The following is a 144,179-nucleotide window of genomic DNA, read 5'->3' as shown; positions in this document are numbered from 1 at the left end:
GGACGTGGGAGAGACATGAGGGAGGGTACAGGCCGGGTGGGGAGGGACATGAGGGAGGGAATGGACCTGGGAGAGGGCCCCGTGGAACTGAACGCCCCAACCTGCCCCATGGGCCTGGGAGTCCCCTGTGTGCAAACCGGAGCCCCCAGCCTGCTAAAAACTCCTGCCTTGGCTGGTGGACTCCCCTGCTCACTAGAGGAGCTCGCCTGGGACGGCTCACTGGAGCTGAGGTTAACCTTCCCCAGAAAGGCCTGGCGCTGATGTCCCTGTAGTAGAGCCATCAACTCCACCTGCGCCCTCCAATGCATAAGGACTGCAGGTGAGTTGATTGGCGACAGCGTGAAGGTTCGCGGAACCTCCCACCACGCCAATTGGCACACTGCTGCCATGGCTCCCCACTCCGCGGTCAAGTCCTCTGGAGTCAGCCCCACAGTCTCCAGCTGGCTTATCACCCAATGGATGGGGTCCCCCCCCCCCCAAACAGCAGCCCCCCCAGGGCCCTGAAGAGTGTGCTCAGCGATGTGAGGCGCACCCGGGCTAACCCTGGGTCGGAGACTACCAGGTCACGGAACACCTCGGCCACGTGCTCCGCGAGAATGTGCCCTTCCAGGCCTGGTCCCCGGGCTTCACAGCCAGAAACTGGACAAGACAGTCAAGTACCAACTGCTTCACCCTGAACTCCATAGTGAGGTGTTGCCACCTCACCGGAAGCTGGGGAGCCAGACTGGCCCCGACACACCTCCTGACCCTGAGCCATCCCCTGAGGTGAGGTTGTCAGGAGAGGTGAGGTTGCTGCCGTGGCCTTCTTCTTGGCAGCTCTACTCTTCTTGTTGGTCCTAGACTTCCTCTTCTTCTTGGTCTTCTTCACCTCCCCCTTCCCCTCAACCCCTTCAGACCCCCCTTCGGACCCCCCACATACCTCTAAGGCAGCCCCTGGGCTCCCCTGGACCTCAGGGTCCAGCTGCCTCAGCTCCTCCTCCGACACACAAACCACCAGTTCCTCCGTCACCTCTGTGACGGAGGACTGCTCTGGAGAAGGTGGCTGGCTTCCATCCCCTTGGTTGTCCTTACTGTCCTGGTTATTATTCATCTGAAATAGATTTACCTTAGAGTGCAGGGAGATCCTGGACACGTGCACCCCTGTGGAGACCGAACATCCAGGACACTGATAGGCGTCCATTCTGTCCGCCTCCTCAGGAGTGATGTCCACGCATCGTCCATGGAACCATTCCCTGCACTCGTCACATCTAATCATGAGACCCCCATCATCTGGTCCCCGGCATGAGCAATAAATGTTTTTACCCCTTTTTCCCTTGGGTTCCAACTCCTCTATTTCCTTCCAATTTCTACTTAAAACTTGGGCTTGTAGTTTTTTACACCAATTTGGGACCTCCCTATCTTTACACAACTTAATCCGGTCATGATGGGCCACCACCATTCCACCATTGCTGTTTTCATTTTGACCCTGTAAAGATATGGAGTGAGACTTTCCACCACCACCCCAGGGCCCTTCCAAGATGGTGTCAGTTTCCGACATTTTCCCTTGACGGTGGCCGTGTCCAATTGATACACCAGATCCCCCACCTTAAACCTTTTGACTACCACCTTGAGATCGTAATCCCTTTTGAGGCGTTCTTGTGCCGTTTTTAGATTGGCCCTGGCCAGCTCGTGTGCCCCTTGGATGGCCTCCTCTAAGTCTGAAACATATTTTTCTCTATCCTGAATTTCCTCCCCCTGTGGCCCCCTGAACATCAACTCAGCAGGTTGATTGACTTCTCTGCCCAACATGAGATGATTAGGAGTAAACCCGGTGCTTTTGCTGACTGAAGCACGGAACGCACCAGCTAATTGCGGAAGGAATAGATCCCAGGACTTTTGATTTTTTCCCACAAAGCACGCGCCGCACTGAAGCCATCAGCGTTCGATTGCAACGCTCTACTTGACCATTGGAGGAGGGGCGGTATGGGGTGGTTCTACTTTTGTGTATTTGAAGCAGGTCACACATGGCTTTTAACAGATGGGATTCAAAGTTCCTCCCCTGATCAGTGAATACCTGAAAGGGACTCCCGAAACGGGAGAAGAACTCATTCACTGCCGTACGGGCTGTTAGTTCTGCGCCCTGGGCGGGGAGAGGGACACATTCCACCCATTTGGTAAACTGATCGATCATCATGAGGATATGTTCATTTCCTAGTTCTGTTTTTGGGAGGGGCCCCACAAAATCTAGATGAACCCTTTCCATTGGTGCCCCGGCGTGATGTTTTACCATAGGGTGACGGTTTGGGCAGTAGCCTTTTTGTTTTGGCTACACAAAGCACAACTTGCTACATACTGTTCAATCTCTTTCTTCATCCCTCTCCAATAATACCTTGGCTTGATCCTTTGGTAGGTTCGGTCCCCCCCTTGGTGGCCCGCTGCAGGAATATCGTGACACAACTCCATGAGTTCCTTCCTTGATACTTGGGGAATGACCACCCTATCTGCCTCTCCTTTCACCCCCTTCCTGTACAGTATATTATCCCCACTAAGGACAAATAATTCCCGATTTAACCAGTAGTACTTGGGGGCGGGACCGCTAAGGAAGATTTCCTCCTCAGAGGGTTCCCCTTTTGTTTTCCTCCATTGAACCACCCATTTTAAGTCTGGGTCCTTACTTTGGTTTTCTTTTAACTCTTCCTGACTGTATCCCAAGTTAATCCCTAGGTCCCCTCCTACTTCCTGCACCCAGATGTCACCCTCCCCCTCTGACCATGTGGCTAATTCGTCCCCCCTCTTTGACACAGACACCCGGGATATTTGCACCACTGGTTCTCGTGTGTCTTTGGGTTGTGTACTACCATAGGGTCTCTTTGCCAAGGGTATGGTATCATCAACATTTTCTGTGAACTGTCCCCAATTTTGTTGAGCTCGGGCACAGTAGGTACATCCCCCACAGGGCAAATTTGCTAGAACCTTGTCTACTTGAAACTCGGGACAAGGTCCATATTGAGGCAATCGAGACAAAGCGTCTGCATTAGGATGTTTAGCCCCTGGCCGGTGTTTGATTTCCATATCAAACTGACTGATTTCTTCCAGCCACCGGGCTAATTGTCCCTGGGGTTCCTTGAAATTCGTTAACCAAGTGAGGCTACTATGATCTGTTCGAACCGTAAACCTCCGCCCAAGCAAGTAATGTCTGAATAGCCTGGTGAACCTGACAATGGCTAACAGCTCCTTTCGGGTAGTACAATATTTCTGCTGTTCTGGGGTTAGGGTAAAGCTAGCATAGGACGTGGCCCGTTCCTGTCCCCCCTGGACCTGCAATAATTCTGCCCCAATAGCCTTGTCGGAAGCATCCGTGTCTAAGATAAAAGGATCAGTGGCATTGGGTAATGACAGAACAGGGGCTGACACCATGGCTTCCCTGAGTCTATCGAAATAGGGGCGTTTTCCGGTTAAGGCTTGAAGGGGTAAGGCTATATTAGTATAGTCTTTTATAAAGGCCCTGTGATAGTTTGCGAATCCCAAAAACCGTTCTACTTCCTTTGAGTTCCGGGGTTTTGGCCAGTTTTTTACATCTTTTACATATCCCGGCCCAAATTCCATCCCTTCGGGACCTATAGCTACCACCCTCCCTAAAAATTCTACCTTTTTCCTAAATAAATCGCACTTCCTGGGTTTTAGTACGTACGTCCTAAACCTTTCAAATACCACCCTCAGGTTTGCCAAGTGGTCCCCAAAATCCCTTCCCAAGACTAATATGTCATCCAAAAAAGCCAACACTACCCGCCATGTTAACCCCCGGAGTACAAGGCTTATGACCCGGGCGTATGTGGCTGGGGCATTGCATAGCCCGAAAGCCATGCGTGCAAACTCAAACAGCCCATATTTGGTGATAAAAGCCGTTTTTGGCCGGTCCTCTTCTTTTATTTTGACTTGCCAATACGCCGAATTGGCATCCAACTTGGAGTACCACACATTTCCTGCTAGGGTGTCTAGGCACTCTTCTACTAAGGGGAGTGCAAAGATTTGGCGGGAACAGGCCCCATTGACCCTCCTATAGTTCACGCACCACCTAACGCTACCATCCCTTTTCCGTATGAGGACTGGGGCAGAAGCCCACTCCGATACGGATGGCTGAATTACCCCAGATTGTAACATTTTTTCCAAATGGGCCTCCTCCTCTTGGGCAAAACCTAAGGGTGTGCGCCGCATTCGCTGTTTAATGGGGGGGGGGGTGATTCCCGGTGTCAATGCCATGTTCCAAGGCCGTGAAATGGCCCAGGTCCAAGTCACTGCTAGCAAAGACATCCTGAAATTCCTGTAACAGGGAACACAAGGTCTCCTCCTCCCCTTAGACAAATCCTCACAGGACCTAGTGAACATCTCTTGTAGGTGTTGGGGCAACAATTTTCCCTTAACATCTCCAGCAACCCCCATCTTGCACACTTTAGGGCCCGGGGGTTCCCCCATGTCGACTTCCTGAGCTTGGGCTAGTAGATCCTCTTTTGAGATCACCAGGGGACTATCGGTGAGGTTTATCAGACACAACACCGGATCTTGACCCACATCATGTAAGGTTCTGGGTATGAGCAAACAGCCCTCAGCCTTTGCCTCAATGATGTATTCCCGACCCATGGGTTTGGCCAACACTCCCATTACTCTTTGAACTGATTTGGCTGGGACTGTATGATTCTTTCCCGCCCGTACCTCAGTTGTTTGGAGCAATGAACTGGCCTGACCCCATGACATTTGGATGACCTCCCCGTGAATGGACAATTGATTCCTATGCAAGTCAAGCGATATGCCCTGCTTTCTTAAGAAGTCTATGCCCAAAAGCATCTGATCTCCAATTGGTGCTACATATATGTCCCATGTGAATTCTTGGTTCCCCAACTTAATATAAAAAGGCCCAGCAACAAACCCATTCATTTGTAGGCCCTTTCCTGCAGTGTTCATCACCACCTCCTTAAGAATAGGAGGTGGCTCCTTTAAACTTTTGTAGGTTTCCTCGGATATTAGGGTAACCTGAGCTGCTGTGTCTACAACAGCAGCAACCCTGTGACCCTGGACTACCACAGGCACCCGATACATAGTACCCCCCGTTAACTGACTTATGGTTATCATTTCTCTTTCCCCCTCTGTCACCAAGTCCCCCTCCCCATCACTGTTTGAGCTATCACACAGTGTTTGTTCCCCTTCCTCCCCCGACACTTCGTCTTGTGACCCCGATTCAGACATGTCCGGGACAATGAGACTGATGGGTTCCCTCTTAGGCCCTTCTATTGGGTTTGCTGTTTGAGCTATGTCTTTCTCCTTGGTGGACGTGGGGTCTGGTGGGACGGGAGGTAGTGATTTAATGACCCCTAGTTCCTCGGGATTGGACGGTTCCTCTAGGCATTCCTGCACAAGTAGGGAAATTATTTCCTCTGGAATGACTAATGGATCCCCCGGTATCATTTCTATTTGACTGATAGTACCCTCCTTAGTTAAGTAAGGTGGTTTATGGCTTATCACGAGGTCCTTTATACTCCGTGGTTTAGGGGCCAGACTCAGACCTCTTGAGTCGACCCGTTGGAGTTTAACGGACCCTTGTTGTCCTGGAAGGTTACCTTTTTTTCCCCAGGTCGAGGAGAATTAGACCTTTGAAACTTGGGGCATTCCCTTTTAAAGTGGCCTGCCTCCCCGCAGTGGAAACAACCACCATTACCGGCACGAGGAGAGGGGCTTCTGGATGGGGGCCTCGCATTATTGCGGACAGCAAAAGATAGCTTTTGTATTTCAGACATGATATTACCCAGAGTCCCGCTTACCTCCCCCTTGAAGGCATGAAATTGGTCCTTCAAATCCTGGACATCTTTAGGAGAATGTTCTTTGGGGATAATTTTGGAAGGAGCATTATTGGAGACTGGTCCTGATGTGGAACATACAGTATAGTGATCCCCACCCCTGCCTCTGATCTCAGGACTTACACTTTTTACTTCTTTTCGGGCACTACGGCCATATATGGCTTGGTGGTTATGTTGGTGCCAACAAATTTTATCCACTGCCTCCTCAATACTCTTGGGTTTGGCATTGGAGGCCAACATTCCCCCTCCTTATCTGAGGCCCCCTGACACAATCTCATGATGGCTTGCTGGTACATGTGATCTTCAGGAAGGTGACGGAAGGCTTTTGTGGCGAGTGATTGGACCCTGTCGGCCCAGTCCTCTAAGGTTTCATCCCCACCCTGCCTGGCAATGTTAAATTGGACTTGGGCTGTTTCTGGCAACTCATTGAACCCAAATCGTTTGGCCAACTTACCCACCAAGTCCTCATAAGACAAGTCATGCCTTCTTTCCACGAGCAAGGCATAGAACTCACTGGGTTTCCCATCAAGGGACCAGCACAATTGATCTTTGCACTCCCCTGAAGACCACCCACTAACCTGGCATAATCGGGAAAATTTGGCATAGAAAGCCTGCCAATTAGTTTTCCCATCATACTTTAAGCTCTTTTGTAGGATGGGAGGTCTAACCCCCATAGACCCCCTCTGTCTTTGGTTATCTGACCCTCCCATGTTCCCCTGGTGGTCATATGCATCCCGACGAGAGCTTCTCTGGTCTCCATATCCCCGTCTGGGTTCCCCTGACCCTGTGGGGTACCCCATGCTACTGGCGTGCATTGATGCCAGAGCCTCACTCTCCGGCTGAGCATCTCTGAGCCTTGGACCCTCATTATCAATATACTGGTTTTGAAAACCCCCTCTTCCCCTTCCTGTATCCCCGGCATTGTTATATCTAGACCGAGGTGTTTCCCCTTCATACTTGTAATCTCTTGGACCCCCATAAGCACCCATGGGCCTGTCCCATCGGTCCTGGTGGGTCCCCATGTCTTCCCTGAAAACCCGGTTAAGTTCCCAACCATCTTGGAAGTTGAGATGTTGGGATGGAGATGTGGACACTGACTCCCTGGCTCTGGGTGTTTCTACTGATTGACTGGGATACTCAGTTAGACCCCTACATGTACCCCTGGCCTGTATGAGGCTATCAATCCTTTGCACCTTCTCCTGATGCCCTATCTCCTCTTTGCAAAATTTATTAGACCCCCTGTTGGGTGGCAGAGAGGTACTAAAATCCATAGATTCTAGAGCTGCCTCAGTTATTCTCATATAAGGAACCTCCCGTAGGTCCTCCAACTCCAGAATTCCTTTATCCTCCCTCAATTCCCAAATTTTTGCGGCAATTTTAGCCCCTACCCCTGGAATTGATAATAATTCCTCAAAAGTGGCAGAGTTTATGTGGACTCTAGCCATGGTTACACTTGAATGGGAACACAATAAATAAACAATAAACAATTTAGGTTCAGTTTAGGGATTTGGCAGGGGTATCCACTGGAAAGGGGTATTTATAATATTGGACTGTTTTGTATGGTTTTAATATAACACAACTTTTTTTAACTGGGGATCAAGCTTATAAGTTGACCCCAGAGGAGTGTATATAAAATGGCAAGTGTATGTGCAATGTGTTTTCTTTTTCTTTAATTTGACACTTACAATTTCTTCTTTCTGTTTACAACCGGAAGATTTGCAAATTATGGTTGCAAATGGAAGTTGAGCTGCGTAGGTCAATTGAGTGCAATACGCGGCGGAACTGGATTGGGGTTTACAAAATTCCCTACAAGGGTTTTGCAGAACGAGTAAGGGGTTCACACTTGTTCCTACAAGGGCTCCGCAAACGGCCAAGTATGAAAAAATCCCTCAAAAATAACAAACGGTGAATTAAACTTAGCCACACAAGGTTCCCTTCCCGGTGCTTTAACTTTTCCCTCCTAATAAAACTAACCTAGCAAAGCTATGGTTAACGAAAACTGAAAATAGGTGACCTGTCAGGGATCCCTAAAAACAAAATGGAGGTGCTGTTTTGGCCCCTTGAAATTTGTAATTTCGATGTAGAATTCGACTCCCCGAGTGAATTTGTTCGAAAACGAATGCTCGCAGCGCCAATGTAAGTTTCTCTAAACTTACCGTGGTTACTTGCAAGCAAAACACTACGTCTTTCTTGTATATATTTGGAATCGGCTAGATCAGCGTGTAGGTACTTCTGGCTCTAGGTTACGACTGCCGGCAGATCCGAAACGAGGCTCTCTCGTCTTCCGGATCTGCCTCCAATGTGGAGCAACACCAATGACCCTGAGGTACTACAGTTATTTTAGACTGAAATCCGATACATAAAAGACAAACAAGAAAATCAGTACGGTATTGCATTTAATTCTTGATCACCGTTAAAAGTTAAAAGATGCGAAAATTAAAATTTAGTTAGCAAGACGCTAGTTTTGCCTATTAAGATTATCAGTGTCCTTGGAATGAAGAACATGGGAGGCAAAATTAATAACGATGTCTTCAGAGCTATGTATAAAAAAGATACTGAAAATTATTCATCATCCGACTAAAATATATACAACGGCAAAGGAATCTAAGTTTTAAAAAAAACACAGAAAAAGCAGCAAATGATTTCAAAAAATGATTTTGTAGAAAACAAAACAAACGTTCCAGTAGTGCTTCCCACTATGAATATGCGCATTGATCTCAATTTAAAAAATTACTCAGGGTTACCTACGAAAATTCCTAAGGTCACCCTGAGTTAATTTAAGAGTAAGTGATAATTCGAATGGGTCTCCATTACAAACAAGAGGAAGAAGATACAAATAGGAGAATTAAAACGCGCAAGTCAAAGAAAATCCGGTAAAATCATGACAAAAAGGTTAAAAACCACGAAATAATGAACAAGTGTTTAAAAAAAAATATTAAAATGCCGAACAAAGAACATTTAAAACGAAAAGACCCTAGCTTAACAAATGACAAAATCAAAAACTCAAACACGTCAAACGAATGCGAAGCATCTGTTATATTTCTGACATGGTACAGGCATTTTCTTATGTGGACAATTGTGGATTAAATCTGGTTTTATAGCTAGATAGACATCGGACTTGTATGACAGTTGCATAGAATTCCATTTCAAAAATTGGTAGTGTTATGATATGTAGCTTTCTACGTAAAGTTGTCTAGATGTCTTAATAACAGTCGCTCGACATTTTGTAAAACTTTCGGTTCCTATTCACAAATGATCTTGTATGATATAATCAAATCCGATAATCAACCTACAAGTATGTCAATGAACGGCTTTCGACAATGATAAATATCCGTTTCATTGTAAATCGGATTAACCTAAATAACTGTTACATATGAAATTAAACATCATGTGTCAGTTACCCTTGCATAATGGATCTAGAGAAGAAAACATAATCTACGAGTAAAGGATGTATATTTAGAAACTGTACTGACATAAAAGTAGTTGATGTATAATAACTTACAAGTAAAGAGGAAAAGATGATGTCTTATATTTTAAGGTAAAGTTGTATGATACATGTACCTGTAGGTCTGAAATACTATTATATGATTATGTTTTAGAAGGAATATTGCTTCACTGATTTAAAATATCATATACATGTTATTGTTAAAAGCATCAGCATAAATATTTTACGTCACAAACTGGTTTTATAAAAAAGAAGATGTGGTATGATTGCCAATGAGACAACTATCCACAAAAGACCAAAATGACACAGACATTAACAATTATAGGTCACTGTACGGCCTTCAACAATGAGCAAAGCCCATACCGCATGGTCAGCTATATAAAAGGCCCCGATAAGACAATATAAAACAATTCAAACGAGAAAACTAACGGCCTTATTTATATAAAAAATGAAAGAAGAAAAACAAATATGTAACACATAAACAAACTACTACCCCTGAATTACAGGCTCAAGACTTGGGACAGGCATTTACATAAATAATGTGGCGGGGTTAAACATATACATTCCTTGGCTTTCTAACAAGCAGCTTGATGTATATATATATAAAATATGTATTGTCCCAAAATATCAAATAAATTTGTACAATGTACTAGGCTAAGACATCTAAAATACGATGGGTGTATGGCTTTGCTGTATATCTCTTTCGAATCGATAACACAATGGTTGATCATTGCGGTTTTGTTTTGTTTCTTCTCTTTCCTATTCTAACATCGGTCTCTGGCTTCTTTTAAACTAAGCATTGCTGTATATTTCTTTATTCCACACTCGTTCAGGAAAATTAGGACTGGGGTGAGACTCACAAAACTTGTTCAACCCTGCCACATGTGTGTGCCTGTTTTAGTCGGGAACCCCTACCCTTATGCTTGTGTGCGTGTGTTTGGTTTTTGTTTTATTTTGGTTCATCCGATGTTTCGGAGCTGACTTTGTCAATTATAGTTAGCTGAACAACTATACATTAACATGGGAGGCAGCTGAAGCCCACATGATGGTGCAGGATTTGCTCGTTATGTTAAGGATATATTTTTGGCTGTGTGGTTTTCTTTCTCTTCTCTTAACGGGTTGTTAATTTTCTCTTTGACAATTTCCCCGTTTCCCCGTTTGTATATTACAAATTATATTTTGAGGCAATGTATTCTATATAGTTATATAGTCAACATATCTAAAGCAAAGATTTGCGATACAGTAATGTATGGTTGCGAATGACACAACTTCTCAACATAAACCAAATGACCTATAAATGAAAAAAAGACATCGTTAGGTCACCGTACGACCTTTAACAATGAGTAAAATCCATACAACATAACAATACATACGATACCCAGGTATGTATTTCTTTTTATATGTCAAATAAAATAGGAGTTGATTTTTAAAGATACAATATACAAGATACAAGATACAAGATAAAAGATAAATTATTAATCAATCATGGAGCCCAAAAGTTTTAGCTTCAATCAAATGAATTATACAAGAAAGCACAACATATGATAAGAGTGATTTGAAGTCGTTCGAACCTTTTAAGATCGGGGTTTGATCTAAACGTCGTTCGACTTGTTATGTTGTGTGGTCTCACTTTGTTTGCAGTTCAAACAATTCCTAATTAAAAGAAGTTAGTTCCCATTTCGAATAAAGGAACGATGATCAGCAATAAGGCAAACTAACAAAACAAAAAGACATATAGTGGCCTTCGGCTGTTGTCTGCGCTATATATATATGATCGGGTTGTTGTCTCTTTGACACGTTCCCAATATTTCCATTCTCAATTTCATATAGCAATTGATCATAATAAACTGTCAACACAAAGTGACAAGCTCTTTATTAATAAGGTCAAGGATCTTCAGTTAGGAAAACATTCTGCACCTGTCCTAAGTCAGGAATCTGATGTACAGTAGTTGTCGTTTGTTTATGTAATATATACGTGTTTCTCGTTTCTCGTTTTGTTTATATAGATTAGACCGTTAGTTTTCCCGTTTGAATGGTTTTACACTAGTGTTTGTTTTTGTTTTTTTTTTTTTTAAATTATATTGTTTTTTATTTTTTTTTTTTTAATGTTACCTTTGTAATTATAAATCATGTTTACCATTGTATATATGTACCTCATGTTACACATTTATGTGTCTGAGCGTTGCTTTACAATAAAATCTTGAAAATCTTGAAATCTTGAAATCTTGAGTAATTTTGGGGCCCTTTATAGCTTGTTGTTCGGTGTGAGGCAAGGCTCCGTGTTGAAGGCCGTACTTTAACCTATAATGGTTTAATTTTTAAATTGTTATTTGGATGGAGAGTTGTCTCATTGGCACTCACAGCACATCTTCCTATATCTATTAAAATTAAAAAAAAAAATAAACGCTTGGAAACATTTAGGAAAGTTCGAAATTTGGGTCAGACAAATGGCAAAACGGTAAGTAAAACTGTTTTAAAAATTTCACACGCACACATTTAATTATTCAGCATTTTTGTTACGTTACTACTGTCTAATACAAAATGAATCAACTACATGTAAATAGTGTACTTTTGATCTTTTCAGAAAAATTCCCGTCACCATATTACTAATATGTGTTGCTCTGCAGTTGACATCTGCTGAACAAAGTACACTTTGTTTCGAGGTTCAAGAAGGGCTAACCAATGGATGTAGTGTCCCACTATTTGGAAAATTTCCATACAAAAAGATATTTGAACCTGCCTGTCAACTTCATGATTTATGTTATAATTGTGTAAGTTGTATTTGTCTAAATTGAAATTATGTTAGTATTACGTAATGAAAAAAGGAGTAAACGGATGTAGAAATCACATGACAAAAAGTCACGCATATCATTTTTAATATAATTGATTGAATACATAAGAACAAGTTCTTGAAATCATTTCTTTTTATTGCTTATATTCATTTTACAATAATTATTTATCCATCAGCCTTTATTAATGAAGATTTATAAAATTGTTAGTATTCAAAGGATTTTCTATTGGCAACATGAAGTCAAACAAAGATTTGTTTTCAAAATAAATGTTTTCTTATTTACCCTAAAAATATTATACAGCTATATTGTGACTTTTGTCCTGCAACTTTTTGTCCGTGACTTTTTTGTCTGTGACTTTTTGTTTTGTGACCTTTTGTCCTACATTCGAATAATAAATCAGTACACAACACACACACACAACATTGCCCGCTAAACTTGAAAACTCAAACGAGGAGGAGACAATAAGATATATGTACACTAAATACAAGAAGTTTGAAAATTAGATCAAAATGTTTAAGGTTTTGTTTAACTATAAACGCTCAGACGGTAACTGACCTGATTAACCATGACTATGGGGAAAACGGCACTGTTACATTTTCCCAGCATTAGGTTGGCATTTTGTGTACCCAAGACAGGTGAAGGAAGTCAACTTAGGAGCACTGTGATTGGATGTAAGGGTATAATATTTTTTTTTTTATATTTGTTTATGAATAACAGCAGTGATTTATATTTACAATATAAATTTTGAAAACTATTGAAATATTTTCTAGAGAATTATTCGATAAGACTTCTAAAATTTCATAAATTTGGTGAAACATTACGGTGAGCATGGATAACATAAACCAGTTCCGTGGGAAGTTGGTCATGATACTATTTGGCTTCTATACTATTACACGAGAAGACCTAAGTTTGTGTGTCGCTTCTCTTCTTTCCACAATAAATTACACACCATGTCTCTGTGCCATATAGGTACAGTACATAGTCGAATTTGTCATCCATTCATATGATTATTCGGATTGAGTTATTTTGGGAGAAAAAACGAGAAAAAAAGGTATCCGGATATTGTATCCGTCATTGGACGAAATTTTTAGTCAGATTAGACTTCCGGATTGTGTTTTTTTGTATACTTGCATATATTACGAATAAAGTGTGTTTTCTATCTGCTAACATTTTCAAGTTTACTATCCACGGCGGTCACAGAGGTTATTAAAAGAGAGGGTCTGTATACTATATCAATGACGCAGTGGGTTGATTAGTAAACTGAGAATTCAATGTAAAAACATATAATATACAGATAAGAGCTAAAATTATTCATGTTTTAATAAAATTAATAGTAAAAAGAAATGTGAATTGGAAAAAAGGAGGAGTCATGCTAGAAAAACAATTTTCGTGTCCCAAAGTACCTGTAACTTTTTCTATCTTTTCTGAAATTCTCCAGTCATTAAATCTTTTACAAAAAATCCTTGATTACAAAAAAAAATGAGGTATGATTGCCATTGCGACAACTCTCTACAAGAGACCAAAATGACACAGAAATTAACAAGTATAGGTATTGGTCACCGTACGGCCTTCAACGACGAGCAAAGTATATACCGCATAAAAGTGAGCTATAAAAATCCCCAAAATGACAATGGATAACAATTCAAACGAGAAAAACTAGCGGCATTATAATTTATGTACAAAAAATTAAAGAAAAACAAATAGGAAACATATAAACAAACGACAACCACTGAATAACAGGCTCCTGACTTGAATGTTCATCATATACTGAATGTATGTCCATATGGAAATTGAAAGAAATTTTGGAAATAAAGGAGGAGGGATAAAAAAAAATATTTTCCTGAAATTCTCAAGTCATTTAATCTTTAACAAAGTTCTTCCTACAACACTTCACATTCTTTCAACCACGATCTGAATGCCCGCGATTTCGCGGGTGTGTTCTAGTCAATTTTTAAAACAGAAAAATAAAGTACGAACAACACATAACTGTTTTATTCAAGTTTTTATTATAAAAAGGGGTATATTTAGAAAAATGTTAGTATTATTGCCTATGGCAGAATAAATAGTACCGTTTTCCCTAAAATACCGCTTCCGCTATTAAAAAAAAGAATGACCTAAACACGATTTTTTAATCTCCATAAAGACACACATTGAAAGAAGATTATTCCATAATGATGTTGTAAGCTGTTTTTTTTTTAATAATATTCAAGTATAAGTATTAACCCGAATAATCCAGTCGTTATATAGTAATACGCTCAATATCGATCACTACATACGAAAAGGGGTGAGAGTCGGAGACGGTCAAGGCTTGAATTATTCGAGTTACATAGATACAATTAGTAGTTATATTAGTAGGCTGATAACGACAACATAAGCTTTAGTAAACAGAAAAAAATACTTTTAAAGACTATGTATCTAAGTTATCAACATTTTTACACTTTTTGTACATGTTTATTCAGTTGGCATTAAGGATGAGGAAATTTTGGCAGAAAAAAATTGTATTGTCATCAAATTCCGACACGTGCTAGGGGTCAAAGGTCAAATGATTTTCTGAAACCATGTACGTTAAATTTCTTCTGCCATATGGTACATTCAAATAATACATTGATATTAATTACGAAATACTCCTATAAAAATCCCACAGAGTCCCTAGTTATAAGTCAATTCAATTAATATTTTTAATAAAACAGCTTGAACAAATATAAAATATGCAAAACATCTGCAAACAAAATCTATGAATTAAAAAGAGGGAAAATAAAAACTGTTAAAGTCGCTATTTAATTTTTATTTTTTTTAAATTATAGGGAATAGCGCAAAGAAAAGATCGGAAATACTGTGACAAAATTTTCCTGAAAAAAATGAAACAAATCTGTTCAATAAGAAAGGGTTGGAGAAAAAGATCATGCAAACGATTTTCAAAGTTGTATTATGTTGGTGTTCGTGCGGGCGGAAAATCATCATTTCGGCAGACTCCAAAATCTGAATGTAGCGTACTAGACTGGATAGCCAGTTGTTTTCCGTAAATTAAACATAGTCTCTAGTTGCATGTTTGGATTATACTTTGTATTTGTATTAATAAAATAAAGATTTTAATGGTTTACTAGTATATATTTAGTTTTTTTTTCTGAACTGAAACCCGTGTCACAAAAATGGCTCGCTTGTTGCACACCCGCCACATTAAAAAACTTCAATTGTAATAAACCTTCTGGTCCTGATGGTGTTTCACCTAGAATTTTGAAAGAAATTAAATCTGGTATTGTAAAACCACTTACTTTGTTATTCAATTTTTCACTAAAACTCAAAAGGTTTCCATGTGCATGGAAACTTTCCCATGTCACTCCTATTTTTAAGGGAAAGGGAAGTTGTCATGATCCAGTTAATTACAGACCTATTTCGCTTACAAGTATCATATCCAAAATTATGGAGAAAATTTTATTCAAGCATATGTTTAATTACATGTTAGATCACAATTTATTATGTAAATTTCAATCTGGTTTTCAGCCAGGTGATAGTACAGTTAATCAACTAGCAGAAATATATAATACTATTATTTCCAATCTTGATCAAGGAAAAGATATTCGCTTTATTTTTTGCGATATTTCCAAAGCTTTTGACAAAGTTTGGCATGATGGTTTGCTATATAAATTGAAAGTTTTTGGTATCCATAGTAATTTAATTGATTGGATTGGAGATTACCTAGGTGACAGATGCCAAAAAGTTGTTTTGGATGGGTTTTATTCATCTCAAAAAGGTACCAGTGCTGGGGTACCCCAAGGCTCGGTACTGGGTCCATTCCTTTTTTTAACTTATATTAATGATATTGTGGAAAATATGAGTAATCATATTAGATTATTTGCAGATGACACCTCTTTATATGCCATTATTGATGATGACTATGATACTGTTTCTATGTCTTTGACTGATGATCTTGGGAGAATTAAAACATGGGCGGAAAACTGGGCTGTAACCTTTAATCCCTCTAAAACAGAAACCCTATTATTTTCTAGAAAAGATATCAATCCTCCCCCTTTATACTTTGGCATTGGAGGGGACCAAATAAAAGAAGTTAAAAGTCACTGTCACCTAGGTCTCAACTTTGAGAGTAAGGCTAATTGGAAATTACATATAAATGCAATTTATAAAAAAGCATGTTCTAGATTACATTTATTAAGACAAGTAAAATACAGTTTGGATCGAAATGTACTTATTACAATTTATACAGCATTTATTCGACCTATTCTAGAATATGCAAACATTATATGGAATAATTGTACTTTACAAGAAGCTAACTTATTAGAAAGTGTTCAAATTGAAGCTGCTCGTATTATTTCTGGTCTCCGACGTACAACTTCTCTTAAAAAATTATACACTGAAATAGGTCTTGAAAAATTATCAGACAGAAGGAAGAAGCATAAACTTACTACATTTTATAAAATAAAAAATGGATTTTCCCCAAGTTATATGATAGATTTATTAGAACCTTGTTTCCTCACACCGAATGATTATAATCTTAGGAGAGACTCTCTGAATTATACCATACCAAGGTGCAGAACAGTTTCATATTATAAAAGTTTCATACCTTCTGTTGTTAAACTCTGGAATGAATTAGACACTAATGCTAAAAATGCTTTGTCGATTAACCAGTTTAAATCTGTACTTGATAAAATATATAAACCAGAGATTCCTCCTAAATATTTTTGTTCAGGTATAAGAAAATTTAATATTATTCATTGTCAATTACGAAACGATGCAAGTAATTTAAATTCTCACTTGTTTCATGATTTTTTGACAGAAGAACCTTCCTGTCCTAAATGTTTATTTAAATGTGAAGACAACCAACATTATTTTTTTGATTGTCCATCATACACTATTAATAGGTTTTACACACTCCTTGATAAACTGTCTACTTATGGAGTTGATATTGATTTAGACTTGATACTATTTGGTGATCAATCTATGAGTATTGAAGACAATGTGCAGATAGTTAAGGCTGTTCATGAATATATAAAAAATTCAGAGAGATTTGTATAATGAAATGTATTTTATAGTCCAAAACCAAATTAACTTTTACTTTGTATGTCTGTACTTTATATTATATTAAGCTCTTAGACCCGAACCAGCTGAAAAATAATTAAAATTGAAACAAAAGTATAATGAAACGACAGTACATTGAAATTAATATTATTAAAGCTAAAAAGCTATTAAATGCACCTTTATTTCTATATCATTCATATATTCAATTTGTATATCTTTAATTTCTTAAATCCATTTTTTTTTCTTTTATTATTAACATTCTAAATTCTTTTTATATTATTATAATTCTTTAATGTATCAATATGGTTACTACTCGTTGTCGTTTTTCTTCAGGTGCAATAATTTAAATAAGTACATGATATCAAACATGTTGTTTTAAAAATGAGTTATTAAATTTATTATTTTAGATAGCTGACTGGTGACCATTTAATTTAATGTGAGACCTCTAAATCAATGTTGGAGATTATAACCTAGAATACTAATTTATTTTTTCATAATTTTTCTGAGTTAACATTTGAAGCATTTTAAAATAGTCATACTTTTGATCTGAGGTAACTATTTGAAATATCATTCCAGTCAGCTAAGAGGTATTTTTGAAAAATTAATTCTGTTTTGTCTTTATGTTTGTGTATGTGTTGCTTTGTTTGAATGTAATATATTGTACCTTGTTTTGTGGAGAGGGCTTACATAGGCTATGCCTGTTGCCCAATCCAATTCAATTTATTTGAATAAAATATTGTTTAAACTAACAGCTGCATTAACTCGTTTACAGGTCGAATTGATAGCCACCTGATTGTCTGCCGAGTGCCAGTATATACGAGGCAAAATTTCACTTCATACCAAGGAGAGATTTGGCAATAACATATAATGTTCAACCTTATCTGCTCAATAAGCTCTTTTCCTTTGATTACACCCAAATCGTAAGAACCCAAATCTATGATCAAAATTTGTGGAGGTGGATAACATCTAAAATTTTCTTCAAATGGAGGTAACAAATTTTTCCATTTCATTCCTCGCTAGCCATACCAATGAAAATTATAACCTTTTTACTGTAATCCGAGGTTTTGATCCCCTGGTCTTCTCTTAATGCTTCTGACCGCCCAATACATGCAATATACAATTATAGATGATCCCATGTCCAAAACTTGACGGGGTTCTACAATGACAAAAATTCTTAAAAGTCCTGTTTTATTTAAACCTTTACAAAACACACTAAAATACAGTTTCGAATACCTTCGTATCTATAAAATATACCAAATCAGAATGTAACTCGTGTATGCATCAGAAACACAACCCTAATTTCTGAATCCGAAGCCCCCATTCGGCTATAATGCGATGCTCCGCCTATTCTAAACAAATGTGATCGGATGTGGTCTTTTAATGCCACAAAAATACAGGGTTTTCTTAAGTATAGAAATAAACTGAAAACGAGTCAATGGAAACCCATTGAAATGTAAAAACAAGGGTTTGTCAGAAGCAGGATATCTTATTCGTAAAAAGGCACGCAATATGTTCACAGGAAAAAGATCTGCCTCCCTTTGAGGAATAACCAAAGTCTTTGAAATACCTCTCTGGTCAGCTTTCGAGCTGCAAATCTTCAAATGCATTTCATATTGACTATTGAAAATTTTCAATGACCGATCATTAATGAAAATTGTGTGGGCCCCGATATCTGCAGGCGAGTAGCTACGTTTACGTCAAAACGCCTGGGCGTACACTTCAATTTTGATACAAAATATATTTCAATCTTAAGAAAATAAAAAGAACTTGAAAGAAGTACACCAGCTTTGTAATTCTTTCTTCATTGGCTTGTAATTGCCGATCAAATTGACGAAATTTACTTTTCAGCCAAATAGTATCATATTATATATTTTGTTCATTTTCTGTCAAGTCTGAATCTATACCGAGGGTTCAATACTCACTGACCCCCCCCCCCCCCCCTTTTTTTTTAAAGCAATCTATTATCTGCTGAGATTCGTTTTGTGGTTTACATTTTTGTCGAGCCTGTGACATATTTACGTCGGCGGCGTCAACATTTAGGTTCAGTATCATTGCTTAAAAAAAAATAACAATAACTTTGCCAAACCTTTGTGAAATTTTACGGAAGTTGAACAGCAACTGTTTATGGACAAAAGAGTAAACTGAATGAGAGCTTCATATTGAAGATTATTTTCCCGTGTTTTACGGACATAATTAACAGGTGCTAATAGTAATTATTATAGTCTGGGGTTAACATTTAAAAAAATTTACGCAACAATTTCTTTGTCAAAACTTCATCGAATTAAATGAAACAAGCATTGTTCACAATTTTTGTCCAAAGCAAAGTTTTAAAAATAAATTTGTTTATTCATTTTTCAGTATTTTACTACCAGACTATACGGTCTTTTAAAAATTATAAATGCATACCCCTCATTAGATTCTGATTGTCAAGAAACTTTGGAAGAAACTAATATTCCAGAACAAGAAAAAAAATCTAAAGAAAATGTTTAATTTTTTAAAATCCTGCAATGGACTGGTGAATGGATTTACTTTGTGCGGGGAAATTCCAGACGAGAACCAGGGTTCAACAGAAGCCTTTAAAATATCTAATATTCCACCTGAATATCTCTGAAGATTAATAATGACATGTTCATTTACGAAATTTAGACATATAAAGGTGTTTTTGTTGGTTGAGGGCTTTACCCCACGACTCTTTTTAAACATATTTTTAAGTTACTGGTTTTGACATTTTCTCTGAAACCATTATATTTTAAATTAATAAATTGAATAATTTAACATAACAAATAAACCATTTAGAATCTAAAGTATGTTGCTGCTGATGATTTTTTAATGACAGGAATGGTACCCATTCTAGACAAATCGCTAGCTTCCGGGAGCTTCACTCCCTAGCTCTAACCCACTTCCAGCATTTTGTTTGACATGGACCCGTTTGGGGTCCTCGGCTCCCTCGCCAACGGTCGGGCGTACACGTAAAAATTACCTAGCTACGCCACTGCGATCTATACTCGTATCGACCGTGAGCTCACCTATTCTTAATAAAGCAAAAAATGCAAGACTAAATGCAGAAGCGAACAGACAAGATTCATAATGAGAAGAGCAAACGGATAAGAGTGATCGTATAATTTTGTGCAAAATATCTAAAGTAACAAGAGCGCGAATATCCGATAATTTTGGACTTTTCCTCCGAACTCCCTCTATCATTTTAGAAACTATAAAAGTACATGTAGTGTCAATTACACCTAATAATTTATGTTTATGGCCAATCCCGGATAAGTATGTATTGTATTAATTGTACATTATGTTAAACCAGAATATGATAAGTAAACTATACAACGAGTTAACACATCAATTTGTACATGTATAGGCCAGGATACATTTAAGTCATATTCCTTGCTAAACTTTGCTAACGACTCTGACTAGTGCTGTCTTGTAGGTTTTCCATGTATATTTTGCCATCGAAAAATGTACCAACTTTTCAACTTCCACGTCTAGAATTTCCATATTGGCTTGATATTGGAGTAGGTTCCTTGTCGGCTTGTGGTACTAACTGTCTGAAGAGCTGCCAATGACAACGAGACAAAGCGTCAGCAATTACGTTCAAGCTACCCGAAATTTGTTTAGCCTTTATCAAAATATATTGTTTGAGGGAAATAAATACAAGTTTCCTTACTAAAATCATTACTCTAGCAGATTTTGATGACTTTTTATTCAAAATTGTTACAACTGACTAATTGTCAATATTAAACAATAACGTTTTATTCTCTAAAAATCAACACCCCTCCCCCACCCCCCACAATTGAATAACAACGACGACTGGATAAAATTCCAAAAACGTGATGTCCCTCAAAATACCGTTCTGACTCCACTTTCGAGGCCAACAAGCTTGCGATCATTTACCATCAAAATAAATCCCGAACTCCCTATTTGAACCTCCGGCGCTATCAGTGTATAGCTGGATTGACTCGTCTGATGCCCAAAGCAGGTCTAGCATTACAGAAACATCGCTTAACTCATTTAAAAAGGATAACCAAAGGAGTAGGTCCCATAAGGTAAATCTAAATTTAGTGAACATAGAGAAGAATTAACGTTAATGTGTAATACTACATGCAATGTATCGGCGCGTACCAGTTGTGTGACAGGAAATCACTGTGGGCATAAATTTTCCACGGGAGTAGGTTCAGTAAGACACCTGTTTGGCCTCAAAATATAGCAGTTTTACAAAATTGTTAAAATGTAAACTTTTAGCTATTTATTGAAAAGTAGAATGCTTCTGCTATATAAATACGGGCTTATTTGGACAATACAATGCACATATATCGGGTGCTAGCATCATTAAATCATGCTAAATTACTGAAATCTTCACAATTTCAGCATTTTAGTTAAATTTTTGACGATTTTCGTTTTAAACGAAAGTGGCCGCATTTGTGTTCATTCTTAATATTGAAATGTTAGTTTTATATGATGATAATACATAACATATATAAACGTTTAGGATGAACACGAATGCGGCCACTTTCATTTTTGACAAATAAAAACATCAGAAAAGTGAAATTTTTTGGCATATTTGATAGATTTTTCATATTTAAGCTTGAATCGGAGCGTTTTTAATGACTAAATCAGTTAAAATCTTTCACATAAACTAATTTAATCAACTGAAATAGACACTTAAGTGTTTAAAAAGTGTCCAAAATCTTTCGTCAGATAAACCTGACATTCGAGGCCAAAATCGGCCCTTACCGGACCTACTCCTTTGCAAATCATCTTTCATCTCAGATGAGACGCGAATTCTATGCCAAGCTTCCTTTAGGTTGCAAGTTGGATTAATTAACCGACGACAAAATGCCCTGCCTGGAACAACGACCTGACAAGCTAAGTTCAATAACTCAATAAGTGACTGAAGTTCACGCAACTTTGCTTTTTTACCACCAAGTATAACAGTAACCCGTTGCTTTATCTCGATTAACTTAACTTTCGGCCGCCAGAGCTCCATGGAGAAAGTATCAAATTCCATGTCCAAAAATGTTTTTCATATTTAAGCTTAAGCTTGAATCGGAGCGTTTTTAATGACTAAATCAGTTAAAATCTTTCACATAAACTAATTTAATCAACTGAAATAGACACTTAAGTGTTTAAAAAGTGTCCAAAATCTTTCGTCAGATAACCTGACATTCGAGGCCAAAATCGGCCCTTACCGGACCTACTCCTTTGCAAATCATCTTTCATCTCAGATGAGACGCGAATTCTATGCCAAGCTTCCTTTAGGTTGCAAGTTGGATCAATTAACCGACGACAAAATGCCCTGCCTGGAACAACGACCTGACAAGCTAAGTTCAATAACTCAATAAGTGACTGAAGTTCACGCAACTTTGCTTTTTTACCACCAAGTATAACAGTAATTCGTTGCTTTATCTCGATTAACTTAACTTTCGGCCGCCAGAGCTCCATGGCGAAAGTATCAAATTCCATGTCCAAAAATGTTAAAATTGCAACTGGTAAAACTGTTTTATCTTCTGTTAAAGGGACCCCCCCCCCCCTCCCCATTTCTGGCATACATTAGTAAATGTTTTCAATAAATTGGCACACTGGTTCGTGCTTGCTTCTCCGGCGAACAAAAAATCATCTAAATAATGCAGAATATTCTTAGAATGTCTGCACTTTGCCGTATACCAATGCAAAGCCGTGGAAACATTTTCGAATAAGGAACAACTGATATCTACCCCGAGAGGCAATGTTCGGTCATAATAAAACTCGTCAATAAATTCAAAACCCAACTGATCGAAATCACCTGGCCAAATTCTCACCAATCTAACGGCGGACTTTACGTCGGCTTTAGCCAATAAAACTTGTGTTTTTCTTATTTTTGAATTTTCTCGACCGCATCATCGCATAACCCACAGAATAAAATTTTCGATCAATAAAATCAGTAACAGAATTACCAGTAGGGGATGAAAGATTCAACACTAAGCGAAGTTATCCTTCACTTGTTTTAGGAATGAGAGCAAGGGGGAACAGCGAAATGTAGGAAAAGGTGGATGTGAATATGGACCTGCAATACGCCCGAGCTCAATGTCTTTATTCAACTATTTCCTTGTGGTCTCTGTATTCTTTAAAACACTTTTAGAATTTTTACAAGTAAAAGAAAATCTAGGCCCAGCGTACATCAGTTTAAAGCCAAAATGTAATCCCTGAATCAATTCGGTGGCAGCAGTTATTTCCGGATAATCCAACAAACATTTTTCGACTTTACAAACATTAATAGGGGAATTTGCTAATTTATGAAAATCTGACAAGTCACACCGTTTAACCTTTTTAAGTTCTAAAACTTGTAAGTGGGTGTGGCCCGTTACATTTTGAGCATTTGTGTTCAAATTTGCATTTTCTTCCAAACGTACAACGGCCTTGGTTGAAATTCCGACATTTTTGGCGAGATTGAAAACCGGCTCCACTGTAGCCACGAACATTACTCTGGTTATGAGGAGTCCTCCCTTGAATTCTACTAGGTATGATATCCGAAACCTGACGAGATTGATAATTCGAGGAGGAATGAGAATTATTGCTCATTACTACAGACAATGACTGACTAACATTCCCCTTCACCACGCACAAAACCCACAATTCCTGATCAATGACAGCCCAGGAAGATGATGGAAACGCTCTTTTTTTTTAATCGTTACTGATCATCGTGCACGGCCCAACCATTATTAGTACACCTTGACGACGCTAATCGAATGCTTTGCACATATTTCAAATACTCTTGGGCTTTCATAGGCCATTTTTCTAATGTAATTGCCATATCATAAACGTCCGGCCATCCGTCTGCGCATGCGCAAACCTTCAATATCGATCAAAGTGTCATGTGACGCGGAAAGTGTCCCGGATGAGGTGTCGGATAACAAACGCGCATATGCAATGGACGTTTTCTATATGAGTGATTCAAGAACAATAGCGTATACATGTTAACTGTGAGGAATAAGCCTGAAATATCAAAGTGAAATTGAGGATTTCATGATCCCCAATTTTACCTTTATGGAGGCAAAACGAATTCGGAAAAAATACTTTATTAAACTTGCTTGGATGCATTATTTTTAAGTTATACTACAACGAAGATCTACCAACATGCACTGATATGCCTGGACTGGGAATATGACACCAGGGTTGGGGTATCCCCCCTTTTTTTTGTTGTATCATATATACATTTTTTTTCTAAAAAAAAAATCTATCGAAAACCCAATCCTACTTTTGAGGACAGGTTACACGTGCCTACTCTTTTCTCTGATTTCCTATGAATTAACAATTTAAATGAAGAATCGTACATAATTATTTGACGACCTTACTTTAACCAAACTTCACAACAACAATACATGACATACATTTAAGATCTTTTAGAATCATAGATGTCTAATGAAGCCAATAATCATTTGCCCGACTATTTACCTTACAAGAAATTCATAGGCAGAACAACAAAGAGAGAATAATGTTAGTCCCCTCTAAACCCCTCCCCAAATTCATTAAAAAAAAATCTGAATCAAATGTAAAGTTTAGTTTTTTTATTAAAATGAGTTCTTTTTCATAAAACGATGATAGACAATATATTTTAAAACTACTCATGCTTGATCTATCTCCTTCAAAACACGATGTTATATCTTTATCGTTATATTTTTGGCCGGACAAATAACGAAAAACCGTTAAAATGCTATTTGTCCGGCTTGCCGTATGAATAGACATGTTTTACTATTTGTCCGGCTAGCCGGACGAATAGCCACTGCCTATCATATTTTTTCCTTAATCTTTAATGGAATATGAGTCCCAATCGGATCCAATATGATAGGAATGGTTTCCGGAATGTGATTAAACTAGGGAAATTTCCTTACTGGCCAAATGCGAGTCTGTAATTAGCGACTGGGACCTCCTACTATGATAAAAGGTGGGTGCATTTTGGTCTGGATTTCACAAAACTAATTGAACAAGCTTCCCGTTTAACAGTAGGACAACAATCTGTTTTTGTAGAAACATTAAGCTCGTTAGAAAATCACTATATTTGGCTTTCAAAAATTAGAGATGCACTGTACTGTAGAGTTCCATCTGAAGAATTTTTCCTGCCATCTAATGATGCATTATTTTTACACTGGAAAAGGTCTTGTTGGGTTAAACTTGTATGGCAACAAGCTTATCAAAATTTGGTGCATTATCCAATTTTGAATGACCATAACTGGAAGGTTGACAAAAATGAACTAAGCATTGTTTGGGACTCTGATGAAAATTTAGAAAACATTTCAAACAATGTAAAAATGACAGCTGGGTGTGGGTGTATAAAATCTAATTGTAGTGGCAATCAGTGTGGATGTAGGAAGCAAAGAAAGTCGTGCGGTCCTGGATGTAAATGTGGACAGTCTTGTTTAAATTCAAGCGGCCCTACAATGTTACCTTCTGGTGATGCAAATATCCAACAACCAAACGAGAAAACCCAAGTTGAACCCCTTTATGACTCTGAATCAGACACTGACACGGACTCTGATAATATGATATTTAATGACTTCTTTCTTGAATTTGAGACTCTTGGCATTAATTTAGTTGAACTAGATGAATCAGATTTACAAACTGTCATCACAGATTTTAATACACATGTTTGAAATAATTCCATTCAAATAACATTTTTACATAAACAATTTTAGTTCCAAATATCCCATATCACATGTTTTGGTGTACGCTTTTGAAAATATTACCCAGGATGCATTAGATTCTGAAACGGCGAATTGGTTTATCACCGGAGTCAAAACGCGGATAGCTTGAGTTCCAATCCGAATTTTATCTTCTTTCATGTTGGTGGTTATGATGAATAAAAATGAAATGAATGATATTTCCTGCATCAAATCTTTTACACGTCGGTTCATTTTTTTTCAATTGTGCAGTCTATAAATTTAGATGAACGCACTTTCTTGTAAAATATTTCAGCTAAAAATAAAAAGTAAGCCTTTCCTTCTTAAGTTATCGTATATAGTATAATGTTCAAGCATCAAATTATGATATCATTAACTTATCAGCCTGAAATGCAAAAATCAACGTAAAGTTCTGGCCGCCATTACGTGTTGACAACGTCGTCTAGTGAACCGTATCACTGAGCGCCGAAATCCTTACTCAGGCGCTTCCGGTTGTCCTACTGCAAACGTTAGAAAAGTTGGAAGTGACGTCACAATACGCTAAAGTCACGTGACATACACGGTCAAAGTTCAAAATGGAAAGATAAAAGGGGGGACTAGAGAATAAATACAGATTTATAACTTTTATTAAACCTGTATTATCAGTAAACCGATAAACATTATTATTTACGCTCTGACAATTCAAAGAGAGAAACAATAGTTACAATCAGTTTTTTTTTTTTTTTAATTTTCACTCGTAGTTTACTGTTTTAAGAAGATGTGATAGGTCGTTTACAGTACAGACAGAAGGAGCTATTATACTAAACAAGAAGATCTAATAATCGATAAGAATAAATTATCGATATTGTTTGTCAATTTATCAACTATAATTATTTAAATGTACTTTGTTCAAGTTCACAGGCGACCAGTCGCTACATATCATAGGCGGATTTAGGGGGAGGGCCCGCCCTTCCCCATTCCTTTTCTTGGAAAAATTTAGTTTTCACGGTTCAACATGAAAAAAAGCAACTGTAAAAATCAATTGGAAAGTGAGTTACTCATTCAGTCGGCACAGAGATCAAACAACACTTACAAGACAAAAGAATCAAAGTTTCGATCTAAGTGTACATGCAGTTACTGAGAGTTAGTTCAAAGATAGTTCCAACACATAAATGTAATCAATTTGGTCTCTGTTGGATAATTGCCGCATTTGCAAATATGCTACACGTGTCTTATCCTAAAATTGAAGTGGCTGTAAAGTATGTGAATCTTTGAATCGTCCACAATCTACGAAAGTATTTTATAAATAAAACAGATACTTTTAAATGATAATTTTCCAAATAATATATATATAATACATGATGGACGTACATATATCTAAACTTGTACATTTGTCAGCCAGTACTAAAACCACACAGGTTCCCACAAAATATTGTATCACAATTTAGATTAAAATAAAAAGTGACTGTTCCGTGATATCAGGTTTTCTTCGCATCTCAACCTTCCTTTATCGACTTTTAGACTAAAATTCGTATATAAAAAGACACAAAAGAAAATCAGTACTGTATTGCATTTAATTCTTGAGCAACGTTAAAAGTTATAAAGATGCGAAAATCAAAATTTAGTAAGCAAGACGCTAGTTTTGCCTATTAAGATTATCAGTAGCCTTGGAACGAAATACTTGGGAGGCAAAATTAATAACGATGTCTTCAGAACTATGCATAAAAAAGATACTGAAAAGTATACATTATCCGACTAAAATATATACAACAGCAAAGGAATACCTAAGTTAAAAACAACACAGAACAAGCAGCAAATGATTTCAAAAAATGATTTTGTAGAAAACAAAACAAACGTTCCAGCATTGCTTCCCACTATGAATAAGCGCATTGATCTCAATTTCAAAAATAACTCAGGGTGACCTACGAAAATTCCTTAGATCACCCTGAGTTAATTTGAGATTAAGAGATAATTCGAATGGGTCTCCATTACAAACAAGGGGCAGACGATACAAATAGGAGAATTAAAACTCAAAGTCAAAGAAAATCCGGTAAAATCTTGACAAAAAGGTGTAAAACCACGAAAATAACAAACAACTGTCTAAACATATTTTTTGTAAATACCGAACAAGGAAAATTCAAAACGAAAAGACCCATACATATTCGTGTTAAATTGCCACAAGATATCAGCGCAACGTTTAATTCCTCTTTTCTTGGGAGACGTATTTTTAAGCGTATTTTTAAGCGTACACCATGTTGGAATCCGTGAAAAACGCGAAATAGGACGTTGTTATTTGACGTTTTCTATTGCTATAAACAACGTCATAGAGCTGTTAAGTCACTACCAAGTTGCGCTAGTTGATGCGCATAAACAATAGGCTGTTTGGTCTTTAACAAAATTAATGACAAAATCAAAAACTCAAACACGTCAAACGAATGCGAAGCATCTGTTATATTTCTGACTTGGTACAAGCATTTCCTTAGGATTAACCCTGGTTTTATAGCTAAATAAACATCCCACTTGTATGACAGTCGCATAGAAATCCATTTCAAAAATTGGTAGTGTTATGATATGTTAATAGCTTTCTACGTAGATTTGTCTAGATGTCTTAATAACAGTCGCTCGACATGCATTATGTAAAACTTTCGGATCCTTCGATTCACAAATGATCTTGTATGATATAATCAAATCCGATAATCAAGCTACACGTATGTCAATGAACGGTTTTCAACAATGATAAATATCCGTTTCATTGTTAATCGGATTAAACTAAATAACTATTACATATGAAATTAAACATCATGTGTCAGAAACCTACCCTTGCATAATGGATCTAGAGAAGAAAACATAATCTACGAGTTAAAGAAAGGATGTATGTTTAGTTACTGTATCAACAGAAAAGTAGTTAATGTAAAATAACTTTAAAGTAAACAGGAAAAATTATGTCCTATATTTTAAGGTAAGGTTTGAAGCTAGGTCTGAAATACTATTCTATGATTATATTTGATCAGGAATATTGCTTCACTGATTTATAAATATCATATAATTGCTAAAAGCATCAGCATACATAATTTAATTTCCGTAACAAACTTGTTATAGTATACATTCCTTGGCTTTCTAAAAAGCAGCTTAATGTAAATATATATAAAATATTTATTGTCTTAATATATCAAATAAATTTGTACAAAGTGCTAGGCTTAATATACGATTGGCGTATGGCTTCGCGGCTTATCTCTTTCGAGTCGATAATACAATGGTTGATCATTGCGGTTTTGCTTTGTTTCTTCTCTTACCTATTCTAACATCGGTCTCGGGCTTCTTTTAAACTAAGCATCGCTGTGTATTTCTTTATTCCACAGTGGCTAAGGAAAAAGAGGACCGGGGTGAGACTCGCAAAACTTGTTCAACCCCGCTACATGTGTGTGCCTGTTTAAGTCGGGGACCCCTACCCGTATTCTTGTGTGTGTGTGTTTGTTTTTTGTTTTATTTTGGTTCATTTGTATGTTTCGGAGCTGACTTTGTCGTTTATAGTTAGATGAACAACTATACATTAACATGGGAGGCAGCTGAAGCCCACATGATGGTGCAGGATTTGCTCGTTATGTTAAGGATACATTTTTGGCCGTGTGCTTTTTTCTCTTCTTTTGACGGTTTGTTAATTTTCTCTTTGACAAATTCCCCGTTTCCCCGTTTCTATACTACAAATTATCTTTTGAGACAATGTATTCTATATAATTATATAGTCAACATATCTAAAGCAAAGACATGCGATACAGAAATGTATGGTTGCGAATGACACAACTTCTCAGCATAAACCAAATGACCTATAAATGAAAAAAAAAGACATCTTTAGGTCACCGTACGACCTTTAACAATGAGTAAAACCCATACAGCATAGCAAGCTATAATACGAGACCCCGGTATGTATTTCTTTTTATATGTCAATTAAGATAAGAGTCGATTAAGATACAAGATACACGATACAAGATAAAAGATAACTTATCAATCAATCATGGTGCCCAAAATTTTAGCTACAATCAAATGAATTATAAAAGAAAGCACAATATATGATTAGAGTAATTTGAGGTCGATCGAACCTTTTAAGATCGGGGTTTGATCTCAACGTCGTTCGACTTGTTGTGTTGTCCGGTCTCACTTTGTTTGCAGTTCAAACGATTCCTAATTAAAAGAGGTTAGTTATAATTTCGAATAAAGGAACGATGATCAGCAATAAGGCAAACTAACAAAACAAACAAGACATACAGTGGCCTTCGGCTGTTGTCTGCGCTATATATATATGGTCGGGTTGTTGTCTCTTTGACACATTCCCCATATTTCCATTCTCAATTTCATATAACAATTGATCATAATAAACTGTCAACAAATAGTGACAAGCTCTTTATTAATAACTAACAAGGATCTTCCAGGGGCGTAGCTAGAAGAAAACGATGTGCAAGCAACTACCGCCGAGCGGAGCGAGGCGAAAAAAATTTTGGGACCCTTTAATGCAGAATTTTTTTTTTTTTAGTTTTCGGTCATAGGAAGGTTTAAAGAGGAGCTACATGTAGATAGGACTTATAAACAATTTATGAACGTAAAACTAATAATACTTGAATCTTCTGAATAGAGTAAATCATGGTTAATTAAATACATAAACAACACATTTTTGAATTACAGAATTTACTCAACATTGACCAAAATCTGCTCTTCGGGTCTAAGCAGAAACGAACTTGCTCCCAGACTTTAGACTACAGACGTAATACACTGGTAGATCTGCATGGTAGCACTCGCGAGATTTTATAAAGCAGCGTACGTGTTCTCCGGCGTCGAGCGGCCTCCCGATTGAAATTAAAGTACATGCCAGGTCATTTTGTATGTCTCAGACAATGTTGAGAATTATTCGTTGGTTATATTTCTTACAACACGAGGAAGCAGATACGACACAAAGAAGCTATTTTCTGATAATACCAGACATTCTCGAATTCCATTATATGGTCTACGTGTGTGAACGCAAAATATAATGAGACTTTCCAATGCTGTTTTGGCGTGTTTTCAGGGTGATTGGCTCTGTTAGTCTGTCGAAAACATCGCCTCGGCATATTTTCAATAATATCAAAGGGTTTCGATAAATCTAATGTCGATTGGTACATCGCATGGCAAACAGATAAGCCGTACTCTGTAAAATATGCTCCAAAACTACGCCGTCTTAAGAAGACTGAGTATAATAAATTCAAATCTGGTGAAAGATACAAGTTACTGTCCGATTTTTACATGATCTCCAATAATACGTTTAATTTGAAATGTCGTTATTTATTGACAGTTCATCCATTAAAAAAGTGACAACATATGTGTTTCCTTTAACCATAATTAATTTATAAATTTTTATTTTGGCATTTTATTTTTTTTGCTTGCCGAATCGATGTGCACGCAACTGCGTGTTGGCGTATAGGGAGCTACGCGCCTGTCTTCAGTTGAGAAAACATTCTTAAAATTAAAAAAAAACATAAACGCTTAGAAACATTTAGGAAAGTTCGAGATTTGGTCAGACAAATGGCAAAACGGTAAGTAAAACTGTTTTAAAAAATGCAACACTCCCATTAAAGTTTGGTAGCATTTTAACGGCCATTAAAAGCATAAGACGTACAATCACACATTTAATTATTCAGCATTTTTTTTTTAAGTTACTACTTTCTAATACAAAATTAATCATCTACATGTAAATAGTGTACTTTTGATCTTTTCAGGAAAATTCCCGTCACCATATTACTAATATGTGTTGTCCTGCAGATGACATCTGCTGAAAAAAGTCCACTTTGTTTCGAGGGTCAAGTAGGGCTAACCAATGGATGTAGTGTCCCACTATTTAGAAGATTTCCATACAAAAAGATATTTAAACCTGCTTGTCAACTTCATGATTTATGTTATAATTGTGTAAGTTTTATTTGTCCAAATTGAAATTATGTTAGTATTACGAAATGAATAAAAAGAGTAAGCGGATGTACATGTAGAAGTCACATGACAAAAAGTCATACATATTATCTTTAATAGAATTGATTGAATACAGAAGAACAAATTCTTGAATATCTTTTTATTGCATATAACATTCATTTTACAATAATTATTTATCCATCAGCCTTTATTAATGAAGATTTATAAAATTGTTATTATTCAAAGGATTTTCTATTGGCAACATGAAGTCAGACAAAGATTTGCTATTAAAAAAAATGTTTTCTTATTTACCCTAAAAATATAATACAACTATATTGTGCCTTTTGTCCTGCGACTTTTTGTCCGTGACTTTTTTGTCTGTGACTTTTTGTTTTGTGACCTTTTGTCCTACATTCGAACAAAAAATACACAACACACACACCCACCATTGCCCTCTAAACTTGAAAACTCGATCAAACGAAGAGGAGAAAATAAGATATATGTACACTAAATACAAGAAGTTTGAAAATTCGGTCAAAATGTTTATGATTCATTATAGTTTTATTTAGCTAACGCTCAGACGGTAACTGACCTGATTAACCATGACTATGGGGAAAACGGCACTATTACATTTTCCCAGCATTAGGTTGGCCTTTTTGTGTACCCAGGACAGGTGAGGGAAGTCAACTTAGGAGCGCTGCCCTTACTGAAAAATCAGCCTTTTGACGAACTGTTGCGGCAGATCTGCCGCAAACACTGCGGTAAGGTTGCAGCAAATAGTTTGCGGCAACTTCACCGCGACTTTTTACCATGCAAATGAAGGTTGCAGCAGACTTGCCGCAAAGTTTGATAGCCTTATATAGTTTTTGGTGAACTTCTGGCGAATATTTGTGGTGAATCTCTGGCGAACTCTGATAGCCTTATATAGTTTATGGCGAACTTCTGGCAATTGTTGCGGTGAACTTCCGGCAAACTTTCAAAGCCTTATATAGTTTGCGGTGAACTTCTGGCAAATCAAGTGATAATGATGCTCTATGACTACCTTTATATGTTATTTTTTTTCAAAACTGTACGTCTTATCCAAAATGATGCACATGTGGATCAGAATTAATTATTATGACCAAAAACTGATATTTATCTGCTCACCTTCTGATAAATTACATTTTTAAAGAAATGTGAAAGAGAGAAATAAAAGTTGTGACCACAATAAAAACAATGTAGGTACAAAAATGTACATGTATATTTATTAATTTACTCAGTGCATAATTCAGAATGAGCTGATTAATTTCTTAACAGATTCATATGTATGAAAAAATGAAGATAAGATCTGTCTTTATAAGGCCAATTTATATAAAGAAACTGGGATTAACATGATTGATCATGATTAAGGCATTACAACATTAAGCATAAAATCATATCTAAAATATAATTCTGACAAATGTGATTAAACAATATATAGAATTACAAATTGTTTTGAAGACCTTTTTAAGCTTACAACTGTAATGATATTTCTCTAAGGGCAATAAGAGTGTAACACAATTGTTATTTCAAAATGGGGTTCTTTGACATAATTTTTGTACCAATAATAGCAAATTAACATGCAAAAACTGTCTAAATTAACTTACAAAGAGATGATCAATGATGCATGGCCTGTTCCAGGAACTAATTGAATCATATATAACTCAGATATCTATCATATACAACATCCATTTACTTTTAACATGAAAACACCTACATTAAAACTTCCCTCCTATTTCAAATTCAAAGAAGCAGGAAGTCTGATTTTAGTGCAGGGAGCATGCTCAGTATGCTATAACGTTTGCGGCAAAGTTCCAGCAAACTTTAGAACTCTTTTAAAGTTTGTTTACAAATTTCCCTCAAATTTAAGAAAGTTAAGAGTTTGCCGCAACCTTGCGGCAAACTTTTACATATGTTTGCCGAAAGGTCGCTGCTAGCGGCGAACACTGGTGAACAACTTTCAGGTCTTCTGGCGAACTAAAAACATTGCCGCAAGGTTACTGCAACCTTGCCGCAAGGTTGCAGCAATGTTTCTCTTTTCATAGCGTGTGATTGGATGTAAGGGTACAATATATTTTTTTATTTATCTATGAATAACTGCAGTGTGTATATTTACAATATAAATTTTGAAAACTATTGAAATTTCTAGAGAATTATTCGATAAGACTTCTACAATTTCATAAATTTTTTGAAAAATTACGGTTGACATGGATAAAATAAACAAGTTCCGTGGGAAGTTGGTCAGGATACTATTTGGCTTCAATTTTTAATTTTAAAACAAAATAATAAAGTACTAACACCACACATAACTGTTTTATCCAAGTTTTTATTATAATCAAAGTGCTGGATAGCACCTCTGGAAAGTTTGCAACTGTAGCTGTGTATTATTCCAAAAAGGTTATAGACGTGTATTATTTCAAAAATGTATTTCATCACAACTTGGATGTTTTAAACTAAACCACTGTTTCGTCAGTAATTATCAAAAATCACTTTTTTCGTGTTTGTCATAAAAAGTTTTCATATTTTCTATTGTAACCTAAAACTGTAGATCTGAAATATTGAAATATACAGAAAGCTCTGTTAATTTCTTTTTTAAGTACCCATGCCATGTCAACATCAAGGGCCTGTAAATTAGTATTTTACTATTGGTTTAGATCCTTCATATTTGTTTTTTGGTAAATTAACACGTAAGTTTTTTTGTTTGAATTGCTCCACATGTTTCCTATCGGGACCTTTTATAGCTTTCTACATGTATATGGTACAAATATTTCTCATTATTGACGACCATATGGTGGCCTATAGTTATTAATACATTTTTCGATAGCATTGGTTCTTTGCAAAACATACCGCATCTTTTTTTTTTATAAATAAGACAGTTAAAGTAACTTAAATCAATACAACTGTAATGAAAGTGAATTTATATTAAAGGCTTTTATCAAAAATAGGGAACGTGTCCATGGGACACAAATGATGCCACCGCTAGCATTAATGTTATAAAGGGTCACAACTCAAGAACTGTAAATGTGACGCTACCAAAATGTGTACTTGATCTGAGTTATGGGGTAATAAGCATTGTGTATACATTCTAATTACACAGTATTGTGCAATAGATTTGTAAAATCTTGACATTTGTTTTGTGTCAGAAACCTATATATTATGTCAAAAATTTGATCGCAATCCAAATTCAGACCTATATCAAGCTTGAATGTTGTGTCCATACTTGCCCCAACTGTTCAGGGTTTCGACCTCTGCTGTCGTATAAAGATGTGCCTAGAGGAGCATCTGGTTCCATTTGTAACGAGGCACAACCCTAGAGCAGTAAAAATTACTCCACCAAAATTCAAACTTGATCTTTGTTTTATTGTTAAAAGTAGTACAATGTATAAGTTTCATAACATTTGGTTGAGCGAACTTAAGTTAGATAACTGAAAGGAAAATATTCAGCAATTTTTTACATATGTAAAGGGGCATAACTCTAAAATGGTATAACTATCGCCACCAAAATTCAAACTTGATCTGTTTGTGGTAATGAGCATTGTGTATAGGATTCATAGCATTTGGTTAAGACAAACTAAAATTTCCAGCAACTTTCCTATTTGTAAAGTAGCATAAAACGCTTGAATGGTAAAAGTGACGCAACTAAAATTCAAACTTGACTTGTGAATTGTGGTTATAAGCATTGCGTATAAGTTTCATACAATTTGGTTCAGGCAAACTAAAGTACGAGAACAGAAACGAATTTTGGGATGTACGGAGGTACATGTACGTACAAGTAAGGGAAGGACGTACATACTTACAGCAGAACAAGGATAAAACTCAATACGGTGGGAGCATAACAACAGCAGTATGAGCACAGGAATAAAAGGTTTATATACACTAGATTCATAGAGGTGCTTATGACCTGTAACACATTTTAGTTGCTGTTGTGAAATTAAGCATTGTTTTATGAGTATAAAATAACATTTGAAAATTTTTGTTTTAAGCAGGGACTACTATAAGACACAGTTATAGTAGTCTCAGTTTTAAGCCCTTCATTTGATATATTATGGTAATAATTGCCTCTGTGTTTGGATGACAAAGCAATTGAAATCTATTTATATAGGGCATGGTATGCCTTAAAACTTTTCCAGTTGCACAGGTTTGTCTGTAATCTATCTAAATTTTGAGGTGAAAATGCAGCCATTTTAGCCAAAGGGTACACATCATGAACCTTAATCATTTCTACAGAACTTGTCTTGATACCCTGAGCTATAATATTCGAAGAAGTAGATGCTGACTCGGTTGCTTTTAATACGGATGCTATATGATACGAATTTACAATAATACACCAGAAAAGGTATGATGTAAATTCAGTATTGGAAGAAGGCTGAAGAAGAACTGACGTTGGGTCAATGTTTTTCTGTTGTCAGTTTGATCCACTTGAGCATGCTGAACGAGTAAAGTTCCTAATATATCCTCATTGGAATGTGAAACAATTAAAATTTAAATAACGGAATTAAGTTTTCAAATGATTTTTGGCATCAAAATCTTCCGATCGATGTTAAGACAAAAACAATCCTTTTTTTTTTTTTTTTTTTTTATATCAAAGCCGGTACTCGTCCTTGGCGTGATCCGTTAGACATATTTATTACATTGGTTGCAATGAATTACATTGATTTCCCAGTTAGATAAAAACCGATAATTTCACATGTGAAATAAACGTGGTTATTTCACTCTCTGACGTCATACAACAATAGGCGTTGTCAAGACGTCGATAACGTCGGATCAAAACAAATTGTCAATGCGTAGGAAAAAGATATAGTTCCTTACATTTTCTACATTAATTTCATAAAAAAAAGCCATTTGCCAATGTAATAAAAAGAATAACTAATCGCCGTATTTGAATATCAAAAATAAGACAACTTGTGACCGAACGCCGCTATGGATTAAACTCGTGCTGCGCACTCGTTTAATCCATGCGTCGTTCGGTCACGCGTTGTCTTATTTTTGATATTCAAATACGGCGATTAGTTATACTATAAATAATATAATTATCGAGTATGTTATATTCTTTCACCTGTGTTTTGTTTAAACAAACCATTGTCACTTTTCAATTATCCGACGGCTTGGTCAAAATGTCAACTTGTTCTCGCATTTTAATCAGTCATTCCCGATTCTTTCGACCCACTCGGGATTTTACCACGTTTACGTACGTACATATAGTAAACAGGTAAAAGTAGAGCGGGAAAATGTTCATTCATGAAATATTCATGATTCATTCATGAAATATTCATGAATGAATAAAGACGCAATCTCGCGTAGATTTCTTGTGATTTTCTCTTCAGCGCATGGCAGATCCGCGAAGTAGTGTTTGTGACACTCATTTTTAAAATGAACTTAAATTCATTTGAATCGTCGATGAACATTCATTTCTTTTTTATTCAAGCTGTAATCTTTTCAGTCAAAGCAGTAGTTACTCAAAATTTTAAAGAATCTTCCAAGAATCCGAACTCAAACACTAGTACTACACTATCTCGGAGTAGAATATATTGCGATTATCTGTCAACCGGAAGTTTGAGGCCGACGCCTAAGGAAAGTAGCAATAGCAAGCTATAGCAAACTTTCCAAAAAGGGGTATATTTAGAAAATGTTAGTATTGTCGCCTATGGCAGAATACATAGTACCGTTTTTCCTAAAATATCGCTTCCGCTATTAAAAAACCAATGACCTAAACACGAATTTTTAATCTCCATAAAGACACACATTGAACGAGGATTATTCCAAAATGATGTTGTAAGCTGCTTGGTTTTTTTTTTTAATAAGATTCAAGTATAATTATTAACCCGAATAATCCAGTCGTTATATTATCACTACATACGAAAAGTGGTGAGAATCGGAGACGGTCAGGGCTTGAATTATTCGAGTTACATAGATACAATTAGCAAATATAAGTCAACTCAATTAATATTTTTAATAAAACAGTTTGGACAAATATAATATGCAAAATATCTGCAAACAAAATCTATGAATTAAAGAGAGGGAAAATAAAAATTGTTAAAGTCGCTATTTAATTTATTAGGTCTTTCCACTTTTCCGTGGAAAGACCTATTGGATTTCTTCTGATTATTAGGTCTTTCCACCTTTCCGTGGAAAGACCTATTGAATTTGTTCTGATTATTAGGTCTTTCCACCTTTCCGTGGAAAGACCTATTGAATTTGTTCTGATTATTATTATTATTAGGTCTTTCCACCTTTCCGTGGAAAGACCTATTGAATTTGTTCTGATTATTATTATTATTATTATTATTTTTTTTTTTTTTTCTTCCGCCTAAATTTTTTTCTTGCGTATTATTGATGTTTGAAAAGATGTCGCTTAGATATTTGGAATATGGTATCATATAGTTTATACGCTTTAAAAATTTACAACTGTGTAACAAAATACTTTACGTTGTAAGAGTTATCTCCCCAAACACGGTTTTTCTTGTGGCCACTACTCCTTCGCAACCGTTAAAGATTACGACAAATTTATTTTACCAAATTGCTCGTTACATCTTCAGGATTAGGATATTCATTTGGACCGAAGCTTTACGGAGACTCCATATGAGAGTTATTCCCCCTTTTCTCTTAAATTAAGTGATATGCATTTCTAAATGGTAAACCATAAGTGATAAAGACATAGGGTCTTTAGATTTGGGGTCCTTGGTCGAAAATAATAAAAATGAGGTCAAGGTCAAAGGTCAAGGTCATATTCTAAATTTTGATTTTGTCTTATTTTCATTTATTTTCAAATACCTTATGACATATCGACAAATGATTTTTCATAAATTGTTAGTTGTGACATGTCCTTTCTTGTATATTTTGATTGAAAGGGTGCGCAGACAATAAATAGGAGTTTTTGCCCATCTTACATTTAGAATTACGCGTAAAGTGATATTACTAATAAACCAAACATATTAAAGACCTTGGGTCTTTTGATTTAAGGTCCTTGGTTTGTGAACTTGAAATTGATGTCAAGGTCATAGGTTAATATGACGTTCTAGATTTTGACCTTTGCTTTAAATTCATATAAATACATCATACAGCCATAGGAACTAACATTTTAAACTGATTTTTAATATTTCAATATCAAAAAAGATCTTTTCTAGTGGAAAGACCTACAATTGTTCTCTGAACAATTGGTTTTTAATTATTATTATTTTTTTTTTTTTTTTTCTTCCGCCTAAATTTTTTTCTTGCGTAGTATTGATATTTCAAAAGATGTCGCTTAGATATTTGGAATATGATGTCGTATAGTTTATACGCTTTAAAAATTTACAACTGCGTAACAAAATACTTTACGTTGTAAGAGTTATCTCCCCAAACACTGTTATTCTTGTGGCCACTACTCCTTCGCAACCGTAAAAGATTATGACAAATTTATTTTACCAAATTGCTCGTTACATCTTCAGGATTAGAATATTCATCGGACCGAAGCTATCCGGAGACTCCATATGAGAGTTATTTCCCCTTATGCATTTGATATAAGTGATATGTGTTTCTTACTGGTAAACCATCAGTGATATAGGCCTAGGGTCTTTAGATTTGAGGTCCTTGGTCCAAAAAAATGAAAATAAGGTCAAGGTCAAAGGTCAAGGTCATATTCTAAATTTTGATTTTAGCTTATTTTCTCTTATTTTCAACAACCGTGAAAGATATTGACAAATTATTTTTACTAAATTGTGAGTTGCGACATGTTGTAACTTATAAATTTTGGTTGGAAGTGTGCGTAAACAATTAATGAGAGTTTTCGCCCATCTTATATTTAAAATCATGCCTAAAGTGATATAACTCATTAACCATACATATAACACACCTAAGGTCTTTTTTATTTGAGGTCCTTGGTTGGTGACCTTGAAATTGAGGTCAAGGTCAAAGGTTAAAAGGACGTTCTAGATTTTGACCTTTGCTTTAAATTCATATTTATACATTATAAAGTCATAGGAACTGACATTTTAGATTGATTTTTAATATTTTGATAATAAAATAGACCTTTACTTGTGGAAAGACCTTCAATTGTTCTTTGAACAATTGGTTTTTAATTATTATTATTATTATTATTTTTTTTTTTTTTTTTCTTCCGCCTAATTTTTTTTCTTGCGTATTATTGATGTTTCAAAAGATGTCGCTTAGATATTTGGAATATGGTATCGTATAGTTTATACGCTTTAAAAATTTACAACTGTGTAACAAAATACTTTACGTTGTAAGAGTTATCTCCCCAAACACTGTTTTTCTTGTGGCCACTACTCCTTCGCAACCGTTAAAGATTACGACAAATTTATTTTACCAAATTGCTCGTTACATCTTCAGGATTAGGATATTCATTTGGACCGAAGCTTTACGGAGACTCCATATGAGAGTTATTCCCCCTTTTCCCTTAAATTAAGTGATATGCATTTCTAAATGGTAAACCATAAGTGATAAAGACATAGGGTCTTTAGATTTGGGGTCTTTGGTCGAAAATAATAAAAATGAGGTCAAGGTCAAAGGTCAAGGTCATATTCTAAATTTTGATTTTGGCTTATTTTCATTTATTTTCAAATACCTTATGACATATCGACAAATAATTTTTCATAAATTGTTAGTTGCGACATGTCCTTACTTGTATATTTTGATTGAAAGGGTGCGCAGACAATAAATAGGAGTTTTTGCCCATCTTACATTTAGAATTACGCGTAAAGTGATATTACTAATAAACCAAACATATTAAAGACCTTGGGTCTTTTGATTTAAGGTCCTTGGTTTGTGAATTTGAAATTGAGGTCAAGGTCATAGGTTAATATGACGTTCTAGATTTTGACCTTTGCTTTAAATTCATATAAATACATCATACAGCCATAGGAACTAACATTTTAAACTGATTTTTAATATTTCAATATCAAAAAAGATCTTTTCTAGTGGAAAGACCTACAATTGTTCTCTGAACAATTGGTTTTTAATTATTATTATTTTTTTTTTCTTCCGCCTAATTTTTTTCCTTTGCTGTTTTTTTGTTTCGCAAGATGTCGCTTTGATATTTGGAATATGATATCGAACAGGTAATACGCTTTTTGAAACCAACTCTGCTTAACTAAATACTTTCCCATATAAGAGTTATCTCCCCAAACACTGTTTTTCTTGTGGCCACTTCTCCTTCGCAACCGTAAAAGATTATGACAAATTTATTTTACCAAATTGTTCGTTATATCCTCAGGATGTTCTGTTTTATTTTGACCGAAGCCGTATAGAGATTCCATATGAGAGTTAGTTCCCCTTTTGTATTTGAAATTTTGAAATGTATTTTAAACTGGAAAACCATAAGTGATAGAGACCTAGGGTCTTTTGATTTGAGATCCTTGGTCCAAAAAAAATGAAAATTAGGTCAAGGTCAAAGGTCAAGGTCATATTCTAAATTTTGATTTTGGCTTATTTTCACTCATTTTCATTAACCTTATAAGATATAGACAAATTATTTTTTACTAAATTGTTAGTTGCGACATGTCGTAACATAATAATTTTGGTTGAAAGGGTGCGTAGACAATAAATGGGAGTTTTAGCCCCTATCACATCTAAAATTATGCGTAAAGTGATATAACTTATTAACCATACATATTAGAGACCAAGGGTCTTTTGATTTGAAATCCATGGTCCAAAAAAATGAAAATTAGGTCAAGGTCAAAGGTCAAGGTCATATTCTAAATTTTTGATTTTGGCTTATTTTCACTAATTTGCATTAACCTTATAAGATATCAACAAATTATTTTTACTAAATTGTTAGTTGCGACATGTCGTTACTTAATAATTTTGGTTGAAAGGGTGCGTAGTCAATAAACAGGAGTTTTAGCCCCTATCATATCTAAAATTATGCGTAAAGTGATATAACTTATTTAACATACATATTAGAGACCTAGGGTCTTTTGATTTGAGATCCTCAGTTTGTGACCTTGAAATTGAGGTCAAGGTCAGAGGTAAATTTGACGTTCTAGATTATGACCTTTGCTTAAAATTCATATCTATACATCATAAAGCCACAGGAACTTACATTTTAGACTGATTTTTAATATTTTAATATCAAAATAGATATTTACTGGTGGAAAGACCTTCAATTGTTCTCTGAACAATTGGTTTTTAATTTTTTTTTAAATTGTAGGGAATAGCGCAAAGTAAAGACCGGAAATACTGTGACAAAATTTTCCTGAAAAAAATGAAACAAATCTGTTCAACAAGAAAAGGTTGGAGAAAAAGATCATGCAGAAGATTTTCAAGATTGTATTATGTTGGTGTTCGTGTGGGCGGAAAATCATCATTTCGACAGACTCCAAAAGCTGAATGTAGCGTACTAGACTGGATAGCTAGTTGTTTTCCGTAAATCAAACATAGTCTCTAGTTGCATGTTTAGATTACACTTTTTATTTGTCTGAATAAAATAAAGATGTAAATAGTTTACTAGTATATATTTAGTTTTTTTTTCCTGAACTGAAACCCGTGTCACAAGAGTGGCTCGCTTGTTGCACACCAAGGAAACACATTCATAAACAAACATGTTTGTAAAATTTATTTACGCTCTGACAATTCAAGGTGAGAAACAATAGTTACAATCAGTTGTTTTTTTATTCACTGTTTCACTCGTAGTTTACTGTTTCCAGAAGATGTGATAGATCGTTTACAATACAGACAGAAGGAGCTATACTAAACCAGAAGATCAAACTGAATTTAACAATAACCTCTAAACAATAAATTATCGATATTGTTTGTCAATTTATCAATTATAATTAATTATTTACATGTTCTTTGTTTCAAGTTCATAGGCGAGCAGTCAAAAGTAATATCACAAAATAACTGAACTCTTAGGAAAATTCAAAACGAAAAGTCCCTTATCAAATGGCAAAATCAAAAGCTCAAACACATTAAACGAACGGATAACATCTGTCATATTTCTGACTTGGTACAGACATTTTCTTATGTAGAAAATGGTGGATTGAACCTGGTTTTATAGCTAGATAAACCTCTCACTTGTATGACAGTCGCACCAAATTCCCTTATATTGACAACGATGCGTATTTAGGAAGAAAAAAATAAATCGCAATAACCAATTAGGTTTTGTAAAGCTTGTCACTCAGGATGACGGCTATAGTAGATTGCCTCTGGATAATATAGAAATGTTATTGGATAGATATTTTGCAATGTCATAAGTTATGAACCCCTCAAATAGTTGTAACCTTACGGTTCTTTATCGTACAAAGAGTTCGGACAAATATGACGAAGTATCAAAGATAAACAATAAAATAATAAACTTTTTAAGAAAAACATCTTTAATAAGTGAATTCTGTATACATGTTAGGAAAAAAAATGAAAATCGGTCTAATATATTACGGAATATTAAAAATGAGTAAACGCTCTTTTAAAAAAAAAGTATAAGCCTGGTACATTGTACATGTATCTTAACGGCGATTTTCCTAGAAGTTATAATATACAAAAATATAAAATACTTAATCGTACATGTAAGAAATGCCAAGGGTAGACACTCATGTTTAAATTGTCTAAGTTGTCAAAGTTTGAAAACCGCATGGTCCAGATAATGTGACACGTTTTGTGCACATACTGTGTTTAGGAATTAAACTCATCATAGATACCAGTATTACAATTGTGTAGCAATCAATGAATTTCGTCAAATAGACAATCACACCTCAGCGTATGGACCATCGCACCTCGGCGTAGACCATCACACTTCAGCGTACGGACCATCGCACCTCGGTATAGACCATCACACTTCAGCGTACGGACCATCGCACCTCGGCGTATACCATCACACTTCAGCGTACGGACCATTGCACCTCGCCATAGGCCATCACACTTCAGCGTTTGCATCGAACATCCGAGTCCTTCATATATAGGAGAATTGAAAAAGCATAGGTGACTGATATGTTCAGTTGACTTGGTGTAAAATAAAAGGAGATGTGGTATAATCGACAATGACACAAACTAACTACCATAGTACAAAGGGCGGGAATTTAAACATCTATAGGTAACTCTAAGACGACCTGCAACAATAGTGAACTATAAACGGCCTCGCCATCCTAAAATGAGCAATAACTCAAATCAGAAAAAAAACTGCATGATTTATGCTATAAACCTGTAATTGTATTATACAGCATTATATTTTATCCATGAAAGAAAAATCAAACTTTTGTAACATTTAGGTAACTGTTTAATATGATCTACACATAAAATGATAGAAATACTATATACTTACTTCTTTGGAAACTAGAAAAAAAAGTTCTATACATATTTGAGATCTCAAATGGGGTAGATAACAACTTCCATAGCAACGATAGCATCCAACATATTGACAGTCTATATAAAGAATTGATGTACGATAAATATAAAAAAGAAGATGTGGTATGATTGCCAATGAGACAACTATCCACAAAAGACCAAAATGACACAGACATTAACAACTATAGGTCACCGTACGGCCTTCAACAATGAACAAAGCCCATACCGCATAGCCAGCTATAAAAGGCCCCGAGAAGACAATGTAAAGATTGACAGTAACAAACTAAACTTCACACAATTTATACAGGCACAAACAGGATGCCATACTATAATACTAGTAACAGTATTAGTTCATCGGTTATCTTTTAACGACGAGGTTTAGAGAGTTTAAAATATACATTTGTACCTACATTACCATTTTTCAAAATTGTACAAAACCATAAAAACTGTCTTATATTCATATGTTGTAGTCGTATTTATATGTATCAACGCTGCTATTTTTTTGGTGTCGGAGCTGCACTTGTCCATAAATTAGATCCGTCCATTGTTGTTGCTGCGTTTTCAATTTGGTTTACCTCCATTGTTGTAGGTACGTTTTCAATTTGGTTTACCTCCATTGTTGTAGCAGCGTTTTCATTTTGGTTTACTTCTGTCATGTTTTCTGGTTCTGCATTTGATTCGATCATTTTAGATGTTGTGACGTCTGGGGTATTTACTTCCGGTGTTGTAGTAGCTATACTTTCCAAATGATTCTGGTATACATTTACGTCTATGAAAAAAAATAACACTCAAAACATCTGATTGTCTCATCACTTATAAAAAAAAGTCGCCGTCACGTAAAATTGGCAAAATGTTTTTGGTTGACAATTTCTTCCGCTAATTGAAAAACATCATCTCGAGTGAACGCTACTGATATTTAACAAAATTTTGGCAAAAAACATTCTTCGCTCTCACCCCATATGGAATTTACTGACCCCATATATATCGTATTAGGTCACTAGCGCACTATGTAACTAATAATATTCTCCATGAATATAAGATGTGCAAATGTTAATACAACATAATACCAATTAACTTTGGCCTCCACTAAAATGGTTCCCATTAAACCGACCTTATCACAAACACATACATTTTTTTTAAAACCCAATAGACTATGACTAAGGAGGCTGAGCCAAATAATCTCCATGGAAATGAGATTTGCCAATGCTCATACAACTGCATACATAATAGCGTTGACCTACCACTAGTGGTTCCCCATAAACCGACCTAAACTAAGCAACAGTTTCAAAGTCATTAGACCATAACTGAGGGGGCATGGCTAATTAATTTCTATGGAAGTGAGATGCCAATGCTTATACAACTACATACCAAATATCATTGACCTACCACTTGTGGTTCACCATAAAACTAGACCTTATCACAAACTAATAGGAAATTATACTTTTTAGAGAACATTTTATCTAAGGTCAAGTCCGAAGCAAGGTACCGTAAGATTTAAACAATTAAACAATGGATAACAAACGCTTATACATAACCACAAGATGAATAGCAATAAAATATAACCTAGAATTAAATTTAAATCAAGATATGAATTACCGGTCCCGTGCGAAATTTATAAGTCTACTGTTTATTCAACAAGGTTTTTTTTTAGAGTCAGAAATTTTTATTTCCTTTTTTGACGCTATCAATCAAATATTTTTTTTTCAAAATTTAACGCTATCAGGTATGGGCAAAATCAGTATTTCGAATATATTTTATCATCTGCTTGACCAGATTATTATTTTTTTTTTAATCGAAGTAGGGATCCGAATATTTTTTTAGGAAACCCTTGCAGATAAATGGTCGTTCCCTTACAATATATAACACAATGAATAATTATAATAATTATACTTGTATACCTTCAATCTCACAGCTTCTTGTATCATCGCCCTGTCGACTACAGACCGTCCCAGGGTAGCATCCACTAGCGTATATACAAGGATCATAAAATGTCTGTCAAAGTATAAATAATGTGTTGTTTTATATATGTTATCATTATTCTGGTTTATTATTATATGTAATGAGTAAGACAATTTGATCACGTTTTTTGAATTTTGAAAAACTTATATTAACTGAGGTCGACGGCCGAAGTAAATATTAGTTTTTCAAAGACAGTTATTGTTTTATTTTAAATTCCGAAAGAAAACATTTAATCAAAAATATTTACCAAATACAAAATGTACTTTAAAAAACATTTTACAAAAACGATACATGTAAAATTCAGTATTTACCTTTCTCAGTCCCTCCATTGAAGTGTATTCGTACTTCGCATCGTTGACGAAGTTGTTACTTTCAATACCATGTCCAGTATTTAGTTCACAGTAGAACGCCGACGCTTTGTAATTGAACGACTCGCACCTCGCTCGACGAATACATTCGTCAAAGCACTGGTTTGGACCGAACTTTTCAAACGTCATGAATACAGTGCCCGGAAAATGTCTACCAGGCTCTGTTGGATTAACTATACATGAATATGGTCCATTGTAGCACTGACTCGTAGAAAATTGTACGAAAATAGATAGAAATAACGTTCCAAAAAGATATGTATGCATGTTCTCTTTTTCTGTCTTTCCTCCCAGATATTCGTTGATAAAATGGTATGCACGACGAGATGTGTGTATATCGTGTTTTGTAACTAAGCATCAAATACCAGCAAACTATTCAATATTCTATAGGTTAATGTTTTGAAAGCATGTTTTAATTATCAAATTAAATATTTATGTAAGTTTAATATGTTTTTCCTAACAAAATTGATTATCCTTTTCCCTAATGAAAATAAGTTAAAGTTCGTCAATACTTAGCAATAATTTATTACCAATTTGCACATAGCATTCAACCGTCCCATTTTATTCAAAACACATATTATGAAAACAAAGTAACAGTAATAATATGTTTTCTGTTTTTCTTCACGAACACTTTGTTAATTCCGTTCATCCAAAGCGTTTAACCTTCGTCAGAGGTGGATCCAAAGGGAGATGAAAATGGGGGTTGTAGGGGTTGGAATCCCCCCCTTTTTTTTTACAATCAATGCTTTTAAATGGGGACATGTAACCTGGCTTTGACCCCCTTTTTAAAAAGGCTGGACCCCCCCCCTGTTCGTCAAGAACTCTCAAACTCAAGAATATAAAAGGCCGATGATGTATTCATACTTTAAGACTAGAGGAACTATATTTGACCTAAATTAAACCCATCTGGTATCTATCCTAAACTTGTCCTACTGAGGTTCCAACTTTAGTTTCCCAACGATTTCCAGAAGTATCCCCCACACCCCATACCATCCCCACCCCTTCGCTACCCGTTGTTGTCAATTAAAATAGCACCTTTGGAGTTCGTGTGTCCGACGTGCTTTTCTGGATTTACTTTCATAAGAGATGCTAAAGTGAAGGATGTAAATTAGTTTTTGAATAAGCTAGAAACCCCATGACCGAAAGAAACATTAAAAGCGTACAAGCAAACCAATCGAAGTTAACTGTGCCTGCAGATGTTGGAACCTTACGTCAAACTCTCAAATTTAATGTATCAAATTCTGTTCTATAAACATATTATAATCGCTTAAGTTTATAATGCATAACTGACCTAAGGGAGGACCCGCTCCAGTCATGCTTCAATGATTCCCTATATAATCAACCAAATTTTTACCACGAAAGGGTCTGCCCCCCTGGATCCGCCTATGGTACATACATGCATTCATCTTTTAAGATGTCTTTCTTCAAAAATTATGTTGAAAAAAAACCCGCGACATCGATTTCCATCTTCGGACCCTTGCATGCACGATACTAGGTCTCATAATGCAAGGTCAAATGAAGTCGAATAAACGTCTGCATGACAGTGATATACTTTTTGTACCAGGTGATTATTTAAAGTTATAATTGAGACAAAATTGAACAGAACTGATTAAGAATGCTGTAAGCAATAATGCCGTTTTAGCTATAGAATTGAAAGAAACCTTACTGCGTTTATTGTTCGTATATCGAATGAATAAAACTAGAATGTCATTATGAATAAAAATAGATAGTAACATTATGCCCTGGATTATGTTGTTATTTACCACCAATGGCGCTTTGGTTTGTGCTTTTGAAGATTGAAATAAACAATTAATTGAATCCCATAGGCGACAATGGTAGCCTTTTTCGAGATACACATGCCATGAAATCCTCGATAAAAATTCCGGTCGACCCCCTACGGCAGTCATTAGTAGCTAAAGATTTGATTTCATTCAAGAAATTAATGTATGACCTTCATGTACGTGTCGCTTAGAACACGGCCATATATACCAAATGGTCAAAATTAATCATCTATGTAATTTGCTCTATGGGGTGTTTGCAGAATTTCAACGGAGGCAATTTCTTGGCATGGACTTTAGAAAGTTGATCTTTTTAACGAAACCTTGCTAGAATCAAAGAAAAGTTATTAGGACAGTATTTTTTGGTTCCAAAAATATAGGTTCGCGTTGCTTTTCTTAGCGTATTTTGTACTTATCTCCCATGCCTATCAATTTTGCCCTTAAAAATACGTGTCTTGTCCAAGCGTTGAAAAGTCATCTCAGTGCCTTTAGGGCTACGGAATAATTTTTATTTTGCCTTTTGTGTAAAGCAGAGTGCACGAAGTCTCTAAAAATAAAAAATAACGGGCGCACATATCGACCAATCAGGATTAGCCATACTCTTAATTCTGAATACCATGTTGCGCCCATAAAATCTAATGGTGTATTGTAAACTGAAAGCATTAGCCAGACTACATTAATCTTTTGACGTTACATTTGAATTGCTAATCAATTGTAATTAGCCTGTTCATGTTTATGACTTACTAAGGAATTGGGTTTTATAGAATAAGATATAATCCATTACTATCTGTTGTCAAGTTAACGTACATTGGCAAATATTTCATGTCACTTTAGGAAAAAAAAAAAAGGATTTTATAAAAAGGTGAATGTTTCAACTTAATGCAAGAGAGACAGATATTCTAATTTTAAGTATACTACACAGGTAAAATAGCTAAAAAATCCGTAATACGTCCGTATTATACGGCACGTCTACGGACGAATAGTACCACGGACGTAAAACCCTTTGCTTCCCATCCGTAAAACGTCCGTGAAACGTCCGTAGCTATTTTACCTGAGTGTATAAGTAATTAAACTGGAGTCGACTGGTCTCCATCAGGCATTAAAATTAACGGATATATGCAGTTATATTTTCGTATAATTATTTAATCAATAAGACTTCAACATTAAATTCCTAATTAAAGTTCGCATCAACACCTAGTATGAATAGGTATTCTAATTTTAAAACACATTAATTTTAATTGGCGTCATTTGAAATTTTATATGGTTAATTATATGATTTGTTTACACAGGTTTAATTGTAAATATATCAGTTTAAAATAGCACCACGAAGTAATAATTATTTATTATTGTGTTCAGAGGAGTATACATATTTTTGATTTGTTTGAATAAGACACAATTGTATCAGGATGGATATAGGTGTACATATGAAATATTTCCGGGAACTAACACAGAAAGAAAAAGAAGGTAATTATTGTCCATAATCATTTAAAAAAGTAAATATAAAAAAGAAGATGTGGTATGATTGCCAATGAGACAACTATCCACAAAAGATATATAGCACATATATAACAAACATTTATTTGTTATTTGTTTATACATTTTGAATACACGAATAAATACGTCTAAAGGTATATTATACATTATTTTTATTTAATTTTCATTCCTCAACTTTAAAAAAAAAATCGATTTAGTATTAATAACCCCTTTATTTATTTTGACGATAAGGACATTTACGTTAACCAAAGGCGCAGCAAAATTTACAGATAACTGACTAAAATTTAAATATATTATTTATTTTTTTCATTTGCCTGAATGTCTGTTTCTTATAAAGATGTCCACCGTTAACAACAATATTTTCGGGATTTTTTTTAATTTAATGTCGAAGGAATTAAAAATAATAGTCTTCGGGTCTAACGTCATGTATACACATGCAAATTAAAGTTTAAAAAAAGTGAGGCAACATCTTTCGATTTCGTATAACATTGGCAAACATACATGTAAAAAATGTGTTTGAAATGACTTTTTTTTACCATTTTGAGGTTTTGTTTCTGTTTCGTAAAAGTTTGTTAAGAAAATATGTAAGTTTTATAATGAGAACAAAAAGCTACTGTATGGGCTTTATGACTGTACTCCCCCACCCGCTATGTACTTAGTTACCAATTTTAATGTAACCATATAACGCGCTGCATATATCTACCCGAATGTTCATTTAGTTTTGAACTTAAACTTTTAACCAGTTCTGCCGAAAAGAAATGCTCCTTTGGAGAAATATATTCTACAGAATACTGACACAGACTGACAGTATGGGTAGCTCCGACGATAACATTTTCAATTTACCATGGAATACCGGTAGCACCAAGGTTATATAAAAAAAATCATACTTGAGTCAACATTTTCGGTGTCTCGACTTTCTGGGTTTTCTTTGCTCTAACTGACAACTACATGTATTTTGGAAATTTTCGGACTCCAAGGATGACTAGAAATATGGTCCCGATCTTTGGTCTTCTTCTATCATGCAATAAAATCCGACCTCCGTTCTACCCGGACGTGACTGTGTATATATAAATCCCACACAACCAAACGAACGTCCTAACTTGGAATTGATTCCAAATATAACTGGGATGGGAATGTGGTGCATTGAATGAAGATTACTAGGTAGTTTTTTTTTAGATGCCTGTGTCTTTTTGATATAATTATATTTATCGATGCTAGCTGGAATACATAAGTATTAATAGTAAGAGTCGCAATTCTTTACAGTACAGTTGTACTATAGTAAGACCGTTGTAAACCCTTTCAGTTTGATGCTTTCAAGCATTTTATACTTCATATGGCTTTCCGAACTCTTGAATCTCGACCGTACTTAATGAGATATAATATACATGTATTATAAAAAAAAGATGTGGTAGGATTGCAATAAGACAACTGTCCACAAGAGTCCAAAATGACACAGAGATTAACAGCTATAGGTCACCGTACGGCCTTCAACAATGAGCAAAGCCAATACCGCATAGTCAGCTATAAAAGGCCCCGAAATGACAATGTAAAACAATTCAAACGAGAAACTTAACGGCCTTATTTATTTAAAAAAAATGAACGAAAAACAAAATGTAACACACAAATAAACGACAACCATGCACTGAACTACAGGCTTCTGACTTGGGACAGGCACATACATACATAATGTGGCGGAGTTAAAGATATTAGAGGAATCCCAAACCCTCCCCTAACTGGGGATAGTGATATAACAGTACAACATAAGAACGAACTATAAAAATCAGTTGAAAAAGGCTAAACTCATCAGATGGACAAAAATACAAGTGGAGGTGACCGGGTACTTGTACATCCCGACAACAAAGAGACACTTGCAACAGATCTGAGAGTACTCGCAGTTATTTGTCAAGAAATATAGGTTGTGTGATGGAAATTTATATCCTTTTCGTCTTCATTTTTTCCAGGGGGTGGAGGTGAAAATTGTGTGTGGGGGGGGGGTGATATCAATACATTAGTTTTCAATATACATGGACTGATGATATTAATGGTTACTCCATGTCCTTCAATAAATCTATAAATTAAGATTAAAACACAAAGATGCATGACAGTAAATGATAGCTTCTTATCAACCTATTTAAGTCTGTCGATAAACATCTTGACCTTTTAATTAATCTAAACATCTTGACCTTAGATCTGTTATCGCCATTCAAAACAAGTCACCTGAATAAATCAAACAGAAGATTGTTCACCGATATCCATATGCACATCTGTCAAATAACAAAGACTTTTTGGCAAAATAAAGGGACTGGTATCAGTTCATTTTTGTAAATGATTAAATATCTTAAGCACGCGATAAGGTGCGCAACTTAGCTTGAAGTTATAAATTATTATAGTACAATTCTGTAAAATAAAACTAAAATTTACTTTAACCATTGTGAAAAAATAATAATATCATGGTTAAATTTGGTCATGGTAAAATAGAATATTTTATTTTTAAAGAGACAAGTTTAAGTAAAACTGTATCCCGACTGAAAATGTACTAATAATTATTCTCAGTAATTTTTGTTTTGTATAACAAATTATGAAAATCAAATGAGACAAATAGATTGTAGTCAATGTGTTTGGTACATGTACCACCTTAAATAGCTATTATGAACTGTTTTTTTTTTTTATCGTTATAGAATGTCGAAAAGCATTTAAACAGATCGACATAAACAAGGATAACAGACTGTCATGGACGGAACTAAGACATGCCTCAAATTTATTGGGTATGACACTCAACGAGAAACAAGCCAAAAAGATGATCAAAGAAGTTGACAGAAATGGTAAGAATTTCATACTAACATGTTTATGGGATAAAGACACCAATACATTGATTTCTTCATTAGTTCAAGGGCTACCCGGGTCTGACATAAGTTATCGCTATTTTACGAAATTTTCCTTTGATCTTACTGACTGATGATTTCCTTTCTCAGCACAGTAGAGTGATAGATTCAGATTCAGATTCAATAGTTTATTAAAGTATCACCACTTGTATAACATTATACATTCCAATATACATATAAAACATTGCGTATAACATTAAGTATTGGATAACATATATAACACATATTGTATATTAAAACTAACAGTAAAATATCATTAGCTTAAACATACTAAAACATATGCAAGTGCCATTCTATTAAGATTTATGAGAGACTAATATTAAAGGATTAAGTGCCAGTCTTTGTAAGAATAAGGCAATTTAGGTAAAAATTAAAACATGATTAGAAAAACCCACCGAGCTAATCATGTTATTTAATACTTACCATCATCCTGAGTTAAAAATAATTGGTCTTTCGTTTGTGTGTGTCTGGTAATATCAAATAACTTGATTAGAAAATTGGTTAGAATGATAGCAAATTACAGAGTTATCTCCCCTTATTCGTTAATTTCTAGTGCATTTCAACCAAATTGTATCTTCTATTACCAGAACAGAAAATGGAAATGAATGTTATTTTTGTGCATAACTACATATTATGAACTAAAATCAATGTCAAATAGGGTGGGTTTTTTTGTCATGTTTTCACCACTGCCTGATTCTTAGGCAGACTGGCACTTAATTATATACATGATTTTACATGATTTTAAAACTACAAATATCTAAGATTTTAATTAAAATACATTATTAGCTATATACAAAGAAAATAATTGTTCTTCTACATAATATATTAAAGCAGGTTTTAGCAACTACCTGACATAGTTCTTCATTACTGAATAAAAATATAAATTTTTCGTCAATAGACAAGTTGTAAAATTGATCGTTATATTTTACTGCTTCATACAATATATTTCGAAGGTCTTCATATAAAGGACAAAAAGTAACTACATGTTTCTCATCTTCAATTTCGTTTTTTACATATAAAGCAACATCTTTCATTTATTGGCTTATTTTCATATCATCCTGTTTCTATTGCCTCATCTGAATTTTGCATAAGCACTTCTAAATTTAATAGGCATATTTTGTTTTAAATATAACTCTGTACACTATTGGGATTTATATAGCTTATAAGTGCGAAGCTTGTTACCATTACTCTGTGACAAAATTTTCGTTTGCCATTCTGCAACATATTTATTAAATAAAACATTTTCAATTTGTAGAACAATATTCTTATGCAGCACACTATCAATACTAGTATACAAATTAAAGTTACAATCTTTAAGTTTTTTCATGACTCTATTACACCAGTTTTTCTTATTATTTACATCATTTCTATGTGACCATTTGAAAACTTTATCATTTATTCTGTCATTGTTCATGGCACTACATCTTGCCCAGTGCCTAAAGACACATGTCCATTGTTTTACACTAGGTAGTCTCCAGCCCATGTCCCCGTTAATTGCATCATTTGGCGTATACTTGCCAACACTCATAAAAAAACTGATAGCTCTGTTCTAGACAGCGTTGATACAAGAAAAAGAACGAGTGCCCCAAATGGATGCACCGTAGTTTATTACTGACCAGACCAGAGTATCAAATAATGTTGTAAAGGTACTGTGCTGGGAACCGCCATGTGCTTTACATTTAACAATTAATAAACTTAGAGATAGACTTGAGGACCTTGCTACAGCTTTAGCCATGTCATTATAATAGAGATATTCTGTCAACAGTAGACCCAAATATTGGTAACAAGATAATATTTGCACTGTATTATTATTTAACAAAAACATTTAGATGTTTGTTGAACCGAAGAGTAACTGTTCCTAAAATGAACAACTTTAGTTTTTTCTAAGTTCACATTCATACAATTGGTAACACACCAATTACTTAATACATCTAATAAAGTTTGTAAATTATTTTCATTTTCAGCAATAAATACAATGTCATCAGCATATAAAAGCATGCCAACTTTTTCACCATCAATGTCTACACCAATGTCTAGTGCTTTTATTACATCAATTAAACTATTAATAAAAGTATTGAACATAATAGGCGTAAATACACATCCTTGATTTAAACCTGAATTAACGCTAAACCATTCTGTCATATTGCCATGAAGTTTAATACAACATTCTACTTGTGAGTATATAGCTTTCAATGTACATAAAAAATGTGTACTAATCCCTAAATCATCAAATTTAGTAAACAATAATTTTCTACTAACAGCATCATATGCTTTTTTTAAATCTATGAAAGCTGTAAATGTTGATAATTTTTTCAGTTTTCTAGTTTCAATAATTGAAGTTAATGTATTAAGATGGTCAATGGTACTTCTACCTTTACGGAAGCCATTTTACTAGTCATGACTAAAATATCTTTCTTCTAACCAATACATTCAGTATACTGCAATATGTTTTATATGCACAGGAAGATAAAGTTATGCCCCTATATGACAAAGGATCTCGTGAATCTGAAGTTGAAGACTTATGAATTGGGGTTATAATACTTTTACCCCATATAGAAGGAATTTTTCCATACTTGAAACATATATTAGATAACTTATGCAAAATTAACATCAATGCATTATTTTTAAATAATTCTACTGACAACTCATCAATACCTGGCGACTTGCCATTTTTACTTTTAGCAATAGCATTTACTACTTCTTCAAACAATATTTCCCTATCTAAAAAATCATCTGGAATATTAATATTAACATTAGTGTCAATAGTCTGATTATTACAATTTGATAATTTATCAAAACAGTTTTTCCATTTATTTAACACAGTGTTTGTATCTGTACTAGTTGTCCCATCGCCTAGTGTCACTTCTATCGGTATAGATTTCTGTCGTTCATTCCCAACTCCAACTTTACCAATATTCTTCCAGAACTCTCGAGGATCCCTGTGTTGGTCATCTAGAAGTTGTTCCGGACTGTGGTACCAAAACTGACGTTTAGCTTTCTGGCTGCTTTTGTCGAACAATTTCCGTTTTTCCACAAATATGCACGCTCGGCTTTACATACATCGTTCCAAGTAGTGTTAAGTTTTCGTTCCACCAAGATTTTTTCATACGTCTCCTTTTGTTACTTTTTCCATCATAAATATAAGTTTTACATTTATTTAGCTTTTAATCCATTTCAGTTTGTACAATTTTAACAAAATCTTCATATTTGTTGTCTAAATTTAACTGGTTTATTTCGGATTCCTCTAATTCAGTAATAAATGTGTTAAGTTTGGAAATTGTTTCACTGTCGGACATCCAATCGTTCGGAATACTCCATGTGTCGTATTTAACTGATCTTATACTACCGTTATCTGTCAATTGTTCGGACACGTTTTGTTTAACATCATAACCAGGTGTGACAAATGTCCAGCATAACAAAGAATGGTCCGGTATATGTTTCGGGTCATAAGAGCCTACGGCTGCATTTTCTTCAATTAATGTTCTTGCTCGAATGACAGTTTCTCATAAGGTACTACGCAATAGTCAACGACCGATGATCCTCTGGTTGACACAAACGTAAAGTCATTGTTGATAAAATTTCGGCCATTTAAAATACAACAATTTATATTGCTCAAAAATTCACAAAACAAGTCGCCGTAACTATAAGTTGTAAAATCTACAACATTGATTGCGCTCTGGTAAAAAGTCAATTCCTTGTATATAATCTTCCATGTCGGATACTCGACTATTCCAATCACCGCATAAATAAAACGGATTACCATTTGGAATTGTATATATATTGGACATTAGCGTATCAAAAAAATCATGGATGTTGACTGAACGTGCAGAGTGTTCGGGCGGTAGATAAACCACACACACAAAAAAGCAATTATCTTGGTTGTTAATTTCCGAAAATTGTACCCATAAAATTCCGACTGTTGTTGCGTCCACTTTCACTGCATTGAACTGTGAATGAATATCGTTTTTGACTAGTAGTCCTACGCCAAGAGATCCCACTTGAGCACGTACGTGGATTAGTTTTCGGTTATTTCCGTACCATTTATAACCATCAATATTTATAATATTTTCTCCCACAAGATGGGTTTCCGCAAGACCAATTATATGCAGACCTCGATTCGTTAAGCACGAAGCAAATAAACTATTTTTGTCACTGTTCCGGCGGATTTTTACTCCAGTCGTTTATGTTCCAAAACCACATTTGACCTATCCGTTACGTGGTTTGCCGGCACCTCCTCTGCCTCCACCACGCTTATTATTCCCGGAGTATCTTCGCCTATCTTTCAACTTTGTCTTTATATTCACTTACTTCAGTCGTTATTTCTGCTTTCAATTTGGCAACTTCGCCTTTCACTCTAACATTAATAACCGTATTAAATTTGACTGTGAGACGTTTTTCTACATTTCCTTCTATTTCACTGATTCTTTTCTCCAGTCGACTACCAAGATTACTCATGCTTTCGGTCAAATGTGTTATCATGTTTGCAAGAGCGTTGAACGTGACAGTGTCAGATAAGGCTACTGGGGGATGCCCTGACTGACTTTTCATTTTATTCTTTTCACTTGCTGTCTCATCGGACTCGGACAAACGTCGTGTTCTAGGTGTATGAGTAGGTGTAGGGGCAGAATTTGGTGTATTGTAAACTTCTGCTATTGTACGCACAGTTCTTTTGTAATCACCGGGTTGACTGTTGATATTGACCAATGAATTTGGTGCCATTACTGTTTGGACATAATCACCGGCTCCAATCTGACTAAGTGAATATTATCAGATTATTACATGGCATTTTTCATATTGCATGTATCAGCCCTAGGTTCAATATCAGCCTGAGAGCCGCATCGTTTTTTTAAATCCGTTAATTAAAATATTCGATTAATTGATAGACTATTACTTTTTTATTTTTAGGTGATGGATTTATAGATTACAAAGAATTTGAGACAATAATGAGCAAAAACAGCAAACCTGTAAGTCTAATGAAGACTTTTTTTAAAACATGTATAAAAAACAAAAACACGCAAAAACAAAACAAACAAAATAAACAAAATAAAAAACGATATAGACACTCCACGTGCATGATATAGTTGTGTTCATATATGTAAATTTCATTGTCGTTTCATAATCTAAGGCATTCTGGGAAATATTTTCAAAAGTTTTACAGCAAAGCGTAACGATAATTGGTTAGAACATGTATAAACACCATGAACAATTGAAAATCAACCAATGACGTGACGTATTTTCATTTTGAGGGTACAAACAATTGAATCACCCATAGTCCATTAGATTCTTAAACGCTCAATTGTGGAGTAAGTTATAATTACAGTGCTTATTATAACAATATTTTGTTGAATTTATATGAACGCTTTGGTCTGTACTTTGTCGACAATAATTACATTAGATGTATGTTTCCTTATAATACGTTATTCTGATTGGCTACCTGCACATCACGTGCTATTCCTGAAACAATTGCATTAGACAATAAAATGTATCATTCATGATGACACAAGGTCCTACAATAAAGTGCACAAGTGAATTAAATGAAAACTTGATAAAAATCGTGTTTTAATCATTCTAGCTAAAAAAAAATGTAATTATAAGTATTGCATGCTTCTTTTTGTAACTTTATAGGGTTATAAAAGCGTTGACCGTGCGCAAATTTTTAGTATGAAGCGCGTCTGCGCTTCATACGAAATGTACTTCGGTCAACGCTTTTACACCCCAATAAATATGCAGAAACTTTTTGAGCTATGTGACAAACAAGAAGGTCAAAAGAATAAATCATTCTGCTTATGTGTCGCTAAAGACTAGATTTGTCTGTAGGAGTTGGAACGTTCCTTAATTTCTTATTCTATCGACACGGATAGTTATTATGAATCATTGAAGTAACGAAGCACAAACTATTATTGCCTTGTAGATATGTTTAATAGACTATGAAGATGAAGTCCTACGACAAGCTTTTGACAACTTTGATATAGATAAAAATGGAGAAATTACAAAAGAGGAGTTGATAATGGTAATGCAATCTCTTGGTACAGATACGGCAGAAATGGATGCAGCGGAAATGTTAAAAGAAGCAGATTTAAATGGAGACGGAGTAATCAGTTTTGAAGGTAATTAGCTAGAATATTACGTTGTGTGTCTTAGTAAAACTTTTCGATTAATTTCCATGCACCTAAGACCGTCGAAGATATCTGGTGGGGTTCGTGTTGCTTTCCATGTTGTGCGTTTTGTACTTTTGTCCTTTTGCCATGACATTTTCAGTTTGTTTTCGACTTATGGGTTAAGATGTTTCTTTTAATTAATATTATCCTTGTCCTCTCTTTTTTCGTTGTTTCTTAGACTATCTTCCATTATTATTAGATTCGTGTGACGATTATTATTGTGAATTATGCTTGTTTCAAGTCTTTTTTTGATATAAAGGCACAGTTATGTTTTGTTACTTTTTTTTAATTTGATTGATTGCATTTATTTATTGATAAGGCCTCTGGCCTTTTTAAGTCTTGGATGTTTTTTTTCAAATTTAAGTTCATTTATATGTTTTGGAGTTTGTGTGACGTCTATTTTCACTGAATTTGATTCAGCTGAAACCGGACTCCATATGCAGGAAGCCCCTTTGGTGGCTGTCAGCTGTGTTATGCTGTTTGGTCGGGTTGTTGTTTCTTTGACACATTCTCTATTTCCATTCACAATTCTTTTTCCAGCTATAGAAGCTTATCCATATCATTTGTATCGGTCAATAAATCTTCAAATATAAGATTCCATCACTAGAAGTAATTCTTGTTGAAATCATACATTTGACAAACCATCATTTCAGAAGACTTGACTTCGGAACAAAGATGAATTCTGAACTGCATTGTACACTCAGTCTATATACAAAAAGAAGACTTGGTATGATTGCCAATGAGATAACTATCCACAAGAGACCAAAAAGGACACAAAAATTAACTATAAGTTACCGTACGGCCTGCAACAATGAACAAAACCCATACCGCATAGTCAGCTATAAAAGGCCCCGAAATGACAATTTAAAACATTTAATACAATTACTATGATTAAGAATTGCTTTTGTGATAGATATGTATTAACCTGTTTAATCCTAAGTCACATATGGGTCATAATAAAAAAAAACATGCAAAACTATGTTCTTTGGTTTGTTTAAGTCAAAAGACATGAACATATATCAAAATGTATCAAAATAACACTTGCACATGTTAGATATGTTTTGCGATACACCATATGCAGTTTACAGTATAAAATGTTATAAACACATTCATTAATGTTTTCTTAAAGCCTTGGATATAGCCAGAATCAACTGTTATTTTTTACTATTAATCCTTTCAGACATGTAATAGGACTATTATTCATATATTCTTTTATTAGAATTTATCACTTTTTATTGCATTTTGATACATACAAACATTTTTAATGATTTTGAGTTGTATGTTGGTTTTATAATAAAAAAAAATTCAACAAATGGAAAAGTCTCTTTTTTTTTTAAGTCAATGTTGTAACCAAAAGACAAATTGGTAGGGTAAGAGTTATCTTTCTCAAGATTTCAGCATTTGCAATAGTTTCTCCCTTAGCAATCTTACCTGTAAGTTTGTTATGCAAAAGAAAACAAACATTTATGTTGAAAACTTAGTGAAAAAATCGTAAAAGTAAGTAAAAGCTATTTCATAAATGGAAATAGTGTCCATTGTGTACCCTTATAAAAATCATTTTGAGAAAACATTTCCTGAACTTTGAATTATGAAATATATTGATTATAGAAAAATGCACCAGTAACAACATATAGAATAGGGGAATGGAGCACTTATTTCGTAACTGAATCTTAAAATACACCTTAAATCATTGGTGTTACTGTCAATTGTGAGACCATTTTGATAAATAAACGCCATTGACCAATTTAGTAACACCACTGAATATATCATGACAATCAACATTGTTTTCAGTTTCTTTCATGATTAACAAGCAGAGCATCATATTATTCATGAAAAATGATACTTATTTAACAATGTTTTAACAATATCATGTATTACATATACACAGTTTTCACCAACTGATGTATGCTGGTAACACCAATGACACTATTGAGTTACACGATTGACATTTTTAGTAATGGATGTTTTGTTACATAATTTGAGATTTTCTTAGCCTAAAAAGTATTTTTTCATCTTTTTCTTTTGCTCGGTGTTCTTGGCTTTGTGTTCAGTACCTAATAAAGGTAAACTTTAAAATGTGATGTCAATGGTGATACTTTTGTGTCACTGGAGTTACAGAAAAAAGTAAAATCACAAAAATACTGAACTTAGAGGAAAGTCTAATCGGAGAGTCCATAATCACAAAGGCCAAATCAAATAACAAAGCACATCAAAAATGAATGGACAAGAACTGTCATATTCCTGACTTGGTACAGGCATTTTCAAATATAGAAAGTGGTGGATTTAACCTGGTTTCATAGCGCTAAACCTCTCACTTTGATGACAGTCTCATCAAATTACGTTATATTTACAATGATGCGTGAACTGAGCAGACAATGTATTCGGAAGTTTGTGTTTGAATAGAATGCACAGCTATATGAATAATGTCAATAAGTCGTAATTTAAAGCTAAACAACAAATTTGAATAGTTGTTTGATGTTTAACAATAATATTTAGTACCTTAATGTATGCTTTTAGTTGGTAACACCATTGACACGATTCTATCAAAGGATGGCCTAAAACTGTAAGAATTGAAGGAACTTAGCAAACAAAACATAAGAATACACCAACAGGCTGGCGATGTTCCTTACTTGGCACGGAAACACGATATATCTAATTATTGTAGTTAAATTTCTATTATCTTTCTTTCACAGAATTTGCAAGAGTAGCAGCCCAACAACGAATGTGAATATAGAAGACGGTGTTGAATATGTTTTGTTTTAATAAATAAAAAAAAAGAAGAGGATATACATAAAGTGAACTACATGTGACTTAATATATGGAACACGCTCTTTAATGTAAATTATTTTTTTCATAAAACTGATGTTACGGTCGAATAAAATATGCCCAGTTCGAATAAACAAAAGTGTTAAAATCGTTCTTTTTAGTTAAAGCCGTCTTGTCCTTGAATATCAATGTTTGTTTGGATCTGTTCTTACATTATGAATGAATCACAATGGCATGTACTTAGTTTCTTTTGCAAAGCATGTAAATGCGCTATTTTAATGTGACAATTTAATGTTAGCTGGATTTTTCAGAAACAAACTTGATCTGTTCACCCGATGAATTTTGTTGAAAACATACAGTCATTGTAAATGATGTACTATGGGTTAATCTTATCCTGGATTTTTTTCTTATATAGAATGTTAAATACAAAAATTAGAAGATGTGGTATGATTGTCAATGACACAACTCTCCACAAGAAATCAAATGACACATACATTATTAACTATAGGTCACCGTACGTCCTTCCATAAACCTATGGTCAGCTACAAAAGGCCCCGAAATGATAAATGTAAAAAAACGTGAAACGAGAAAACTAACGGGTTTAATGTATGTACAAAAAAGTGAACGAGAAACAAATATAATACACAGCAACAAACAACAACGAATTGGGACAGGCATATATAGAACGAGGCGGGATTAGATTAGAATAAAGTTGCTAACCCTATCACTAACCTGTAGCTCTACAACATAAGAAAATATAAATATCAGTTTTAAAAGGCCTCAATACTGAGATGGATACAAATAGAAACACACCAAACAAACACACAATAATCAATCATCTAAGACTAAACGTTAAAGTCGTTTTTGTTGTTTAAACATGGAGGTGATTCGTAAAATGTATCTAAAGCTTTCCAATTTGTGTGTTCTTTCGAGATCTCGAAGGGGTCCACTTCAGTATCTAAATGATAAGGGATGCTGCCTGCTGAGGTTCTGTTTTCGCAACCTCTTCATATAATTTAGATTTTAAAAATGCATACCTTTGCATAATTGCGTAGGTAAAAGTGTTACCGTTTCCCATACTGGTGCGGTTTGCATAGTGTGTAATCAAGAGTTGAATACCAAGTGTCAATGGAGGGGAAATCTGTTAATAAAAACACAACAAGAAACACCAAGAAAGATGACAAACGAAGAAGAAATGGCAACTTTATTGACCTTACCATATTTTTCTGGTAGTTTTAGCGATGTATGTAGGAAGTCTCTCCGACACTGAGACATCATGTTTAAACATGTATGATGTGCATAAATAACAACATTAATCCTTGTCAAGGGACCATATATCATCTGTCCTCTCTATGAATAATTAGAAGTAAGAAGATGTGGTATGAGTGACAGTGCGACAACTCTCCATCCAAGTCACAATTTGTAAAAGTAAACCATTATAGGGTCAAAGTACGGTCTTCAACACTGAGCCTAGCTTGGCTCACATCGAACAGCAAGCTATAAAGGACCCCAGAATGACTAGTGTAAAACAATTCAAACGGGAATACCAACGGTCTAATCTATATAAAAAAAAAACGAGAAACGAGAAACATTTATGAACTACATCAACAGACGACTTATACTGGACATCAGATTCCTGACCAAGAACAGGTGCAAAAAAGAAAACATGCAACGGAGACACTTTCATCTCAACTTGTCAAAGGAATTATTGTTCACTTTATTTATAAAAAAATGCTTAACAATAACTTTACCTTTTGAATTTATTGTCCATCCTGCAAGTGCCTTTAGTCTTAACAAGGAAAAAAGACAGGTAATGTTACTGTACCAAATAAATATAGGGAGATGTTGTTTGATTGTCAACTATATGGCACTGTACAACCTTCAACCATGAGTAAAACCATAACCGATCAGTAGCATGACACAATGTGAAACTATTCAAATAAGAAAAACAACGATCTGGTTGATTATGATATTTAATCACAAACACAAGGCACGTTGCTTTTACGTTAATTGTGTATGTTAGACAATTATCGACCAATGTTCAAATGAAGTAGATGTAAGCAAGTATCGCCACGCATGCGACTGTCAACAATATGAAAATATTAGTATTTCATACAGTATAGTTGGCTTTAAAAGGTCCCAACATTTGTCTTTTTTTCAATCTAATTAAAATATTTCTTTTTGTTTTTGAATTTTAATATTCGGGGTCTACCAACAAGATCTGCGAGTACTCTCAGTTCTGTATGTACCTAGTGTCTTTTTGTTGTTGGGATGTACAAGTACCCGTCAACGTCCACTTGTATTTTTATCAATGTGATGAGTTTAGCCTTTTTCAACTGATGTTTATAGTTCGTTCTTATGTTGTACTGTTATACCACTGGTTAGGGTGTTGGTATCCCGCTTACATGTTTAACCCCGTCACATTCTGTATGTATGTGTCTGTCTAAAGTTAGGAGTCTGTAAATCAGTGGTTGTCGTTTGTTTATGTGTTACATATTTGTTTTTCGTTTATTTTTTATACATAAGGCCGTAAATTTTCCGTTTGAATTGTTTTCATTGTAATTTCGGGGCCTTTTATAGCTGATTGTGTGGTGTGGGCTTTGCTCATTGTTGAAGGCCGTACGGTGACCTATAGTTGTTAATTTCTGTGTCATTTTGGTCTCTTGTGGGTAGTTGTCACACTGGTAATCATACCACATCTTCGTTTTTGAAATTAATATTAGATAGCATGAAAACCTATTCCAAACTTTATTAAAAAATGATGCATCTTTTTATCAGGAGAATACCATTATACAAATTGAAAATATATTTTCACTGTTAATTACACTGGAAGTCTGAGGTCTGAATTGTTTCGAATACAGTTGATACTGGTCAGGGATATAAATGATAGCCACCATCGACATTGTTGATACTTCCGGTAATATACGATGCTTCATCTGACGCCAAGAAGAGCAAGAGGGAAACAACATCTGCTGGTTTTCCCGCCCTTTTAAGGTGTGTTTGTTGTGCTGATAAGTCTGCATACTATGAAGAAAAAAAAGTAATTTTATACATAGGAGTAAAAGATGCAAAGATGTCTAAATTGGTTGATGTTAATTTCGGAAATAATCTGCCTCGGCTACGTTGGAGACGTAATGTTTTAAAAGCTAAAATTTAAACTATTTGTTAAGCATCTCGACTAAAAATAGACCAGACACCAAAAATTTAAAAAGGATTTATTTTCAGACGGAATTGCATTATAATTTTAAATGGTACTACTACCAATGTTTCTGTCACCATATTCGCATTCGAAAACTAATGTCTCTCCTGTGAAATATGAGGCCAACATATTATGTAAATCCCCAAAACTTATGCAAACGTTTATGGGCTAATAAAACGAAAAGGTAAATAACTAAAAATCATTGTTCAAGGAATCAGATCTATTTCAATATTAAAATACAGTGATAGCGACACCAATATATTGAGGGACCAATATGTGCATTGTCGTTTGTTGCTGTGTTACATATTTGTTTTCCATTATATATTTTTTGTACATTAGTTAGACCCTTAGTTTTCTCGTTTGAAATGTTTTTCAATTGCGATTTCTGAGCCTTTTATAGTTGACTATGTGATATGCGTTTTGCTCATTGTTGAAGGCCGTCGGTGACCTATAGCTGTTAATTTATTTGTCATTTGCCAATCCTCCCACATTTTCTTTTTCATATATACAACCTTCTTTTGGTCTTCATCTGTTGCCTTCAAATTACTATTACGAAGAATATTGGTATCATCAATGAAGCCAGGACTAAAATTTGATAATATAAAACAACAAAGTAACACGTGTATGATGAACTAGCTAGACATTGATAAACAATGCATATTCAAATAGTGTAATTTAAAATATATGATAATTTTTATTTGAAAAGAAACAAAATTTATCAATATAATAACAGACATTTTCATTTCATACAATAGTCATCATTTACTATAATATTTTTTTATTATTGTCATCATCATTTGATATAATATTATTTTATTATTGTCATCATCATTTGATATAATAGTAATTTCATCATTAAATTGGTTAAATCTAATTAGCTTTTCTCGATGTCTACTTTGAAAATGTGACTTGTGCAAACTAGGAGTAAATATTTTTCATCTTCCAGGCACATTCAGTATTTGGTTGAGTTTATCAAAACATGTTTCACAGTTTGTGAGGGATGTGGATATGTTATAAATCAAATATAAGAATTTGAGTCAAATCGGTGAACAAGAATTTGACAACTCATGCCCCTTTAATGGACTGACTGTATTTAATTAGAAATCAAGAACGTTTTATTTGGTAAGACCTTTCTAGTTACTAAATCAACAAGTAATTAAAACTTACTTGATGGCATTCACTCTTACCCCATGAGGACCTAGTTCTGAAAGAAATTTATTTGAGTCAAAATCAAAATATACATGTAGCATTGGCATTATGTAAACAATGAAATCTGAAATATATATATTTATATATTTATTTATCAAAACTACACATTTTCAAAAACTTCGTAAATACCCCCAAATAGAAACGACAGCGTCGACAAAGTTAATTAAGCCTGTCATATGTTTTCTATACAAGATTATTCTTTATGCAGTGTTTTCAATATGTAAATAGTGCTTCAAAACTTGCTTACATCATATTTGGATAGAAAAGGGAGTGTTACAAGTTACAACAAAGAATTGGAAATTATAGATGTTCGCTACTCTGCTTCAATTTAACAAGCTTTTTCTTTAAAAAGACCATAATAAATTGATAGGACATGTATATGATAGATAAAGTACAAAAAGCAGAAAAATAGTCGTTGTTTTCAAGATACAATAAGAAAATTTGGCGGGGAATTTATATTCTTTCAAAAACTATTAAAAGAATAGGACGACTATATAAATGTTTTTTTTTTTTCAAATGTGGCATAAGAACCTGTTGTTCAACGGTTGTCGTTTGTCAATGTGATTTCGTTTCTCGTTTTTTTTTTTCGTTTGAATTCATATTTTACACTAGTCATTTTTACGAGTTGTGAATTGCTTGGAGAGTTGTCTCATTGACACTAATACCACACTTCCTTATGTCTGTTTTAAAGTATAAGCTTTACCGTTATGAAAAGACAAGTAGTAGCTAGAGGAAATATTTTTATTTGCACTTCATGGATAAAACAAGTGGATTCCGAATACCTGGCAAATATTCGTAAACAAGGGTAAAGAACATTCTTAATGGGACAATACTTCGGTTTAAGGACAGGACAGAATATATTTAAAAGACTATTGCACATTTTTGGGGGATAAACGTTTACTTAGATAGGTAAAATGGAAACAGATGCATGAGAAAGATAAAACAGAATATCAAGCACTGTGCCATCACAAAAGAAATTTGTTAAAAGTCTGAATAGTCCATACAATTAATAAAAGTCAAGTTAAAACATTTTGTAATGGATTTGATTGGTTTACGATACTGAAAGTTCCCATCTTTAAAATTTAAATAGAATCAGAAAAAAAAATCCTTTACCTTTGGCTAGACATTTTGTCAGCATATCAATGGCTGCTTTTGCCATGCAGTAAACTACTGTATCCACTCGCTGAAAAGCAACAAACATATTTTTTATTTACAAAACAATGTTACATATTTTGCATTACAAATATCAAGGACTATACAAATCCTTGCAAATATACATATTACAATTATTAAAAGGATTAAATTAGTTACTAAGGATTGAAACGTATAATGCATTCCTAATTCGCTTTTATGACAATTCTATAAGTTTAAACATACATGTATATGGCTTTAGTTTGATCCCAAACTTCATGTACTTGAATGTGCAAATGACTTTCCGATTTACTTTCCAAGAATCTGCAAATCTGTTCAGACGGTATTCATACAATTGCATATTATACATTATGGCTGTTTAAAAAAAGATGTAGATGAACTTCAAGAATTGGAAAACATGGAAATTACAAAACATGCAATACGTAATCTAAATTCCATAAAATTATTATAGCTTTCGTTTTAGTAAAATGTGGGATAACATGTAGAAAAATCATTTTTAACGGGTTATGTTTTTTGTCCTAAAAAAAGTATTCTGATCCCCAATTTGATAAAAACGTTTTTTTTGTGGTCAAAAAAATATTCTGAATCAAGATTTCACCGATACTTATACTTTTTAGTGTTGAAAAAAATAATGTCATTGATAGCAGAAACACTAAAAAATTGTTTGTGCTTTGCGTCAAATAAAAATCTGACTCAGAAAAAAAAAACCCACCCCATTCATTGAAGTTAAGAGTTGCACCCTTAATTAAACACCATGTGCAGTCAGATATTTTCATTTAAAAAGAAAAAATCCCGTCATGTGTCTATTCTTGAAGAAAGCATATTAACATGTGAATGTTTTGACATGTTGTTGGGTTGCCGGTTTAATAAACACGCAGTGTGACCGACCAGGAAGGTATGGTGGCAGGTTAAGGCAATTTCGCGTTTTGGGTTTTTGGCCCTTCATATTCTATAGGTCGAAAACACAAAATACTTTTTTCCTCCCGATATTGCTTTTTCGACTTCGTGTTTTCACGTTTTCGACTTCGCGTTTTCGTCCTAAAGACTATGAAAACGCAAAATGGCCTTAACCGGTCACCATAGGAAATTAATTTCAACTTTGGTGATTCCTTTAGATTAGTCAATCATTAATTACATATACTTACCGGTATCGTGGATCTGACGCTGGACATGTAGATTATATTACCTAGATTTAAAAATGTTAATAGCTTAAAATAAGTTTATATGCATACGCCGCGGTTTCTAACTAATATTTGTATAAAAAAGAGTCACATATATTTCGGATTTTAGTATGATGTCAATTATCACTGAACTATAGTACACATTTGTGTTTAGGGTCCAGCTGAAGCACGCCTCCAGATGCAGGTGTTTCTTGCTGTATTGCATGCCCATTGGTGTCCTTCGGCTGTTTTCTTCTTTTAAGTTGGGTTGTTGTCTCTTTGACACATTCCCCATTTCCATTCTCAACTTTACATGTTCTATGCAACTGCTCACATATTTACCTTTATATTTGATTCAATAAACATGAAAGTATCCCACAAAAGCCAGAAGTCATGTCTCATCATAAGTAAGATACCGTTTGCTGTTTTATAATGATGTCCTGCATTTTGTTTTGGTTGAAACCTCTGTCCAGCATTTTTATTTTTCACTCTATTCCGTTCTACTTTTTTTTTATACGTTTATACTGACTTTCTTTTACAAATGAATGTCGTCATCCTGTCCTTTTTTGGAAAAGTGACTCGTCCTGCCTTTTTTGCCCCTCCCCCCCCCCCCCCCCCCCCAAATAAAAATTCAAATGGTTGCTCCCCATCATACATAAATCTTCCTATTTGTTTTTCCATTGATCATAAATTCTTATTTGTCCAATTCTCTGCTTTCCACTCCCTAGATAATTACCAAACTTGCCATTTTACCGACCCTTAAATCTTTTCTCAAAGTAATAATTAAATTACAAGAACGGTTCCTCTAATTTTTTCCCTATTACTAACAAACCTTTTGTTTCTTTGATATAAGGCAGACAAAGTTGTGCCAAGAAAAATTTTGCCTTCTGGTTCACATCGACAAATTTGTCGTAATCCTCTTCTTTAGTTTCACTTACATTAGTAAGACTAACATAGCCTGCAATATCAGCCTGCAATTTACATATATATACATAAATAGTTAAAGTCCACGAAATGATTAATCTCTCATTATACATGACTGTATTTTAAAGAAAACAAACGTTCAGTCCTGTTGCTACTACAGCGGTAGCAATCGGCAATCCTCGGGTGAATACTCTCCTTCTACGTAATCAGCCGAGTTGTGACAAATGACAGCGCTAGCAGTCGGCAATCCTCGGGTGAATCCGATACTATCCTTTTACGGAATCGACCGAGTTATGACGAATGACATCGCTAGCAATCGGCAATCATCGGGTGAATCCGATACTCTCCTTCTACGGAATCGACCGAGTTATGACGAATGACATCGCTAGCAATTGGCAATCCTCGGGTGAATCCGATACTCTCCTTCTACGGAATCGACCGAGTTATGACGAATGACATCGCTAGCAATCGGCAATCCTCGGGTGAATCCGATACTCTCCTTCTACGTATACGGAATCAGCCGGGTTGTGACAAATGACAGCGCTACATCTAAGCTTTACTTCCTTATCGTATGTCATTTAATACATGTTTCGTGAATTATAAACAAAAGAAAACATGGCTATATGCATATACAAAAAGAGATTACGCATGTGAACGTCTTGCATTTATGCAACGAACAAGGTCAAATATGATAGCCGACATAACGTAAAAACTACGAATCAAAATAGGTAGTCAGACGTAAGAAAAATCTACGGTGAGAAAGAGAAAAAACTACAATTTATCACAGCACAGGAGTCTGATTCACAAAAAGCAACCTATGACTAAGTTGTAAGTATACTGAATTGTTAATAACTTAGGATCAATCTTAATCGCAAGATTTTTTGTGAAACCGACTCCTGTTAGGTGTCACGGCTAAACAATATGTCCAAGTTCTATATCGTATTCTCTCAATCTGTACATTGATGACAACAGGATAACCTATGTAGAATATTTTATGCTTACAAAACTTTGCATGGTGTCACCTCCAATATTGTTATACGGGTGCAACATGTCGAGCATGATCTGCTTCAGGCGCGGATCCAGAGGGGGGGGGGGGGGGGTTCCGGGGGTTGGAACCCCCCCCCTTTTTTTTGGCCGATCAATGCATTTGAATGGGAGCATATAGCTGGAACCCCCCTTTACTCTGGGTTGGGAACCCCCCTTTTTAAAATGGCTGGATCCGCCCCTGTGCTTACCCTACCAGAGCACTCGAAATCATTCCGGGTTCAGTAGTTGGGTTCGTGGTGCTCAGTGTTTAGATTTCTATGCTGTGATTGGTATACAGTTGTTTGTATTTCTCTTTTTATCGTTGCGTTGTCATCTTAATTTCAATTTATGAGTTTGGATGTCTCTTGTATCTTTCGCCTCTCTTTATTCCCTTTGTCATACGAAAGAAAATATTTTCGTGGGTCGTTGTCTCGTAGGTGTTTTTTTTTTATAATGGGGCAAATATTTTATAATGTTGTTCGGTGTGAGCCAAGGCTCCGTGTTGAAGGCCGTACTTTAACCTATAATGGTTTACTTTTTAAATTGTTATTTGTATGGAGAGTTGTCTCATTGGCACTCACACCACATCTTCCTATATCTATAAAACATATATAATTGAATGATATATAACAAACCAGTATATCCAATCTTCCGAATTTCTGTATCAGGTTCTTTACAATTTCTTCCCTGAAGGCAGATTGAGATAAGTCACCACTGCAATATGCTACCTAAGAAGATAAAAGTAAACATAATATACTAAAACAAGAAGATGTTGTCTAATTGCAAATTAGGCAACTCTCCACAAGAGAATATATGACACAGAAAGTACCCGTTATATGTCGCTGTATGGCCTTCAAAAATGAACATAGCCCATAGTTCATAGTCAGATATGAAAAAAAATATATGAAATGACAAATAAGTTGCGTTCCGATCTCAAAATTAACATATGTCAATACAGATCGAGACAGATTTTTAATACATTTTACAATCCACGATGGCTGAAGATACAAAAAGAAAAGAAAACAATAAAAAAAAGAAAAAAGAAAACATTTGACTTAACAGGAAAACCAAAGATATATGTATAAGATGAGAGAAACATTTATGAACTGCACATACAAACGACAACCACCAAACAACTGGCTTGTTGGCTTTTTGGCCCCTTGGCTCCTTGACAAGAAAAAAGGTTCTTTGTTTTATGTTATAAAAATTCCAGGATTTTGCATTTGCAGTAAATATCATTTCATTTCACTAATACAATGTATTTGATGCGTTTCAATTTCCAATTTATTTAATAATTGAATGTTTCTTTTTGTAAATTTATTGTGGTGTAAAAGCGTTGACCGAAGTACATTGTGTATGCACTGCGGAAGCGTTTCATTCTGAAAATGTACCCACGTTCAATGCTTCTAACAACCCTATATAATTACTCAAAGAAGTATTCAATACTTTTAATTGCTTTTTTGAAAATGATTTCCGTTAAGATTTTTTTATTTACCTAGTGTACATTTTATTGTGGAAGCTCGTGTCAATCTAAATGGTACATTTCATTTGGAAATGAATGTTGGTTTCAGATTAACGCGAGATTTCTGCTAGTCAATCAGAAAAACATATTTGTTTATAATGAAACATACACGTAATGTTATTATTCCAAAATTACTTTAGTGTGTGAAAATGTAGGCAAAAGTTATATCTTTGGTAAAGTTTTTTTTCTGGTGGAGCCATGCAATCATTATCAGGTTACTAATACATTGTAATAGGTACATGTATAATACCATTCTTTAAGATTAAGAATTACTGTAGACTAATCCGATAGATAACCAATATATCTACCTATAGGACTATTTATTACTCTGAAAGGAGGGAAGTTTATCAAACCTTATAATGAACGCATGCATGGTTCAGGAAAGTTTTACACAAATTTTATCTTTTATTACCTACGTATGTACGTACACACTCAAGTCATTTTGCTGTAACGCAAATCAAGAGATGATCTCTATTTACAGATCATTGACATTATTTATCAAATACCTCTTTTGCATGGCGGCCGGATGCGGCCATTTCGCCTTTTCGCGTTTTCGCGTTTTCTCCTTTCACTTTCACGCGATATCGAGAAATCGAGAAATCGGGAAATCGGAAAATCGAGAAATCGAGAAAGCGAAATCAAGAGATACAGAATCGAGAAATCGGGAAATCGGGAAATCGAGAAATCAAGAAATCGAGAAATTGGGAAATCGGGAAATCGAGAAAGCAAAAACGCGAAAAAGAGAAATTCATTTCGCGTTTTCACGTTTCGCTTTCGTGTTTTCGCGTTTTTGCTTTCTCGATTTCTCGATTTCCCGATTTCCCTATTTCTCGATTTCTCTATTTTTCGATTTCCCGATTTCCCGATTTCTTGATTTCTCGATTTCGCTTTCTCGATTTCTCGATGTCCTGATTTTCCGATTTCGCGTTTGCAAAGTGAAGGAAGAAAACACGAAAACGCAAAAAGGCGAAATGGCCGCATCTGGCCACAATACTTTTGTGATGTTCAGCAGTATTTTTGTTATCATAATGGCGGAATGAAAATTATATAGTTGTAACGTTATGTTTTAGAACTGAAGTTGTATTATCCATGGATAGGTGCAAACGACATTCAGAAAAATGGATCTTGGAAGTGGGAGTCAGATCAAGTGTCCCTCAACTACAGTTTTTGGGGCCCAAAAGAACCAAATAATGAGAGGGGCATCGAAGATTGTGTCCAATTGTTTATGTTATACAGAGATACATGTACATTGTACTTATGCAAATCTCATAAGAGATTAACATTACCTGTCAATCGAAATGTTTTCATATTATATTAACAGAAAAATATATTGAAAATGGTTTCAACTGAAATACGGGATATTTGAGAAATCCGATTTCGAGTGTAAGGAAATAGATATATTAAGAAGATTTGGTATGAGTGCCTATAAGACAACTCTCCATGCAAGACACGATTTGTAAAAGAAAACCCATTCATCACATCTTATTCATTTTTAAAACCTTCCTGCACACCCAACACCTCAGATTATTAAATGGTCCTACGAAATTGTTTTATTCGCAGCTTCTAAAATACTAGTACACAGTTTAACAAGGTTAGTCGATTATTTATAAAATTAATCAATTACAGAAAATTTAACCTTGTCGAAGCGTGCTGGCCTCGAATGCGGGGGTTAAAGAAGGCTCGATCACCGGCCGTATCATACAAAAAAAACAACAACACACGCATCATTAAAGCATCCTGCAAAGACAGCAGTGGACAGTGAAATAAGTGTATGAAACACTATAAAACCAGATTGAGCATAAAATTGTAATGATGATCTTGATAAATAAGCGCAAAATTATAATCACCAAGACATCCATGTTGAAGGCCGCACTTTTACACATAAAGGACAACCATTTAATTTCAATTGGGGGAGGGGGGTTCTCAATGCAATCAAACAAATCATTTTTTTTTTTTCAATATCTTACACTATAACGTATAGGAAAAATACAGATTCAGAATATTTTATTTTGTAATCTGCTTGACCAGAATATTTACTTTTCATCAAATTGGGAATCAGAACAAAAAAGTACACCCGCACCCTCTTTGGATTTAAATTGTTGTTCCCTAATGGTTTACTTGTACAAATTATGACTTTCAATGAGAGTTGTTTAATTGGCACTCATATCACATCATTCTTCTTTTATCTATCAAAATCCAAAGAGCTTACTTTTTCTTTCACTAAACCCTTTTCCATACATTTTTGCTGTACATTTTGTAATTTGTCCTCTTCAAGAGCCACTAAAAATAATGTTGCACCATGTTCTGCTAACTTAATAGCGGTGGCCTCTCCTATGCCAGAACTTGCTCCTGAAAGATCAACATAAAAATAATCTCAACGTTTGAAAAATGAGTGTTCCAAATATGGGAACACCATGAAATGTTTACAAAATAGTAAGAAAAAAATATCGAATAAAAGGAGGTTCTGACCCCCACCACTCTTTCCCTTGGACGCATGTTACAAAACAACAATAATTTCAGAAGGGCATTTTTGTTTTAAAAATCATCAATGGTGTCAAAATTCTCGCGGAATACTTTTATGCCAAAAAGGGGGGGGTTCTACAAAAGTTACATGACAGTTTAAACGAAGATAGACAGACAGTAACATAGTCAAAAGAAGATGTAAAAAAAGACAAACTACATATCAAAATATACTCTACACATTAACTAATTATTTAGCAACGCGAACTGCAAAGTCAGAGGGTCATTTAAGGTCCTCAGAACATGTCAACATTTCCTGTTCTGCTAGTAACACCCGTAGTGTTGCTCCTGTTAAATTTGTTAGTGATCATACCTACATGTATATACTAGCAATCAGGCATTACACAATATCAGATTAATAAACAAATGACTAAAAAAAAACGAAATCAATTAATAGTTCATTGTATTTCTGTTTTCAATATAAAGATATATAAGAACATTTTGTTACTAATAACATTAGAATTAAATTTCCCGCGTGATGTTGAATTTGTGTGTCCTTGAATTTTTATAACAAGGTAATCATTATCGTCAAGGACGTCTTTCGATCAGTCCGTAAGTACAAAATGTAGTAGTCTATTGAAATGTAAATAATACACACATATATGCATTATAAATTATACAACAAATTAATATTGTTATCACGGGTTATACAAAAACTAAAGCAAACGAGTGTCTCAATCCCGGGTTCTCAATATAAGTAAAACTTATAGTACATAATATATATCCCTACCTGTTACTAGGACAACTTTGTCTCTGAAGTTAGCCATGTTTTACATGTAAACAAATTTATAAGGCCAAGACTATTGTTGTTTATGATTGAGTGTTTTCTTGTTAAAAAAAGCCCACAAACTTGGTCAACCATTTTTTTAATTACACCAAAACTTTAATTTATTTTTCTCAACAGAGTGGAATTAAAGTATGATCTAATAAACGATTGAAAAATACTGTACACCATTAAAATTTTGTCTCTTCAATCTTAAATAAGTTTAAACTGGCTACTCCTTGATAGCACAAAACTAATTTTCCACTATTTTCCTCGGATAAAAGATAATAAAACAAAACATATAGTATTAACATCATTCTATTTTCATCTTAAAAATGTCGGTACAAAACTGTACGAGATAAACGATGTAAAATGATTGCCATGGCCTAACATTTTGATAGCATATCATATAAGAGATTATGTACTGTACTCATTGCACACGTTACTAAACACAGAGAAAACGCTGACCCTTTGTTTTATTATGTCAATATCAAGCAATGATTTAATTCGAACACAGTGCGTGTATAAATATTGAGACTCTTGATCGTAAGGATGTCCTCTGTTATAAGTGATGCTTCCATACGTGGACCTGGAACCTCTTCTGTAATTGATGTTGATTCTAAACGTGGTACTCGAACATATATAGTTTCATCATTGAACTGAGAAACCCTTATAATTGATAAGTCGTTGTTTTGGTAACCTCCAGTGGCAAATATTTCATCCACACTAACGACCAACAAAAACCGCAATATTATAAAAATAAGTTCTCATCACTTGCTCCTTTTTTTATGTGTCACGTGACACGGCGACATATAAAAAGTCAAGGAGCAAGTGATGAGAACTTATTTTAATAACATTGAAGAAACCGTAACAAGATATCTATTTTTCTATTAGAAAGCGTTTTCAGTCTAAAATTTGAATAAACAAATTTGCATGGTAATGAGCAATTAGGAGGATTCATGTTGGGGTTGCAATCTTCATTGCAGACGTTTATTATCGCTATGCTCCATTAAATATTGTTGTGTAGTGTCGAACCGTCATTAGTTAGTATGAACAAGGACAGATATCAAATGAAACTGAAACGAGGTTTAAGGAAATGAAAATTACAAAACAAAAATAGTTCATTTGCCTGTAAAATAACAACATCTTCCATTTGACAAGAAAGTAAACATGACAACAAGCCATTTCACTTCCTTGTTTGATACATTTTGTAGCTTGAATCAAAACTAAAATATTGACAGCCAAATTACATGTGCATGTGAAGGGCCTCCGAAAAATAAGAACATTGAATATAGCTAAACTTTTTAGATTTATCAGAAACGGTTGTCTTTGGGTTATTTGTTTGTGCTGTTTGGTTGCAGTTTCATTAACCTATCTCATAGATAGATATAGGAAGATGTGGTATGAGTGCCAATGAGACAACTCTCCATCCAAATAACAATTTATAAAAGTAAACCATTATATGTCAAGGTACGGCCTTCAACACGGAGCATTGACTCACACCGAACAGCAAGCTATAAAGGGCCCCAAAAATTAGTAATGTAAAACCATTCAGTCTTTTTACCGATTTGAAATTTTGCAAAAGTGTCATTAAAAGCTTTTAATAAGTGTGCTTAATCGTGTTACTATAATTTGTACTTGCTGTCACGAATCAGTATTCATTATACATGTATATACTAGTATTGCATCTTTGTTTACAATGAAGTTCTAATGTGAATATGTTCACCCTTTTATTGATATTGTTGACTAATATACCCACCGTGGATCATAACAGATAAGGTAACAATTATTTTTATATCTAGATATAAATGTTCTGACTGTTTCTAGGTAGTCATGTCTAGACTAATGCAGTTTTTCATGTCAATTGAAATAAAACATAAAACCGGAACAGCTGTTGAGTCACTCATAACACAGGCTAACGTCTACATCAAAGACCACGCAATATTTAGATTCAGGGTAAGACGTAACATTGAATGGAAAATACAGTTATACAATTGTTAATATAAAACGTATGAAAGCAACAAAAATGTTGTTCCTATAAGATACTACATGTATGTGACTTTTTTGTTCCCTCAAGATGCTATGTTGTTCCCACAAGAAAGTTATCTCGTTCCTCCAATATGCTATGTCGTTTCCTCAAGATATTATATCGTTCCCACAGGATAATTATATCGTCCCCTCAAGATAAAATATGCTTCCCACAACATAGAAATACTGAAATAACTATCTTGTGGAAACGAAATAGCATCTTGAGGAAACGACATCTTATCGTGAGTGAACGACATTATATTTTGAGGAAACGACATATTATCGTGAGTGAGCGACATAATATCGTGAAGAAACGACATACTATCTTGAGGAAACGACATAATATCTTGAAGAAACGACCGTGACAATATCTTGAAGAAACGACATACCGGCTATCTTGCGGAAACGACATAATATCTTGAAAAACGACATATTATCTTGAAGAAACGACATAGCATCTTGAGGTAACAACATATCTTTTGCTACTTTCTTGGCCGAATTCTGGCACCGTAACCACGTGCGTTTTTTCAAAAGAGGTATCGATCATTATAATTTTAGTACAACGAAATCGAGAACAGAGTTATTGAATTATCTATAGCAAAAAAATAGTAAAGAGCGAAATGATATTCAGATAAATTACTTTTTCATCATTTAAAGCAGGTGTTTGATAAATGTCAGTAAGACAAACGACAAAGTTATTGTTTACCTAATACCGCAGTCCCACTAGGCCACGATCGCACTACGAACTGTGAAAAAAATGAAAATTTTGATGATCGTACGAAAGTACGATCGTGTAGATCGCAGTAAGGTCGTATCACGGTCGTGGTGAGGTCTCCAAGATCGTGATGAGCGTGGCCAACATTGAACATGTTTAAAACAATCGTAGTGCGGTCGTGGCGACATCAGGTCGTAGTAAAAGCGTAGTGATAGCGCACTAAGATCGTAGTGAGATCGCAAAGGTCGGTGGATCAGTAAAACACGTATAACGGTTAGTATAACTATGCAACATTAATAAAAATAAAACAGGATACAACGGAGACAACAAAAAAAATATTAACCCAATGACCCCCTCGCCCTAAAAAAAAAACAACAAAAAAATTGTCGCTTTGCGGTTCTGGAGGAGATCTGACACAAAGAAAACAGTGTGGGGATGTAACTCTTACATCAAAAGGTCTTCGACTTAAAAGGGTCAGTATCAAAAGCGCTATAACTGTAAGATATCATATGCCAAAAAAAAAAATAATATAAGCGACATTTTGCAAAACCACAAAACAGGGCCAGAAAAAAATTTGGCTGAAGAAGAAAAAAAAAATCAGAACAAAAATAATAGGTCTTTCCAGGTGATTGTGGAAAGACCTGATACAGACAAAATGGCTCATAAATTAAAGAACATTGAAATTAAGGACAACAAGTCAAAACAAACCCTTATGATCTATATCGATCAACTTACAAATATGAAAAAAATTACGAATTAATTTCAGGTTATTGGGGAAGCCAAAATTGTTGCAAGTAAGTTTAAAAACGTTTTAGTTTTACCCTTCTTATGTCAAACTATTCTGTATGTTTGAATGACCGCTTTTAAAGTTAATTCAATTTCCGTAAAATATGTAACAGGTAGAACTGCACGTGTTCCGCTCGATATCTTATAAAGAATATAAAGACAAATGTATGCATATTTAAAAAAATATAGGTTCTAAGAATTTTTCCATGAAATAAGTTCAAAAAGCTACTTCCGTTTTACTCCAGGTCATTTCCGGGTGATATTTTTCAAGGTCACATGTCAAGCAACAGTTTGTTAACGGTTCTACGGCTTTATCATGTAACAAGTTGGAGTTATTATCAATTCACCTTTTATTGAATAATTTCAGGTCCAATAACTCTTGATGTCATTGGCTTGTTTCAGATCAAACGTATCATATCTCAATCACGATAAAGCAAACATATTGCACTAGTACTTTTATATATATCTTTATAAGTGACAGAGGAGATCAATGAACTAGAAAAAGTAAATAATTAGAATTTGACCTCGACCTTTGACTTTGACCTTGATTTAGTGTTCTATTCTTTTTTGGGAGAAAACTCTAACAATAACAAGTCTTCAACTAAACAGGGATAGTCTCAAAATCGCAATACCTGTTGGATATCATATGCAAAAAAAAATCTAAGCAACATCTCGCGAAACCACAAAACAGGGCACGAAACAAATTTGGTGGAAGAAGAAAAAAGAGAATAACCAGAACAAATACAATAAGTCTTTCAACAGAATAGTGGGAAGACCTAATAAACCAAAAACCTTAATTTAGCTCGCAATTGTATGGTTGAGGCCGATAATGAAGTTTTAAGATTTAAATGCATCTTTTTGGAAGCGGTGAATGTGTGCTTTTTTTTAGTATGCAGCTCCTCCGCATTATTGCACTTTATTATAGTAACCACTAATAAACATGATAAAATATTTAGGATACTACTGTAACTTTCTATTCCTTATTCAATTGTTTTATTCAACATACCAACAATGACGAATTCATTACGTGATAGCTATATCGTATTTGTGTGTGTGCACCATCTTATATATGTGAGGAATTTACACAAATTATTTTTGTTTATTTATAGTTCTTGAAGTAGAAGATGCTACAGTTTTGGATACGGTTACTTCAGAATTGATGTATCGCGGGCCCTTTAAAGTAACATGCACACCTCTTACCAGTTATGAAAGGTGGGCTAAGCTTTTAGGCGTTGATGTAAAGTTAACAGGACCAGCTCCAAGGAAATTGACAGGAAAATATGTCACTTGGTTTGAAGTTACAATAGAACATCATGGTAAAGTAAAACTATAGTATCTACCCATAGCGTATTGTCTAGGCCCTCTGTTTTACCCTCTTAATACCGGCGTCACACATCAGCGTATATCACATGGTCTTGTAATTATTCGAACATATGTCATATATAAATGTCAGGGCAAGTGTCTTGGAATGTCAGAATACTGTGGATTCATTTTTTTTTTCGTTGGTATCAATTTTCGTGGATTGTTAAAAACTTGCATATTCGTAAATATTTGATTTCTTGGTTTTGCCGATCTCTGTATACAAAGCCTAAGGAAATATGATATTCGTTGAACATTTGAATTCGTGGTTCACCTGTACCCACGATACCCACGAAATTGGTATCCAACAAATTATAATGAATCCACAGTAGTACGTTTTTGATACGCCACGCGCTTAAACAACGCCAGGCGTATGGTACAAACACGCCCCGCGTACGTCCAAGTAAAAGTCCAAATAAAAGTCGAACGATCTTGGGGCGTATACAACGTGCCCTAAACGTGTCTCAAAGTTATCTGTAGCGTTTTCCAACGCCCGTGTAATGAATGTATTAAGTGCTTGTGGCGAACAGGTATTCACTTTCAAAACGCTAGAGCTGCTTGAACATTTCTATACTGCATGAAAAATTTCTGGAGTAAAAGCGTTCACCAAGCGTATACCTTTGCATTAAAATCTTGCAACGCACGTCTTTCGATTGAATAGAGTTCCTCTTACGTACACATAACGTATACGAAATTATATTTTTTATATATCTCGTAGCTGGTGCCCCTTAAACACAGATCATATATCATATTAAAAAAAAAAACATGACACAACACGCGTGTTAGTTAAAGGATTTTGCTATTTTCGGCAGAAAAAGTTTAAAAAAGCAAATTAAAGTAAAACACTTAGTCTTACTTTCAAGTAAAAAACTCATACTATTTTTAATAACACAAAGTTTGTGTCAGAGTAAACATTATACATCATACATCACCGTATCATTCGTTTCAGCTTTTTTTTTTCCTTTTTAGAACTGATGGGTGGAATTTTCCTCTTAGAGACATCTTCTTAGTGTAGAAACAAACACAATTAGTAATACTCAAATTTTATCAAATGTATATGAGTAAATTAAGGTAACAGTTACTGTAGTATATCGTTGTTCGAAATTCATAAATCGATTCAGGAAAAACAAATGCAAGATTAGAATATGTGCGATATAAATCTGAATTAAAAAGGCAAGTTACAATGGTATACATTGTGTACTTTGTTCATTTCGGCTTCACGTATACATTTGTATATGATTGACAGGTATACCATTAGAACAATTTTTGGAATATTGGCGAGACGAGGCAGCTTCAATTCTAGAACAACGCAGTAACGGACAGATCGAAATTGAAATTTTCAAAGTACTTGGTGAAAGACGGGTATGTTTCTTAATAACTTCCCTCTCCAAAACGTTTAATCTTTAGTTTAAACATATGTATGTGGATTGGGAAACAAGTTTTGCAACTTATATTAATCCCTTTCCACTTTGCGGGTGCGAGTGCTGCCTTGTAGCGGCATTAGCCTTCTCTTTTTTCGAAATCTACAAGGGTGTCTTTAACGGACAAGAGATATGGCTCTCTTAACACTATCGTCGCCTCAAGACCATACTCGCAAATGGTGTCAAGGGAGAGCCGAAAATTCAGTCCCTGAAATTTTCATCCCGGAACAGGAATCGAGCCAGGAACCTTTGTGATAGTAGTCCGATGCACTAACCACTACACCACGGCTCTCTTGTAATCTTTAATATACCAAACGAATACTATATAAGAAACCAGTGTCATGTGGATTGGTTTATATGATTTGAGAAAAAATGATTCAGTAGTTTCACTGCTGAATACATTTCAGCATTAGACAATTATTTAGTCTGTTTTTCAAATTCACATAATTTGAAGTACCTGAGTCCTTATTTAAATTTTTTGGTTTGATACCAAATAAACAAAATTTGTAAATTTGGGCTCTATAACATTCATAATAACCTTTTGTTGCGTAAGGGGTTCAAAGCTATGTATGCTACATCAAACCATAAACCTAACTTTTATGTCCTGTATGTACATATAACTCTTACAGACCTCAACCTGGGTTTTAACCTTAAATTTCTAAGACACCTTCAGCAAATTAAAGCATATTATTCCACTGTTTATACATATTGATAGTTTAAACAATATTTGATTGGTGCAGACTATACCACATGTCATTGAACAAATCTTCACATCTCCATCATGCACGGGCAATAAATGTTTAAAATTGCATGATGTTAAAGTACTAGTCTAAGAGTATTTGTTGTGTTTAGTATCGTATCACTTCTTTTCTTGTAGGCTCAAATCTTTCCGAGAAAAGGGTGTTTACGAAAATTAGTATACGCAAGCATTGACAAGTTTGTATTTTACAATTGACATGTTGATCGACATTGTAACACCAGGTACAATATTGAAAACAACACGTTTGATAATTTCTTGCGTCCGAAGCGCTTTTCTGGATTTACCTTCATCAGGAACGATCAAAGCCAAACATTTGAAATCGAAGATGAATAAGTACCGAAAATCGTTGAAGAGCTATATGTCAAATATACCTAAAATAAATATCCAAATTCATATAAAGCCAACTTTGCCTGAGGGAGTTGAAACCTGCCCTCTTATTGTAAGCGATTGTATTATTTGTATATTTTACCCCAATATTTAACTTCGTCAAAGACGTTTTAACTTTTCCTTAAAACAAATTTCATGATATACTTATATATATCATTTTTTTAATTTCAGCTGCATGCGTTTTCATGTAAAGATAATCCGGAAGACTGGGAGGGCCTAATGTTAAAACTTCCGATGTGGGTCAAGATGGGAGACCAGATTTACAAGAAGACGAAACTCGTCACAAAAATGTCATAACAAAGACTGTAGTGTTCTCATCTAAAATTACTTGATTTTAAAAGCGAATGATACTAATTTATTTGTTTTCAAACGTTTTACATTGTGTGTATGCTTTTTTTGTTACTGATAATAAATAAATACAACCTTCCGTGTCAAGATTTTAAATCCCGCTAGAAAATGCGGTATTGCCCCTACAATAGCCAATCTAGAAAAAACTTTCGGTCTTCATAAATGAGTAAAAACTTTACCGCGTAGTAAGATATAAAAGGCCCTGAACCGACACATTTAAAAAAATCAAACGAGAACTGACTTATGTTCATAATTATAAAAGAAAAGTCTAAACTAATAACAAGGCTGTTAGTTTTCTTGTCTGAATTGTTCTAAATTGGTCATTTCGTTTACCTTTGATGTAGTAGGCGTTTTGCTCATTGTTGTAGACCGTACGGTGACCAATATTTATTAACTTCTATCTTTTCATATATTGTATGAAGCATGTAAACGCTGCTTGTTAAAACAGTGTTTGTTGATCATTTACTTTTATTACGTATATATTTAAAACAAATTACAGTATATACAACTTAGTAGATGTGATATTATGCAAACGAGTCAACTGTCCGCCAAAGTTCAAATAAATTGGATGTAAGCAATTATAGGAAATAGTTAGGCTTTCAACAACGAGAACACTCAATACCGTATATTTGAGCATAAAAGGTCTCATGGTTTTGATGCAAGCTTCTATGTTATAAATACGTTTATGACGTCACAGTGCAATATAGTTTATAACAAAATAAAAAACATTTACACGCTGATATTTGATAGATAAAAAGAAGCAATACAAGTACTATGTAGAAGATCGCAAGAGCTCACAAACATGTTTAACTTCTCCACAAGTCACCAAGACAGGAGCTTGTAATTCAAATGCTTAGTTGATTGGTATTAGTCTGTTATATTAGAATAACAGCAACATTTTGAAACCGCATTTTACTTCAATTTGATTCAAAAGCATTCGACAATGCTAAAATAATCTTCGTAACACATGTTATACGGAACTGCTTCTCTAAATATTCTAAAGTTGTGTAGCTAAACCACTGACCAATGGGTAATTTCTCACTGATATGTTATATCCTAATCGAAGGGGTTTATAGAAGCTCAAATTAAATAATTCTTTCGGTTTCTGGCGGATAATTGTATCATTGGCTATATTTTTTATCCTAATCGGATTTTGTCTAATGCTTAGTTCGTTTCTGTGTGTGTTACATTTTAATGTTGTGTCGTTGTTCTCCTCATATATTTAAAGCGTTTCCCTCAGTTTTAGTTTGTAACCCGGATTTGGTTTTTTCTATCGATTTATGAGTTTTTAACAGCGGTATACTACTGTTGCCTTTATTTTGCATCACTTCCCCGATATCAATATGTATTACAACAGATGTTTTAGTGCCATGTCCGGTAAAAAGATTTACTACAGAGGAGATTCTAGCTACACGTTCGGGGATCGGTATCAAAATTAATTACAGAAGAGGTTCTAGCTGCACATTTGGTAGCTAAACATATTACATAAGATATACTTACGAGCCCTTGTATATTTATACACGCATTGTGTTCCAGCGAAGTTGCTCCTTGATATTGACAAAACTAAAATAAAGGTCAGTGACATTTATGCATGTTTTATTCAATTAAAGATTAAAATAATTAAAGAAATATTGTGTGGAATAAAACATATGGTAACGGTTTTGCTCATTGTTGAAGGTTGTACGCGTACCTTTAGATGCTAATACCAACGTTGTTTTTACAGAAGAGTTGTCTCATAGGCAATCATTCCGCAACTCCTTAATACTAAATAATTCAAGAAATCTTATGTGGAATTAAATCGGCCGCAGGAGGAAAAAACAGTAAACGAGGTCTGGCAAGACGATACAAACCGCCGGCATTTTTAATATTGTCAAGTAGGTGTTCTTCTGGTAACAGAAGTAACAAAAGTTCCTCTAAGGAAAATTAGATTGAACGAGGAGCACGACCCCACACTGACGCTAGGCCATAACTTGAATAACGCTTCCTCGGTACTCGGAGGATAAAATTCAAAACGGGTAACAGTGATGAACCGGCCGCTCTGGTAAACAAGAGAAAGCCGTTTATAAAAAAACACAACTTCCCTGTGGTACCACAGTAGAATATTTTAACATATGGTCTAACGTAGAATTACAGGGTCATGACCCCCCTTGCCAGATCCCGCCAAATGAGAATTCTATACACTCTCATCCCCAACGAAACGAGTTTACTACACCGTACTGAAATATAATTTATAGACTCATCAATTAGGAAATACTCGACGGTCCGAACTTGCAAAAAATTCTAAAGGTCCCTGAACATTATTTAAGAAAACATCATTACCCACATCTGACAAGTGCACTCCGTCAAGCCTGAATAAATCTCTATCTTGAGCTTTTATATTTGGATGGCAAATTACAAGGCAATGATTTAATTCTTGTACATGCGGTTGCCTATTTCTTTTCTGAGGTTTCATCTGTGTTGAGGATGGAACTGGATTTTACAAAAACAGTTTTGAACAAGCTTCCCGTTCAAACGTTAAAAAATTTAGAAGTGACGACACAATACGGTAACGTCACGTGACAGACACGGTCAAAGTTCAGAATGCAAAGAAAAAAAGGGGGACTCGAAAATAAATGCGGAATTTTAAACCTGTATTATCAGTAAACCGATAAACATTATTATGGTAACATTGATGTGTAACGTGTGTATATGGTGTATAATACGATACGTTATCTAGATGTTCATGGTGTATCATACGATACGTTATTTAGATGAAAGCTAGGTCAAGTTAATCTTTTTTTTAGACCTTTTGTATTATCTCGGACAATTTCTGACCGAAAAACATGTCTAGCTTCAGAGAAAAAGTTGTCCTTATAACAGGTAGGAATCATGTTCTGCTATCCGTCTAACTTTTCTAAAACATGTGAAAACTGTTAAATTTGCTATATATTATATGATGCATATGTGTATATATTTACATAGTGAAAGATTACTTACGGACTGACCGACAGACGTCCTTGGCGATAATGATTACCTTGTCATAATAATACAAGGAGACATAAATTCAAAATCACGGGAAATTTAATTCTAGTTTAGTTACAAATGTTAAAAAAATTATGATAATACCTCTTTTTAATAACACGAATAAGCAGAACACTCGTTTTATATTAAATTTGAGGGAGCGGATGGGGGTTTACAGAATAGAGAATAATAGGGGGTAAATATAAAGAATACAGAAAAATGGACCAAAAAATAAAGAACATGTAAATATAAAGAATAGAGACAAACAAGGTTCTTAGATATAAAGAATAGACAGAGAATAATAGTCAAAAAGTATAAAGAACAGAGAATCATAGTCAAAAAGTATAAAGAACAGAGAATAATAGTCAAAAAGTATAAAGAACAGAGAATAATAGTCAAAAAGTATAAAGAATAGAGAATAATAGTCAAAAAGTATAAAGAATAGAGAATAATAGTCAAAAAGTATAAAGAACAGAGAATCATAGTCAAAAAGTATAAAGAACAGAGAATAATAGTCAAAAAGTATAAAGAACAGAGAATAATAGTCAAAAAGTATAAAGAACAGAGAATAATAGTCAAAAAGTATAAAGAATAGAGAATAATAGTCAAAAAGTATAAAGAATAGAGAATAATAGTCAAAAAGTATAAAGAACAGAGAATAATAATCAAAAAGTATAAAGAATAGAGAATAATAGTCAAAAAGTATAAAGAACAGAGAATCATAGTCAAAAAGTATAAAGAACAGAGAATAATAGTCAAAAAGTATAAAGAACAGAGAATAATAGTCAAAAAGTATAAAGAACAGAGAATAATAGTCAAAAAGTATAAAGAATAGAGAATCATAGTCAAAAAGTATAAAGAATAGAGAATAATAGTCAAAAAGTATAAAGAATAGAGAATAATAGTCAAAAAGTATAAAGAATAGAGAATAATAGTCAAAAAGTATAAAGAATAGAGATAAATGTTCAAAAAGTATAAAGAATAGAGAATAATAGTCAAAAAGTATAAAGAATAGAGAATAATAATCAAAATGTATATAGAAAAGAGAATAATAATCAAAAAGTATAATAATCAAAAAGTAAAACGAATATAGCAAAATTGCCTAAAAATTATAGAATACAAAAATGAAAGGCCCCCATCAAGACCCTCAAATATTGAACAACTGGAGATTCCTAACATTGTTATATCTCACCCTGAATTTAAATTTATCGCTATTTTGTGTATTTTTCCTTTGTTCTTTTTTTGTGATAATTTTTCTTATCATGCTACTCCCTTGAGATGGAAAATTATCGCTAGAAACTAAGGAGGCACGTGTTGTTGCTAATGAAATTGAAATGAAATTGAAAACGTCGTCATAGGTTAAATAGCGATAAACAGATTATCATTGGTCATCTCAACTCGATTGCTTTACCGTACCGGGTCAAGCGAGAAAATCAATCTCGTTGAGATGACCAACGATAATCTATAAATATCGCTGGTTTCCGATGTAATTGTTAGCCGCTGATATGAGTTATTCAATATGTATCCAGGTTTTATGTTTTACTTCAATTGAACTGAAAAGCTGCATTAGTTCAGACATAACAACCTTAAAACAAAACACAATCAGAATACTTATATCTATTGTTTTTTTTTCTGTTATAAAAGTAATTTCATAAGACATAAGACATTTTATTTCACTAAAACCCCCTCATGGGGTATGATGTACATTATTTTAACAAACAAGTGAACATAATTAAATTAGAACAACATGGTAAACAAAGGTGCAATAATAGTATATAATAATTTATATAATATAATATGTATTTCTTATTTAGTCCTTGCTATGCCTTATGGCACATAGGGCAAGGACAAGTTTCCTCCACTCTTCTCGGTTGTTCGCTTTTCTTTCCACTGTGCCCCAGGTATATCCTCTTTCCTTGAGCTCATTTTCTATGGTGCGTTTTCATGTTGTTTTAGGTTGGCCTCTTTTTCTTTTTCCCTCTGGTGTCCATCTAAGGGCAACCTTGGTCATGTCATCAGATGGTTTGCGTATAACTTGTCCAAGCCATCTTCGTCTTTTTTGTATTATCTAGGTCTCCATGTCCTTGGTGCTGGTCATCTCATGTAGGTCTTTGTTGGAGATTTTGTTTAGCCAGAATATAGAAAAAAAAAAATTATAATATGTAATGAATACTGATATGTGTCAGGAAGTATAAATTATAGTATAAACATGATTAAGCAAATGTTTTAAAAGGTTTTAATAACACTTTTTCAAAATTTCAAAAGAATAAAAAGACTGAGATATGGGGTACATGTCAATAAAACCGCAACCAAATAACACAAATAACCCAATGACAATTAACTAATAAATATAAAAAGCCGAGCGGTATTCAAGTGCATTTTTTTTCGCGACAGACGTACGCAAATGTCAATCTTATAAATGATCTCCAATTTTACAAACGTTAATTTATCAATCTGATATTGAGTGATGCCTTATCACTAGATATGACAACCAACGAATTTAACAGGAGCAACACGACGAACAGGAAATGTTGAGAACTTGAGATGACCCTTGGATTGTTGATGTTCACGATGCTCAATATTTAGTTTATGTAGTGTACTTTTTAATCGGTTGTTTGGCTGTTTGTCTTTTTCTTTTTACTATGTTACCATCTGTATGTCATCCTCTTAGTGATTTGTTTTAAACTGTCAATTAATTTGTTGTATACTTTTTAACCCCATCATTCGATTTATTTATGTCTATCTTTTTTATTATTATTTTGTGAACGTTTCATGGTGTTGCGGCAGTTGTAACCCTCAGTTTTCAAAATGGCTGGTTCCGCACTCGTAGATTGTGTTTATATTAATCTTTTAGGAGCAAGTTCTGGCATAGGAGAAGCCACCGCTATTAAGTTAGCAGAACATGGTGCCACATTATTTTTAGTGGCTCTTGAAGAGGACAAATTGCAAATTGTACAACAAAAATGCAAGGAAAAGGGTTTAGTAGAAGAAAAAGTAAGTTTTCTAAATTTATATGAGTATAATTTTGTCGCTCATTTATCAAGATCATCATAATAGTTTTACAAAATGTATACTCAATCTTGTTTTCTAGTGTTTCATAAAAAAACATTGAAATACCTGGATTGAAGGATGAATTACCGTTAAACGTCCAGTGGCAAATGTTACACGAATATTAGGACAAGAAGATGTCAATGTGATACGAAAATGAACCCAGCTTTGTTCTTTACCGACACGTTATAAAATATAAAAATACGAAGATTTGGTATGATTGCCAATGAGAAAAGTCTCCACAAGAGTAAAAAATTAACAACTATAGGTCACCGTACGACTTTCACCAATGAGCAAAGACTATACCGCATAGTCACCAATTTGCAAGATAACAGTGCTGTGAATATATATTACCATACCTGCACATGTTATTCTGAATCCGAACTGACCATGTGGTCTTTTTCGTACGCTTTAAAAAAAAAAACTCTCGCATTCGAGACCAGAATGCTAACACGAAATTTCTGTAATTACTATGTTTTTCAACACAATATTAAAAATTATTATAAATTAAGGAATGTATCTCCCTCATGCAAAGCTCTGATTTCTTTCACGAATTTGGCTATACTTTTTGGACCTTTTGGATTATAGCTCTTCATCTTTTATATAAGCTTTGGATTTCAAATATTTTGGCCACGAGCATCACTGAAGAGACATGTATTGTCGAAATGCGCATCTGGTGCAACAAAATTGGTACCGTTGATTTTATTGAATTATAATCATTGGCATATATTAAGGACTAAAATCTATGGCGGGTTCCAAATCTATGGCAGATTCCTAATCGATGGCAAATATGACGTTACAAACGCCAAACAAATCAAATCTATGACAAATTTCGGAATTACGTAATTTTCCGGGAAAAGAGTAAAACATAACGTCACAATAAAATAACGCCATATAATTCGCCGACTTCAGCAAAGTTGTTGGCTCCCTAATTTTTCCTGAAGTCTTGTGTTAAAATACTCAGAAAAGGAACAATTTGCGGGTCACCAGTATAAAAAGATTAATTAACGCTACAATAAATATTATGAGAAAAATCAAACTGTTTAATTTGTTGTTATAAAAGACTGTGTTCTTCTTTGTTGAGGGACTTCCCTTTTTTCTAGTTGTTTTAATTACTGGATTAAACAGGTACCATGCACAGATTAGGAAATGCTTTCTGTGGAAGATCATTTTAATTCTGTATTATGGTACATAACTCCTACACTTTTTTATGGTTGACCACTATGGAATTTGTATTTCAAAAATGTTTACAGACATGGTCCCGTTGTCGTACATTTCAACTAACTTATGACAAGTCCGTGATTGTATAAGTACTGTCTTGTTCTACATTTGCACAAAATCTGCCTTAGATTGAGAAAGAACAAAAATCCGCCATAGATTTAGAATTTACAAAATTTGCCATAGATTAGGATTTTTTTAAATCGGCCATTCCTTTGGGATGGCATATTTACTATAGATTTTGAATCTGCCATAGATCTGGAATCCACCACAGATTTGAGTCCTACATATATATTGTTAAGACATTTGAATGGGGGTCTGGATGAGTTTTACAGAGTAAAAATACCGAGCCAAATCTACAGAAAAATGAGGGTCTGAATGGTTTTTACAGATTAGAGAATAATGAGCAAAATTTTCAGCAAAATGGGTGTCTGGATAGGATTTACAGAGCAGAGAATAATGAGCCAATACTATAGAAAAATAGGGGTCTTGATGGGTTTACCGATTAGAGAATGATGAGCAAAATCTACAGCAAAATGGAGGGGGGGGGGGCTGGATGGGTTTTACAGTGTAGAGAATAAGGGAGCCAAATCTACAGCAAAATCGGGGTCTGGAGGGGTTTTACAGGGTAGAGTAAAATAAGCTAAATCTTCAGAAAAATGAGGGTCTGGATGGTTTTTACAGATTAGAGAATAATGAGCAAAATCTACAGCAAAATGGATGTCTAGATAGGATTTACAGAATGGATGTCTAGATAGGATTTACAGAGTAGAGAATACTGAGCAAAATATATAGCAAAATGGGGGTCTGATGGGTTTTACACAGTTCAGAATAATGAGCCAAAATGAATATTCTGCATCACAAAGTGCAAGAATCTATCGTGTACAAAACTGAAAATAAAAATAGGCATTCGCAACAGCAGATGAAAATGAAAGGTAAATTAGAAGAAAAAAAATCCTATTAAAGCAGCATGCATTAGCTGTCAAATTTATTTTCATGGAAGTGATTCAAATTCTCATATTTGATTTATAATTTACTAAAAGGTATATCGAACTAAAAAAATAGTCTGAAGTGAAGATGCACGTACTCACATGTATCCACATTTCGTGTGTATTTTAGTTTAGACGCCATTTAATTAACCACAGAGTAACCCAGAAGACTGCCGACGATCATATAACCCGATATAAACATAACTATAGATATAAATAGTTAGCAAAACGTGCAACTGTAGGTAGTTTGATCTAATTTTATAGATTAAACAAATATGTTAATTATCGTTTTTACCTGTAAAAGAACGAGTTTTGTGGATCAAATTAGTCAACCGAATGGTTTACCCTTGTTTTACTTTCAATGTTGACATTCTTTTCCTTTAGATAGCCGAAGACGCCTGCTTGATGCGTTATCCATCTCTAACGAAGGGGTTAAATATAAGGTGACATGAATACGGTTTCAATGAGGTCGAACTATTCACTTGCTAATAAATAATTAATCAGCGATGTTTATTAGCTTCTTTTGACAAAATTTAACCAAACTGGCTGCTAAAAGCGAATTATTGTTTCAATTTCACTTGCAGTACTGATTGAACAAAAATAAATCTGATAGATAATATTCATGACATCAAATATTTTAATTTTAATTGACTGGTGTAAGAAACCATCTCATGTAGATGTATTAATGAAGTTTGTGAAATTCGACGCATTACATCGTGTGTAGAAGTCGACCCACAGCTTTTTAATGTATTTCAGCAGATTCTTTGAACAAGTTAACAGCGGTATGTGTTAGCTGAAGTATCAGGAAATAGGGTTTTCATGTATCAGAAATTACGTCAGATATTGTTAAAAATGACGAATTAACTTGTTAGCTTATATGTAACACATTGTGTTCTTTGAACCAAATGCTTTCGCGGGCGATTTATTTTCGCGTCTTTCTCGAGTAGAAAAATAACGCGAAAATAAGTAAATCTTTATTAAACCACATCAATTAAATGAGAAAATCGCGAACTTAAAAAGCCGCGAAATTGACTTTTATTGGTATATTGCGAAATATAGTATCCGCGAAAATAGGTTGGTTTACAGTATACACGGGTTATAATCTTCTCATATATGTTATGATGGTATGATACTAAACCCCTCACGGGAAGGATTGTGTCTGATATTCATATGATGACGACATAATCTTTCAATCAGTTTAATTGAAGTCTGGAGCTGGCATGTCAGTTAACTGCTAGTAGTCTGATGCTATTTATGTATTATTGTCATTTTATTTATTTTCTTTGGATACATCTTCTGACATCAGACTCGAACTTCTCTTGAACTAAACTTTAATGTGCGTATTGCTATGCGTTTACTCTTCTGCATTGGCTAGAGGTATAGGGGAGGGTTGAGATCTCATAAACATGTTTAACCCTGCCGCATTTTTGCGCCTGTCTAATGTCAGGAGCCTCTGGCCTTTGTTAGTCTTATATTATTTTTAATTTTAGTTTCTTGTGTACAATTTGGAGTTTAGTATGGCGTTCATTATCACTGAACTAGCATATATATTTGTTTAGGGGCCAGCTGAAGGACGCCTCCGGATGCGGGAATTTCTCGCTGCAATGATATATAACTTTTTTTAGAAACATTTAGTTTACCTTTTGGTGACCTTCTGCTGTTGTCTTCTCTATGGTCGGGTTGTTGTCTCTTTGACACATTCCCCATTTCCATTCTCAATTTTACCCTTGTTCTATTAGTTAACGACTTCTTGCTGCGCACCTTCCACATGATGAAAAAGGGATTTATAACAGGAAACACTGATTTGTTTTGTTATTATCCAGTAAAACGAATCCTCAGTACTAGAAAAACAAATACAAAATATTTAAATTAATCACATAAACTCAATCTGACATGCCTTTTTTGCTGCATATTGGTAGCTCTTAACCCTGTTTCCATTCGGATTTTCCTAGAATCGCATCATCAAGTATTGAATTGTCTACGTGTGTTTCCCTGTGATTTGTTTCTGATAAACGAACCTTTATATTAACTTTCCAAAAGAGGCTTGTTTTTTCTCTCTCAAAGTTGGCTTCATATTTTCATGAATGGTCTATATTTATTGTAGTTGTTTACTTTACATATAAAATGAATCTGTACACATGATAATTAATCTTGTGCGCAATCTAAAAAAAAGTACATCCCTAATGCGCGCAAATGTAATGCGCCCGTGAAATTTTGTGCATTCCATTTGTATAGGAATTTTAAATAATAATGGTTGTTTTCAATAAGTTAACTGTTTTATTTTACTCTTATTTTTTTTTAACAAATTTACCATGTAGATAACCTTTTCTACTACACGTACTTATATATTATATCATGTAATGTATAAGCATGATTCTACTTTCTTCTTAGATAGGGTTTTGCAGTGGTGACTTATCACAATCTGCCTTCAGGGAAGAAATTGTGAGGAACCTGATACAAAAGTTTGGAAGATTGGATATATTGGTTTGTTTTATTTGATATAAATGCACATTTTTGTTCACCATTATGCAATAAAATATGATGTAACCACCAAGGAAGCAGCGACCTAACTAAAATAAGTCGACTTCCAGTTAATACTCGGTCCACAGATACAAACATTCATTATTTCTATATGACATAGTGCTAACATTGGAAATGATACCTTTCTAATTTAAAGTTTTGTAATCGGAACGTATCAACATGTTCTAAAAAGTTTATCATTAATCATGTTAATCGTCTAGATACAGTTATATTTACATTGTAAATAAAACGGAATTTGATGAGACTGTCACCAAAGTGAGAGGCTTGGCGCTATAAAAGCAGCTAAAAATGATACCTTTCTAATTTAAAGTTTTGTACTCGGAACGTATCAAAGTGTTCCAAAATGTTTATCATTATTGTGGTACCTAACACTACAGAGATATAACTCTGTAAAAATCAGCTAAACTTTTTAATCACATTGGATTGTTAAGGAAATATTAAGCTTCTCAATGATCAAAATTAGTGTTTGTCAAACTGCTATATATCCAGCCATTTTTTTTCGCGAGAAGTGATTTGTTCAAGTTTATTGAAACTTTTATATTTTTTTCAAAGGGTAAAAGTTAATATTTTGTTTAAAAAAAATAAGAGAATTAAACGAGCCAAATTAATTTTAGTCAAGGTGTTAGGTACCCCCTTAATCGTCTAAATACAGTTTGAGAGAATACAATTTAGAATTAAAGAAGAGGGACGAAAGATACCAGAGGGACAGTAAAACTCATAAATCGAAAATAAACTGTCAACGCCATGGCTAAAAATGAAAAGGACAAACAGACAAACAATAGTGCACACGACACAACATAGAAAACTAAAGAATAAACAACACGAACCCCACCAAAAACTAAGGGTGATCTCAGGTGCTCCGGAAGGGTAAGCATATCCTGCTCCACATGTGGCACCTGTCGTGTTGCTTATGAGAGAACACATCCGATAAATAGTCTTATTAACATGTACTACATGTAGCCATACCTCTGTCACATAAATGAAAATCTTTGTCAATGACATGCATACTTTCACTTAAAACAAGATATATAATATATAATCAAATCTTATTAGGATTTATCATTCACAATGTCTTGAACGAATGATACATCACACAGAAGTAAAGATTAGCTAAATTTAGTAGCATCAGGACCGAAAACATTTGTTTCTCTAAAAGAAAGTCATACTGAGAGATAACATATTTTGTATATTTTTTAAGTAATTCAGAATCTGTATTTACATAAAAGTGTTATCATGTATCGACAAAACGTTCAGGTTTTGGCAATAATAAAAAAGAATACAAGATAGTACAGCGATTCATTTTGCCACACATATACAAGGATAAGGTATCGATAAAATTGATGACAGAAAAATAGAATCAATTAGGTTTTCATTGCAAAACATAACAATAAAACGTCTGCTGAAAGTGTAACTGCATCAAGTAAGTTTAAGATAATTATAGATTATCGGTTATCATCTCAACGAGATTGCTTTTCTCGCTTGAGCCGGGACGGTGAGAAAGGCAATCGAGTTGAGATGAACAATGATAATCTTTTTATCGCTATTTTACCTATGACGACGTTGTCAATTTCATGTCAACTTCATGTCAATTTCGATAGCAACGCCACATGCATGCTTAGTTTCTAGCGATAATTTTCCATCTCTAGCGAGTAGAATGATATGAAAATTATCACAAAAAAAGATCAGAGGAAAAATGCGCAAAATAGCGATAATGACACTAATCTTTTACAATGTATCAAAACATATTGTTCTTATAGAATATGAGAAAAGATAAAATGATTATTTATTTCTTCTATGCAAATAAGATAAAGGAAGTCCAAAATCTTCGTGGCTAATGCCTCTCAGATATGAGAAGACTATATCTCATATATCTATATAATTTTCAGGCTGATATTGCAGGCTATGTTTTGTTTTCAAGTATAAGTGAAACTAAGGAAGAGGATTACGATAGATTCGTCAATGTAAACCAGAAGGCGAAATTATTCCTGGCACAACTGTGCTTGCCTTATCTCAAAGAAACAAAAGGTATGTTTGTATGAGGGTAAACTAGATTCTTTCTGCTACAACTTTGCCTGCCTTATTTTATAGAAACAAAAGAATTGTTTGCATGAGGGAAAACTACATTTTGTCTGTCACAATTATGCTTACCTTATGTCAAAGAAACCAAAGGTTGTTTAGAATGAGGGAAAACTAAATTCTTTCTGTCACAATTTTGTTTGCCTTGTCTCAAAGAAACAACAGGTTTGTTAGTATGAGAGAAAACTAAATTCTTTCTGTCACATCTATGCTTGCCTTGTATAAAAAACAACAGGTTTGTTAGTATGAGGTAAAACTTAATTATGTTTGTCATAATTATGCTTACCTTATACATGTTATATCTCAAAGAAACAAAATGTTTGTTATTATGAGGGAAAACTAAATGCTTTCTGTCACAATTATGTTTGCCTTATCTCAAAGAAACAACTGTTTTTTTTAATCATGTTAATATGAGGGAAAATTGAATTCTTTCTGCATGTTCTGTAACAACTATGCTTGCCTTATCTCAAAAGAACAAACAATTTGTTAGTATGACATGTATGAGGGAAAACTAAATTCTTTCTGTCACAATTATGCTTGCCTTATCTCAAAGAAACAAAAGGTATGTTAATATGAGGGAAAACTAAATTCTTTCTGTCACAATTATGCTTGCCTTATCTAAAAGAAACAACAGTTGTTTTAGCATGATGGAAAACTGAATTATGTCTGTCAAAACTATGCTTGACTTTTCTCAAAGAAACAAAAGGTTTGTTAGTATGAGGGAAAACTAAATTATTTCTGGCACAACCATGCTTGCCTTATCTCAAAGAAACAACAGTTTTGTTAATATAAAAAGAAAACTTAATTCTTTCTGTCTCAATTTTGCTTGCCTTATCTCAAAGAAACAACAGGTTTGTTAGTATGAAAGAAAACTTAATTATTTTTGTCACAACTATGCTTGCCTCATCTCAAAGAAATTAAAGATTGGTGTGTATGAGAGACAACTGAATTCTTTCTGGCACAACTATGCTTGCCTTATCTCATAGAATCAAAAGGTTTGTTTGTATGAGGGAAAACTAAATTCTTTCTACCACTACTATGCTTGCCTTATCTCAAAGAAACAAAAGGTATGTTTGTATGAGGGACACCTAAATTATATCTGTCACAATTATACTTGCCTCATCTCAAAGAAATTAAAGATTGGTTTGTATGAGGGACAACTAAATTCTTTCTGCGGACTTTCCGTAGCGATGCTTATTTTGGACATCAGAAATAAGTGGTTTGCGATAAAATACGCCAGATCCAATTGCCTCCAAGCATGTTTCATAGAAGTCAACTATGCATATTGGTCCTGCAAAAGAAGATTTGTGAACTTTAAAATGTATTTTCCTCCGCTAAACTTATGTTGCATGTATAGAAACAGAAAGAAATAACAAGTGGTATTTATTAACAAGTTTAAAATTAATATTAAAACTAGAAAACTCAACTGATTAGTAAGAAAGGGTCCAACCGGCAAAATTTTAAATATTTTATGGGAAACAGCTGAAGATTCAGAAAATGATATACTAGTAGGCCAGTCAGCAACCCCGTCCTGTCTTGCTCGAGAGGATCTTGAGATGAAGCGCCCACAATAACTAGATTTTGAAGGACGGACAGACAAACAAACGGACGGACGGATGAACAAAGTGAAAATAAAAGACAACCACGTGCTTTTAATATGGGAGTCTTCAGATTTCTACCAGTTTATACGATTTAGCCTGAAACAAATTTGTCACGGCTTTGTCATTCTTTTTGTTTCAAAAATACATAAAACGTGATATGCTAATTGCCGTTTTAAAAACATGTTTTTTAAAATAATTTAAATACGTATACACTTACCTCTTGCATAGTGTTTGATATCTTTGTTATCCAGCCGTAAATCACCTAAACCACCTTTGAACGTCTTGTTGTTTCGACCAATGAATCTTATAAATCTTTCAGTAGCATCTTGTCCAGTTTCGAACTGAGAATGGTCCAGATTTCTGTGCTCGTCCCGTCCCCTAAGTCCAAAACTTTTCTTCGTCATCATCGGATACGGGGTCTGCCCTGCAAACCTTAGTGCCTATTCTTTTCGATAATGAGTCTTTCATTTTAGCGTCAAAAACGCGTCTGAAATGAGCAAATCGGCCATCTTTCTGATCCAGAAAGTTTTTGTCGTGGACATTCATGTCCCTACAATGTCTAAGGAGACCACACACAATGTAGTATAAAGATTTAGGCGGATACTCGTCTCCGTTTTGTTTCCTCGTCTCCACAACAAACCTGTCTAGCCAATAGTTCATACATTCCGCGTTCATCATATGTAGCTCAAGAATAGGATCCCCGTTCTGAGCCTGGAAAGATCTCCATTGGTTAAATACACCCACTGCCCATTTCGTGTTCTTTTTTGTGTTAGCGTTCATTTTTTTATTGACTAGATTTGAAATTTCTGCATCGGTGACAACCGTAGTAAAACGGTCACTTGGAGCCTGCATTTCCTCGAAATTAGTCCAAGGTCAAAAATGGCAGTTTGAAAAATATCAAAATCACTCTCTGCGACCAAATTTGTGTCATCAAAAGATTCTTTAGAAACGAAACTTTCAAACTGCAGTGGGATGGTAAAATTCTCAACATTGCGGTCTCCTCCTTGGCACAAAGCATCATCCGCATAATCCTTCTCTAATTTCATCGCAATTTGCGATAGTGACATATCGTCCTCTTTCCCCCGCAAAACTGCGAACGTGCTAAATAAATCAACGTCCTCTTCGGAGATTTGAGAGAGGACAAAGTTTTCTTCACCGTCGCCTAAAAAATCAACCATTGCCTCCGACATTTTAAGCTTCTAAACAGACAAGAGCTCGTGCAGAATTAAGGCGGGAATAACGTCATTTTGGCAAAGCCTTAATAATTAACTATTTAATGTCTGTATAATATAGCATTTTCATTGGTCATATTACAAATCATATATAGCCACGCCTTACTCGTTAAAATTTTTAATGCACTCAAACGCTACGCGTTTTCGATGCATTAAAAATCTTAATTCGTAAGAGCCGTGCTCTATATATATATAACATATAGCATAATAAGTAAACTGTTATGTAAACAAATTCGTCTCTTTTTGATACAAACAATCATAAGAGACGGCGTATGAATCTAAACATACTTTTAAGTAATTCGAATTTTCGATGTAGGCAACATAATCTACCTGTCGAGTCTCTGTTCCACGATACCGGTAAGTATATTTAATATTTTATGTATATTCTTCCGATCAGACATCAAATTAAAAAAATGAAATCGTACAGTTCCGTTCGAACATCGTTAATTAAAACGGCACCCAACAACACAACTAAAACATTCATATGTCAATATACTATCTTCAACAATTATTTGTATACAATTCGCCGTTTTAGAATCTAATGCATCCTGGGTAATATTTTAAAAAGTGTACACCAACACGTCATTTTCATTTTGGTGTACGAACAATGAAATTACCCTTGATTCATGCTGTTTAATTGCCATCTGAACAGGAAAGCAGTTTTCTTGGGAATTAAACTTAATCATAAATTACCACTTAAAAAATTGTAAAAGATAAAAAAAAGCCACAAATGTTTGAACCATATAATCTACCATAAAAGCACATTTGGAACATGTGGAATGCAAACTCCTTAGTAACTTGGTTACCTAAATTGAATAAAATAAATTTGTATATAAAATGCAAAATTACTATGTAAAATTGAAATGTAAATAATACAAAAAAAATGTTTGTTTGTTTTTCAGCAACCGATGACAGTAGTTTACTGCATGGCAAAAGTAGCTATTGATATGCTTACAAAATGTCTAGCCAAAGGTAAAATATATTTATTGTACAGTAATATGTCTAGATGAACCAATCGAAATAATTATTAAATGTTCTGCTTTGTAATTGATTGCAAAGACTATTTCAAAATAAAAAGGACTTTAAAAAAAAAATTGTGATTGTACAGTCCTTGATATCATTTTTATCTTTTGTGTACCTGTCTATTTTTCTAATCTAACGTTTATTTAAATACACCAAATTATTGGTCACTTACGTTCAAAATCTTTGTTAGAACACTCCCCCTTCTTTTTCAAAAATGTGCTGAGTTCTATTTGCATGTTAAAAACACTAGATATTAACTTAAAAAATATAACGGGCTTAACTTTAATTTCTTGACGTATACAGTTTATGAACAAATCATTGAAACAAAATGTTGATTAAATAAATTTCTTTCAGAACTAGGTCCTCACGGTGTAAGAGTGAATGCTATCAAGTAAGTTCTAATTAGTTGGTGGTGTAGTACCTAGAACGTTGTTACCAAGTACCCTGATTTACCTCAACCTTCAGTGTCAGATATTTAAAAATTGTTTAACAGAAAAGATGTGATTTTAATACACAATATTTATTACCATTTGCTTCAAAATAGGCAGAGACCATGGTTTATCCTGCATTGTCCTGTATTCCTAAGAGAAATCTTGTGTCTTTTAAGTGTTATTAGTTGCATTCAGCTTTATAGCAATCCACTGAGTCAGGCTCTTTCAAACTGATATTTACGTTTGTTCTAATGATGTTCTTTTAACCCAGTGTACAAGTGTCCAAGCTCTCACAAACATGTTTACCCTACCACATTCTGAATGCGCATGTAAAATGAAAAACGTTCCCCTCCAAGTGTACTTCGGTACAGACATGATTTATGGCAAACTTTTCTAAAATTGTCCATTTATAAGTTTTGAAATTATAAAGTAATTAAGGTCTCAACTCCCTCATGCAAAGTCGGCTTTAGATAAATTTGACTATTTTTCTAGGTTATTTATTGTCATATAGCTCTTCAATTGTTTCGGTTCTTATAAATCCTTGGCTTTCAAATATTTGGCTTTTAGCGTTCCTGAGGAAAGTAAATCCAGAAAAACGTTCCGGACGCGCCATGAAATGAATTTAACGTGTTGTTTTCAATTTTGTTGCACAAGTTACATGTTTAAGGGAAATAACGAAAGAAAGATATTTAAAGTTGATAAAATATGATGACAATAATTAGATTACTATATAATAACAAATGCCGAATGTTGTCATTCTATTTCGTAGGTTTGTTTCTTTTCAGAAAGACGATTTCTTATATTTAAATTTAATCTATTGTAATATTCATTATTTATTATCTGTTTGTTAGTTAATCGTACATATTATGTAACTTTATTGTATTGTATTATCAAATTGTAGTCCTGGTTACATTGCTGATACCAATATTCTTCGTAATAGTACTTTGAAGACTACAGATGAAGACCAAAAGAAGGTTTTATACACATATTGTTCCGTCAATCATTATACAATATTAGGTCAATGTCAGGAAAATATAAACTTTTTTATATGAGGCTAGGAAACTGGGAAAGGGCGAGGTACAAAAAATCTATATTTTCATGACATTGACCTAATATTTTTTTTTTTATACTGAAACTCAAATTAATACACTAATAGCTTTTTAAATCGTAACACAAATACCATCCCTTAATGGACCCCGGATTGGAGAGAAAGTGTACCATTATATAAATAAGTATATACATAACACATAGCTGAGAGGGTGATAAAGCAGGTTGGTACCCCGAGAAAACATATTCTACCGCGGCGAAACCAAGGTTGACAATGCTTTTTAGAGGGGTATCAATCTGCTCTATCACCCTCTGAACTATGTGTTATTTAATTTATTATACTGAATGTCCCATTATTATTGTCTTTTACAAATGAATTGTATCTAAAAATATTTCTATATTATCACGTACTTTACAACGTAACGGGTATTAGAAAAATTAACAGAAGTGAAGTAAATAGACAATAATGATGCATTGACTTGACCTATCAACAATATAAGGATTCGGCCCGAAACAGGAAAAAAAACCCCCCTTTGAAAAGGACTCATATCAGGCGGAGAAATATACATCACAATGAACATGATTAATGTACATTACATGTGAAATAAATCAATGGTGAACGAAATCTTTTCAGTATGGAATAGAATATCAACAATAAGCATTACACATAATGATTTACAGGGTTAATGAAAAATGTTAACAAGTGAAATAAGTTTTTTTCAACAATTGTTAAAGAAATAAGTTTGAGTCGTTCCACTCTTCGTTGTATAGTATATTGGAAAAAAGGACAGATTGAAGAGTTCGTCATGAATATTTAGTTCTGACTCTACTTTTCAAATATTCATGAGGAAAACTGATACCAGGTTAGTGATTGTTAATGACGTAGAAATATACAGTCAACGCATTTTGACTACTCAAATAGAACGAGTGCAGTATAATGTGTTTTATTTTTTATTTGAAAGTCAGATAATACAATCCTAGCCAAAACGTAGAACTTTTAGTATTGTCTTTAATAACTTGATATAAATTCAATTCATTGTCATATAAATTACCTATTTGTGATTGGTCTATCCAAGATGGTAACATTTAAAAAAATTGTCAACCGCTCAGCAATGTGATAGAGTAAATTAACGCCCTCCTTTAAGCGAATCAAAATATGGCATTTTAACGTGAAGTATAATAATATGAAATTGACATCATACAAAATATAGCTATGCGTCTTTGTTTCGGAAATAAACACACCTAGTTACAGTATAAACTATGAATAGAGTCGACCTTGGAGTCGATATCGCTGTATTTCACTCTTAAAAATATATGATACCATGTCCTGGTTTTTGATGACGTTTAGTTCTTTTTTGTTTGTTTTATTAGCCCTTCAACGTTTGAATTAGTTTTTGAGTTTTACATATGTTGGCCTCGTGTTGTACAGAAGAGTCATTATTTGTCAAAATGTGAATCTTGGGTCAAGTGCATTGCAATTAGAACCGTTAATGTTGTTATTGCAATACCCTCTTAAAAAACCTGACCTAAGCGGATTTTTTGTGGGGTTTGTTTAGTCTTTTTTTATCGAGATGCTAACATATATTTTAAATTTTGGATTCCAAAGCATTATGTCTCGAATTTACCTAACATAGATTATTTCCGAAATTCATGTCAACCAAATTTCGATATCTTTGCATCTTGTATTTCAATGTCTAAAATTATCTCTTGTCTTTTTAGTATGCAGACACGGCAGCAGAACAAGCACACCTTAAAAGGGTGGGAAAATCATCAGATGTTGTTTCCCTCTTGCTCTTCTTGGCGTCAGATGAAGCATCGTACATTACCGGGAGTATCAACTTTATCGATGGTGGATATCATTTATATCCTTGAACAATATTCCACCTTTTCTGAGATAATTTAGATTTAAGACTTTTAGAGAAATTCACAACCATAAAATATATTTCATGCTATTTGATATTTATTTTCTGGTCTTGGTGGTAGACCATCGAAGATTAGGCCCCAACAATTTAAGAAAATACGATAAATGGCGTGGCCTTTTATAGAAAAAAGTAAAAACACAAAAATACTGAACTCAGAGGAAAATTCAAAAAGGAAAATCAAAAATCAAAAGGCAAAATCAAAAGTCCAAACACATCAAACGAATGGATTACAACTGACATATTTCTGACTTGGGACAGGCATTTTCTAATGTAAAAAATGGTGGATTGAACCTGGTTTTATAGCTAGCTAAACCTCTCACTTGTATGACAGTCGCATATGCCGACTTGACTGTGTTTAATTCGCTTTGTTGTAAATACCAGGGTATGCAAACTAACACAAAACTGTAACAAGAAACTTTGCGCCCGCATCGCACATATACATGTACTCACCGACGATCACACAGAGCCCAACACCTGATAGCTGGATTTATAGATAAGGAGTCGAAGAGTTATACAACCAAAAGGAACGTAATAGCACAAAGACAAGTAAAATGAAACAGTAAAGTGAAACAGTAAAGTGAAACAGTAAAGTAGATACAAAGAAACACAACGTGAACAATCTAACTCGAGACCATCTTATGCTTATTATGAAGTAGACACTGAATGATAAACTAATACATATAGGTGTCATAGGTCTTGGTACTTTCCGATTTACTCTTTGAGAAAAGGGTTAAGACCCTGGCTCACAAATATTTTGCTCAGTCATCGATCACGTTCTATATATACACCAAGTCTTGAGTAGTGTAGTCGTATACGTTTAGAAGTGTATACTCCATACGCGGGTGAAGATGGTATATTGAATTGCTGCTTAGATGAGAAAAATTGAATAATTTCAAAATTGAAATTGTATCGTTTGTCACGGATCCTGTACGCAGATGACTGCTGTAGGATCATAGTTCCATGTAAGCTATTTATATTGTCATCTATTGGCTTCTACCCCAAAAAAGCTTTAAAACCGGACTCACTCTGTAGCATCACCACTGGATATAAATACCCCTGAAGCGATGGAAAAAAATGGTAAGTCGGGTAAGGACAAATTCTTCTTAATATCATTATATTCTACGTTTTGCTGACAAGTAAATGTTTGTTATACTGATTCCTAATAATAAAGCTACTTCAGGGGGTTGATCTTACATTAGCTGCCTGTCTCTGCCAATCGTCGTCAGAATCGGATATAGTCGAAGGAAGCTACATGTTCAAACTTGAAAAAAAACCCATTAAATCCTTTAATTTACTTTTGAAGATTTTGTACAGATATATTGCATTTAACCTTGAAAAACAAAACATAAAACAGAGAAATTCCGTTAGATAAAGCAGATAAAACAGTACCGCGAATATCAGCGAATTTTTGTTTGTCGTATTGACAATCATTCCTCTTCGCATTTTTTTTTTTTTTTTTACAAAATTGAAATATTAAAAAATAACGACAAAACATCATGTTTTGTCATCATGGTTGAATCTAAGATTTGTTGCACAATTAATAGCAACGGATGAGTTAATACAGTGATTACAACCCACAAAGGTTAATACAAAAACTTAAAAGTCATAGGTTGTGAGGTCAAAGGTCAGTAGTGAATTATACAACGAATAAATCGCAGAGTATTTTTTCTGCTAAGTTGTGTATAAAAATAAGCAATTAAATACAGTGATGACGTCACCATACATTTCTAACATGACGCCATGAATCCCATATGAAATCTCCTGAACTTATACGAGATGCATAGAGGGTCACCACGTGACGGCGATATATCAATCCTAACGTCAGAATGCTTGTTATGCCTTCTTTGCTATGTTAGTTTTTCGTTGAAAGTTTTAAGAATAAAGCAGATCGTTAGTTTTCTCATTTGAATTGTTTCACATATTGTCTTGATAACTAATCGTTATTGGTTTTGCTCATTGTTGAAGGTACCATACAGGAGGGTCGTTTTTTGGGTTATCGTCATGACGAATAAAGGTAAAAAAAATCTTGCCAAATGTCGTAAATAGTAATTGTTTTGCGCATGACGATAAAATGTACATTTTCTGTATGACGATAAATGTACATTTTTTGAAAAACCATATAAATTTAGTCGGGTGAAAGGATGGGAAACTTTCTGCACCAAAGACGAACCTCGAATGACAATATCTATAATTTACAAAACCGCAAAAAATATAGCACGACAAATTTAAATTGACCTCATTCAAATATAAAGGTCAGTTCTAACTCGACCAATGAAAAATAGTTAATCTATTATATGATTTCAACAAGTGTAAATTTATAAACAAATACACGTGGTAATGTTTACGTACCGATGTACATACCTCTAATTAATATATATTTATGTTATAATTCATAACTTCAAGCGAATATAAATTATTTACAAAATGAACTCAACACTTTTGTATGGGATCAGTTCATCTGACAGTGTGCAGCAAAGCTTCGGAAAACAAAGAAAGTGTAAAAAAAATACATTAGTCGATCCTTCAAAGACTCTTTAACATAACCGTCTTTTCTTGTATGAAAGAGGGACGAAAGATACCAAAGGGACAGTCAAACTCATAAATCTAAAACAAACTGACAACGCCATGGCTAAAAATGAAAAAGACAAACAGAAAAACAATAGTACACATGACACAACATAGAAAACTAAAGAATAAACAACACGAACCCCACCAAAAACTAGGGGTGATCTCAGGTGCTCCGGAAGGGTAAGCAGATCCTGCTCCACATGCGGCACCCGTCGTGTTGCTTATGTGATTACAAATCCGGTAAATAGTCTAATTCGGTAGGTCAAATTCATTAAAGGGAAGGGGATTGTAGTTACGACGTGAGGAACATATCCGATATCATTTGTGAAATGGTTATTCCATAACGGTCAACCAACTCGTGATGGCGTCCGTAAAATTTACGAAGGGATGATTTCAACTTCACCATTTGGAACTCTTGATTTAATAGCTTCCTTGTGAGCAGTAACCCTCTATCAAGAAAATCATGATAGGAAATGCAAGCACGGGAATATCGTATCAATTGAGAGATATATACCCCGTATGCAGGTGCTGCTGGAATGTTGCTACTTAGAAATGGAAAGTTCACAATTGGAAAGCTGAAATCATCTCTTTTGTCGTAAAGTTTTGTCTTCAACCGACCCTCATTGTCAATTTCTAGATGTAAGTCAAGATATGAAGCTGACTTAACTGTATCTGTAGTATCCTTTATCTCCAATTCGATGGGATAGATGCGTTCCACATAGTCACCAAATTTTGAATTGTTTAGTGAAAGAACGTCATCTATATAGCGGAAAGTAGAGTTAAAGGATATTGCTAACTTCTTATCTTTCTTCCTAAGAAGTTCCTGCATGAAGTCAGCCTCATAATAATAAAGAAACAAGTCAGCAAGTAGAGGGGCACAGTATGACTTTTCCATCGACCATACTTTTTGAACAATCTGTCCTCAACACCAGACTCTGCAGAAATCGATGCCCATCTTGAATGGAAACTATGCAGTCTAATTTTTGACTATCTAAGCCTATACTCTGTAAATTATCGAGAATGTATTTCCCAAGCTCTCATTAAGACAACTGACCTGAACTGTTTACTTTATGAGAATAATCAAACTTAAACAAAAATACAGAACTAAAAATTAATTCATCAGAATTTGATGTAATACTAGCTACTTTGAGATATCGTTCTAGCATAGAGACATAACAATTTGCGAGATTAGTTCTAGATATACCTACCTACACCCTTTTCTGAAAATATCAGTTTTACTCTTTACCTAATATAAATTTGCGTGTGTAAATCGTTATATCGATACCTCTCAAAATAACTAGTTCTGAAAACCTTAAAAAAACTGAATAGATTAATAAACACAAACAAACAGTTCTTATGTCTTTTATATTACTTTTATGATTCACATACGTATGAACAATTTTTGCGCAAAATGTCTAGTGTAATGGGATCTTTCTTCTTGATAAAATGTCCTAATTTTCTATTTAATACATTATGGTTGTTAATTACACTTCAAGTCTGAAATCTGAATTATGTGACAGTTGATAGAATATTGTTCAAGGATATAAATGTTTTCCACCATCGATATAGTTGACACTTCCGGTAATGTACGATGCTTCATCTGACGCCAGGAAGAGCAAGAGGGAAACATCATCTGCTGGTTTGCTCGCCCTTTTTAGGTGTGCTTGTTTACTGAGTTGTCTGCAAACTTTAAAGATAAAAAGTAATTTTAGACATTGAAATACAAGATGCAAAAATATCGAAATTGGTTGACATGAATTTCGGGAACAATCTTTTTTATGTACGTTTGAGACGAAATGTTTACCAAAATTTAAAATATTTGTTAGCATCTCGATCAAAAGTAGACCAAAAACAAAAAACACCTAAAATCCGTACAGGTAATGTTTTCAATTACAACACTAACGGTACTTATTTCATTTCATTTTACCCAAGATTTGCATTATGACAAATAATGACTCTTTTGTAAAACAAGAGGCAAACATATGTAAAACCCAAAAATTGATACACACGTGGAAGGGATAATAAAACAAAACAAACAAAACTAAAAGTCATCCAAAGCAAGGGCAAGGTATCATAAATGTTTCGAGAGTGAAATGCAGCGATATCGACTCCAAGGTCGACTCTATTAATGATTTATTGACGGAGCAATATGTGCATACAGTTATCAAAGGTACCAGGATTGTAATGCTATATGCAAGACGCGTGTTTCGTCAACATAAGATTCATCAGTGACGCTCAGACGGAACGATATGCATACAACCTTCTTTTGGTCTTCATCTGTTGCCTTAAAGCACTATTACGAAGAATATGGGTTCCATCAATGAAGCCAAGACTACAATTTGATAATATAATACAATGGAGTTACATATGTACGATAAACTAACAAAACATAAATGAATCAATAATGAATATTAAAATAGATTATAATTGAATATAAGAAATCATATATCAGAAAAGAAACAAAACTAAGAAATAGAATGACAAAAACCAGCATTTGCTTTACTATAGTAATCGTAATATTATTGGTATCATATTTCATCAAATTTAAATATTTTCTTTTATTATGCCCCTTAAAAATGCAACTTGTGAAACAGAATTGAAAACAATACGTTGTAAACTTGTCATGCGTCCGAAATGCTTTTTTGTATTAACTTTCACCAGGAACTATTTGAAAGCCAGGGATTTATAAGAACCGAAACAATCAACGAGTTATATGACAAAACAATAATCTAAAAAATAGCCAAATCTATCAAAAGCCAATTTTGCCTGTGGGAGTTGAAACTTTAATTTTTTATAATTTCAAAATTTATAAATGAACTTTCTTAGATAGGATAGTTAAAAATCGTGTCTGTACCAAGGTACGCTTGGAGGGGAAAGTTTTTCATCTTCCAGACGTATTCAGAATGTGGTAGGGTAAACATGTTTGTGAGAGCTGGGACAGTTGTACACTGGGGTAACAGAACATCATTAGAACAAACGTAAATATCAGTTTGAAATAGCTTGACTCAGTAGATCGAAATAAAGCTGAATGCACCTAACAACACTTCAAAAGACACAAAAATAAAACATATAAGTTTACTAAATTTTTTTGAAGCCAGTTAATGGACCAATGTATATAAAGAAATATACATGTATACCATGTTTTAGACTAATCATTGCATCTTCAAAGTATTTAGTGTGAAGAAGTTATAAGCATTCTGAAAAAACCATGACATATTGTTGCACAATAATATAATTATCGACATGCTGCAGGCCCATAACTCGTAAGCAATATATGTCCAGTTATTTATTTAACTCTTAAGAATAAAAACAATGCTACATGTAGTGCTGAGAAAGACACCATTCGAGGATCAGTTGATTTCTGTCAGACTGCCATGTTATCCTTATAAATGTAACAACCATTTTATAGACAAAATACCAAGTGGTTATTAATCATGATAAATGGGAAACTGATTAAGAGGTTATAAAATTCCTCAGGAATCTAAATCTTGAAAAATCAGCTTATACAAACATTTATTCAAATTCTAAAATCAGTTTTTCTCACATTAATACTCATTTGTCAGAATTATAGCCGTAAAGAAATCACTGCGTATACTCCATTTTTTTCTTTACTGTACATTTTATAACCCTCCCCTGTTTAATTATTGCCAGCTTACCCTATTTGCATATTTTCTGATATAAAATGCCTAGAACCTAGAAACTCTTTTGATAACATATTGAAAGCATATCAAAATACTATAAATGTAATGTTTAGCAGTCAATCATTACAACATTCAAGATTATATAAAGTATCAAATCCAGCCTATGTCTCCAGTCCACATCTTACTGTATAAAATTGAGTAAGGAAATGGGAATGTGTCAAAGCGACAACAACCCGACCACAGAGCAGACAACAGCCGAAGGCCACCAACGGGTCTTCTATGCAGCGAGAAACTCCCGCATACGTAGGTGTCCTTCAACTGGCCCCTTACAAAATATGTATACTAGTACAGTGATAATGGACGTCATACTAAACTCCGAATTATACACAAGAAACTAAAATAAAAATTCATACAAGACTAGCAAAGGCCAGAGGAGATCTCAACCCTCCCCTTATACCTCTAGTGGAAAAGTAAACGCATAACAATACGCACATTAAACGTTCAGTTCAAGAGAAGTCCGAGTCCGATGTCAGAAGATGTAACAAAAGAAAATAAATAAAATGTTTGGATATTTTTGGACTTTTGGACTTTTAATTTTGAATATTAAAAAAACTGCACCAAATTTTAAAAAGAGGGTACATTTTGTCTGTTTTTCAGATCTGATCATGTACCTGTTTTGGTACATCCTTATTTCCGGGAACCAGTTCTTTCTTATATGCAATTAAAGGTATGTTGATTTTTCCAGTACAAGACACCATAAAGTGTTGCTTTGAAATGCAATAATTGACACTTTATTTGAACTTAAAACAAAAGAGGTGTGCCTGCTTGAAATGGAGGAATTTAACATAGAAAGCAATGGGACCATGAATTAGTGGTGTACTTCCTCAAATGTTATTTCGATGGGTCTTTGCTAATTTTAGTCATAAATTGTAACTCATTTCAATACAAAAACAGGTCCGCAATAAGTCGTGCACTGTTAGTCCCCATTGGAATTCCAATAACTTGACGATATACGGAATCTCCAAAGCGACCAAAGTATGTATGCCTATTTGTCGATTGAAGTACACACTTTCTGCCTCAATTGGTCAATTTACAATTCTTGTCACAACAGTATCATCTGTAACCATATATCTGACACAATCTAGCTAATATATATAGAGAAGTGTCAAACAAAGCCATATTTGCAACAGTTGTATGTATGCAGATACCAGTCTGAGATACAAATTCACTTAAAATGTAATAGAGATGACTCCTAACATCTGATTTTTGCTTAACTTCGTAACATAGTTATTGTTTTCTATATCAAGAACTTTAAAATCATGTTATCATAGCATTTACAAGTTAAACTATTTGTTTTTATGACCCAGAGGGTATGCAATTTTCTATGTCTTTTGTCCCTTGGGCCTCAAATTTCCTAAATCATTCTGCTGTTTCTAGCAATTTGGAATATTTAGTACATTTTCAGGATAGAATACACTATTGTAAGTTTTGTTGAGATATTTTTGATTTTCTAGCTTGTATTTATTATGCTGTGGTGACAAAAAAGGCAGATTTAGCTGTTGCGGCTTACTTTTGGGTAATCAAAAGGACAAAAACACCCCATAAGTAATATTCAGGAAGGATCTATGAGTTTCAATGACTGCGAAGATTATATTTAAGTACTTCTTAACAATTTAACTTACAAATATGCAAATAATATAAATTAATTTTGTATCCAGGACTTTAAGTAAACTATGCATACTGTAAAGTGTGAATTTATGCTGAGTCATCATATTTAAGGCCCATGATTCTACCAATTTTTATTAAATATTTTAAAAACTTCATATTTGAGTTATTTTTTTCGAAATCTTTGAAATAAAGCAAATTTGGTTATATTCTGAATGTTCCCCTTTTTCACCCTTTATAGGTTGCATTTCTGTAAATATTGACAATGCAATTTTTCATAGGAACTCCTTTTAGTACTGCAACCAGAGTTCATTTTTTAAAACTTTAATGGTCCGGAAGAACACACACCTAAATTATATATCGATGGAATGAGGAAAACGTGTACAATAAGAAAAGTTGGGTCGTAAATATCCAGAGTGGTCATATTTTTGTGAAATTGAGGTCAAAGGTCAAACCTAAACATATCAATATATCAACCACAAGGACAAAAAGGAGAAATTTTCTGATATTTATTCCATAGAATGCTACAAAAACGATTCAATCATAAGCATATGCTATAAACAATGTTAAAACGACAAATTTGACTACTTATACGAAGAGCTGCCATTACAAAATGGCGTTGATTTAGAACCTTCTGATTTTTTCCCATTTATAACATAGCAAAAGAAGAAGTGGCCTTGACCTTTTCATATCCATAAACTTTCATATTGTGTATAGTGTTTCACTGCAGTATATTACAGAATTATTTTCTAAACTATAAAACACCAGTTTATCAAATTATTTCAATATTTTTTCTATCTTTGAAAAAAACAAAATTCAAGCGCTGAAACAGTGTTTTTAATTTCGCATCTAAAAGGTTGTGTATTTTGTGAAAATTAGTATCTAGTTATAGATAAATACATATTGTGTATTTGTTAAGTCTGGACAGATCAGTTATAACACAAAATATACCATAGTCACCCGAGGCGAATGCGAGGTTTAAAAAAAATCATAAGTGTTACTTGCCTTGATTAGGGTTTGGGTTGAGTGTAAAACAAAGTCAGTTTGGTGCCTGAACATTGTCTTAGTGGGATAATCCTGGTAAAAAAGTTAATTCATCAATTTTTCAAGGGAAGGATAACAATTATACAATGTAATGCCAATTGTCTAATGTTATAATTCAAAATATGTCACGACCCTTATATAATTTTTAAAAGCGACACACAAAAGCTCAAGTATTCATTAAATAGAGACATAAATCAGTCTCTTAGTCATCATATGCGGATTCATTACGGGTATTAGCAAACAACACACTTCCCTTTTTTTACCTGAACAAGTTCGGCGCTGGACAGGGTTTGTTCAAATCAAACAGAGTTTTTGAGTACAAATGCCATCTGGAGCGTAAATACCGTTTTGATTCGGTCAAACTCGTTAGATATAGTCTTACCTTTGCATAGGAAAACAATGTGAGTAAAAAGTTTCGATCAATGTTTGTTACCCATATTTCCATATGCATATGCATCATATATCTGCACAGCCAACCCCAAATGTAATGGGGTGAATGTTGCTACAGAAACGATTGATTTTGTTATAGCCATACATTTACGATTTTTTGTAATCTTTAGGGACAATATACGGTTTAGAAGCGCATATGTGTTATTTTCTTCAATTAACTAACAAATCCACTTAAGAGCCTAGGCTAGGTGTTGAAGACCGGACTGTGACCTATAATGGGTTACTTTTATAAATTGTCACTTGGATGGTGTGTTGTGTCATTTGCACTCATACCACATCTAACTATATCTATTAAGAAGCTATGCGGGCATCCTTTCCATAGAAATACCCAAACGAGGACATAGCTCATAAGAGCACTGCCGGCAATGGGAAGTAATTGTTCTTCTTTTAATGTATCCTTGATATTTTCAGACACACCTTGGTGTAATTCTGAAAGTCTTAACATAGACTTCAATTTTCCTGCAGCAGGCATTTTCTGTACAAAGTATCGGTCATTAAATTCAAAATAATTGTTTTTTAACACTGTGGCTACTAACGATTTAATTGTTTCACAGCTAGGTAATTTAATCGGATAATCGTCTTTTACTGCACTGTTATAAGCCCGTCCAACAGAATGAATGAGTTCATTGAACTCCATGTTTGTATACATGCTGGTGCAGTCAAAAGAAATTAAGAGGCAATCCCGATCAGGCCTTAAATTTTCTATTTTATTTATGAAATCCCCACTAACTCTTATTTAACTGTTCTGTCTTTTAAGGTATCAAAAAGTAATCAATAAATTTGCTAACCTTTTCGGTGACAGAGTAACATTGAAAATAATTGGTCTGCATGGGGGTAATTCATTTACTGTCATCGTTTGTTTTTTATCCCTTGAATAACAAGTTCACTTAATTTGTGAAGTTTAGGAAGGAGAACGGAAAGTTTTCTCTCTAAACGGAAACTATAAAGTCCATTTTTTTACTATCTAAGCTGATACTCTGTAAGCCTGATAGTAGTATTTCTCGAGTTCTCGTGTATGACAACGGATATGTACTTCTAAGTTTATAAGAATTATCAAGCTTACTAAAACTAAAAATTAATTCATCAGAATTGGATGTAATACTAGCTACTTTGAGATATCGTTCTAGCATAGAAACAGGACAAGTTGCAAGATTAGTTCTAAAAATACCTACATACCTCCCTTCTCTGTAAATATCAGTTTTACTCTTCACCAAATATAAATTTGCGTGTGTACATCATTATATCGATATCTCTCAAAATCACTAGTTCTGAAAACCTTGAAAAAACCTGAATAGCTTAATAAACACATATAAATAGTCCTCAGGTCTTTAAGACTACTTTTAAGATTAACATAAATACGAACAATTTTTCGCAAAATTTCTGGTGTAATGAGATCTTTTTTCGTGATAAAATGTCCCAATTTTCGATTAAACATATAATGGTTGTTATTCACACTAAAATTCTGAAATCTGAAGTATATGAGAGATGGGACAATATTGTTCAAGGATATAAATGTTTTCCACCATCCATATAGTTAATACTTCCGGTAATGTACGATGCTTCATCTGACGCCAAGAAGAGCAAGAGGGAAACAACATCTGCTGGTTTTCCCGCCCTATTTAGGTGTGCTTGTTTTGCTGCATTGTCTGAAATCTATAAAGATAAAAAGTAACGTTAGACATTAAAATACAAGATGTAAATATATCTAAATTGGTTGATATGAATTTTGAAATAATTTGTTTTATGTACGTTCGAGACGTATTGATTTGGGAGCCCTAGAAATATAAATTATGTTAGCATCTCGATAAAATATGATCTAAAATAAAACACCGAAAATCAGTTCAGGTCATTTTTTCAGACAGTATTGCAATAACAATTAACGGTCATGACGGTACTAATTTCAATGCACTTGACCCAAAATTCTTATTATGACAAATAATGTTTCTGTGAAATAAGAGGCTTACATATGTAAAACCCCAAAACTGATATAAACGTTGAAGGGCTAATAAAGCAAACAAAAGAAGAACTAAAAGTCATCCAAAACCAGGACAAGGTATCATATCAATATCAAAAGTGAAATACAGCGATATTGACTTCAAACATTTATATTGATATTGAAGGCCGTACGGTGACCTAGATTTGTCAATTTATGTGTCCTTTTGGTGTCCTGTGGAGAGTTGTCTAATTGGCAATCATACCACATCTTCTTTTTTATATTCAAGGTCGATTCTATTTCATAATTTATTGACGGAACAATGTGTGCATACAACCTTCTTTTGGTCTTCATCTGTTGCCTTCAAACCACTATTACGAAGAATATTGGTACCACCAATGAAGCCAGGACTACAATTTGATAATAAAATACAATGAAGTTTCTCATGTACGATAAACTATCAAACCATAAATGAATAATGAATATTAAAGTAGATTATAGTTAAGTATAAGCAATCATATATCAGAAAAGAAACAAAACTAAGAAATAGAAAGACAAAAGTCGGCATTTCTTATAAGATAGTTATCTTCTTATTGTCATCATATTTCATCCATTTTAATAAAAGATAAAGATAATATCTTTTTATCGTTATGTCCCTTAGAAATGTAACTTGTGCAACAAAATTTAAAACAAAACGTTATGTACATTTCATGCGTCCGAAACGCTTTTCTGTATTATTTTCATCAGGAACGCTAAAAGCCAAGGACTTATGACAGCTATACGACAAATGATAACCTAAAAAATAGCCAAATCTACCTAAAGCCAACTTTGCCTGAGGGAGTTGAAACCTTAATGTCTTTATAATTTCAAAATGTATAAATGGATAATTTTAGAATGAATTGCTATAAATCATGTCTGTACCGAAAGTTTTTTATCTTCCAGGCGCAGTCAGAATGTGTAAGGGTAAGCATGTTTGTTAGAGCTGGGATACATGTACACTAAGGCACCAGCACGTCATTTGAACAAACGTAAATATCAGTTTGAAATAGCCTGACTCAGTAGATCGGTATAAAGCTGAATGCAACTTACAACACTTCAAAAGACACAAAAAACATCTAAGCGTACTTGAGTATTTTAAAGCTAGTTAATTGACCATTGTTAATAAAGAAATATAGATCATTGCATGGTTAAAGGATTAAGTGTGAAGATGTCATAAGCATTCTGAGAAAACCATGACATCATGTTGTGCAAATACATAATTATCGACATGATGCAGGCCCATAACTCGTTAGCAATATTTGTCCAGTGATGTATTAAACTCTTTAGAAAAAAATCAATGTTACACGTAGTGCCTAGAAGGACCCCATTCGAAGATTTCTGTCTGACTGCCATGTTCACCTTATACATGTGAAAACCATTATATAAACAAAGTACCGATGGGTTATTAATCATAATAAATGAGAAACTGACTTAAGGGGCTATAAAACACCTAAGGGATTTAGCTCTTTAAAAATCAGCTGAAAGTTTTAATCACATAAAATGCAAGCTCCTCAATGATCAAATTAAGTTTTTGTCAAACTTTTATGTATCCAATGAGATTATTCCTGTGAATTGTAAGGTTAAAATTTCTTAAAATTCTTGTATTTTTGTCAACAGGTCAAAGTAAGTATTTTGCTTATTTTGAGGCTGCAAATTACATTTAAGGCGAAGTGTTGGGGCAACCCCTTTAAATAGTTAAAATATTTTGATTTAAAACGCCAGACGCGTTTCGTCTACATAAGACACATCAGTGAATATCACATCAAAATAGTTAGAAAGCCAAACAAGTACAAAGTAAAACGTTCACTAATCCGTAAAAAAAGTAAGACCAGTTCGCTAGTCATGTCGGATGGACAGCCTTTGAGGTAATTTAAAAGTTTTGAAAATAACCTTCTGACGTCCAGTTTCAAATTACCGCCATTTATACAGTTGTCGATTTCTTTTCATTTCTTTTCAGAATGCAGGATAAACTATGGTCTCAGCCTATTATAAGCAGATGGAAAAAATAGTGTGTATTGAAGGCACACCTTTTCTGTTAAATAATTTTAAATATCGGACACTGAAGGTTAAGGGACCAACTGTTTATTGATTACTGATTAAGGTACTTGGTAACAACGTTCTATGTACTACATCACCACCTAATTATAACTTACTTGATAGCATTCACTCTTACACCGTAAGCTCCTAATTCTGAAAGAAATTTATTCAATTATTATTTTCTTCAATAATTTATTCATTAACTGTATGCGTCAATAAAGTTAAATCTGTTATATGTTTTAAGTTAGTACCTAGTGTTTTCAACCTGCAAATAGAGCCTAACACATTTTTGGAAAGAAGGGGAAGTGTTTCAACAAAGGTTTTGAACGTAAAAAATTTGGTGTATATACACACATAACCAGGGAATAATATGTTTCAATTATCATTACACAACTTATTTAAATAAACGTTCGATCGGAAAAATGGACAGATACACAACAGGTAAAAATGAGGCACTGAGCAATCACAAAAGAAATTTGGTAAACGTCTTTTTTATTTTGAAATAGTCACAAGACAAAAAAATTAACAATGAGTTTGATTAGTTGACGATACCGGCAATTCCCGCCTTTACATTTTTCATCTTGACACATTACTGTATACGAAATATCTTTTACCTTTGGCTAGACATTTTGTAAGCATATCGATAGCTGCTTTTACCATGCAGTAAACTATTATTCTCGGTTGCTGAAAAACATATAGAATTTTTTTATTTACATTTTCAATTTTGCATAGTAATTTTGAATTTTGAATTTATACAAATTCATATTACAAATTAAGTAACAAAGTTACTGAGCGAAATGTGTTATGCATTCAAAATGTGTTTTATAATAGATTCTATGATTCAAACATTTGTGGCTTTCTTTAAATCTTTAAAGTAAAAATATATGATTAACTTAATTCACAAGAAAACTGCTTTTCTGTTCAGATGGCAATTAAACAGCGTGCAATTGGCCGTTTCAGAATCTAAAAGACTATGGGTATTATCATTGTTCGTACCCCAAAATGTCACGTCATTGGTTAAATTTCAATTGTTTATGATATTTTTAACCAATCAGAACGTTTTGGTGTACACTTTTGAAAATATTACCCAGGATACATTAGATTCTGAAACGGCGAATTGCATACAAATTATTATTGAATACAGTATATTGACATATGAATGCTTTTGTTGTGTTGTTTGGTGCCGTATCAATAAGCACAGTGTTCGGACAGAACTGTACTATTTCATTTCTAGTTTGATAATGTCTGATTCGAAGAATATACATTAAATATGAAATTATAAATAAAATATGCTTACCGGTATCGTGGAACTGTTACTTGACAGGTAGACTATATTACCTACATCGAAAATTGTATTTACTTAAAAATATGTTTAGATTCATAAGCCGTTTCTTATGATTGTATGTATCAAAAAGAGGCGAATTTGATTACAGAACAGTTTACATATTCGTGATATATTCCATATTTGTTATTACAAAAATGTGTATGCATCTCGATTTTTGATGCAATGTAAAAAAACTACAATGTATCTTACCCATTTTTATTGCATTCTGGTTTTCCCTCATACAAACTAACCTGTTGTTTGTTTGAGATAAGGCAAGCATAGTTGTGCTAGAAATAATTTAGTTTTCCCTCATACAAACAAACTTGTTGTTTCTTTGATACAAGGCAAGCATAGTTATGACAAATAATTTAGTGTTTCCTCACACTAACACACTTTTTGTTTCTCTGAGAAATGATAAGCATAGTTGTGAAAGAAAGAATATAAGTTTTCCCTCATACTAACAAACCGTTTGTTTCTTTGAGATAAGGCAAGCATAGTTGTGACAGAAAGAATTTAGTTTTCCCTCATACTAACAAACCTTTTGTTTTTTTCAGATAAGACAAGCATAGTTTTGAAAGAAAGAATTTAGTTTCCCTCATACTAACAAACCGTTTGTTTTTTTCAGATAAGGCAAGCATAGTTGTAAAAGAAAGAATTAAGTTTTCCCTCATAATAACAAACCTTTTGTTTCTTTGATATAAGGCAAGCAAAGTTGTGCCAGGAAGAATTTCGCCTTCTGGTTTACATTGACGAATCTGTCGTAATCCTCTTCCTTAGTTTCATTTACATTTGAAAACATAGCATAGCCTGCAATATCAGCCTGAAACGTATATACATTCTGTGGATTCATTCATTTTCGTGATTATCAATTTTCGTGGATTCAGTAAATATTGCATTGTTGTGAATATCTAATGATGTGGTTTTGCCAAAGTCTGCACACAAGGCTATAGAACATTTTTATTTCGTTGAATATTTGAATTCGTGGTTCGCTTATACCCACAAAATCCACGAACATTGATATCCTACGAATAGAAATGAATCCACAGTATATGAGATATAGTCTTCTGATATCTGAGTGTCGTTAGCCACGAATATTTGGGACCACCTATATCGTACTTGCACAGAAATAATACATAATTATTTTATTTTTCTCTTATTCTATGAGAGCAATCTGTTTTAGGCCATTGTAAAACAAGATTAGTGTCATTATCTCAAATTTACGAGATACAGTTACACTTTCAGCAGATGTTTTGTCGTTATGTTTTGCAATGAAATAACCCTAATTGCTTTTTTTTCTGTCATAAAGTTTATCAATACCTTATCCCTGCTTTTGTATGCCAAAATGAATCGCTGTACTATCCTGTATTGGTTTTTTTATTGCCAAAGTCTGAACGTTTTGTCGATAAATAATACGTTCCGCATATAAAAACTTTAATCTGAAAAGGTATCACTTCCAATTTTAGTACTATGTCATATAGGAATGATGGATGTCTGTATCTGTGGACCGAATATTAACTGGATGTCGACTTTGCTTTGCTGAGTCGCTGCTTTATTGGGGGGTTACATCATATTTTCTTTTATAATGGTGAACAAAAAGGTATATTTATGTCATATAAAACAAACCAATATATCCAATCTTCCAAATTTCTGTATCAGGTTCCTTACAATGTCTTCCCTGAAGGCCGATTGAGATAAGTCACCACTGCAATACCCTATCTATGAAGAAAATATAATCATCCGTATGCATTACATGGGATAATGAATCAGTACTTTATTAAAGTCTTATAAAAGAAAAAGTTATCTACATATTAGATAAGTCACCACTGCAATACCCTATCTAAGAAGAAAATATAATTATGCGTATACATTACACGCGATTTTATACAGTAAAAAATGTTATCTACATGGTAAATTTGTTAAAACTACCAGAGTGAGAAAAAAAAATTAACCCATTAAAATTATTTTAAAAAATACTAAACAAATAAAATGCACACAATTTCACAGGCGCATTCCGTTTGCGCACAAGACTTAATAACATTTGCACACATTCATGTTTCAAGTGAAGTAAACAACAACAATGAACATAAAGCTTCCATGAAAATATGAAGTCAACTTTGAGTAAATTGACATAATGGTTTGTTTATCAGAATTAAATCACATGAAAACACATATGGACCATTGAGTACTTGATAATGCAATTCTAAGAATATAAGAATGGACAAAGGGTTCTAAGTCATTTTTTTAAAAGTTAATAGCTACCAATATACAGGAAAACATGCATGTCGATCGAGTTTTTAGTGATTAATTTGATTTACTGGATAATAACAGAACAAACGAGCGTTTACTGCTAGAAATCCCTCTTCTATTGTGTGTATGTGCGCAGCAAGAAGGCGTCAACCATGTTATTGGTTAAAGGGATATAATATACTAGAAATGAAAACAATATAAATATGATTTTTTTTGTTATATCATAAATGCAAGTGAAATAGTAGAACAACAATTCCCTTTTAGCAGCCGGTTTGTTTAAATTTTGTGAAAATGAGCTAAGAAACATCGCTAATGAATTATTCACTTGCAAGTGAATAATTCGACCTCATTGAAACCGTATTCATGTGACCTTCTATTTAACCCCTTATTTAATTACGGGCAACTCATGAACTAAGCGTGTTCTGCTAACAAAAGGAAATTAATGTCAACATTAAAAGTGAAACAAGGGTAAACCATTTGGTTAGCAATTCGATTCACAGAACTCCTTCTTATACAGGTGAAAACCATGATTAATATATTTGTTTCATCTTTAAATGAAGTTAGTTTTGTACACGATTGATTCTTGCACTTTGTGATGCAGCATATCCATTTTGGCTCGTTATTTTCTACTCTGTAAATTCCATCCAGAACCCCATTTTGTTACAGAATTGGCTCATTATTCCCTTCTCTGAAAAGCCCATCCAGACCATCATTTTGTTACAGATTTGGCTCATTATTCCCTTCTCTGAAAAGCCCATCCAGACCATCATTTTGTTACAGATTTTGGCTCATTATTCCCTACTCTGAAAAGCCCATCCAGACCATCATTTTGTTACAGATTTGGCTCAGTATTCCCTACTCTGTAAAGCCTATCCAGACCATCATTTAGCTGTAGATTTAGCTCATTATTCTCTACTCTGTAAAACCCATCCAGTCACCCATTTTGTTGTTTATTTGGCTCAGTAATCCAAATCCACCCAGACCCCCATTTTGGTGTATATCTTATTCTGTAAAATCAACCTTGAGCGTCATTTTGCTGTAGATTTGGTTCATTACTCTCTACTCTGTAAAATTCCTTCAGACCCCCGTTTTCCTATAGAGATGGTATTGTTCATGTTCGTATCACATTGACATCTTATCGTCCAAATATGCGTGTAACATTTACCACAGGACGTCAAACGGTTATTCATTCAACCTTCAATCCAGGTATTTTAATGTTAGTCTATGTGACACTAGAAAACAAGATTGAGTATACATTTTATAAAATTATTATCATGATGATCTTGATAATTGAGCGACAAAATTATATTTATATTAAAATTTAAATAACTTACTTTTTCTTCTACTAAACCCTTTTCCTTGCACTTTTGTTGTACAATTTGTAATTTGTCCTCTTCGAGAGCCACTAAAAATAAGGTGGCACCATGTTCTGCTAACTTAACAGCGGTGGCTTCTCCTATACCAGAACTTGCTCCTGAAAGATTAATATAAACACAATCTTCAGGTGCGGAACCAGCCATTTTGAAAACTGAGGGTTGCAACTGCCGGAACACCATGAAACGTTCACATAATTAAAAAAAAAATAGAAATAAATAAATAGAATGAGTGGGTTCCGACCCCCGGACCCCAACCACTGGATCCGCAAAGTAGCTCTGCATGTTGCAAAACAACAAAAAATTGAAGAGGGCGGTTTTTTTTTCTTAATTTTACTGATGTCACAATTCAAGGAGTGTCAATTCAAAGTTAAAAAGTCTACAACAAATCAATTGACAGTTTTAAAAAAATCATTAAGCGGAAGACATACAGACGGTAGCATAGTAAACATAAAAAAACAAATAGATAAACAACCGATTAAAAAGTACACTACATTGAAACTAAATATTGATTATCGCGAACAGAAAAAATCAGAGGGTCATCTCAGGTTCTCAGAAAATGTCAATCGTTCCTGTTCTACTAGTAACATCCGTCGTTTTGCTCCTGTTAAATTCGTTGGTACATGAAGTCATTTCTAGTGATAAGGCATCACTCAATATCAGATTGATAAATTAACGTTTGAAAAAATTGGAGATCGTTATGGTAAAATTGACATTTGCGTAGGTCTGTCGCTAAACATGCACTTGAATACAGCTCGTGGTTTTAGATTTATTAGTTGTCATTGGGTTATTTGTGTTGATTGGTTGCTGTTTTATTTACATGTACCACATACTACCATCATTATATACTATTATTGCACCTTTGTTTACCCCCAACCTCTGTTATTTTCACTGATGTTACAATTCAAGGAGTACTTTTGTGTCAATTCAAGGTTAAAAAGTCAACAACGAATTAATCGACAGTTTAAACAAAATCATTAACCGGATGACATACAGACGGTAACAAAAAAACGACAAATAGACTAACAACCGAATAAAAAGTACTCTACACAGAAACTAAATATTGAGCAACAAAATCCGCTGGTCATCTCAGGTTCTCAGAAAATGTCAACATTTCCTGTTCTGCTAGTAACACCCGTCGTGTTGCTCCTGTTAAATTCGTTGGTAATCATATCTAGTGATAAGGCATCACTCAAAATCAGATTGATAAATTTACGTTCGAAAAACTTGGAGATCTTTATAAGATTGACATTTGTATAGGTCTGTCGCAAAAAATGCACTTGAATACAACTCGGCGTTTTAGATTTATTAGTTGTCATTGGGTTATTTGTGTTGTTTTGTTGCTGTTTTATTGACATGTACCCCATATCTCAGTCTTTTTATTCTTTTGAAATTTTGAAAAAGTGTTATTCAAACCTTTTAAAACATGTGCTTAATCATGTTACTATAATTTGTACTTCCTGTCACATATCAGTATTCATTATATATTATATTATACTAGAACACACCCGCGATAACGGCGGGTCCCCGACTGAATTAAAATTTTTAATTATGTATAAGCCTCATTTTAGCCTAGATTTTAAGTGTTGGTATTGTCACCTGATAAAGTCATGATGATTAAATTACTACAATAGGAAAAATATTGTACTTCATATCCCATTGGGGTCTTTAGTGAAATAAAATGTCTTATGTCTTATGTGCTATAAAATGAGTTTCATAACAGAAAAACAATAACAACATTAATAAGTATTCTCAATATGTATTGTTTTAGGTTGTCAAGTCTGAACTAATGCAGATTTTTACAGATCTATTGAAATTAAACATAAAACTAGGGCATACGTTGAATCACTAATACCATACCCATATCAGCGGCTAACAATAACATTGGAAATCAGCGATTTATTTTAATTCAGGGTGAGATATAACATTTTTAGGAATCTCAAGTCGTACAATATTTGAGTGCCTTGGTGGAGTCTTTCATTTTTGTATTCTTTAATTCTTGAGCAATTTTGCAATATTCTTCATATTGCCAAACCTGGTTATTATCTTTATTTCTTTTTTTTTGTCCATTCTTCTCTATTCATTATATATTTTCTCCCTATTATTCTCTATTCTAAAAATCCCCTTCCGTACCCTCAATTTTAATATAAAACGAGTGGTCTGCTTTTTCAAAAGAGGTATTATCATTATGTTTGAAACATTTGTAACCAAACTAGAATTAAATTTCACGCGTGATTTTGAAGTAATTTCTCTTTGATTTCTTTATGACAAGATCATCATTATCGCCAAGGACAGTCCGTTAGTAATCTATTACTATGGGGAAAAAGATATATACATTTGCAATATATAATACACAGCAAATTTAATAATCTTCACATGTTTTAGAAAAGTCAGACGGATAGCAGAACATGATTCCTACCTGTTACAAGGACAACTTTTTCTCTGAAGTAAGCCATGTTTTTCAATCAGAAATTGTCAGAGTTCAATTGGCAACTATCGGGTGACTCCACAACTCATTTTCTATCTGATCAATCGGCAATCCTAAGGAGACTCCGCTACACTCCTTCTACCCGATGAAGGTACGGAATCGGCCGATTTATGACGAATGTGTACGACATAATACAAAAGATCTAAAAAAGATAAACTTGTCCAAGCTACAGTTACATTGTAATTTACGTATCATATGTAACATCATGCACACGTTGCACACCGATGTTATCGTAAAGTAAAATTGCATAAATATCACTGACCTTTATTTTAATTTTGTCAATTTCAAGGATCAATTTATCTGGTACACAGTGCGTGTATAAATATACCATGTTCTTAAAAATATCTTCTGTAATAAGTTTGATATCAAACATGCAGCTAGAACCTCCTCTGAAATTATTTTGATACCGATCCCCGAACGTGTAGCTAGAATCGCTTCTATACTAAAAACCTCTGTCGTAATAAATATTTATTTTGCGGAAGTGATGCTTAAACGTCTGCCTTTATTAATCTTGATACCAAACTTGGAGCTGCATATAAAATAGAGACTACATGTGATACATCTTGATACCAGACGTGCAGCTATCATGAAATATTTTCCATTGGATTTAAAGCAAACACAGTGATGTGATTTCCAATGAAAAAAACTATGCACACTAGACCAATACAGGTCATTGTATGGTTTTCAGCAATGAACAAAACCCGTACCATAGAGTATACTAGAAAGGCCCCGGTAGGACAAATGTGAGACACTTCAAAAGAGAACATCAACCGGCTGATTGAGGCTATAAACAATAGACGAAAAATAAATATGGCAGACACCATTCAATGGCAATCAATGACTCCTGACTTGGGACATATACAGAATTATACGGGATAATTTTTTCCTTTAAATATGTCCTGTACCAAGTCAGGAATATGGCCATTGTTATATTATAGTCCGTTTCTGTGTGTGTTACAATTTAACGTTGCGTCGTTTGTTTTCTCTTATTTTTGAGTGTATATTGACATTGCGATAAGACGTGTCACGGTACTTGTCTATCCCAAATTCATGTATTTGGTTTTGATGTTATATTTGTTATTCTCGTGGGATTTTGTCTGATGCTTGGTCCGTTTCTGTGTGTGTTAGTTACATTGTAGTGTTGTGTCGTTGTTCTCCTCTTATATTTATGCGTTTCCCTCAGTTTTAGTTTGTTACCCCGATTTTGTTTTTTGTCCATGGATTTATGAGTTTGAACAGCGGTATACTACTGTTGCCTTTATATAAAACAAACCTCTAGTAACCTGGGTTATAAGTGTAACAGTACAACATAAGAACAAACTATAAAATAATTTGTTAGGGTTTCACAGAAAGATCAGCACGAAACGAATAGAAAAAAAAAATGGTACCCATTAACTAGTGCTCGCAGTCACTGAAAGCTATTTGAAAACAAATTTAAATACATAAGCCATCATGATGTTTACACAGGGAAATTTCGCTCATGTGAATAACACGTGAAACTCACGGAAATTTAACATGAAAATCAAAGGAATCTTTTTCACGTGAATTTTCAAAATAAAATTATTCAAATAACATCTATATGTTTTAATTTCACTAAAATCATGAAAATACTTTTTTTTGTGGGGGGGGGGGGGGGTGAAATTCACAAGAACATGTTCACATGAGTTTCACGTATAAGCTCGTTTGAGGTGAATTTCACGTGAGTACCCTATGTACCCAAACAAATATCCATCAGTACCAATGCAACGATCTTAGTGTAAAGACGCTAGGCTCATTAACTGTCTGAGAAAAAAACAAATTAACCTTGCGCAATGCCAAAATATAAGTTTTGACATAGCTTAGGACATCACAGTAAAAACATATTTTGTTGCATATATGTGTGCTTACAAACGTTACGTAATTATGTTACTTTAACTTAAACTTCTTGTCACATCAGTAATTTATATGATTAACTTGAAATCTTACTATCTGTTAAGTTGATTGAAAAACATATATTCTGATCACGAAGAACATAAAGACGACACCACGCGACTACACAGGAACAGAAGGCAGAAGCGGTTTTCCAAACGAATGTTCAACTTTCTGAAGACAATCTGTCTGAAACTGCACGTTTAGATGAAATTATTGAAAACAGACAAATGGTTGGAGTCACTGGAAAGGTGAAAGAACTACACGTAAAATGTGATAAGTTCTGTTAGGAGAGAGTTGATATGTTTCCCCTGGTGTAAGTTTGTAACCCAGATTTGTTTTGTTTCAATCGGTTTACGACTTAAAATTTTGAACAGCGGTATACAACTGTTTCCTTTTTCTTAAACTCATCGCCATATATTGGTAACTGACAATCGGATTTTCCGCCAAGCCATGTGGCAAAACCAAGGGTGCTTTATTCAAATGATTTGCACAACGTGACTTTTCCCTTTTGATCAAATTACCTCCCTTAGCAATGCTTAGCTTGAGATTGAAAATATAATTTATTTTAGATTTGCGGATAATCCTGTCCTTTTCTGTCATGTATCTAAAACTAATGTAGCTTTAAAAACTACCTTTGGCAGATATTTACAAAAAAATGGTGTGTAATTGTAAGGGAAAATGCTCAAAACTTGAATTTTTACGAAATGGGAAGGTTGAAATCAACATGTTTTTAAAAGAATTTGGCCGAAAACTAAAAAAAACAGGTAAATTAAAAGTTATTTAACTTTAGAATTCAACCTACGAGGTGTTTCCCTGTATGCGAACAGATCATGAACAATATCTTCTAGCATGTGTGTTTCTGTTTTGAATGTTGCGATTTTCCGATTTTCCGTCATTTTATATGATCTTAAATGGTAATTATACTATGGTTACGCTTGCGATTTTTCAACTAAAAAGGCCGAAAAATTTCAGAGTAGACAATGCCCATATGTACACGGACAGAAGCCTTAAATTCACATATATGCGAACAAATTGTTCATTCGACGTTTAGTATTGGCATATTGGCATTTTTCTTTAAGGGGCTTATATAACCCTATTGTAATGGCTGCCGTCATGATAAGGTAAAATGGCCGCTATGCAAATTAGCAAATTACCCAACATTTTGCCATACGCACTACCGAACGTCCTTTGATTGTATTTAAACTGTAATATAAATGTTGATTTTTGTCAGGTGGTTACTTTGATTCACTTACCTTAAGTTAAAATAAGGGTTAGAGGTTAAAATATTGATCGGCAAGCCAATAATTTTAATTAGCGACGTGTTTTATTTTTTATCTATCCTGACAAAATTTAACCATAATGACTACATCATTTGTACACATAGCGGAAACAATGTGTGGTTTTTTTTATTATTATTTTGCAATCGATCGTTCTACTATACAAATACAGGTAGATAAACGTATTTATACGTTTTGCTATCTGGTATGTGTTTTGATCACTATTAAACAGGTCGGGACCACTACCTTATATGGAAATGCATAAATTAGCATACTTATGTTCTCGCACATGTAATTGTTTATTTACATGTGACGCAATTTATTTTTACCTAGGTTTTTGACCAATCCACTAAATGAGTCACAATGCATGATGGACTACTACGTGTTTACAATCAACCAAGAACACGTGTTATTTACTGAAATACAACACATTTTTTCGTGCAATGCGGGATTCACAATTTCGCTTAGTTTTTCATTTTGTGTATCCTCATTTATAGTTCGTGATATAAAGTATTACTTACATGCTCAGATTAACGAAGAGTTGTTTCTATGTGAAGAAAAAAGGGTTTGAATTACCCGATATATAGCCATTAACATGTTTGATGATGGCACAGAGATTTCATGTATTTGTCCACCAGAAGCAACGAAACAACAGCGAAAACACACAATTACCCATGAGACAAACTTACTGGTGTAAAGTAAGCCGTCGATAACAGCCGGTGCTGATATTCAAGAGTACAGCAATGTTCGTATAGATAATTAAAGGCAAATGTGGGATCCTTGAATTTTGTGTTCGTAAAAAAGGCGAAGAAATATTTACATACATGGCAGTGTTAACAAAATTTATTTATAAGTATTTTTGTAGGTCACATTTCAGTATATGGGACTTCCAAACTGTTCCCTTTTTTTGAAGGTAGTGAAGTCAGCAACTGTAGTTTCAGTTTGTTTGTTTTTTAACGGGCTCGGACATTTGCCAAACTGAATAAAATCATTACAGCTGATTTCCTCAACCTGCAAAGTAAAACTTTGGCTGGCTTGCTTGCTTTGTTTGTATAGTTGTTTATACAAGCTTTGAAAATAAGATTGACATCTTTAAACAATATATATATATATAGGCATAGTTTAACTTGTATATTTTATATTTTGTACAATATACAAACAAGCAAGCAAGCTAACCAAAGTTTTGCTCCACATGCATAAGAAATAAGCTGTAATGATTTTATTAATATTTATGTGCGACAAGGTGGAAAATTTTATATGTTTTGTGAAAATTGCAGCGTTGGATCTATAATAAAAAAAAAGAAGATGTGGTATGATTGCAAATGAGACAGCTGTCCACAAGAGACCAAAATGACACAGAAATTATAAAAGTCCCCGATATGACAATGTAAAACAATTCAAACGAGAAAACTAACGGCCTTAATTATATATAAAAAAATGAGCGAAAAACAAATATGTAACACATAAACAAACGACAACCACTGAAATACAGGCTCCTATACAATATATTTTTTTTATGGGATAGATTTCTTGTCCTTTTATATATTTAATTGAGCCGGTTTTTTGGGGTTTTTTTGTTGTTTGGATTGTTTTACACAAGTAATTTTTGGGTCATTGATAGCTTACTTTTCAGCATTGGACCTATGACTGCTTACTTTACTAAATTATGTATTTGTTGGAAAGATGTCTCATTTGGCACTCGTACCTCATCTTCTTATTTCTATATACAAAGCACGTTTTAGAAAAAAAATAATAGGTAATATGGCACCCACTATGATCCAGAGACTTTTAATATTGGAGATATTTTACAAATGTCAACAGGACTGCAGCCGAACGATAAAAAAACCTCTGAGGTATATTTTGTGATAAAATTAGCAACAAACGGATATTATCGATGGATGAATTTAAACTATAAAAAATGTATTGAGCTATATACCGTACCCGCTCATTGGCGGATCCAGGAGGCGGGGGTTCCGGTGGATGGACCCCCTTTTTTTTGGACGATCAGTGCATTTGGATGGGGACATGTAGTTGGAACCCCTCCCCTTTTGTCCTGGGTTAGGACCCCCCTTTTTAAAATGGCTTGACCCGCCCCTGCCGCTTTCATAACACTTCTTTTTAGCATACTGAATATTATGATGTTCTTACTATTAGTTCAGGTCCTGATAAAACAAAAAAAACACATTCAGTACAGAAAGAAATGTTTCAATGAAAGTTTCGTGTTTTTCTAGGCAGAAATGATTTTGCAATGACATTATACAGGTTTAAAAGAGCTCAAATGATTTTCTTACTGGACAGTGGTCACTTCATTGGATATTTCACTGTGTCATGTCGTGAAATTAATGCAGGTTCAATTTATAATAATGCACAAAACCGGTTCAACTACTTTTGCAAGGCGAAAAAGAAAGTCGAATCGTGAAGCCAATAAACAATATTTTTTTTAATCTGAGCATGCAAATTGAAGATTACGTTGTATATTTTACATTAAATATATTTGCAGAATAAAAACTGTGGTAATGAGAGTCCCAGACAATATATTTATTGACTGTTTTCCCACTAATTCCACGTGTTTTAAGTAGTAGTTTACTCGTAGTAGTCCACAATGCATTGTAGTTCATTGTGTCGATTGGTCAGTTTTTCAAGGCCATATTGGCCTTGTGTTTTGGAAATTACTATGCAAATATATTCTGACGTCAGAAAATCTAGAGTTCTCGACCTGTTAAAAGACTTATCGCTACCTATTTATGTTAACTTTTACGTCATTTGTTCTTGGGTAGGTAGTTGTCTCATTAAAAATTATGCTAAATCATAAATCTTTTTATATTTTATCTACAATATTGTTTTTGTTATATTGTACAAGATATTCGAAAATCAATTCTATCAATTTCATTCAACGCGATAATTAATCTGTCTTTCTGCATGGTCGCCATTTGTGACAATAGTAATGCGATCAATGTATTGACATTCGATTCTGGTTCACAGTTATCGTCCCTTTTAAATGATCTATCATATGGAAAAAGACAACTTTAGAACCTAAATAAAGAAAGAAAGGTAAGAAATACAAACACTATACCATCAGCAAATGATCAGTTTATGTTAAAATAGAATATTTAGTATATGATCACTATGTTATTTGTGATCGCACAGTTTGTGATGAAACATGCTACATACATTTGATTACACATATCAATGTGAATAGAAACTTTAAACTATTTGTATTAGTTCATGAGTTCTAATAATGGTATTTTACTTCCGCTTTTTGCTTGACCTAATCTATATGGTAAATAATGAATGCACTTGATAAGACGGCTGGTCACATCAAAAACTATTTGAGGATTTGCTTGTTATCCGTACTACATCTGATGGACTATAATTACTATTTGTAACCACTGAATTGTGTAATTTATATTCGACAAGTCTAAACTTCAAATGATTACGCTTAGGTGGAAGACAGTTTAACAACTAAAATATTTTAAGTCTAATATTAAAAGTATTTACCTTGAACACTCCACTTGCTTAAAACATAAATGAATGTAATGAAATTGCTTCAAAGTGAGAGTTCCGCTTTATTGTTTTTATCATTTTGTATTTCCAGGAAGTCATATCTGAACTTTTGGAATTTTTCGTATCTTTCGAAATAAAAGAGGAACAAGAGCAGAATGTGGAAACCCGGATACAACATGCTAGCAATACCATTGGGGACAAAGCTTTAAATTTAAATATAAATTTAGGGTAAAATATGCATGATATGATGCTACTATACTTTGCGCAATTTAAAACATCAACAATATTGAAAATTAGAAAGACACAAAGCATATGTTTTTTTTTTTTGTAAAAACAAACTGGAATTAAAGACATCGATGTTCAGTTTAACGTATGCTATTGCTGACAAAGTTTATCTTAGACTTAAAGCAAGGTAATACAAACTAAACTGTGATTCAATTGATCAAGATAACATTATTCAGAATGATTTAAAGAGTTAAATATAACAAAGACAATACTATATTTAATAACAATTAAAGATAAAAATTTGATGACCATGGTAAAGTAAAATATGAGTACTATAGCTTCGTTGATTTTTGATTAGGAAGAAAAATGATATTTGTATATGTTAGTTTATTGGAGTGATAAAATGTTACAAAGTGCTTAATTTGCAACAACGTTCACGTGTTGAACCACGTCAATTCAAAGCCATGGCATATGGTAGTATGTAAACAGCGGATAAAGTCTGTGAACTTGCCATCGGGTACTTTGAGTATTTTATTGAGGGAAATTGTTATATTATTTTGTAGAAAATTGGTGAGTTAATGATAATTGTTTGTCAGGCTCCTTAGTTTTTTTCTGCGACACAGCGTTAAACAGTTTGCCCCACATTACTCATGTTTAGACTTATGCAGCTCATAAACGGTCAAAATCTAAGCAGATTCTATATTACTTATCTTTTGATTTGAGACACAAATAATACCGTAAGAAATGCCATATGCATTATAAAGAGAAAGTTTTCCCGTCATTTGAAAACAAATATATAGATATATCGTAATTAGATATCTTGTAGCACCATATGCATGCATAAGTTATTACAAATTCCTTTACTTTTCTTGATTTTTGTTCTGGAATTGAACTCCTTGACATGTTTACTTGTTTTGATTTGTTTTGTTCCTTAGGCCACACCAATTAAATTATTTGTTCTACGGATTTTTCGACTCCAAACATTAGGCGGAGCGAGCGATTTGAAAATTTTATTAAAACAAAACAGTTTCAACTTTTTTAGGCGAAGCTTCAAAAGTAAAGGTGAGCGACTATTACGTTTTTTTGTAAACATAGGAAAAATAAATTTTGACAATATTGATAAACAAAGAGGGTATAAAAATTGATTTACCACTTGTACGTTGACATTTACTTAATTATGAAGACCTAGTGTTTTTGTCTTGTTTACCAAGATTTATCTTTTTTATGGAGGAGGGGGGTCGAGCTGTTCGTCGATGTGTGTACATTTTAGTTTTTTAGTTATGTGATGGTTGTATGTGTCTCTGTTGTTTCGGTGTTCTCATTTTAGATGTTTGTCTTTTTGGGCACTTTGTGTATAATAGGATGTAGTATTAGCGCCAAGGAGACAATTTTCAATCCAATTCATAATAAGGTTGGAAACAAAGAACTATACATGTATCTGGTATGATATGGTTCAAACATGTAATATTCCTGAACTCAAATATATATATATATATCTTCTTGACTATTATAAATAAGTTGACCTCTCTTTTAGAAAAGTTGTTCCAAATATGATAAATACCCTCTTTTTTTTAATCTAAGTTTTCCTTTCTTCTTTTCTATAATAGTAAAATGACACCTTATCTGAGTGACAGTCCCTCTTATAAAGGATTATTTATCTAATAAATGTTTATTAAAAGGGTTGTTCCCTAACTGATCATGTATTTAAAATTAATACAATTGCAATTGTACGACGGCCTTTAACACATACCAAACAGCAAGCTATAAAGGACCCTAACTTTACTAGTGTAAAACAATTCAAACAGGTAAACCTACGAACTTATCTATATACAAACGGAGAAATAACTATCAACCACACCAACTCACGACAACTACTGGCTCCTGACTCGGGATAAGTGCATAAGCATGTAGTGGGTTTCGATAGTTTTCTTCCGCCGGCAACTAAATCTGCAGTTGAAGAATACATTAATCCTAAGAAGTTCTGTGTATTTTATTCTAACAACGAAAATTAGCATGATTTTGCAAAAGAATGCAAGTAAGGGGAAAGGAAAACAATGCTTACATGCTCGGGTCACTTGTTTACAAAAAAACCGGCTCAGATTACTTTTATAATTAATTTAACGGAACAAGGAATCAAATTGGTGTGGCCTTAACTTATGATTTTCTGACTTGAGATTGGTGCCACCAGACTTTGGTATAGATCCTGTTTTTGTAGTATCATTCATACACATAGAAACTGTATTATTTTTTACTTTGCAAAGGCACTTTTTATGAAGCAAATGGTGAATTTAACCTGGTTTTGTAGCCGTTGCAATGCTGTTTTTGCGGGGTTTGTTTTTCTTTTGATTTTCTTCTAAAACGTTATGATACTATGTAACTTTCTAAACCAGTTTAGTCTAGCAATATATATACCACACAAACAACATGAAAGATTTAAATTTGCAGGTATACCGCATGATAAATTTGATATGGTATGGTATTGAGGAACTCAGTCAATGATACATCAACGTCAACAAGGCCAGATTGGGATAGAGATTTTTAAAGTACTAGAAGAAAAACGGTTATGATTATTATATATACGTTTTCTTCTCTACTCTTTTTCTATTATTATTAATATTTATTTTTTCAAAAACTTCACACAAAGCCTATTCTATTATGACATATACATTCAGCTCCACCACTCACTCAACTTCGACCAGCAGCACTATATCTACTAATTCTCTTACCATAACGTGTCGACCGCTGAGTTATATATTCAGTTAATCTTGATAAAAATATTGTATGTAAGACTTGTGACAAGCTGTCTTAAACATTCTCGTAATTGACAAGAATTGCTGAAAGGTTCTTACCTTCAGCGAACACATGTCAATTGCGAAAAACATTGCCATCAAACATTTATTTTACATGTTTCATGCATTAAACTTTTTCATTGATTTGTTTTTTCAAACATTTGTAACATGTTGCACAATTTTGGTTTCAAGAGCTCTACAACTTTGGAATTGTTTTGGTCTTCCGAAATTTCAAGTCATGCGCCTCTTAGTGTCGTTTGTAATCGCGCATTTGACATGCAAAAAAAGCGAGTTACACATTGTACTTCAGACATCGCATAATTTAATTGCAAATTCTCAAATTTGATCATAGTATTGTATCTATTAGATATATAGTGTTGGAATCTGATCATATGCCAAATGAATGTAAATTTGACCGATGTTGTACGTCATTGTATTTTTATCATATACAAAGACCGAATTATAAAAGGTCATGAAGACGGCATAATAGACATATACATTACTTTAAAAACTTACCTCTTTTTTTGTTTGTCTTTTTGTTTTAGTTATATGACTTTACCAGTAAAAAAACGAATGAAGACTGGGAAACCCATTTGTGGAGTTTTCAAGCGGAAGACAAAATATTCAAGAATGCTAAACTTGTTACAAAGATATGAGAAAACATGGAAATCCCAGTTTCCATCAAACTTTGTTATATTCGGAATATATTTGTTAAATGTGAAATACTAGTAACTTTTGTTATTCTAAATTTGTTTATGTTTTTTTTTTATTAATACCATTATATCTTGCTGCAGTTATTGTCATCTGTATGTATTTATGCAATCAACTTTATTTTATCACATTAATCATGTTAATGTCTACATCCGGAAAAGTTACAAGACATAGCATATACCATCTAAACACATTTTAATCAACTAAATTGTTTAGAACATTATTTCTGTTCTCACAAATTTGATTAGAGAGTATCCTCAAAGTTGTGTTTGTATAAGTTCGTTTTTCGAGATGCTTCTCGTGACTATAAACATTTGAATACTAGATTTGGGGAAACTCTAGTTAGCAATACACTCAGTAAATCTATAATGATAAATAAATAGAATGTCTGCCTCGTTGACCACGTGGTCTAAGTAGTTCTACAATTGTAATCACCAGCCAATCAATTTCTGAGGTGGTGAGTTCGATCCCCACCCATTCGAGTGAACTTGACTCAAATCTGAAGTGGCTAAGATTGTCAGTTTCCTTATTGAAGGTCGATGGTTATTTGTGGGTTCCTCCATGAATTGAACCTGGTTTCCACGAAAAAGCCTAATAGTGGCGTTAAAATATCAACAATCCAAATCTAAGAAAAAGATAAGATACTAGTATACAGTTACTATTACAATTAATTTCTTCATATTTAGTGAGCAGATAATTAAGAGCTACATAATCATTAACATAATATGTGATAAATCATTTGACCATGCACAACTATCTAATAAGACTACTGTTCACGAAGGTTTAAATGAAGTGAATATAAGCATGACAAGCAATTATAGATGACCGTATGGCCGTCAACAATGCGCCAAAACCCGAACAGTATAGGCGGCTATGAAATGATCGCTGATGATTGTCTTTGTGTTTTAAGCTATCTTTAAAACCAGGTTTGAGCCACCATGTTTAACATAAGGATATGCCTGTATCAATTGATGAATATGACAATTGTTTTCTTCTCTTTTAATGTGTTTTGACTGTTGATTTTGCCATTTGTTTATGGACTTTCAGTATTTGATTTTCTTCCTAGTTCGGTATTTTTGTAATATTCCTTTTTAGTGTGTTAATACAGCATCTTTTGAGCATGTACTTTTTAATTCAGTTTTGGGGTAAATGTGATCCAACTGTAAACACGTTTACTTCTGATATTATGATGATAAGTCCTCATATTTTAATTTATACACTTTTATGACATGTCTAACTTATTTTGAAAGTTGAGAGAAGCTTATAGTTGTTGATACAATTATGTTAGTAGAGACCTATTCAACGATCCTTGTTCACACTAACTGTCTGTAAAATATGTCGTGTGGTTTAAATTGCACTTAAAGAATATGATGAGAATATACAATACATATCGATTAATTTTGCAATAAAACGATTGATGTGTTTTATATATGTTTGCTTAAGTAGTTTATAGTTATTCATTACACAATGGCATATGCTACTTTTTAACCACGTACACTACTTCAATATACTTCGATACTTCGATACTTCGATATATATAAAAACGACCTACGTCATAGCAACGATCTTCCTTCAGAATGTCGAGCAATAAGCTAGTTTAAAGATTTTGTACAGAAGGAAATTACGTTTTCATATAAAGGCTTCTTTAGAAAATTGAACCAAAAATATAACGTTTTCTTTCAACTTCAGATTGTAAGAAAATATAACAATGTGTAATATCCTTTCAGAACAAAATTCAAAGTGGATTTTATTATTGCATTTTACCAACTGAATATAACCCAAACGTGCATACATACATCCCTTATCACTTTTGTCATGTCAAATGAAGTGTTCACTCTTAATTAAATTACTTGTTACATTGACTTCTTGCTTCAGAATAGAATAGAATGTTAATTTTAGCAGACAATAAACAGAATTATAATGTCTACCAAATTATACACTTTTAAACACATTTTTGTGTACTGTTTTGTTTTGATTTATCATATCAAGCAATTACATTATGCAAGATTTTTCATGACATATTCGTAAAGCCAATTGCCATTTTCTTCGTCGTATCATTCAATCCATCAAAAGAATATATATACAACATAAATATGCTTATTTTAGATTATTTAAAAATTCACAAATACACAGTTGGAAGGATTTGCAGGAGTGGAAGAAACCGGCTCTGTCAGTCCCTGTGAGCCTTTAAGTGTAGTTCGTATTTATATTAATTCAACATTTTGCATATTATATGAATTAATACACAGCCAGCGTATATACATTTGTATCTGATTACATATACATGAACCAGTCACATCTAGATCGAAAAATTAGGTCATGACAACCTGCTTTTAAGATTTTGATCGAAAGATTAGGTTAATTTAAACTGCTGGTAAAATTTTATAAAAAGTTTCTATTAAAAGTATTAAATTATCATTTTGCCGATGCAATATACATGAATATATTAAATATTTACCACTAATTATGCTGCAATCAGCTAAATATTGAACAAATTACCTATACACAAATAATGTTTTGCTTTATTTGTACAAATAAAGTCAAACAACGAAGTATGTGTGTGTTACTTTACCATGTTTACGTGTCACTGTTAAAGTCACTTCTTTGCTCCCATTGACTCACTCTAAAAAAAGAAGACTTTCCACATAAATTGTTTTATATGTAACAGTTCATAAATTTCATTTTTTCCGACAATGTACATATATATTGTACATTTTTGTATTTCATTCCCAAGTAACGAAGTGGACGTGTCTAGGTATTTGTATATCTCACCAAAAAAAAGACACTAAGTACTGGTCTGAGAGTATACGTCTATCCTTTGCTAAATTAGTGGTTCATTTTTTTTTTACAATTCTCCATTCTGTAGAACCTATTCAGACCTTCATAACATGCTGATAGTGTTATTGTTATTTTTAACAATTTTATTCATTTACTTGATGCCTTATTCTTTTAATATAAACAACACACCAGTCATTTCTCCACATTTTTGTGAGAGGAAGCGTGTTTTGTTTTTGTTTATAGGTATATATTGTGCTGTATTTAGAACCCTCTACCCAGATATTTGTTTTGCATGCCCACATAGAAAAATTGCGTCTTTATCCAACGCAATCATAGGTTTGAACGTTGTTTTCAATTTCGATTTGATTATATTTTTTTTTTGTTTGGGCTTGTCTTATATTTGGCTTCTGATTTATATTATCTGTTCATCCTTTTTCGATTCCAGAAAAAAAAATCAAAAAGAGTTTATCCTAAATTGACATGATTGAGGTAAATTATATGGCCTTCAAAATAGCGTTTTGATCCCTAACATCACTGAAGAGACATTACTTGTCGAAATCCGGATATGGTGTACACATTTTTGCACCTCATGTTTGCGGTATCCCATCTTCTCTGAATAAATATTTAAGATGCAATAATACATCCAACTATAGTGACTTTTGGAAAGAACATAAGTGGACTATCAGTTATAGATAATGCATATTTTAAGGTTTTTCTTGTCGTAGAACACACCGAGGGGTGTTAGGATTGATCAAATGAAAGACCGACCGGAGGGAGGTCTTTCTTTGAACAATCCTGACACCCCGAGGTGTGTTCTACGACAGGAAAAACCTTAAAATATGCATTATCTGACTTATATACCGTCAAAAAATATTAATTTTATAAAGTTTTGTAAAATTTAGTATCCTATTTTACAGACAACACTAAAGTGGGATATTCCTTTCTAATGCGTCCAGGTTTTAAATACGCCCTGCGGCTCATTTATAATGTGAAATAAAACTCACCAAATAATTTAGATATAAACCTTTTAAAAATTATTATCCATACACAATAAAAAATATTACTGTAACTGCATGAAGTAAGACACAAATGTATTGTTACCATCCGATAACGGTGTATGACAAATACAAGATACATTGTAAGTAATTTATTGTACCACATAGCTTATGGAAAAGGGGGAGGGGTATGTTTTTTTTTCTATTTGTTATGTTGTTTCTATCGCGGAAAAGTGGTTATTTTTTTAACAATTTTATTTGAATCGAATGAAAAATTCAGAAAGATTGTCTTTTGAATAGCAATACATTTTTATTAAAAGATAATCTGGATATAATTATATACCCTCGGCACCTGACCCTTTCGTGAGTTACATTAATGTTATTCAATAGAATATAAGATTATCTTATTAGTTGATCATTTGATAGAGTAAAAGGTATACGTAAATTTTAAACAGTTAAGAACTGACACGAAGACGAATATAAATACATGTAGGTCACAGTATGATTTCCTATTCAGTGTGTATCGTTCTGAACATGCGTGAAATATTTGCCACTGGACGTTAAGCAAGCAACCAAAAATCAATCAACCTTTTCTGTTTGACTTAATAAGATTTTCAAAATCTTACACACGAATATGTTAAATCTGGATTTATTTTATGAATGTCTACATTAAAATTCATCTGACATAATATATGATAATGTTTCTTTATTGTAGCGATAAATTAACAAAACTTCACGTTATTTGTTTCTAAAATTAAAATACGGGACTACAATGACGGTTTCTTTTTCCCCTTTCATCGATTGAAAATAAATTTCCAAATCGGCAACAAAAAACTATTACACGAATAAAGTTTTGAAGTAAATCATAGATTGCATGTTTATCAAGGAAAATAATGACCTCACACAGGTCATTATTTTATGCCTTGGAGCATATATCATTGAAACATGGTATCGTCCGGGTTGATTCTGAAAAAGAATGACCTGTCGTTCTGAAAGAAAATAACTCCATATAGGTATATAAGGTGTGATACTTATAGTAATATCCATTGAAGGCCGTACATTGACCTATAATGGTTAACTTTTTTTTAAATTGTTATTTGGATGGAGAGTTGTCTCATTGGCACTCACACCACATCTTCCTATATCTATGGAAGACACGTCTTTTCAGATTCGGATCAAGGATTTGGGGTTCAGTGTAATTGTAGCACTTCTGACAAGCAAGAACAAGAGAACCTGATTTTGACCAAACATTTGTTTAATTTAGTAATGTTGCTTTTATTACATTTTTAAAGGTTACTCGTGCCGGGTGCGCCCGACCTGAATCCACACCTGTTCTTGTCCTGATATTTACCTTTAAAGGGGAGATAATAATTCTATGTATACGAGAAATTGTTTAGAACTTAATTTAGAAGCAAAGGCAAAGAATACGGCAGAGGTAAACGATACGTGTCGTAAAATGTTGTTGTCATCCAAACGTAGATTTTTTTTAATTTTCTCTAGGAAGAATTTGTAGTAATTGATTATGAATTTTCTTTGGATGCTTCACAGCTAATTGAAAGCACAAAGTAAAGTACTATTCAAAAAAGAGGCAAAAGATACCAAAAGGGACATTCAAACTAATAGTCGAAAACGAAACCGACAACGTCATGGTAAAACAATAAACAAATGGTAAAATACAAATAGAATTGCAAGCAGGAGTTCAAAAAACACAACACAAAAAAGCTAAAGACTGAGCAGCATGAACCTATGTATTAAGGAAGTAGCCGTTTTATGTTACATGCTGAGGATATATATTCATGCAAGAAGAAAACTCCGATTTTGCAAAACATGTGTTTTTTTTTTCTCTGCGATTCTTTTTAAACTGAATAATTGGCGTTACTGTGACAAAATTTGACGAACAGCTGTTCTATTGGATCGTTGCATACGCAAACATTTTGACTATGCACATGGCAAACTTTTCTCTCACTACTTATTTCTAGTCTTTAAATTAATTGATTAATTAGTTAGAATTTTATTGGTTTGAATTAAATAATCGTAATGAATCGTTTATTTATTTGTTGCGAGTTGTTTTGGTTCTTCAAAGTATACGAAAAAAATGTATATTTTGAGACACATTTCAAGTATACCTTACAACAAAATTATTTTCGTTTACCTGTTTACAATATTATTGTAAATGGCGGATTTGTATTTATTCATGGTTATTGTTGTTTTTTCGGAAATTATTTTACATTTCACGGTGGTATAATACTGTTACATCAAGTATTTATCCCAAATTTTATTGATTTTGTATTTACATTGTTTCAGAGATCAAACTTGTGTTTATATGTTTTCTGAGTTGAGTTAAGCCATTTCGATTGATATTTTATGATGTGTCTTTCTATGGTATGCTGTTACACTGTTGTTTTAGAAAAGGGTGAAAGTTTAATACCAGTAGACATATAAATTCGCTGCAATTATTTGTTCCTGTTATAAGACAGGAATCTGCAGTTCATTAGTAGTCGTTTGTTGTTGTATTTCATAAGTGTTTCTCGTTGCCTGTCTTTAAATAGATTAGAATTTTTTTTCTTTTTTATCTTGAATGGTTTTTCACTTGTATAGTAAATTTGAGGCCCTTTATAGCTTGCTGTTCGGTATGACCCAAGTCTCCGTGTTAAAGCCCGAAATTTTATTTGAACTATAATAATTTACTTTTATGAATTGTGACTTGGATGGAGAGTTATAACATTGGTACTCTGACAGATCTTACATGTATATCTATTTAAGGATGAGTGTATGTAAGCAGAAATCGAGGTAAAAAGACGTGCTTCGTTATTTAATTATACAAGTTATATTTCTTACCCAAAGAAAGGATAAATGGACACACGAAAGACTTTGTTCGGTCTCTCACGAATCCGTACAAGTACGCCTGTGCTGTCTCAAAACCTCTACGAAATTATCTGAATGACTCTAATCAGAACTCAGAATGTGTTAGTTAGTCTGGCGCTTTGAACACTAGTTAAACTGCTGGTGGACTTTTGTTCTCCAAGGGTATCACCAGTCTAATAATCAGCACTTCGGTGTTGACATTAATATCAATCATACGGTCATTTTTATATAATTACTGTTTGCAAAAGTAAAATTGTTCGAAATACTAAGGATTTTCTTATCCCAGGCATATATTACCTTGACACAACTTTTTGGAATGTTGGGTCCTAAATGCTCCTCAGCTGATTACTTGTTTGGCTCTCTAACTATTTTGATCTGAGCTTCATTGATGAGTCTAATGTAGATAACACGCGCGTCTGGCATATCAAATTTGAAGCCGGGTACCTTTGATACTTTTTTACGCTACTGGGCGGATGCCACTGAAGGTGGACGTTTCGTCCACGAGGGTCAAACCAATCAAGTAGTCAGCACTTTAGTATTAACAGGAATATCAACCATATGGTCATTCTTATATATTTACTGTTTGCAAGAGTATAAAATATTCAAAATACTGAGGATTTTTATATCCCGGGCCAAGATAACCGTATTTGGGACATTTTTGGGGAATTTCGGGTCCTCAATGTTCTTCAACGTTATACTTGTTTGACTTTGTAACTATTTTGATCTCAGCGTCTTCATTTTGTTTCTTTTAATTAAATTTTGGCGATATGTGAAAAATTAAAATCACAAAAATACTGAACTTAGAGGAAGATCAATTGGGAAAGTCCATAATCACATGGCAAAATCAAATAACAAAACGCATCAAAAACGAATGGACAAGAACTGTCATATTCCTGACTTGGTACAGGCATTTTCAAATGTAGAAAATGGTGGATTAAACCTGGTTCTATAGCGCTAACCCTCTCACTTTTGTAATGACAGTCTCATCAATTTCCGATATTTTTACATTGATGCGTTGAATAAACAGACACAATAAATATAATAGTCAAAATATGGGTACATCAGTCATCATCGTTTAACAATTTTAAAAGGAACAATTTAACAGAACACAAAAACATCTATTATCTACGAACACATTTATTGAGTGTCTGACGTCAGAAAATTTTATACGTCACATAAATTTGTCGTTCAATGTGCGTACAAACAATTTTAAAATTTTCATGGGAATGTTAGTATACAGGGTTAAAAAATCAAAAGTATGTAAGAATAAATTTAAGAAATAGACCGAGATTTAAACTAGTCCAAAAGTTATATATAGAATTTATAAGAATCCAAAAATAGTTAATACCACTACGCGATTGAATGATTTTGACGTTTGTGGTTCAACGTATATTGTAATTCATAATAGAAATATATCATAATGACATATAATAGAACAATATCATACTGACGGGATCTTTTAAAGTACAGAGTCACGTTATAAGAACAAAAGAAATACAAAAAGTCGCAAATACAAAACAAACCACAAAAAAATGAAAGCCAATATATAGAAACGTTCAAGTGCAACTAAAAAACATTTTTTTTATTATCCAGCAAAGTTTAATGATTTTCAAATGAAAAAAATTTACAGATAAAACTTAATTCTAAAATTGACATTTTCGTTTTTATTGGGTGATATATTTTCAAAACCGGATCGCGATTTTGATTTTATCATTGCCGAAAATGCTCTGGGAAATAAAATGAAGTGATCAGTTATTGAACATTTGGTGTATCATATTCAATATTTTAAAGTTTTGTTTATCCTTAACATTCAAATTTTTTTTAAAATAAACGTGTCTCAATCGAGGCCATTTAAAAAAATATAGAATTTAAAAAAAAAATAAGCAATTTTAAACAATGCGACCAACACTATAGTATATTTTTTCTGATATTCTTTTCCCGTAAGTTATTGTTATTGACCAAGCAAGTCGCTATATAGGATTTAATCTGCATGGCTGTGTGACCCTTATTTACTCGAACGACGTGCAAATTAAATCCAATATACCGATGTGATTGGCCAATAACTGTTTTAACACATGATGCAATCAATTTACGTTAATGTTTTAGAAATGTGGTCAATATATTCCATAAGAATGAGGAAATGATTGCGTTCGTGTTCAACAATAACAAAGATTTAGGCATATTTATCGTTTAATTAATCACTTTTCATACAACATTAATTATTTAAAGGAATTAGAAGAAATATTTGCATTTTAAGAAACGCGACTTAAATTTAGTATCTTTTCCCTACATAATTTATGAAAATCAACCAATCCTGATGTACATAAAGTACCTTATATCTCTATTCTGTATACTGTTTGTCTACATGAGTATGTGAATCCTGCTTAAATTTTGAAATTGGAAATACAATCTTTTGCCGTAAAATATCAGATTTTTGTTTGATATTTTTGCATTAAACATATTTTACATCATTATGTAAATCCATAACGACATTTATTTAAATGTACAAGGAATGCGTTAAATACACTTCATGGTTTTTATGCCACCTTGCAATTGTTAAATAAAAGAAAACTTGGAAAAAGACCAACAATAAAACAGCTAAACTATCTAAGGTCACATTTGTCTCAGAGTATTGCAATAACAACGTTGATGGTACTAGTTTCACTGCACCAATAAATATCTGGTCTATTTATAATTTATCATCTGAATCATCTGTGCATCTTTTGTTCTTAATATGTAACCTTCCAATCACTATTAGGAAGAATGGTAATTGGTATTATCAATTAACCATTGACTGCAATTCATAACATTATATGAATTAAAACATGTACGACCAACTAAAAAAAATGAATAATTCGTCGAGTTATTTAAATCCTACTTTGTAAAGGATCACTCTGATTCAAACAAAAAATTAACTGAAACTGATATTATCTAGATGCTTGATTTCTTGATTGAGGGTTGCTGCTCACAAGGAAGCTGTAAAACCAAGATTTCCGAATGGTGAATTTGAAAACATTCCTTCGTAAATTTACGGACGCAATCACGAGTTGGTTGACCGTTATGGAATAACCGATTAACAAATGATATCGGATATGTTCTTTACGTCGTAACTACAATCCCCTTCCCTTTCATGAATATGACCTACCGAATTAGACTATTTACCGGATTTGTTATCACATAAGTCTATTATTATGATCTAGTTCTGAACTACTATTATTTAATCAGTATTTTTTAATGATATGTTCAATAACTGTATGCCTAGATAAATTTACGCTCATTATATTTTTCTAGTTAAAATCATTTATCCAGTGTTTATCAACATTTAAAAAGAGGTTACAAAATTTTGGAATAGAAGGGCGAGTGTTACTACAACGGTTTGGATCTGTAGGGACCATTTTTTGGTGTAAAGACAGACGTAACCAGAGAGGAATATATCAGATGTTTGAACAATTATTTAAATAAACGATAGATCAGCAAAATGCAGAGATGCACACAAAATAAAACTATATCAAGCAAGGGGCCATTACAAAAAAAATATGTTAAAATAAAATT

At 33.8% G+C, this 144,179-nt stretch overlaps 6 protein-coding genes across 8 annotated transcripts in view; 3 read left to right on the top strand and 3 right to left on the bottom strand.

Annotated features, from left to right (window-relative positions):
* The window catches only part of LOC139497541 (uncharacterized metal-dependent hydrolase TatD-like), a 1,350-nt gene extending 961 nt beyond the window's left edge, over positions 1 to 389 (bottom strand). The window contains exon 1 of the mRNA XM_071285768.1: positions 1 to 389. This exon is cut by the window's left edge and continues 961 nt beyond it. Coding sequence (XP_071141869.1) covers positions 1 to 389 — 389 coding nt within the window.
* Positions 390 to 41,809: 41,420 nt separating this feature from the next.
* On the bottom strand, positions 41,810 to 46,627 carry LOC139498147 (uncharacterized). The gene is made up of 3 exons (XM_071286478.1): positions 46,225 to 46,627; positions 45,853 to 45,946; positions 41,810 to 44,723 (listed from the first exon to the last, which is right to left on the bottom strand). The coding sequence occupies exons 1-3, from the start codon at positions 46,543 to 46,545 to the stop codon at positions 44,449 to 44,451; spliced, it is 690 nt and encodes a 229-aa protein (XP_071142579.1). The 5' UTR covers positions 46,546 to 46,627; the 3' UTR covers positions 41,810 to 44,448.
* A 2,672-nt stretch (positions 46,628 to 49,299) lies between these two features.
* LOC139499423 (uncharacterized) lies at positions 49,300 to 61,370 on the top strand. The gene is made up of 5 exons (XM_071288101.1): positions 49,300 to 49,520; positions 52,229 to 52,372; positions 57,338 to 57,396; positions 58,344 to 58,539; positions 61,284 to 61,370. Exons 1-5 carry the CDS (start codon positions 49,463 to 49,465, stop codon positions 61,316 to 61,318), a joined length of 492 nt encoding a protein of 163 aa, XP_071144202.1. The 5' UTR covers positions 49,300 to 49,462; the 3' UTR covers positions 61,319 to 61,370.
* A 2,720-nt stretch (positions 61,371 to 64,090) lies between these two features.
* On the bottom strand, positions 64,091 to 123,676 carry LOC139498136 (uncharacterized oxidoreductase TM_0325-like). Of its 3 annotated transcripts, none has more exons than XM_071286467.1 (9): positions 123,504 to 123,653; positions 73,758 to 73,897; positions 70,662 to 70,754; positions 68,909 to 69,047; positions 68,062 to 68,102; positions 66,878 to 66,947; positions 65,723 to 65,759; positions 65,068 to 65,140; positions 64,091 to 64,380 (listed from the first exon to the last, which is right to left on the bottom strand). In XM_071286467.1, exons 1-9 carry the CDS (start codon positions 123,538 to 123,540, stop codon positions 64,228 to 64,230), a joined length of 783 nt encoding a protein of 260 aa, XP_071142568.1. In that variant the 5' UTR covers positions 123,541 to 123,653; the 3' UTR covers positions 64,091 to 64,227. The 3 variants fall into 3 exon arrangements, with proteins under 3 accessions (XP_071142568.1, XP_071142567.1, XP_071142569.1); XM_071286466.1 differs by lacking the exon at positions 123,504 to 123,653 and adding an exon at positions 74,799 to 74,866; XM_071286468.1 differs by lacking the exons at positions 64,091 to 64,380; positions 65,068 to 65,140; positions 65,723 to 65,759; ... (3 more) ...; positions 70,662 to 70,754; positions 73,758 to 73,897 and adding exons at positions 109,657 to 113,784; positions 114,402 to 114,474; positions 116,257 to 116,293; ... (3 more) ...; positions 119,088 to 119,180; positions 121,046 to 121,185 and having other exon boundaries at positions 123,504 to 123,676.
* On the top strand, positions 74,539 to 82,714 carry LOC139498137 (uncharacterized). The gene is made up of 6 exons (XM_071286469.1): positions 74,539 to 74,620; positions 76,659 to 76,787; positions 78,341 to 78,368; positions 79,470 to 79,676; positions 80,966 to 81,081; positions 82,459 to 82,714. Exons 2-6 carry the CDS (start codon positions 76,665 to 76,667, stop codon positions 82,582 to 82,584), a joined length of 600 nt encoding a protein of 199 aa, XP_071142570.1. The 5' UTR covers positions 74,539 to 74,620; positions 76,659 to 76,664; the 3' UTR covers positions 82,585 to 82,714.
* Positions 85,360 to 102,793, top strand: LOC139498135 (uncharacterized oxidoreductase TM_0325-like). The gene is made up of 9 exons (XM_071286465.1): positions 85,360 to 85,494; positions 88,490 to 88,629; positions 93,282 to 93,374; positions 95,318 to 95,456; positions 98,657 to 98,697; positions 99,243 to 99,312; positions 99,718 to 99,754; positions 100,696 to 100,768; positions 102,561 to 102,793. The coding sequence occupies exons 1-9, from the start codon at positions 85,458 to 85,460 to the stop codon at positions 102,711 to 102,713; spliced, it is 783 nt and encodes a 260-aa protein (XP_071142566.1). The 5' UTR covers positions 85,360 to 85,457; the 3' UTR covers positions 102,714 to 102,793.
* Positions 123,677 to 144,179: the final 20,503 nt, after the last annotated feature.

Source organism: Mytilus edulis, chromosome 12 (genome assembly GCF_963676685.1).
Source record: "Mytilus edulis chromosome 12, xbMytEdul2.2, whole genome shotgun sequence".
In the NCBI taxonomy this organism is placed as follows: Eukaryota; Metazoa; Mollusca; class Bivalvia; order Mytilida; family Mytilidae; genus Mytilus; species Mytilus edulis.
Note: the sequence above shows the minus strand (reverse complement) of the source record. Positions and strands in the feature narration are given on the sequence as shown.

Excerpts from the sequence above, each read along its gene's own strand:
- LOC139498147 (XM_071286478.1), bottom strand. The coding sequence starts at position 46,545 with ATGCATACATATCTTTTTGGAACGTTATTTCTATCTATTTTCGTACAA. Across the intron at positions 45,947-46,224 it reads CAATGGAGGGACTGAGAAAG|ACATTTTATGATCCTTGTAT; the intron begins GTAAATACTGAA and ends ATACTTTGACAG. Across the intron at positions 44,724-45,852 it reads AAGAAGCTGTGAGATTGAAG|ACGTAAATGTATACCAGAAT; the intron begins GTATACAAGTAT and ends TTTTTTTCATAG.
- LOC139499423 (XM_071288101.1), top strand. The coding sequence starts at position 49,463 with ATGGATATAGGTGTACATATGAAATATTTCCGGGAACTAACACAGAAA. Across the intron at positions 49,521-52,228 it reads AACACAGAAAGAAAAAGAAG|AATGTCGAAAAGCATTTAAA; the intron begins GTAATTATTGTC and ends TTATCGTTATAG. Across the intron at positions 58,540-61,283 it reads CGGAGTAATCAGTTTTGAAG|AATTTGCAAGAGTAGCAGCC; the intron begins GTAATTAGCTAG and ends TTTCTTTCACAG.
- LOC139498137 (XM_071286469.1), top strand. The coding sequence starts at position 76,665 with ATGTCTAGACTAATGCAGTTTTTCATGTCAATTGAAATAAAACATAAA. Across the intron at positions 76,788-78,340 it reads ACGCAATATTTAGATTCAGG|GTTATTGGGGAAGCCAAAAT; the intron begins GTAAGACGTAAC and ends AATTAATTTCAG. Across the intron at positions 79,677-80,965 it reads AGTTACAATAGAACATCATG|GTATACCATTAGAACAATTT; the intron begins GTAAAGTAAAAC and ends TATGATTGACAG.
- LOC139498135 (XM_071286465.1), top strand. The coding sequence starts at position 85,458 with ATGTCTAGCTTCAGAGAAAAAGTTGTCCTTATAACAG. Across the intron at positions 93,375-95,317 it reads TTGGAAGATTGGATATATTG|GCTGATATTGCAGGCTATGT; the intron begins GTTTGTTTTATT and ends TATAATTTTCAG. Across the intron at positions 99,755-100,695 it reads GTAAGAGTGAATGCTATCAA|TCCTGGTTACATTGCTGATA; the intron begins GTAAGTTCTAAT and ends ATCAAATTGTAG.
- LOC139498136 (XM_071286468.1), bottom strand. The coding sequence starts at position 123,540 with ATGGCTTACTTCAGAGAAAAAGTTGTCCTTGTAACAG. Across the intron at positions 121,186-123,503 it reads AAAAGTTGTCCTTGTAACAG|GAGCAAGTTCTGGTATAGGA; the intron begins GTAGGAATCATG and ends TTAATCTTTCAG. Across the intron at positions 113,785-114,401 it reads CAGATGAAGACCAAAAGAAG|ATTTCAGACAATGCAGCAAA; the intron begins GTTGTATGCACA and ends TTATCTTTATAG.